Source organism: Callorhinchus milii, unplaced genomic scaffold, assembly GCF_018977255.1.
Source record: "Callorhinchus milii isolate IMCB2004 unplaced genomic scaffold, IMCB_Cmil_1.0 Scaffold1, whole genome shotgun sequence".
Lineage (NCBI taxonomy): Eukaryota > Metazoa > Chordata > Chondrichthyes > Chimaeriformes > Callorhinchidae > Callorhinchus > Callorhinchus milii.
This window is the reverse complement of record NW_024704742.1, coordinates 119,461,159-119,605,337: the sequence shown is the minus strand read 5'-3', so window position 1 is coordinate 119,605,337 and position 144,179 is coordinate 119,461,159. Positions and strand designations below refer to the sequence as shown.

General features: G+C 40.1%; 1 protein-coding gene across 1 annotated transcript; it reads left to right on the top strand.

The window, feature by feature from the left end:
• Window positions 1-26,063: 26,063 nt before the first annotated feature.
• On the top strand, window positions 26,064-136,553 carry LOC103177783 (microtubule-associated serine/threonine-protein kinase 4). Its single transcript, XM_007892107.2, has 27 exons — window positions 26,064-26,158; window positions 32,394-32,474; window positions 68,949-69,037; window positions 84,945-85,017; window positions 87,796-87,874; window positions 88,772-88,929; window positions 89,719-89,794; window positions 91,148-91,357; window positions 94,940-95,041; window positions 95,796-95,928; window positions 97,375-97,436; window positions 99,384-99,469; window positions 100,296-100,504; window positions 101,375-101,513; window positions 108,389-108,521; window positions 111,620-111,785; window positions 114,938-115,039; window positions 117,005-117,127; window positions 118,290-118,402; window positions 120,020-120,174; window positions 124,288-124,508; window positions 126,056-126,256; window positions 127,029-127,255; window positions 127,461-127,583; window positions 129,527-129,663; window positions 130,196-130,374; window positions 133,054-136,553. Exons 1-27 carry the CDS (start codon window positions 26,112-26,114, stop codon window positions 135,102-135,104), a joined length of 5,475 nt encoding a protein of 1,824 aa, XP_007890298.1. The 5' UTR covers window positions 26,064-26,111; the 3' UTR covers window positions 135,105-136,553.
• The last annotated feature ends 7,626 nt before the right edge of the window (window positions 136,554-144,179 follow it).

Below are 144,179 nucleotides of genomic sequence, written 5' to 3'. Positions count from 1 at the left end.
TTTCTGACCATGGCATGGACCCTTCACAAGATTTGGTTGAACGAAATGATTGTCATTCTTTAAACTTGTGGCTGAGGAGGCTGTGATCTTGAATCTTCAAATGCTTGACAAATTGACTGGGATAATATTGACACATGATCTTCTGACTTAGATGGAGATTCCCATTTTTTGTTTTAAAAACAAGCTTCTGTGGGAAAACAGGCTCAGAGTAGGTGGGGAAAAGCCTCAAACTTGAAGATTTGTGAGACTAACTACATTGTCAGAAATGTCATCCTTCAGATCAGATGAAATGTTGAACAGAGGTCCCGTCTGCCTGTTCAGATGGACGTTAATGATCTCATGCCACAATTCAAAAAAGAAACAATATGGGGGATTGTTTTACTGCATACAAATTAGTTGCCGTGTTTGCCTACACATTACAGTAATCTTGTGAAACCATTTGAGACATTTTAATAAGATGAAAAGGCACTATATCAAATGCAAGGATTATTATTGTAAATGAAAAAAACTTGTTCACAGCCTTTTGGTGTTTTATCATATATGCGCGGTCTGGATCTCTCTAATTTCCAAAGGAGTTGTTGTAACTGTTATTTCCTCTTGTTATCTTTGTCAGGAAAACATCCTGGTTTTGGAAGGTGCCATGTAAACTGTATCCTCTCTCAGGCAATTTAATTTGGTCATGTGCAAATCAGTACCATAATCCTCTGATTAAAGATTTGTGCATCTTATTTTTTTTAACCATTACACTAATGACCATATTTGTATTGGGAAGAACTTTACCAGAGGCTAGTAAATGCACCAGGTAGAATGTTGGTTCTGCTTGCCCAAAACCTTCATATGGTGACTAGGATTAAACAAACAGTGTTGAGTAAACCTGGTACGGACATTGGACTTGGACCTTGAGAACATCAAGGTGGCTAGTGTGTCACAAGGTAAACCAGGTCTGAGGCTGAGCTTGTTTCAAGGTGATTTGACAATGGAATATCGGAATCAAAGCAACCCCCTGTGACTGTAGGCAGTAGCCAGGTGGGTCCGCATTGTTCCAGATTACTGTGGATGACATAAAAATCAATCTGGTTCTTTGCATGACTTTGGATGGGGGCAGAACAGTCATTGGGGCCCAGAGGAGTAGTTCAATATATTGAACTTTGGCTGGAGAGGATGGAGTTTGAACAGGTATTGATAACCGAGTATTAGCTGTTTTTGTAATAGAATTGAAAAGGGTTTATAACTGATAGCGTTTGGTAAAATCAACTAGACTGATGGTATAAATTTGATATTATTAAAATAAATAATTACTGCATTTCTTGTGCCAATACCCTATGTGTGATGTTAAATGTAACAAAGTGGATGTGACAAAGCGATTAAAACTCCGTATTTTTCTTTGGAAATGATTTTTTTTCATTTGAAGAAGAGGAAGAATTTGTATAAATCGTCCATCAGCGATGCATAACATAGAGAGGAGATTACTGTCTTCTCCCTAAGCGATCTCTAATCACTTGTAATTTATAAAAATGACAGTGGCTGTATGAGATTATGCAAGAGGTGGATTTGGATTTTGTTGTGCACTGATTTTTTTTCATTTTCAAAATAGTTTTATTAACAAAAATAGTAAAAATGCAATGAACAATAGCAACCAAATCCATAAGTCAAAGAACACCCATAAATGTGAACCAAACTAATAATAAATAACAATTACTGTATTAATATGACAGCAAAAATGCATGATATGAACATCATTATTTAGTTATTATTGCGGTGGTTAATGGTGTGGGACTGAGGGTAATATATTGAGTCGTGGTTGTGGGGGGAAAATAAGTCATCCTTTTCAAATTAGGGAAGCAAGGCACTTGAGTAATGAGAATCACAGCTTGGGGGTAATGGGGGTAAATGTATACGTCGTTCAAAGCACCTTTTCCCCCTACCCCAGGTTTAAGTCGCTGGGAATGTGAGCCATGTCTATTGGAATTAGTCTATTTAAAGCACCAATGGGGGTAAATGTATACGTCGTTCAAAGCACCTTTTCCCCCTACCCCAGGTTTAAATCGCTGGGAATGTGAGCCATGTCTATTGGAATTAGTCTATTTGTATGTGCAGCCTATACATACTACGTTTAGACTGCCAGATTCTCCCTCACCTGAGCATATCACATAACTACCTGGGTTCCTACTTGTTGCTAGGTAAACATAGCTGTATGGAGTAAAAAAACTTGCCCAACATTTTGTCCTGCTGGGAATCGGACCCAAGTCTCTCGCTTGCGAGGCGAGTGCTCTAACCACTAAACTACCGGACTCCATGGTTTGGCAGATTTCTTTCCAATATTCTTGAATTGTTAAGTGTTTATATTTCAATACTATGAGAATTGCTGATTAAATGATGTTCTAAAATGAGCAGGAGCTACACCAACTCTGGAGCTAATATCAACTGCTGCTTTTCTTTCTCACTTTTTCATGTTTGCTTCATCCCCTCACTCTCTCTCTTTCTCTCTCTCTGTCCAGAAAATATTAGTTACCCTGAATTTCCAATTACAGCAATGTTTAGGAAACCTTAAAGTTGGGATTCCCACAAGAACTCGCAATTATATGGCACATTTTCACATACCAGAATGCCTCAAAGCAGTTGACAACACAACAATAACAAATTATGTTTATATAACGCCTTTCACATTGGGAGTACTTCCCAAGGCGCTGGGAACACTAAGCAGAGAAATGAGAAATTTGAAGGCTAAAGTTGCAGCCAAATAAATATATATAATATATATATTAAAACAACTTGCATTTATATAGCGGCCTTCACACGGGGTTGCGTCCCGGAGCACATCACGATGGCGGAGTCTGACTATATATTTTTTTAGGGTTTTGAAGTTACAGAGGGTGTTAGCAAGGTGAAGTGTTTTGGATGAGATACTATAATCCTAGAGGTGATTTCAGTTTCTCCAAACACTATTGATTTTTGAGATCCAGGTCTTCACTGCAAACTGTTGATGTAATATATCTTACCCGGAGAGCCTTGGGATCAATGTTCTAAATCATCCTTTACCAAGCAGAGTATTATTTGTATTAAAGCTCCTGTTCACCAACTATTCTTTAATTATGAGTTTCTGTTATTGATCTGCCAATATATTGCTTTCACCTTTTCTTTTGTTCCCTCCGATGATGCTCCTCATACCAATCCATATCCTTTGCTGTTTTATCCATTGTGGCTCATTTTCCTGATTCCAGTCATCCCATCCTTAGATGATAATAATAAATTGGTCACTCACTCCACGACTGTTTGTGGAACACTGCTGTGCGCAATTGGCTGCCGCATTTCGCCCACAAACTATACAGTCAATTCACTTTACAGTAAATTCTGAGAAACGCTTTGAGTCGTCTTGAAGACATGATAAGGTGCTATATCAAATGCAAGGATTATTATTAACTCTGGTCATGTTCCTCTTACAAGAACCTCAATATCTTCCATTCCCTCACTCTCCCCAGCTTGCCGTTAATTTTCTTGTACCCGTTCTAGCCAAAGTCAAACCATTGACTTGATTTGTTAGCTGTTACTCACACACATTCATGCCCTCATCATTATTTCTCTGTCCCCTATGCCCTCACTCCTTCCAGGGTCTGGGACTCTCCCTGCCCACCACCTATTAGTTCGACAGTGGCTTCTTCCCAGGAGGTATTTACCAGCCTGACTTGACCCACCTCATATCCAAGTATGAAAACAAATCGCATTGAGAAAACTCTGAGCCTTCAAACTAATTTGACAGCATGCCCACTGTTCATGATCCAAACACCACTCACATTTAATCAGGGTTAAGGTTAGAGTATTGTGCGCTGATTTAAACGAGTGACTGGCGGCTGGATTCCCTGAGTGCACACAATAGAGCACTCAGTGCAGCAAGGCCTAACTGTCACTGTAAAGGACTTAGTGATTCTTCCTGTTTTAAGGTCTTGTGTTTTCTTTTGAATGCTTCAAAGTCATTTTTTTAAATATGTATATTTTTTAATAAATTGCATTATAGTAGTGTTATTATGCAGCTAACCTGTGCTCAAATTTAAAACCTGTTTCTCAACTCCTTCCCCGCCCATTGCTATCTGATATTGCACTACCGTTTGAGAGAATCTGAAGTACAGTTTATAACTTCTTAGACAGTAGCCACTTTGAAAAGTTGCTCCTGATCCCACAGTTTTCCTGTCCAGGTGAAGTCACCCTGAAATATAGAGTTGTTTTAGCAGCAAAAGGTAAAAACAAAACTCTGCAGGAGTCCACATGAAACAAGTCCATATCCAGCCTTAATTTCCATTGAACTGTGGCAACTGAATGAGTTTCGAAATCCTCATTAGCAACTTGGCTCATCACTTGTAATCCTTTTCAAAAAAATAAAGTCGATTTCCAAATTTCTTCTGCATTTTAAAGAAAACTACTTCTATTTAATAAGAATCCAATTTATCATTGCTTGAGAGATCTATGGCCTAAAGAAGAAAATCTGAGAAAAGCCAGAGACTGGATTGAAGCTAGTGTTTATTTTTGATGGAAGGCTACAAATCTCAAAAACAATTGCACCTGGAACTGATTTCTGCGCAGAAATGCAGTATAATCAATGGGTTGAGGTGATACTCAAGTGAGAGCAATGTCAGCGTGGCTTTTTGTAGTCACTAAATCTTAAGGTTAGATAACAAATTTAAAAACAGTCCCTACTGACTGCTTATAATGTATTTTTTGTGCAATTTCCATTTTATAGAGATCAAGGGGTTTTATTTTGGAGGTGGGGGGAGGAGTGGGAGGTGACCTTCAATGAATGACCATATTGTTGCGGTCTGTCAGTAATCTCTTGATGTGTGACATTCACAGAAGAGGATTATCTATTTTACTGCAGATTTATTGAAAGATAATTTGCTGTTGATTACTGTGTAATCCTATGGCCAGTACATGTTATGAAGTATTAAAGGGGTACTCGCACGCTGTACTTTCAAATTAGCCGCTTTCCAATGTACATGAGCTAATGTACCAGCAATTCCTATTCATACAACTGATTGGCAGGTAAGCAATAGCACTTGACTGGATATTTTGAGGGAGGTAATTTACTTGGGGTAAATTTTAGCATTGATACTCAACTTGCATACACACCTTATTTAAAAAAAACTTGCACACATGGAAGCTGCCAACTCATAATATGTTTAGGATTACTATTATAACAACACATCAGTGGGGTGAAACTATCCTGTCTCACGATGGTCGAAACCCAGCTCACGTTTCCTATTAGTGGGTGAACAATCCAATAATTAACATACCAATTTGTAGTATTTAAGGATTACTATTATAACAACACATCAGCAGACTGAATCTAAACTGCCTCATGACCATCTATATACCCAACTCTATTAGTGAGTGAACAATCCAATACTTAAAATACTAACCAATAGTATGTTAAGTATGCGCACAAGATATTGTGAGTATCGTTAAAAAAAACATTTGGTCACTCAATCCACGACAGTTTGTGGGACACTACTGTGTGCAATTGGGTGCCACATTTCGCTCATACTGTCAGTTCACTTTACAATATATTCTGTGATGTGCTTTACGACGTCTCAATGACATGATAAGGCGGTATATCAAATACAAGGATTAATGCTATTATTATTGATGTTGAAAATTGGAAGCAAATCTTCCGTATAATGGTAAGAATTGTCTGTATTGAATCACTATGCTTGGATTTTAATGGAAATGTGGCTGTTTCATCTTTTACTAGGTTAATTAATAATAAAATAAACATTATTGACTTGTCAAAATAATTACAGTGCACCCATACAGCCACTAGTGTGTGCTGTACCACAGTGCAAGACTAATGGCTTTTTTTCTAAAGTGTTACAGATACGGATAATTGAGCTGCTATAGATTTCCTATTTTTACTTTTGATTGCCAACGTTTGCAGTTTTTCTGTTTACTACTACTGTATTTTGGTTGTAATTTATTGCTTATTTGTACAGTTCAAAAAAAATTCTAGATACGCTGAACATTTCTTTAGCTGCAATTAACTCAGAATATTATTTTTAAACCAATCTGTTTGCAATGAACACCACATTTTCTCTTGCACCATGACTTAACCATGACTTGTGAAGTAAAGCATCACAAATATTTTAAATATTTTAATAAATATTTGGTCACTGACTCTTGCTTGCTGCAGATGACTGATATATTCAGTATTGTCATCATCCACTGAAGCACACTCCACCTTACTAAGCCAGTCCGGGACCTTGGTGTTTTGTTTGACCCTCAACTATCCTGTCTACCCCACATCCATGCCATGACCCACTCTGCGTTCGTCTACAACATCGTCCAGTTCCACCACTGTCTCACACCGCAGGCTACTGAAACCCTCATAAATGCATTCATAACATCAAGGCTTGACTATGCAAACTCACTGCTTGTCAGCCTCCCCAACTGCTCCCTCCATAGGCTGCAGATCATTCAGAACTATGCTGCCCGTGTCCTCTCTCCACCAGACTTTGTGGTCACCCCCATCCTCGCCTGACTCCACTGGCTTCCCATCACACAAAGGATATAGTTCAAGATCCTGGTCCTCACCTTCAAAGCCCTCCATGGTCTTGCTTTCCCCTACCTCTGCGATCTCCTAACCCCCTACCAACCTGCCCGCTCCTTCCGCTCAGCGAGCTCCGACCTGCTTCAGGTCCCCCCTCTTGTCCCGCTCCACCATTGGTGGACAGGCGGGCCTTCTGACACTCTGCCCCCACCTTCTGGAACTCCATCCCACATTCCCTCCGACTCGCCTCCTCCCTCGCCTCCATCAAGACCCATCTCAAGATCCTCATCTTTGAACGTGCCTTCGATCATCCTCCTTCCCTCCTGCACTACACCCTTCCCGATCCTAACCCAGCTCAGGTCTGAAACACTGACTGTCCAGCACCTTGGGACATCCTTCCGACATGAAAGGTGCTTTACAAATGTTATTTTGTTGTTGTTGTGCACTTACAAATATGAGCAGATCTAATACATTGTAAATAGCTTTATCTACCATGAATGTGGGCTCGAGGATGACGTGGTCAGAAGAGAGTTGTAGGGTTCCTCCACTACTGTAGAGACTTGAGCTGGGTAGATTGCCAATTAAAGTTTGGACACCTTGTCATAGTCAAGCAACATGGAGGGAAAGGAATGAGAAGGGAAGTGAAACTTCCTGGGAGGCCAGTGCTTCCACCGAAGCTGTGGAGAATGAGGAAACCCTGCAGATCTGTGCACTTGTCTGTCAGTTTACAGATTCTCTCTAGAACTAGGTCAGTCAGCTCTTTGCCAATAATGTAGTGCCACAGGGTGTAGTTGTGGTGGTGTATCCCTTGCTAATGATGAATTGCTCAGGGAGGAGGACAGTTATGGATTGCTTCAATCACAGCGCACAAGAGGTGATGTCAGCATTGACCATTTTCACAGGAGGTGACATCAACAGCAGCCCCATTTTATGGAAAGAACAGCTTGCTTGGCCCCATAGTACATGCTTAGCAGCACAGCCTGAAGGCTGAATGAGTTTCATACGTATTTCTATGACGTTTTCTATAGTATTTCTATGAAGTACACAGTCAAAATTTACAAAGCACAGAAACCGGCCACTCAGCCCAATCAGTCCATGTCAATGTTCATACTCCACACATGTCTTCACCCATTCCTTACTCCATATCTTACTATTCCCCTCTCCCTCATGTGAAGATCTAGCTTCCTCTTGAATCCATCTATACTGTCCGATTCATTGCACAATCTCACTACTCTCTGCGTGAAGAGGTACTTCCTAAACTCTATTTTACATCCCCTAGTCACTATCTTATATTTGTGTCCCCTGGTTACAGATTCCCAAAACAGTGGAAACAGCCTATTTATGATAACCTAATTGAACCCTTTTAGAATTGTATAACTTCTGTTAGGTTTCCCCCCTTGAATATCTCTTCATTAGCGAAAAAATTCAGTCTATTCTAATAGTAGTAACCTGTTAGCCCTTGTATCATCCTTGTAAAGCTATGCTGTACTCTTTCCATTACTGCTATATCGTTATAGTACTGAGACCAGATTTGGATACAATACTCCAAATTTGGTCTAGATTAGGTTTTGTATAAATTCAACATCACCTCCTTACGTTTATATTCTGTCCCTTTGAATATAAAGCCAAGCACCTGTTGACCTTTTTATAGCCATATCTACTTTTAGAGATTTGTGGATCTGAATCCCCAGATCTCTTTGCTCCTGTGCTCCCCTTAGGTTCTTACCATCTATGTCGGGTTAGGTTTCACGTCGGGATGTCCTCCCGATGTGAAAGGTGCTGTACAAATGTAATTTTACATCTAGACTGTAGACGGCTTTTTTATTTTCCTGCCAAAATTAATTACTTTACATTTTCCTACATTAAACTTCATCTGTCATCTGTCTGCCCATTCTGCTTGCCTATTTGTCTTCCTGCATTCTTCTGCAATCCCCTTCACTGTTTACCTTACCCCCATGGTGAACAGTCGCAGTCCTAACACGGATCCCTGAATACCACCCTTTGCCAGCCTGAGAAAATACCCTTAATTCCTATCCTTTGCTTTTGATTTCCTAATCATTCTTTAATCCATTCTGCTACCTCTCCCATGATTCCACATGCCCTTATTTTAGTCATGAGCCTCTCATGTGGCCCTTTTCAAACTCCTTCTGGAAATTCAGCTAAGTTACATCTGCTGCATTTGCCTCGTCTACATCATCGGTTACAAAATACATATACAAACGACAGGCACTACACTTTACAGGATACCCTGTGAAGCTCTTTGAACATGCTGCTGAATGCAAGGTGCCATACCAAATGTAAGGATTATTATATTCCTCTCGGTGTTATTTCGAAGGTGTCGTTAAATGTAATCATTAAATAGAATAGCCAATGGCCATTTTCCTCTTGCAATGAATTAGTAGCACACTTTAACAGTCTGAATGAGTTGTTAAATAAAATTAAAGCCCATAATATAATAATTTCAGCTGTGTAGCTGGAAAACAAATGAATCCTACACTATTTGGCAAAATTGTATTCAAAATTTTAACCAGTCTAATTTACAAACCTGCCCTGTCCATTTGTACTACTGCACATCAGGATGATTGTGCCCAGTTGTTAATCATTGAGGCTCTGACAGATTGGCCATGATTAATGGAATGGCACCCAGTTGTAAACCTTTGAAAGGCATGCGTGACGGGTAAAGTAGTTTGATGAATGTCACAGTTACTGTAGTGGAACAGTGCAGAAAAGAAGTAATAGGCACACAGTCATGCTTCTAAATCATGTAATTATCGGCCCAGTGTTTGACAAGTACTCATGACATTCAATGTATCCAGTGTTTATCAAAAACAAGTAATCCAAATATGTCTGTCATGTTCATTAATCCAAATATATCAGTCATGCACATTGATACAAAGCATACTTATAAAAGTTTATTGCTAAATATGTATTATATATAAATATGCATTAAAACTGAAGGGTGAGGTTATGAAACTTTTTTCAGCGTTTTTGTTATGCAAATATTTTGCAACCCTGGGGAATGTATCTGGATCATAAAATGAAGTCTTAAAGGCAGAAGAAAGCTTTGTTCGTCAATGAAATCAAATGTATTTTTCAACACACTCAACGACCACAGGTTAATTAAGCAAGACCTTGAATTTTAATAGTGTCTTACCAGTTTGAAATGACACTTTGCAAGTAATTAGAGAAAGATATAGTGACCTTTCTGGAAGGCAAATGCTCTTTTGCACCGACAAGTTCCTACAGACAGCCATATAGTGAAGGATTATTAGCCATGGCACAGGAAGGAACTCCCCTCTGTTTTTGAATAGTGTCATGGGATCTGTCATCCGCACCTGAACAAATAGATGGGAACTCAGTTTAAAGTCTCATTCAAAAGGTGGCACAACAACAATGCAGCATTCCTGTGGCATTGCATTAAGCATCAGCCTAGACTATGAGAACAGGTTCTGAGTAGGTAGGACTGTTGCCACCTCCATAGCAGTTGGACATACTGTAATTAGTATTAAAATTGTAAATTCCATTCATGCTTCTTGATATTATTTGTAAGATCAAAAGTATATTTTTGTTTTTCTGATGTATTTACTGGCACAAGAATGAGCTAATACCAGAAGTAAGAGCTACAATACCAGTTTTTATTCACATAATTAACCATACAGATTTCATCCCATGTCATTGTACTTTGTTATCTATAGATTTGAAAGGAAATATATGGTAGTTCATCACTCATTGGTTATTCTATTCTTCAGTTGAGACGTTAAACCAAGGTCCAGTCTCCCTGTTCAACTGGAAATTGAAGATTCCATGTCACTATTCAAAAAGAGAAGAGAGTTTCTCCTGGTGTCCTGGCCATCAATCCCCCAAACAAATATTGTCATTGACTAAGTATTCTGCAAAAGAATATAAAGGAAACTACAACATGGATCCGTTATGATTTCCCTGGAATCATGGTTCTGTTCTGAGACTCAGCAAAATATCATCAGACATTGTGCAGTTTGGGAATTGTCTGGTACTCTGGGGAGAGTGAAGAGGAGGATGGGAAGTGTGGAATGGAGGGGTGGGCAGAGAGAAGGACCGAGCTCTTGCTGCAGAAGTTTTGGGGTTGGTATTTCGACGGGTACATTGTTATACCGTGACACTGCACTATTATTCGTATCCACGATGGTGACCTGTCCTAATTACTGTGAATATTGGGCTCACTACTGTAATTACACTGGTGTATTGAGTTTCAGTAATAATGATAAGTCCCATTAAAACCGTGACAAGCTTAGAAAGTCTTGAAATGTACATTTACCCATCCTAATAATGGCTGCCTCTGGCCTTTGCAAGTAACAATTTCCTGTCTTTTCTCAATGCATTTTACACCTTATCGACTGGGCCACAAAGAAATCAACAGCAAACGCCAATGTATTGTGTCCTTCTCACGACTCTGTCTGCTTCATATCTTGTTGAGGACAGATATGAAGCAATTAATATTGCCACTCACCTTCTATATTCAGGAACACGGCCTTCATCCCTGTAAGTCTGCAATATGCCCAAGTACGTGACAATGTGGTACTGCAAAAAACAGATAATGCATCTGCAGACAAACAAAACAGTGCGTAGTGTCTGCTGTTCAGATGACAGTGATAATGGCTGCTACCAACTGTTGACCATTTCTTTTCAGTTTCACAGAATAAATTAATTGAAGCTGTCTATTTATTCTGTGTGCACTCGAAATAATCCTGATTCAGCACGAATCTCAGTTGATGTTCTGCGTGGGTGTAGTTTTAATCTCCATGCTGCAGCTTGTACTGCTAATTACTGTTCCTGATAATTGACACAGACACAGTTGGATTGCAACTAATATCACTTTTTTTTTACATTGGATTTTCTTTTATTTTGCTATATGAGAAGAGCAGAAATATAAAATATTGTCTGGGTAGTACAATGCTAATATATAGTTATGCATAACATTAATGTATACAGTATAAAGACGGCACAGTAACAAAATTGGTTAATTCTGTGCTTGCCTGAATAGGAGTTGAACCTCTCAACGGATGCTAAATACTCGATAAAATGCACAATTGTACTTGACTTATGTGGATGTATTTGCTATGCATTTTGCTTTTGGAAATCCTACATTGCTACACATTAACTGTTTAACTGTTTTTGAACTGTCCCAAACTTTATTGCGGATGGGAACTAGCAAATATGGTCCATGTGAATCCTCTTGTTACAAAATATTGGCTGCAATATTTATATGACAACCTTAATGACACAACAAAAAAGACGTTCACAATCACTTTGGTTTATTGCAGAATTTAATATTGATAATATTATTGATTATATTGAATACTGGCATGTGCCATCATATATGCTTCTCATAACTGATATATGGAGCATTGAGCCTTGGAGAAATTTCCAACTGGTGTGGCATTAAATTGCTTGCACTGGCCCTCAGACGAATGAGTCACAGACACAAGTTATTTCTGCACCATGCATTATGCAAATAAGAGTAGGTGATAAATGCTGCTTATGGCTGAATGTCTCAATTTAAGCCAATTAGTCACCAATTGCCTGGTTTTCAAGACAACTTTACAAACTTCAATTTGATGTGTTGGAACATCTATTTGTTTACACTCCCGGGAAAATCCAATACTTTTTTATAGACTGAGTGTAACAGTATTCTCAGATTCTCTTGATGCTGTCACGTATATTTGTTTAGACTGCAGATGATTTTACCTGAGATCACAAGATTGATCTGGATGAAGAAGGCCCTTTGGCCCATCCGCTCCAGAACACCCATGATCGTCTCCTGTCTCCCCATTACTGCAGCAAGCTGCTTTTTAAATGAATCTCGTGTTCTAGCCTCTGCCACCTTTCCTGGCAACCTGTTCCAGTCATCAATTACCCTCTGTGAAAAGAGCATTGTAAAGGTCATGCTTGAGACCAACGAATAATATCTTTGTGCAATTGTTTCCTTGCATCAATGCATGATGTACAGCTTGTAAAGTTTGCATGAGAGTCTATTTCATGCATTAAGTTTGAGGCTAAATCTTTAAAAACCCTAAATGGAAAGATCTTATTCTTCTCTGTTATATAGTAAAGAAAGTTAAAAAGAAAACTAGTTGGATAGCACAGTACTTGATTTATATGTTTTTCCTGTTTTTATTTAACAGAAGGAGCTGAGCCTTCCCCGCAGAGGAAGTCTGTAAGTACAAATTACTTTGGTGTTGTTGCAAAGATACTGTTGAAGTGTTTATTTTTGTCACCCCCCACTCCCCCCATCTTGCCTTTTATCTATAGTTCTCTGGGATATACAATATAGCCCCATTATAATGCGCTTCTTTAAAGTCCAGATTTGGTTAGAACATGGTTGCCTGTGGGCTACATTTCCCTCTGACCCACTGCCCCCACACGCTGGTTGGCTTTTCCTTCAACATCACAGAAAGTAACAATGGTGCCCATTTTACCTTGTTGCACCAAAAATAATGGCCAATTTCCAGATTATCAGGTCCTGTACTGCATTGCGATGTTGTCAGTGACCTGATGACCCCGATTGCGGCCATTGTGCTTTTAGCATAGTGAAAACTGCTATCCCTCTTCTTCATAGGGTTTAAAGGATCCCAACATCCACATTAAAATGGGGCTTCACTGTATTGTTTTTGTCTGGTTCAGGATTTGCCTATTGAGGCATCTAGTTCAGATGGGAAGTTGTTGGGTTGTAGGTATTTGAGTAGTTGATCTAGTGCTTTGTGTGTGTTTTGGTTTCTCTGTTAATACAGTTGCAGAGAAGGAGGTAATTGTTTTGTAATGCAGTTGCTCCTCAGCTTATGTGTTGCAATTAAATATTTACAATCACTTTGTATTGTAAGAAATTATGTGTTAACTGGTTTCCAGCTTTGGGAAATCTGTGTAAGATTCAAGGTCCTTTTGCTGCTAGTTTGGAAGAAAAGCTAATTAACCTACTTTAATATTCACAATTAACATAATTATGGTGGTGGCATCTCTGGAAAGTGATCTGTGAGACACTTAGTATATTAGACACATATTTGCTGCTGATGGTGGTGCTATGGTTTGCATCACAGAGTTTCCTTTGAAATTATGTTGAGGTTTTTGCTTCCTGCTGGTAAACCTAGCGTGTTTATATCTCAGAACAGCTTCACCAGCACGAGGGGTAAAAGCACTGCTTGCATAAGATTGTTCCCAGTTCAGCCGTTTTTTGTCACCTCAAACCCTCCCGCTCCTGCATTCACCTGATCTGAGTGTTTTTTTTTTCTAAATGCATGCTAACATTCCTCAGTGTAAACATATAGTACTTGGCAAGTAAAATGTTCGCAATGTTTATGTGTATGTGGTGTGTATGTAATTTTTTAAAAAGCGAACTTGAAACTGGATTTGTTTTATACTGTTCGTTAGCAAAAATGTAAAGTTGTCGTTACAGAATTCTCATTTGCAATGATAGAGTTGAGCTGGTGCAGTTGAGCTGGTGCCATCTGTGCTTCTTGACCACTGCTCTTTCTGTATCTTTTCTTTCACCACCAGAGTTTGTAGTGGCAGGAAAGTGAGGCCATGTCTTATGCTGCTGTCTTTTGAGAAACAACCAAAAAGGTGGGTGTCTTTTCACAAAGGGAGCTTTGGAGTCACAATGGGATTTCACCACTGAGAAAACATTGCCCTTTTTATTATCTTAACAACAACAACAACAACAGGATTCCATTTATAGAGCGCCTTTCACGTCGGGAGGACGTCCCAAGGCGCTGGACAGTTGGGTCAGGACCCGAGCAGGGGAGAAATGGTCAGGGTGAGGGGAGGGAAGGGAGGGAGCGAGGAGGGGGTAGAGAGTCGAGAGGGGAGCTGAAAGCACGGTCAAAGAGAAAGGTCTTGAGACCGGCCTTGAAGGAGGAAAGGGAGGGAGCAAGGCAATTGCAGTGTAGCTCCCTTCTGTTAGGTGTACTCAGTGAAGGTTTATACTGCTGGTTTATACTGCAGTGTTCAGTTACAGTACAGTGAAACTTCCTTTGTGTTTAAAAATGTGAGTGATGCCTTTCATTGTTTAGTCACTAAGGGGCTGTATTGTTTACTTCCTAAATTGATAGAAACAAAATCTCTTTTCTCCACCCAGTAATTACTTTCTTTATAAGAATGCAGGTCATTCATGTGCTTGAGCTTATTCCACTATTATTAATTAAACACAACTTGTACTGTGCGCTTACTGCTAGGAGGGAAGCAAATAATTGAACATGGAGGGGGAAGCCCAATTATACTTGCTATTCTACATTGCAGGAAAGATGATTGAGGCCAGAGCACTGAACAATGTTAATAAGTGGCTAAATGTTGTAATGGGGAGATGGAAGGGTTGGTATTATGGAGGATTGAGATCAAATGGGCATTTTATATCAGTGCCTTCTTCATCTGAAAGCTATCTGTGATCTTGTAACACCTTTGTTCCTCTTGCAGTACAATGATGAGTCTTGGCCACTTCCATGTACAATGACTATTGTGTTTCTTTAAATTTTCTGGAGTCAGTTTCTTAATGTGTGGCAGATCCTATCAACCAAGAGTAGCTTGACTAAAACGTGACAATTTCAGTGAAGAGTTTCATTTGTAAGCTTGTCCTAATACTCAGTGTCAGACCATCAACATGCTCTGTTATTGAACCATTAGGAACTTTCATCTTTATTAACTTGGCATTGACTCTTTTAATGATCTGCAGTGAATTCATTGCCATAATGAATGATGACTTTGTCATTCAATTCGCAGCTTGGAGGATTCAGGCAGTTCACGTTACAATCAGCTATTTGTTCTTTTGTAGCATCTTCCATGGGGTCTGATGGTACCTTGACACTTGTAGAGTCAGTACATTGAATTGCATCTGAAAGGAACAAGAAAGTAAAAATAGTAATCCTGCAATCCATCATTTTATGTTGAAAAGTAATTTGGCAACAAATTGATTGTTTATATTGTACTGCCTTTGTATATTCACACATAAATCTACTTTGCCTCCTCCAGCATAGATTCCAGGTCTGCCGATGTTCTATCAGCTTGTCTGGCAGACATCAGTGTAAACTTCCTGCAACTGAATGTGGACAAGACGAAGCCATACTCTTTGGCTCCCATCAAAGTCTTCATTCCTGTGGATCTAAATTCCTCAACCTCCCTGGGCTCTCCCTCAGAATCTCCGAACCAGTACGCAATCTAGGCGTCCAGTTCGCCCCCCAGCTATCCTTCCTCCCCCACATCTGGTCCCTGACCAGGGCCACCTTCTTCCACCTCCGCCACATTGCCCGCATCTGACCGTACCTTACTGCAAATGTAGTCGAAATCCTCGTGCATGCATTTGTCATCTCCCGCCTGGATTACTCCAACACACTCCTTGCTGGTCTCCCCAGCTCCACTGTTCTAAAGATCCAGCTCATTCAGAACTCTGCCGCCGGCAAACTGACCCAGACCAAACTCCATACTCACATCTCACCAGTTCTGGCCAGGCTCCACTGGTTCCCTATCACTGAACGGATCAACTTCAAGATCCTCACTCTCATGTTCAAATCCCTTCACTCTCTGCACCTCCTTACCTTTCTGACCTCCTCGCTCCCCAATCCACCACCCGGTGCCTCCGCTCGACTGGCACTGGCTCCTGGTCATCCCTCGTGCCCTCCGCTCCACCATCGGAGGTCGCACTTTCAGTCACTACGCCCAAAACTGGAACAGTCTCCCTCAATCCCTCCACCTTGCCTTCTCTCTCCTCTTTTTCAAGTCCCGCCTGAAAACTTTCCAACTATGCTTATTGTCACCTCCCCCTCCCCACAGCTCGGAGACAGGCTCTACCACTGTTAAGCGCTCTGAGACGCTACCCTCCGTGGAGGGCGCTATATAAGTGCATGTTGTTGCCTTCAATTTGATCCCAACATAAAATCTATTCCACTGATGTAGTACAATTTCAGAGTTTAGAATTCACTGCAATTATATTGTAAATTTGGATTTGTGTTTTAAGCAGATGTTAAGACTCCTTCGTCCCCATTGCTTTTGTAAGTGGATAATGCATCTGACCTAAGAGACTCCTTTCATTCGATCAATGCAGGTTTCTCTGGCAATAATACCACTAATAAAGGACTATTCCCCCTTTGGATTCAGAGCTTCCACAATCCCTCCCTTGTCTCCTTCAAAGCCGGTCTCAAGACCCTCCTCTTCGATCGTGCCTTCAGTTCACTCTCCCACCTCTCTGCCTTCCCTTTCGGAGGAGTGGCAGGGTAGAGGGGGGCATTTAGGAGGTATGTTTGGAGGTGAAAAGATAACCAAAGGTGCAGTCAAAGAGGAAGGTCTTGAGATGGACCTTGAAGGAGCCGAGAGAAGAGGTGAGACAAAGAGACTCTGGGATGGAGTTCCAGGGACTGGGGACAGATGTTGAAAGCCTGACAAAAGCCCAGTATTGCATGAGGAATGGATTTGGCCTGGTTATGATTCCTCTGAGGTCAAATAGCTTGCTGACAAATAGCCTGCTGCCTCTGTTCAGAAATGTGGTTGGCCACTTGGGTGAGGCACTGGAGGGCTCCCAATACAAATGGAATCAGTCATTCCCTTTGGGAGAGAAAAAATCTTGGACATTTGACACAAAGAGAATCCTCTTGTGTGTGACTATCTTTCTGGGCCAATGACTTGTTTCATCAGGTAGTTTGGACTCTGGATGACTTGAAAACAAGTTAACATGACTTGGTCCTGTCACTGGCACCACTAGGTCAAACTTTGATGTTTATTCTTCTGAGCTTCAGGAAAATCGTCCTGTGAAAACAGGTTTCAGTTACTTGGGGAGTGAATTTTACTTGCATGGTTCCAAACTGCAGAAAGGATAATAGAGCAGTGATAATGGTTGATGCATTAGAATAGATCAGAATATTGTATTGAGTTAAATGTAGAAAGAGAGAATGGCTGAAAAATGAACCAGCAGAAGTAGTTCTGAAACTTATATTCAGAAATTTTGGAAGTCTAAATTGTATTAATATTACAATTAGAGCTAATCCAGTTAGAACACCTTTTTTCACATGGAAGGCCATGAGAATGAGGAATGCAATACCATAGATGCCGACTCAATTAGAATATTTAAAGGAGAGATTGACATATATTCGAAGTTAGGGGTCTTCGACAGTGCCTTCGGTCACCCTCCCTGCCCTCCATCTGCCCTGATTCCAACCTCACCACTCGGTTCCAGATCCCTGACTGTTCAGCGCCTTGGGATGTCCTCCTGACGTGAAAGACAAAAACAGCAATATTGAATTAAAAATTAAATAATTAAAACTATTTAAAATGAATAATTGAATTATTATTTAATAAACAGGTGGAGCAGGCAATATGGGGTGAATGGTTTAACCCTTCTTCACTTCTATCTTCAAGGTACTGCACCCCTTTGTTATCTCATCCCAAATTGCCTTCCTAATCCAGTTCATGTGTAGAGCTAGTCTTCTCTCCCAACATGAAAGCACTATATAAATGTAACTTGTTGTTGTTTCAAACTTGGGAGATTGTTTGACTGAGAAGGGTTTAATCACAGTCAAACCAATGTTATTCTTGCCCAAGGTTTCTTACTCATTTCCATTAGAAATCACTGGTGCTGATGAGGAGCAGTAAGCCTGGCTGATTATATGCCCTTATTCCCTGCTCCTCCCCTCCCAAGTACATCAAGACTAGTTCCAAAGGTCCCACTGCTTCCTTAGCCGAGGTTAGATAACTCAGTACAATATATAATACATTGATCAAACCTTGAGCCTTCCTTTGCTGTGTACTTCAAAACTACAGCATGCAGTGAGCAAATGGGGGAAGTCCATTACAGTGTAGTTTCAAGCCAAGAAGTAAGATATTTATAAACCAGTTTTATTCTGTTTTAAAATGTATGAAGTTTTAAGAATTTATTACTTTTCTTTTTGATGAAACCATGTTTGAAATTCATAGTGTCAACTGTATAATAAAAATAGGCAATTAAAAATTGATGCCTTGTCTTTCATTCTTTCTCATTCTCTCTCCTCCACGTACAAATGAATAAATAGACTGCTATTCAACGTTCAAATAGAAAATTCAAGGGATACTATCCCTTTAAGATTTTACTCCGCCAATAATGATCTTTTTATCCATGCTGTACATAAATCCTCATTCTGGATCATCTCTTCCAGTTAATTTCTCTGGCATTGACAGCATTGTCGTTTTGATGCTCTAAACCAGCAACACATTCTGCAGTCAAAATTTTCACCATCATTTCCTTGTATTATTTAGGTTCATACTGTCTCAGTTCTTCGTGGCTTTGTGACTTAAGATTTTCAGTTAAGATACTATTTTTGATTTGTTTGGTCACTCAGGTGCCTGAAGACTTTCCAGGCCAAAGACTTTCCTTTTCAACCGCGGTCACCTCCTCTCCCTTCCCAACTAAGTGTCAAACCACTCCGCTGTTAAGCACTCCAAGATGCTATATAAATGCAAGTTGTTGTTCCTTTTTGACGTGTAAAAACCCATCAACATGCTTACCATTAACCAAACCAGACTGAGTTCCAAGCATGCCACCTACACATGGAAATTCCCATGTCCTCCGTATTCCTGATGACAGTCAATGCAATATCACCAATTCAGATTTTGCACATATTGTTCTTGGACTTTTGAACAAATGATCATCGAGGCTGCTGCCATAACCTTAATATTTCCAACCCTTTCCCATGCTTTCTCAGGAGACTTGTGAAGGTTTGAAATCTTTGGAAATTTTTCTTGGAAGAAAGGAGAGTGTTGCCTCATTCTCCACACTCTTCAAGTTAGATCTTAAGTGCCTAAATAGCTTTTGACACATAGACAGTTCAGGTATGATGGATAATTGAGTGTAGAATGTTGTGCATCCTACTACAGCAAACACAAAGTATTTGTATCATGCATAGGGAATGCTTTCAAAGCATTTTACAGAGCTAAATTAGGAGCCCAGGCGAAGTGGGAGGTGAGGAGGTTGCCCAATGTACAGTCAAAGTGCTAGATTTTTGAATGAGAGATGAATTTTGAAAGAAGAGGTGTGAGGCGGAGGCTTTTAGGGAGAGAGTTCTAGAGAGCGGGTAAAATTGCCTGAAAGCTTGCCCAGCGATGATAGGATGGAATGTGAAACGAGTCTGAGTTGGTAGAGCAGGAGTGAGTGGGGCGGAGGAGTAAGACCGCTCAAGATCACAAGGATTATGTTTCTTCAAACCCACGGTGTTAGAAAAACAATAATATAATTAATAATAATAAGACAATGCAGTCATCTGCAACATACAGTCTCTTTCAGCTCATCATATACAAAATACTGACTGAAACTTTAGATCTGGTCATCCAATTGTGGACATCTAAGAAGTCACATAAATGTGATTTCCTTTTCTCTGGCCAAGGTTCGTACAGCAGTTTTCACTGTTACTGAGCTTTGAAAGTGCAGATCTCCTGCCTTTTCATGAAAAGGTTAAAAGAGGAATCTTATTTTCTGAAAACTTTTCTGATTAAAGGCTTGAATTGTAACAGCAGATTTTTACCAAGTCGCTCATCCCCAATGTGTTTCATGCTGTATTTTATGTTCTTTGATGTGAACTATTTCTACTATTTAAATAATTGTTACAAACATCATATAAACCTGAGTTGGTTTGAATTTATTGCTATTAATATTCCAATAGCAATAATTCTTCCAAAAAACATGTTCGGCATTGTCTTTAATAATGCAATGTTGCATTATTTCGAAATAGATGAAACCATTCCGAATACTGATCATTTTGAAAATACTGTATTTCAAAACTGACAAATGTTACTGTGATATCTAACACAATGGCTGGCTGCTACTGTCACTATTTCTGGGGTAATCTTAAAGTCGAGATTGATTGAAATTCTGAGTACTGTTAGTATGATCCTCGGAGTTCATTTGCATTTCAATTGCTGAAGTTATCGAGAACAACTCTGAAAGGCAACACAGGGGAAAGTAATTGCAGCAGTTCTCTAGGGTGGGTGATGCTCCATTTGACTTCTGATATGGTAGGATTTGTGATGATGATGATCGATTTTCTTGTTTTGTTGAAGGAGAGATGGGTTGTGACTGGAAATTAGCAAATTAAATAAATGGCTTAATTGCAATCATAATATGTGGAATGTTTATGGGATTTCCATTGAGGTATAAGCACAGAGTCCTGAAGTGTGGTGGTTAGTGGCAAGGGATTCACAGGCGGGGTGAAACCTTAGGCAAGTTTCTCCACATGCCTCTGTTTACTTAGCAGTAAGTAGAAACCTTGTTGTTGGTCAATTGGTGGATTGCTTTCCAGGGGCAATAATCCCTTTTTAAAAAAATGGTCACTCAATCCACCACTGTTTGTGGGACACTGCTGTACACAATTGGTTGCTGTGTTTCACCCACAAAATACAGTCAATCCACTTGACAATATATTCTGTGAAGCGCTTTGAGAGGTTTCAATGGCGTTAGAAGGTGCTATATCAAATACAACAATTTTTATTATTCTGAGGAAATGACCCAAGAAACTCAATAGAAATTATTCAGTTTTTGTTAAAAGATTTACATACTGTTGGGCGGATTGTGATATTCCTGGGAAGTTGTTGATCTCCTCATGTTTGGCATGTGTCTGAAGGTTTTCCTGCATCTGTTTTTGGTCATCTTTCCCATCACAACCTTTCGGTTCCCACCCCCAGCTTGGGTGCCAAGCCAGTGCTGTTAAGCATCTTGGGACATCCTCCCAGTTGGAAAGACGCCATATTGATATAAATTATAAATGTAAATTGTATTGTACTGTATCAATCAGACTGTAATAAAAGTCATAACATAAAATTAGATTCCTTCAATGGAATGGGGAGAGTGTCCATTTTGAATCGTGTTGTTATCTTTGATTTCTATCCTACTTTTGTTTCTTTGAATGTAATTTAAATCAAGAAATAATTTTGCATTGCTGTTTCTCTTCCCGCCCCCCACCAGTCTCCATTCCTGTCCTGAATGTCTAGGGATGACTCCCGCTGGGCACAGTTCCGTGGGTGTGCTTGGGTACCTAAGTAGTTATTATTCATGTATGAGTCGAGAAATTCAATTGCATCGCAGATGAGATCATTTTGCTACTTCTCCAATGTCCATACATGTGCCTAACCATCACAAATCACACCACTGCAATGAGGAAAGAAACTCACTGAGTTAACCCCCGTTCCCCCAAATCCTCAAGGATACTGAAGCCAATTACAATGCCACTACTGGTTCTCAGGCTGAGATCATTTGACATTGCACATGCCAGATATTGAGCCTGGTAACTACCAAGTCTATAGAACACACTGAACGGATCAAAGGTAAACGTGTATGTTTCAATGATGATTTTAATGGTCAGTTATATTTATGCTGTTTACTGTTTTAGAAATCTTCATCCGAACTGAGATGATTCCAGACAAATTTTTTAAGAACATAAATCTTGAGTATTTCCCTGCACTGTACAACATAAGCTATGGAGATGGTGTGTGGTGAGCTCGTGCCTGTAATCCCTCAAATTTCCAATCCTGGCTGCACTATTGGGGTGACGTGTTGCTCACAAGGTTTGTTGATTTGAGGATGAGTCAGATTGTGTACGTATTTTGGACCAATTACAGAGAGCATCGACAGAATGCTTGGCAATAGAAAGGATGCATATAATAGGATTAGGGGGGAAAACCAAGAACATCTTGCAAAGCTTCTAATAATATCCTTGGTACTAGAAGTTTTAGCCAACATTTTGTTCCACTGACTCATAAGATTTCTTAAAATTTTTATATTTTATTATAATCTCAAAATGGAAATGGACCAAACGTTATTCTGTTAAACACCATTTTGTTAAACTTTGTTCTTTCATCGAGTGAGACCATCCTCTCTGGACTACTAGGTTATACTACCCTTAAGGGCAATGAATGTTTGACAAGATAAGGCTGAGGTTGTCATTGATGTGTTAAAGTATGGTCCGAGTAAATATATCCTTTCATGGTCTCAATAGCTGTTGTATTTGTTTTTTCTGTGGAGCACAAGGAAGGAATGACCTTACACAGTCATTTCCCTCATCTCCTAAAGCATTTGGTCTAATAACAGGGTAACAGCAACAAAATTACTTTTGTATTGCGCCTTTCACGTCAGGAGGATGTCCCAAGACGCTTGTCATAACATGGTATTTTGGATCCATAATATTAGACATAGCATTGTAACAGTTTTGTGGAAGCTTTTTGTGGCCACATGTCCCATTTCTGGTTCACTTTTGGCTTCAAGTACAGTCTGGCTAGCTTCCTGCATTGGACTGGGCTAGTCAAAGCCAGAAGTGTTGCGGACTTCTGGTAATTGTGGATCCACAAAACACCCATGTTGTAAGTGGACTTGTGCTCTTCTGAGGTGCATTATAGTGGAGTTGTTACGTGTTCTGTGGCTGTAGATCTAGCACTGTTCAACTGGTCCTAAATTTAAACATTGTTTAGTAAATTTTAGCTGTGATAAAATGCATTTTTCTTTAGTTTAAATTCCTCTGGATGAAATAATTTAGTACACCCGAAATAATAATAATAATAGACCTTTGGTAGGATGTCAGGAGGACATTTCAAAGTGCTTCACCGGATATATTATAAAGTGCAGTGGCTGTATTTTGTAGGTGGAACAAGATGAACATCAATTCTGTTTACCGCATCCCCCCCAACAAAAAAATCTATTTTTTCAGTGTTGCCATTTCTTGACTGTAAATAAGGTTGTTCAGTGGTTGTGGCATTCTTGTTATGTTCAGTATTACCATTTGAAATGCCTGGGAATTTGCCACCTTTCCATTATAGTTTCTTATCAAGCACCTTCAGGAATCAATTGTCTCAGTATTCCTGTTCCGTTAAACTTGGTATGTTGCTGTGCCCCTGGCAATATTATTCTCTACATTTTGATTTGGTTGGATTAAGAATGATTGTTCTTTCCCTGACCTGTTACTGATCTCTTTGTATTTCAAGCCTTATGTTGCTACAACATTGAGTATACACAGTGCACTGCAAATAAGTTTATTTTTGTCCAGGTTTTTAAAAAGTATAATAGGGCTTTGATGAGGGTAAACAAGAGAGACTTTTTCCAGCAATCAGCAATGAACAAGAGGCATGAATTGAGGATTATCACCAGAGGAATGCAGAAGAATTGATTTTACACAGTGTTACGTTTTAAAAGATATGGCAAAAAAAGTGAATGATGGAAACCTGAATTGAAACAAATCCTGTGAATCCACAGAGGTTCTGAGAAAATGATTGATACTTCTTAGCAGATTGAAAACAGTGAAGTGGTTAACTCCCCCTATAGAAATTGTAATGCTCCTTGTTTTACACTTCAGACTGTGAAGTTACTGTTCCGTGGAATGCTACCCAGCTCACACCAATTACATTTTTCATCCAGCGTGTCCTAATGAACCACTGTGTGTGTGTAAAACCAAATTGTATTTTTCTTGCAGCAGTTATTAACCACACTCTGCATAACAGAAATGTATTGATTGATTCAAATGTATGTAGATTATTGTGCTGGCCCAACTTGATAATGTGCTGATAGGCAGAATTGCTTTCAAATATATAATCTATTTGATTGACACACTCCTTACAGTGAATGTTTTCTAATGGGTTTATCTGTCTGTGGGAGTCACAATAGCCTCCATTTGCCGTGATTGAGCAGAGCAAAGATGTGAAAAAGGTGGTGACAATCCTGTAAGACAGACACTGCATAGCAGTAACTGAGGAATGTGGAGGACGTACATTATTCATGACTGCTTGGAGTTTTGGGGATTTTACATTGTGCTAGAATCCATCGGTAAAAAAAAGGGCATGTGAAAAAATGGGCATGTGAAGCAATTATGATTTTTTAACAGAATATTTAACCCTTTCACTTGCATATTTTGTGCTTTGCATTATTAGATTTTCATCATTATCCAGATAGGCAAGAATATATTATGTATTGTTTTTGAGCATCCAATGTATTTAATAACTTCTAACAAACCTTTATCTGTGGGACAGCTTGTGGTCTTTCATTATAACGAGTACAACAATAATAATCAAGGTATTCGAATAAATTGGAGTATTAGATTTATCTTAAAGAACATTTTTAGTGCGACATCTAACAAGATATTGAGGGGCAAATTTTTTGTATTGATTCACTTGATTTGTTATTTTTTCTTTTTATTGGAATTCAACTTTGACATGCAAAGTGCAGCAATTTCAAACAGCATTCCATCAATATGGAAATTAAGAACTAAGGAATCCAGGAATATATCAGGCTGATTGCAGGTTCTCTGGAGTGGAGTTTCCTGCTAGTCAATGTGACGTACGTCTGCTTACCGGGAGTCTCCACTCCGATTCCTTAAAGAAAGAATTTCATTTGAACATCTCTGCTATTTCGACCCATCTGTCTTTTATAATATTTAACGTATTCAACTCCAGCACCAAAACCATCTCTTGCTGTGTAGGTGTATGGGAAGTCCTATTCGCTGTGACAGAATCATATGCTTTATACAGCTGTAGTTTGCATAGTCCACCTTGGCATTAAAACTGAAAGGAAAATGTCCTGGAAAAACTAATACATAAACTTCAGAGTGGGAAGCAATACATCGTTATCAATAGATCCACCAGATTTTCCTTTCACGCCTTTATACGTTTGAATTAATAAAAATACTAGAAATTCTAAAAACATCTTGCGTGTGAACAGTGCAGAATGGGAACTCATTGGCTCCAGGTCTGCAGTCCTAATGTCACCTGGGGTTTGTTTTCTGCAGTCAGCTGCTCCCCACTGTGTATCCTCTGTTTAAGGGAATAATCAAAGGTTCCATGTGCCGAACAGTGAATTCCTGAGACGGTTCGACTAAGCAAGGTTATTTTAGCCACAGCATGACCTGACACTTTAATCCAAGAATAATAAAAGATAAAAGATGAACTGACATAATGGAGATTACGGTCTGTTTAATAAATAATTACAGCTTGTGGTACACTAGTCCCAAAGCAGCTTGCAAACTGTGCTTCTGTCATCGACTGGCATTTGATTTAGTCTAGAAAGTCCTCTTAGATCTCACAGCCTTTTTTTTATTATTACATTTTTAAAAAGCACTCGATGTCGGTGTGGAGCCAAAAGCACCGCTGATTTAATGGTTTGATAAAATAAAAGTTGTTTCTTTTTTTAGTACCAGAAATGGTGCTTTTATATTTTTTGAGACTCGAGTACTGTGTCGAAGAGGATTATTTATGTGACTGCTTTGAGTGCGCACAGTACATGTTTGTGTGGATGTACTTGTATCAGAAATGTCTGGTATTAATATGCAGAAGATAAAGCAGATGACGTCAATGCACAGCAGTGGATTTTTTTATATAACCGTGTTCTGCGGTTAAAAATGCTTACAAAATTCAGCATTAATGATTTGTGTTTAATCTGATGTGGTCAGCTGACGGTGCCTTTCTGATTGCCGATGGTGGAAGAACCCAAAACTAGTCCCCCCTCCCCAAGAGAGATTGTTAGTCCATTCCTTTTATAGAGGTTCATTTTGGCTCTTTGTCAGCACCAGGATGCTGGCAGTGATTCTGTCATGGTTACAATAGAATGTGGTAACGAACGGCAGCTATGAAAACCCAACGGGAACGACTCAGAATACCAGGGTTGACCTTGGAGTAAGTATTTTATTTCTCTTTAATAAATGATTTGGGGGGTGAAGCCAGTTAACTGTTGCTGAGGTTGGTGCTGCTGATTTCCACTATCTCTTCGCTCTGAGGTTTTACGAAAACACATTTTGTATACATCGCAGTTATAAATAAATGCCAGTGCTGGTTCTACTCTGCAGCTCTGCAGACTGACTGTGACGAGCAGTGGCATAATCAGCATATCTATGAGGAAAGAAAAAAAACTGTGCTGGGGGGAAAAAAGTGAATCTCGCCAGCACTAGGTAAATTAATGTATCCCTATGCTACAGTCAGAGGAAACGCTGCTGCAAAGCCTGCAGTCATTTGCTGATATAAGATGCATTGCCGCTCAAAGTACCATCGTAATGCCTTAAAATCTGCGGGGGGGAGAGCACTGATGGTGTGCAACAAAATGAAATATTAAGCACCCAGTGGATGTGAAAAAGTACAGAGATAGCAACACTGTTGTAACAGTGTTTTAAAATCTAAAAGTTCGAAGTTTCTATTTGGTATTTGTTCCCATTGGTACTTTTTTTATATATGAGAAACTAATGGTGATTAATATTAAAAATATTAATATTGAAGATGTCTCAATGACCTGATAAAACGCTATATCAAATGCAAGGATTATTCTTCTTAAAAACCTACATAAATAATGGTGAATTCTGAAGATTTGATTTTGGTGAATATTATGTATTTACATTCAAAATTTCCCATTTTTAAAATTACCATTGCACTTGTAAATCAGTTTTACTTACTCTCTTCTCCCCCCCGCCCCCTCCCCCCCGTAAATTAACGGGGGCTCTCTTCTCTCTACGGCTCTCAATGCACTAGAGCAGGGGGTGGGAATGCTGATTGCAATCAGATTTAGTTTTCCTTTCCCACCTTCCATCCCCTTTTTCCCAAGGAAACCCTGCTTCAATAGTCTTGCAGAAATGGAAACTTTCCTTGGCTGGCGGAGGGTGGAAGCAAAGAAGAGAGACCCTCCACCTAATCTATGATGCAGAACGATGTCTGTATATTAACAAACTGTGCCATTAGTTTGATAAAATCCGTTCTGCAGATTTTCATTCGAATAGGAATTTAGACTCTGTTTCTCTACCAGTGCCTGAAAGGGTGGTGGAGGCCGATTCGATAACAACTTTCAAAAACCCGGTTGATGGATATTTGAGGAGGATGGGTTTGCAGGGTTATGGGGAAAGGGCTGGGGAGTGGGATTGACATTACATTGCTCTTTTCAAAGAGCAGGCACAGACTTGATGGGCCGAATGGCCTCTTTTTGTGCTGTACAATTCTATGATTCTATGAGTCAGTGGGGTCCTGGACTCTGTGTGAGCAGTGTAATTATAATTCAGATCTTTAAAGCTATTGGCATCAACAATTTCTGAATGCAAAGCTGAGCTACATGATGGAAATCAAAACTGATGTGGGAAATACCCTTTACCTGAGGAAGAGAAATCCAGCAAAACAGAAAGGGACAACCCCATTTTCCCATGAACTTTCCTTCCCATCAACCAATATGGAATTGCAGTAATCTGAGTTTTATGGAGAAGTCCTGCTTTTCCTAATTTAATGATACCAATCCTTGTACTTAATATAGTGTCTGTAACGTCTTAGCTTCACAAGTAAATGCTGTAACATGAGTTGACTGTATATTTGTAGACAAACGAAGCGGCCATTTTGCACACACCAGCAAGTGAATGATGATTTATGTATACTGTTGGTCAGGATCTTTAATGTCCATTGTAAGAAAACTGACAGGAGCTAGGTTTAACATCTCATCCAAAGCATAGTACCTCAGACAACTCACTGCTCCCTCAGAACTGTGGTGGTATGTTAGTACCCACCATCTGAGTAATTATAACCTGATGGGAACAAGGGGAAAATTATTGAACTCAGGCATTTTTTGCAGTCCACGAGGACAATGACCACTTGCACTTTTCTTTTGGTCAGCCGGGTTTCTGACAGATAAGAAATCCCATCACCATATTTAGGAGAATTCAAACCAGGCTGAGTTCCATACATGCCACCTACACATGGAAATTCCTATGTCTGGAATGGAATGTCTACTCTCTTTCCAGAGGGATGCATCTGCTCACCTAATTCTAGAAAGTGTTAGACATAGGTTGGGAAGAGCCAAGGCTTGGGGACCTCAGAAAATTGTAGCTTCAAGCCCCATTTCAGGCTTGAGCTCCTAGTTGGATGATTGCAGTATTGGAGGATCACTGCATTGTCAAGGTGTTGCCCTTTAGCTGAGATTCAAACCTATGGTCCCATCTGACCACTTTCAGATGGATGTTGACAACTCCACGCCAATATTCAAAAAGGGAAAGTGAGTTCTCATGGCTAATAATCCAATCAAATGGTTGTCACTTCTTACTGAAAGCTAATTTCACAATGATTTGTGAAGCTCTGAGACATATAGATTTTTTTTCCTGCTGGCTCAGTTGGTAGCACTCTCGCCTCTGAGTTAGAAGGTTGTGGGTTCAAGCCCCACGTTTGGACTTTGAGCTCAACGTTCAGGCTGACACTCCAGGTCGGTATTAGGAGAGTCCTGTATTGTTGGAGTTGTTGGCTTTCGGATGAGATGTTAACCGACATCTTATCTTCCTGTTCACTTGCATGTTAAAGATTCCATGATACTATTCGAAAAGAGAAGGGAGATTCACCCACTTTCCTGGACAACAATCCTGGATAAAATTGGGCATTCACTTCATGGCTGTTTGTGGGACATCACTGTGCAAAATTAGCTGCTCATTCTACAAAATACACCATCACTACACTTTACAGCATACGCTGTGAAGTGCTTTGAGGTGTTTCAACGATGTGAAAAGACCCTATACCAAATGCAAGGATTTTATTATAATATTTTGAATTGGTCTTAACTATTTAATACTTTTATATTACTATCTCTAATCGATTTCTACATTTGGACTGAAAATTGTTAAAACCTAATGTTTCCAGTACTTATTGGATTCATAGTATCAAATGGGAACTAGTTGTAAAATAGACATTTCTTTTGCAGTAAATGGATAATACAATAAAATAAATAAAGTAAGGCTAATGGTCTATTTCACAGTATTAGACCATCAGTAAAAGGAATTCATTATCACTTGAAGGTTGCTTGACATTGAACTGGCTGATTTATGGTGCTTTGTGTTCTCAATGCATTTGCTGATTGCTGTGGTTTAAAGCTGAAATACAGATTTGTGGCTCGTGATTTTCATTCACTTAACTATAAAATGTGGGACCTGAAGTGTATAATTGCTTTTTAGGCTCCCACATGAAATCTGAATCCTTGGCCTTGGAACAATTTGTACATTCTGCCAGCATGGCAAGCAACTCTGTGCTGATTTGATAGAAAACAAAGTGACTGATCTGGTATTGATCTTACCTTTTTTCCAGCGCCGATTGAACATATCATCAGCAGATAGCGATTTTTTTACTTGGATTTAATATTGCTGCACAATTTAATATTTTTTTTTACAAAAAAATCAGAATTTCCTCCTGTTTTTATTTCTTGAAACTGTACATATTCCGCTTCTCTGTGTGTAGCATAATAATTCTTGCATTTGATATAGCGGCTTATCATGTCATCGAGTGCTTTGCAGGATGTACTCTAAAGTGATGTGCTTTGTGGGCAAATATAGCAGTCAGTTTGCTCACAGCAATGATTCACAAATCCACAAATGGCCCATAGATTGAACAACTAACTCTACTTGGGGGATTGTTGGCTAGGACACTGGGAGAAACTTCCTTTTCTTTCCAGTCTTTAACGTCCACCTGGTCAGGCAGACCTTGGTTTAACGTCTCTTCTGACGAACTGCACCTCTGACAACGTAGTACAACATTGGGGTGTCAGCATATACTATATGGGTTCCAAGTCCCAACGTGGTGCTTGAATCCACAACCTTCTGATTCAAAAGTAAGAATGCTACAAGCTGAGCTGGGCTGACACCAGTCGGTTCAAAATATTGTTTTTAAATGTATAACTAACTGTCATAAATCTTAAAATTTTAACCCAGATCTAAGCAATTGGATGCCTATACCAGTAAATAGTGTTTTCTACGTATGTCGCATAAAAATGTACAAGAGAAAAATATAAAATATTATAAAATATTACACTTGGGTGATTTCCTGGGTGATGAACCATGTCCATTCTGACGGCATGGGTTGCAGCCTGCTTCCAGCCGTTTACCATTAGCTCTCTACGATTGATTGCTAGGAAATATATAGGAAGAGCACAGAAACCAAAATATGCGCTTCATAGAAGAGAGCTATTCAGCCCATTGTGGCTGAGCCATTACCACCCCTTTTCCCAAACCACCTTTTTATGGTTAATTTCACTTTCCAGCTCTTTTCTCCATCTCCTTCAATATTTTTACTGTTCAGTCCTTACTACAGTTCTCTTTTCAACAGCGCTATCGATTCAGTCAAGGTGTAAACACTTGAACATCTGAAATTGTATTCCAAACCCATTCAACATACCTACAATAAATTCCCTTTTGAAGGTGATTGATTAAATTGTGAGCAAATGTTAGATCTGATAATATTGGATCCAGAATGGGAATCTCTCCAATTTTTCTTTCTTCCATCAAAGTAGTTTCTAGCCTCAACCTACTGTTTGCACTGCTTTTCAGTGACGCGGCCAAGATTGGGAACTCACACTGTGTAGAAAACCATGGGAAACATCAACGTGTAGAGACATCAATGTGTAGAGACATCAATGTTCTCCCATTGCATGGCACAATATGGTGTACCTCAACATGCCAGATATATATTTTATTTTTAATATCTATAGCTAAGTTTATTTGGAGCTTCCATTTAATATGAGTGTCAGCCTGGCTCAGTTGGTTGCATTCTTACCTCTGAGTCAGGCGGTTGTGAGTTTAAGCCCCATTTCCCCCAATTTCAGGATTTTTAACTCAACAACAACAACTTGCACTTATATAGTGTCTTCCACACCGGGCGGCGTCTCAGAGAGCTTAACATTGGTGGAGCCCAAGGCCGAGCCAGGGTTAGGGGAAGGTGACCATAGGTGTGGTCGAAAAGGAAAGTCTTCAGGCACGACCTGAAGATGGGGAAGGAGGGGCCGAGGTTGAGGGGTTGAATTCAAACTCTAATTTGACACTCCAATACAGTGCTGCACTATTGGAGGTGGCATCCTTCATGAGACATTAAACCAAGATCCTGTCTGCCTGTTCAGGTAGATGTTTTTCATCCCATGGCATTATTCAAAAAGAAAAGAGACTTCCTCCCATTGTCCTAGGCCAACAATCCCCTGGATGAAATTGGTCATTATGTCATGACTGTTTGTGGGACACTGCTGTGTTCTGCTACAAAATACAAAGACACTAAACTTTACAGTAAATCCTGCAAAGTGCTTTAAGATGACCTTCTGATGTGCCAAGGCACTACATCAAATGTAAGGATTGTTATTAATCTATAATTCTGCATCCCTATACTACTTGGAGAAGTCTCGTGAATACAGTACAATAATTCACTCAGTAGATTGTTCTTTTCCTCACTGAAATCACTGCAATTCTTTCTCCTTTCAGTGAAAGATTTTTAAATGCAATGGCTTATAATATAACTTCCTGTAAATTCTATTATTTATTTATATCCTGATGTGATATGTCGCTGCCTTTAAAATTCACACCTTTCACTGAAAGGGGAAAGAATTGCAACAGGGTAGTAGTAGCCATTTTAGTATATCAATTTTAAGATTGTGAATTGTTAAACTTTTATTAAGTTATATTGATATTTTAAGCACTGTAGATTTTCAACTCCAGAAACTCAACAGAAATGTTTTAAAATATTTGCTAATGTTTTTATATTTGCAAATATACTACAGAATGCAGCTTTTAGCATGAAATATGCAGCAAGTGGAACATTTAAAGAGAGCACAGCCTATTAAAAGTAAACCATCCCCACATTTTGCAAAATTCAACTTGCTTTGAATGATTCATATAATTGTTAAATGATGATATGTTGCAGACATTGAGTTATGAGATAACTATTCTAATCGTGTCTTATGGCAGTGCATTCTGACTTAAATTGCTGATGAACACTAAATGTCTGTGTCCAGCTGGTAACATCATTTAACTGAGAAACATCAAATCCTACTACTCTTTTGTGTTTGCTACATCCATATACAGTACTACAGTTATGATATATGGGGAAAGGCAATCTTCTGATTTAGACTTGACATTATTTTAACTTTCAGCCTCACGCCAAGAAGCTTGAGTCCTACTCCTACAAGCCCATGCAGTCCATGCAGTCCACTCCATGCTTTCCACTTTTGGAGGTAAGGACACGATGCTCTTTTCAGGCTGCCAGAGTGAAACCCAAGCCAAGAAGAAAGGTCATAAGTTCACCAAATCCAACACAGGATGCCTGTTGTGTTGGCATCCCTTGTTTTTGAGTCTGTTTATGTTTTCCGTATCTGCACTTGATAAGTATATCCTTTACCTTTTAGCGCTTTATTCTGCTTAACTGCTTTTTTTCTCTTAAGCTTTTCTTTGGTGTTGCTGCCATTCTAGTCTGGCAGTGTTGTGTAGAATTATAGGTTTCTTGTTGTCTTGCCGTCCTCCCGGTTCCAAATGTGGAATGTGTTTTCTGAGATGTACCATTGCGTCTTAATAGATATCAGAGTAGGGACCATGAGGTCTCGAGACCATGAGCTCTCTCGAAAACTGAGAGGAGCATAAAAGTTTGAGACACTGAGATCCTCACTGTTAACCGGTTTATAATTTTGTATCAAGACCTAAGAAGGTTTACATCTGAAAAAACAATTATGTCGTTGATGTGCTAAAGGATAATGTAAGTGTGTTGCGGAATCTGAGGAGTCCTTGCACCGAAAATTCTAGCAATGAAGGAGAATCTAGTTTTTGTTTACATTAATTATAGGTTAACACACTGTGTTTAACTTCCTACTATGCTATGACTAAACACTATTATCTAATTAGTGCAGTGTGTTCTCAGTGGTGCGGTAGTTAGTTGCTAGAGCAGTATTAGGATCAAAATACTCAATGTTCTGGAGCAGTCTTGCAAACGTTAGTTATTTGAGTTGAAAGTGACTGTTACCATTTCAAACTTTTACTGTGATTGGAATAGATTAAAGCCAAATGTTGAGATAACAATAATAATCATCATTGCATTTGATATAGCGCCTTATAACATCTTTGATACGTCTCAAAGCGCTTCACAGAATATGCTGTAAAGGGAATTGACTGTATATTTTGTGGGCGAAATGTGGCAGCCAATTGTGCACAGCAGTGTGCCACCGACAGTTGTGGATTGAGTGACCAATTTATTTATTTATTATTTTTGTTGAAGGAATTATTAGCCCAGGAAAAGCAATCCACCAATCGACTAACAACTGGGTTCCTACTTCCTGCTAGGTGAACAGAGGCGTGTGGAGTAAGGAAACTTGCCCAACGTTTCACCCTGCCCGGGAAGCGCTGGGAACCCAGGTCTCTCACTTGCGAGGCAAGTGCTCTAACCACTGAGCTACATTCATCCTGTCTTGCGAATGTCACTGAAAACAGTGATTCTTCTGATACATTAATGATCTCAGGTATACAAACAATGGGAAGCTTACCAATACTTTGTAGTGAGAAGTTGCACACCAACAACAACTTGCATTTATATAGGCCAGACAGTGTCTCGCCTATATACATAGCTGACACATTGCTTTAGCTTCTGCCGTACTGTGCTTGTGAGCTCTGGTTATATACATGTAGAATGACTTTTAACCTTCTCAAGTTAGGCAGACTAAGAGAAACATAATTCTGTTATAGTAGGTTTCTTAGTGGCTGAAAGACAAGACAGATGTAAGGTTTCTGTGCATTTCAGCCACTCGCTGACTGAAACCATAAACAGCACTTGTGCTGTGTTTGTGTTGCTTGTTAGTAGGCTGATTATCAGTTGTCAAAGGAATGTGTGGAGTGGGGGGGGAAACAGTGTGGAGCAATTATTTTTAAAAACATTTCCAGTAATGGAGTGTATCAGATTGAAATATGAAGAGCTCAACATCTTTTGCGCATTACCTGAACAATTTTGTATTGTGAAATCCGTGCAGCACTGAAATCGTCTATTTTTTATCTGCAGTTTGTGATATTTCATTGGATGTCTCAATATTCCTGGACCGTAATGTGTTGCCATGTATGACTGATAAATATCAGGAGAAAAAAAGACTTAAAGCTGCTTCCTTCCCTTGATATCAGATTTTTGATAAAGCCAGACGTCATTGAAGAAAAAGAAAAGAGGCTGAAATTGATGCCAAACAATGTGGTTGGGTTCTTGGGCCAAATGGAACTCATCTTAAATTGCGTGACAAGTCTGATTAAACTTAACTAACGGTCGACATTGTAGATTATTGTTTCCCATGTAATGTATCACGATTTCTAAGAATACATGGTCAGTGCTACCCATCTATCTATTAGTGCTATTATTACGTTGACTCACTTTCCTTTCTCCATAGATGCTGCCTGACCTGCTGAGTATTCCCAGCAACTTCTGTTTTTGTTTCAGATTTCCGGCATCTTCAGTATTTTGTGTTTTATCTGTTAGTGCGCTTTTAAGAAGAAAAAGCATGGAATGAGCAAAGCTAATCAGCCCATCAAGCCAATTCATTCCACACAATGCGGTTTAACATCCTTATCGTGCTCCTTATTTTATCTTGTGAGAAGTAGGTAATAGAAAATGTCTCTGCATCCTCAAAAGTAATTGAGCTAAACATCAGAGCATTTAGCAAACTTTGTAAACTCCTTTTTCAACCTACCTCTGAGTTGTTTTCCTTATACATGGCATCCTAAAGTTGTCCAATGGTGTGAACACAGGGTGGCTGCCCACAGAGTTGCCTGTTGTGCAGAAGATTCTCTGGGGAATGGTACCTCACCACTTATGGTGGATTAGAATTATAAAGTTACAGCACAGAACAACAAATTTCTTTTACACAGCGCTTTCATGTCAGGAGGACATCCCAAAAGACTGGACAATCGAGGATTTGCACCTGAGCTGGGGGTTGGATTTGGGAGGGGTGGGGGTGGCGTGAGAGAATGATTGAAGATGTGGTTAACGAGAGAGAGCTTGAGGCGGACCTTAAACCAGCCATTTGGCCCGTCAAGTCTGCACTGTGTTTTTCTCTAAATGAGCCTTTTTTTGACTGAATTAATCTTAATGTTTTCATTCTTTTGTTCTTCAAGATCACAAGAGAAGTTTGGATTAAAACAACCTTTAACCCTTTGCTCCCATCCTTCCAAAATACCTACCATATGGTCATCCCATCACAGTATTAAACTGTTCTTGAAATAAATTTAGTGTCCTGGCCTCAAACACCCTTTCTGGTAAGCCTGTTCTATTCATTGCACTCTGGGCAAAGAAATACTTTCCGACAACTCTCCTGAAATTGTCATGATGGAGTTTGATGACACAGAATTACAGAGAACTTTGCAGCATGGAAACAGGTCCTTTGGCCCAATTAGTCCATGTTAGTGTTTATACTCCACATTAACCTCAACCCTCCTAATCCGTCTCCCACATCACTCTACCTTATTCTCCCTCATGTAGACATCAAGTTTCCTTTTAAATATGTTGACTTTTTGCTTGAATTACAGTTTCAGCAGCCAATTCCACATTCTCACCAGCCTCTGCATAGAGAAGTTATTCCTAAACTTCCTTTTAGTTCTGTTATTAGCTACTTTATATTTATACCCTTTCATTTTGGAATTCCCAACAATTGGAAACAGCCAATTCATGTTTACCTTATTGAATCCTTTCATAATTTTAAACACCTCTATCTGTCAGATCCCCTCTCAATTGACTCATCTCCAGAGAGGAAAGATCTGACCTGTCCATTCTTTCTTGATCGCTGTGTCCACTCATGCTGGGAACGATCTACTCTGTATTCTCTTCAATGGTACAATATCCTTCCTGTAGTAGGGCGGCCAGAACCTCACACAGTACTCCAAATGTGGTCCAACCAAGGTTTTATATAAATGCAACATTACTTCCCTACTTTTGTACTCCATTCCTCTGCACACAAAGCCAAGGATTCTATTTTCATTCTTTATTGCCTTGTCTGTGCTGACACTTTGAGTCTAGTGAATCCAAAGTGTACTTTTATTATTTAATTAATGATGAAATAATGTGCATACAATTTGGATGTTAAACAATTGTTTACTTTATTATAGGTCCACATTCAATGATTATACTACTGCAAGATGCAATAATGGGAGCAACTAGTGATATCAGGGAATTAAGTATTGATCAATCACCTATGCCTGGGAGAGTAGCAGGCAGTTACAACAACAACTTGCATTTATATAGCACCCTTCACGCTTGGTAGAGTGAGGAGTCAGATGATCTTCATCTCATTGTACTTGACTGAGCTCTCCATTGTTATACCTGATTGGTATTCTAACACCCAATCCAATAGAATAGCACATATACTGCTGGAGGACACTTTTACCGGCAGAGTTCAAACTGCCAAGTGTCCAGGTGATCGATGCCAACTAAAACATTTTCTTCCAGTGTTCTCTCCACTTCTGCATATCAGAAGGTACGTTCCTGGTAAACAAAGCCAAGTCTGCGGTGTTTTTCTGCATCAATCCCCGTAGCTACCATTCTAAGTTAATGCTTTCCTTACAGAATACTTATACATCTTTTCTCTACCCCTCTTAGGTCGTATATACATGATATGGTCGGCTTCTTTATTCTTCCTGCCAAAGTGAATCACGTTGTATTTCTCTATATTAAACTTCAACTGCTACCTATCTCCCCATCTATTTAGGAAGCTTGAATTTTCCCTCTCTGTAAGGTGCTTACAAATTTTATTTCGCCTCATTCAATGATTATTGTGATTGTGAATTAATGTGCTCTGTGATTCAAATGTTTCTTTAATTCAAAAATCAGAATTATGTTATCGGTAGCATAAGGCAACTGATAAATTGTATTACAGGTGATTTGTTCTCTGTTCTCAGACTTTTATCAATGTGGCTTTCAGTGCTATCAATTGACTTGCCCTCTTGACTTTTCTGTATCTTTAGGGAGATGAACTGCACATTTCAATCTGTTTTGTGTGTGAGGCACACACTGGTATTCCCAATGCTGTCTTGGCTAGGAATGAAGGTGAAGGAGATCAAAATAAAATACCTTTTTTTAACCTTCAAAAGAAAAAGTATTAAATCCTCTCAAGATGCATACTTCATTTGCTTTTATACTCCAAAAGAAATCTTGGGTTTGAACTGGCTATGAATTAAACATAAAAAGTGTGTATTGTTTAGATAGATCAAAGAGCAGGTGCATTTTGGTTCTTTTAATAATAATAATAATCCTTGTATTTGTCTTCTAGATGTCTCAGAGCGCTTCACAGAATATACTGTAAAGTGAATTGACTATATTTGTGGGTGAAACGCGGCAGCCAATTGTGCACAGCAGTGTCCCACAAACAGTTGTGGATTGAGTGATCAAATTATTGTTTTATTTATTTTTAAAAATATTTTCTGTTGACATTTTTTTATAGTCACTTGTAAAATAATAAAGTTAATGCTTAGTAATAGCACTTAGTAATAAAGCTCCAAGATGTAACTCTGCGTGAAGGACACTATATGAATACAAGGTGTTTTGTAGCATCACAAAAGGGGGTCTATAAAGTAAATAACAAATGATTTAACATTTCAAGTGTGCTACTTCAGTCATACATTTGAATTATACATCTCCTTCAATCATGGATTTTACACGGTAAAGCTTTACTTTCATTGTAGCAAACACAGTATCTTTACATTTGTTTTTAAATCTCTGTTGTGTAAGCTTATACCTAAAATAACCAAGCTCGTCGTTGGTTATCGCTTTTTAAAGATAAAATCAAATTATTCTAGAACTGTGTTGTGAATACATTGAGCATTTATCTGGATGTGGTTTGAACTCCTAACTAGATGAGACTTGCTTATTCAATTTGTGATGCTACGACAACACTTTGTATTTATATAGTGTCCTTAACGCAGGGTTACATCTCGGAGCACTATCACTAAGTGCTATTACCAAGCATTAACTTTATTATTTTCTAACAGCTCACCTTTCTGACTTCTTCTGCACCTTATTCTGTTGTACTAGTGAATACAATACTGCTCTAGTACTCTACACATATTCATTTTCAATTGTGGTTTCTGGCTGTCTTGACTTTCTGAAGCCCAGCTAATCTCGAGGGAAGTGAGGTGTTATATGCAGCATGTTGTGATTTTCTGGAATAATTTCCATTTTAATTTAACTGTGTTTTGCAATATGCATTACCGAGCATGTTCTTGCATGCATTATGCAGTCATTAACATTTTTTTTTAGCTGCGGTTTCACCAAAAGAAATTATCCCCTCAGTTATTGTTGATAATTCATGTTCCCCTGTACGTTGGATCAAATTACAAATAGCAATTGAATATCTATAATGTAAATACTATTTTAACTATAGTCAAAATAGCCCATGCGAAAAATAAAATCCGCACATCATGGAGTATAACTTTCAACAACAACAACTTGCAATTCTAAGCGCTTTGAGATTTTTTAATCCTGTGTGAGGGGTGCAATGTGTATGCAAGTAGTTAAATAGTTCCCTTCATGTGGGGTAGAATCTTCATGTGTGATTTCAAGCTGCGGAGAAATGGGAGGTGACTGTAAGCACATCAAAGAGGAAAGTCTTCAGGAGCAATCTGAAAACGGGCAAAGAGGGGGCAAGGTGGAGGGCTTGAGGCAAAGAGTTCTGTTGTATTCAGCAATCGTGTTTGAATAAATGTTTATGATTTTATGGCAATCTGTCTGGGAAGCTTGAATATTGAAGTACTAGAGTGAGTGGTAGTGTGGAAAATATCTTTCACTTTATGGAAATATTGCATGTATTGATATCCACACATGCTAATTTTTTTTTGAAAAAGCTGACCATTTTTCATAAATGCTGTTATAAGTCTGATCCTGATAAACACGCCATAATGTTTAGTTTGATAGCATTTCTGGGCTTGCAATAATTGCTTCAATGCTAATCGCCTGCCCCCCAAACTGTTATGTCTATGTCTAAATATGTCTATGATTTACCTGCAGAATAGTGCTGGGAAAATGTGGTGCATACATGTTGACTGCAGACGTGACTAGGCCAGTCAGTATTGGTATAGAAAAAATCTCTCTACTACATTCACACTGTACTTTCATGTGATAAAACAGAGTGGGCTGACTGAGATTTGGGTTTGCATAAAAACGGATTCTGCAGTTTGCTAATAATCTAAACTGAATAGAGCTGAGGCCAACATTTTCCCATTAATGCAGAAAAATTAATCAATTCAATGCAGTGTTAACGAAAACCGTAGAAAGATAAAGATGAAAAGGTAGGCACTGAGTTCATTTGTAGTGACAATTCAAAACACCTGCTTTAAGAATGGGATCATTATTCTTTCATTGTCTGTTTATGAATTGCTATTTTTATTTTTTTTGATTTGAGCACAGTTTTGATCAGTGACATGAATTGTTTAATCCACTTCTACTTTGTATTAAATTGAGATTCAATCATTAAGTTCCAATCCTTGAATAAGGCAATTTTTTTTAAATTTTGCATTTTAAAAAAATATTGAGTGTATGATCTTGAGATAACAATGCAATAGAGAGCTGATTATCTGCACTAATTGATACTGGCTCCTTTGCAGATAAGGAGACGGGACAGATAATTGGACACCATGCTAAACAAAACACATAGAAAAATTTACAGACTGTACAGCACAAAAACAGATCGCTCAGCCCAACCAGTCCATGCCGGTGTTTATACTCTCCATCCATTCCTTTACTTCCTCCCATATCCTTCAGTTCCTCTCTTCATCATGTGAAAGTCAAGCTTCCTCTTGAAAGCATCTACTTTAACTGCTGCTTGAGGCATACAATCTCACTACTCTGAATGAAGTAGTTCCTCCTAAATTCTCTTTTAGATCCCCCAGTTGCTATCTGATTTTTGTATCTGGACTCCCCAACCAGTGGAAATGACCTATTTATGTTAACCTTGTCAAACTGTTTTATAATTTAAAACACAACAACAACAACAAGATTCCATTTATAGAGCGCGTTTCACGTCGGGAGGACGTCCCAAGGCGCTGTACAGTTGGGTCAGGACCCGAGCAGGGGGGAAATGGTCAGGGTGAGGGGAGGGAAGGGAGGGAGCGAGGAGGGGGTAGAGAGTCGAGAGGGGAGCTGAAGACACGGTCAAAGAGAAAGGTCTTGAGACCGGCCTTGAAGGAGGAAAGGGAGGAGGCGGCGAAGGCACTGGGGGATGGAGTTCCAGAGCCTCGGGGCTGAGAGGCTGAAGGCCCGGCCACCGATGGTAGGGCGGTTGGGGCGGGGATGTGGAGCAGACCGGAGCCAGAGGAACGGAGGGTACGGGCAGGTAGGTAGGGGGATAGTAGGTGGAGAGGTAGGAGGGAGCAAGGCCGTGAATGGCCTTGTAGGTGAGGATGAGGATCTTGAATTCGATCCTCTGGGGGATGGGGAGCCAGTGGAGGCGAGCGAGGGTGGGAGTGATGTGGTCCGAAGCCTGGTGCGGGACAGTACACGAGCTGCAGAGTTCTGAATGACCTGCAGCTTGTGGAGGGAGGTGCCGGGAAGGCCGTCGAGGAGAGAGTTCCCATAGTCCAGCCTTGAGGTGATAAAGGCGTGGACCAGAGTTTCAGCAGCGTGAGGGGTGAGGTAGTGCCGTAGTCTGGCCACATTCCGGAGGTGATGGAAGGCGGTGCCAGTTGTGGCGCGGATATGAGGGAGAAAGGACAGCTCAGGGTCGAACAGAACCCCGAGGTTCCTGACTGGCTTTAACACTTCTGTTAGGTTCCCCCACTTAATTGTCTCTTAAGGGAAAAAAGCCCAACTTATGCAATCTGTCCTGATAACAGTAACCTGCCAGCCCTGGGATCATCCTCATAAACCTACTCTGTACTCTTTCCATCGCTGATGTATCCTTCCTAACGGTGCTAATCAAAACATAATAAACCGTAAGATGTAGGAGCAGGAGTAGGCCATTCAGCCCCTCAAGCCTGTCCCGCCATTTGATAAGATCATGGCTGATCGTCTAACCTAATTCCATTTACCCGCCCTATCCCCATATCCCTTAATCCCTCCATCCTTTAGAAATCTATCAACCTCAGTCTTGAATATGTTGAAGGACTGAGTATCCACAGCCTTCTGCGGTAGAGAATTCCACAAAATTCCACATTGTTCCATCTGTAGTTATACTGACTGTTGTATGATTATGCTCATCCTTTCCCTTGGTATAGCTGGGGCAGTATGTTTCCAGAAACCTTGAGTGTCGTGTAGAACTTCACATGCGCACAGTGGTGTTTTGTGTTGGTATCTTGCTGCCGCATGTGGATCAATGGATAATTGTTGTGCAGATATATATTCTACTGTACAAAGTCTTGTAATTGTACCAATAAATTTGCACATACCAGAAGTTTTTCTTCATTAGGTTACTATGTGTGTCATTAAAGCTAATCTTATGCAATAAATGCTCTGTTCATTTTTCATGATATAATTTTGGCTATTGTTTTGAGTGTCTCCATATTGGAAGGTCAAAGATGAAAAATGATTTTTTGCCCCACAGCTTCTCCTCCTTCCACATACTATAAACAATCTATGGACGTCTATTTTATCATAGACTAGTCCAGCCATTCAGTTGCCTTAGGTAAGCTTGTGGGCTAATGTTTCCTGATCCCCCAAAGGTAATCGAGCAGAATATTCAGTTATCTTCCAACCCTTTACAGATGATGTGCTTTCCTCTCTCTCCCCTCTTCCAGCAGCAGAAAGACCAATCCTCGGAGAATTAATGTCCCGCTATGCAAGAATTGTGACAGTCATATGAACAGAAATGTTGGACGGGCTTAAAAATAATCCTGTTATAACTCTGTACACTGCAGTAACAGACAAGTGAGGGGTCTGGATTCTGTCATGGAATTGGAAATAGTGCTGTCATTAGGGCAGTTAATTATAAACATACTGTACATGACACTTGAATGCTTTGCACGTTGCTTATGGCTAGTCTTTGGTATTTCATGCTGAAGCCAGAGACAGAATAATGTGTGAAAGTCATAGCCACGTATATTCATACAGTAACTAATTGGCAATGTAATTTAAGTGACAAAAAATATTATAGGTACAAACATTCAATTGACACCTCCGGGTCCTAAGAAAACATTATTTATTCTTCATTATTTTTTAATTATTATTTTAGAAAATGGGACTTGTTGTATTGTTCAAGTCTAGCATAATGCCCCCATTAACTGCTGTTGCTTGGATATCCTAACCCGAAGCAAGAAATCTCTAAATATCAAGATTTAACAACAGTTGCACTAATGTATGTGCAAACTATTCTCTCCTAAATTACACTGGGGGCTGGGGGGAGTTTTAGAAAACTAGTTTTGTATAAATTAGATTTATTTCTATTTCATATTGAATTGCTAAACGAAAATTGTGTAAACAAAATTCTAATTCAAACCCATCATTTGGCAAATTTGTTGAGGAATTTATTCCTGACCCAGTTAAAATCTGGTTTTAAAAATTCCAGTTTTAATTTTTTTTATATATGTATATATATACCCCTCCTCTTCCCAAAATATTTTGTACACTTTGTTTTGGGACTTCAATTCTCTACTTCATTACCGTGACACACAATTAACAATGTAAATAGGTCAGGAGAGAGAGAAAAGGGGACTGAGACTGGAGTTAGTTACAATGGTAGAGCTAGCAACAACACAAGCTCAGTGGGTCAAATGGTTTATATGCCATTATTTCTCTAAATCTCATTTCTAGGCCTTTGTTTTACAGCTGCCATTTAGGAGTTTAAGAAAGCACAAATTATCTTCTCTCGCTCTCCTTTCTCTCATTTTGTTTCTCTTATCTCTTCTACCCCACTCTCTCCCACTCCCTCTCGCTATTCTCTAGAAAGGGATATAGCAGCAAGTGCTTAAATTTTTTTTATTATAATAGTAAAAAGTTAAAAGATGTTTAAACCCTAAAGGATGTTGAGAAAGAGAATGAACAGAAGATAGTGAACATAATAAATGACTACTTCTAGGAGGTTTTATACCTGGACAATGGTCCTCATGGCCTTCTCCACTGTAATTTTCTATGGTTCTATGAGGGAGTCCTATAGAATGTTTTACCTTTGTCAAATTATGTGAGACAACAAGACAACAACAACAAGATTTCATTTATAGAGCGCCTTTCACGTCGGGAGGATGTCCCAAGGAGCTGGACAGTTGCGTCGGGATCTGAGCAGGGGGTAAATGGTCAGGGTGAAGGGAGGGAGCGAGGAGGGGGTAGAGAGTCGGGAGGGGAGCTGAAGGCACGGTCGAAGAGAAAGGTCTTGAGACCGGCCTTGAAGGAGGAAAGGGAGGAGGCGGCGAAGGCACTGGGGGATAGAGTTCCAGAGCCTCGGGGCTGAGAGGCTGAAGGCCCGGCCACCGATGTTGGGGCGGGGGATGTGCAGCAGACCGGAGCCAGAGGAATCGAGGGTACGGGCAGGTAAGTAGGGGGATAGTAGGTCGGAGAGGTAGGAGGGAGCAAGACCGTGAATGGCCTTGTAGGTGAGGATGAGGATCTTGAATTCGATCCTCTGGGGGATGGGGAGCCAGTGGAGGCGAGCGAGGGTGGGAGTGATGTGGTCCCGAAGCCTGGTGCGGGACAGTACACGAGCTGCAGAGTTCTGAATGACCTGCAGCTTGTGGAGGGAGGTGGCGGGAAGGCCGACGAGGAGAGAGTTCCCATAGTCCAGCCTTGAGGTGATAAAGGAGTGGACCAGAGTTTCAGCAGCGTGAGGGGTGAGGTAGTGCCGTAGTCTGGCGATGTTTCGGAGGTGATGGAAGGCGGTGCCAGTTGTGGCGCGGATATGAGGGAGAAAGGACAGCTCAGGGTCGAACAGAACCCCGAGGTTCCTGACTGGCTTTGAGAGGTGGAGAGTGCAGCCTTGGATGCTAATGCTGTCAGCGCCTGAGGTGCGGAGGCGCTGACGTGAGCCAATCAGGAGGGCCTCAGTTTTGCGCACGTTGAGCTGAAGAAAGTTTTCTCTCGACCAGGACTCGATGTCGGACAGGCAGCTGTCAGGACATCGGTGGTCGTGGAGTTGAGGGTAGAGGAGGAAAGATAGAGTTGGGTGTCATCCGCATACATGTGGAAGTTAACCCCATGTCTGCGGATGATGTCACCAAGGGGGAGCATATAGAGGGTGAAGAGGAGGGGACCTGAGGGACACCGCACGAGACAGTGCGGGGGCCGGAGGAAAAGCGGTTTGTGGAAACAAAATGAAGACGGTGGGAGAGGTACAACCTAAACCACTCAAGGACAGGGCCTTAAAGGTTGAGGTGGGAGGACAAGCAGTGGAGGCGGATAGCGTGGTCGACCGTATCGAATGCGGCCGATAGGTCGAGGAGGACGAGGAGGCAGAGGGAGCCCTGGTCGCAGATGGTCAAGATGTCATTGGTGACCTTGACCAGGGCAGGTTTCTGTGCTATGGGCAGCACGGAAACCCGACTGATTGTGTAGAACACAGAGACATAAGTTCTAAAGGACAATTTCAGGACAGTTTTTTTGTTACACAGAGGTTAATTAATGATAGGAACAGTTTGCCAGGAAGGATGGCTGGGTTCAGGCAGCTGGACTTGTTCAAAAAACAGACTGATAGGGAAAGGGTAGGATGGATATTCTAAGGGATGTGATCAGAAACATCCAGAGGGCCTTCTTCATTCAAATTACTCCTGTTTCCACTAAACCACTGAATTTCCGATTGGGTGCATTTGAGAAGGAGTGAAGGGGATTGATTGCTGCCCAGTTGATTTTATTTTTAATTTGGACTTAAAACACCTGATCTGTGCAAAAATAGTTAAAAGGGAACAAAACAGGAGGAGGACTTCTGGTTCAATGTATTCACTCTAGAAATAGAAGAAAACGATTCCTTCTAAAACCTTTATTTACCTGAGCAAGACATTTTTTGAAAGATCACAAGCAAACTATTTCCATTACTGGAAAACCAATTCCCTTTAGTAGGGGGAAATGTTGATAAGGGTTATAGTGTCAGGATTCTTGGCAATATGCAACAATATGAAGTGGAGTGGAATTGTGATGTCAACAAAACCTTTTCAGATGTGTGCGTGCATGCATGTGACATTATCCAGGTATGTGATTTTATCCATCCGGCAGTGTGTTACATCTGAGATTCCTTCGGATTGTACTATTATATTAAGGTTGTAGGAATTCCACTGCCTGTGAAGGGAAGGTTATCAATCTATTTTCCACAGATCTCTTATTCTGCCTTCTTATCTTTTCCATTAAGATGTGTAATGTTTTGGCCCAACTTGGAAGAGATGCTTCAAGAAGTTTCGTTTCATTTTTTTATACTCAAGGATTTGTAAGACTTTAATGCAATCATTGTCCACTCTCTTTGAGATACAGACCTTAAATGCTAGCCATATTTAGAAAGGGTTTTACGTCCAACAACAACAACAACTTGCGCTTATATAGCGCCTTCCAAGCAGGGTAGCGTGTCAGAGAGATTAAAGACATGTGACAATTCCCCTTTAGGTGATAAATAAATAAACAGATACTAGTGGGTGGCAAACATCATCATGCCAATTACAACTCAGAAATGGTCATTGCAACAGAATATATCAGCATGAGAGCGCCATTCTCACAAGCCGTTTCTGAACAGACTAGTCTTTTTGAAGCTTTATTTAATCAAGGATTTCTTCACTTCACCTGTAAAACTCTGACATCTAAAGTTCTGCATCAGAACTGGGATTTCGCTTGTTGAATCTCAAGTCCCTGTTGTGATGCCCAGGCCTTTGGATTTTTATTTCTTCCATTGATTTCATAGATTTGATGCAAAGTAAATGGGAACTGGTGATTCAATCTCATTGATGCTTACTGGCCAAGGCAGATATAACTTTTGAACCTTAAAATTCAAGGCTTCTCAGGCAAGTATATACTTGTTTCCGTTGAGATGGAGGGCCAAGCTTGTTCCAGACATAGGCTATTTGATTACTGACTCTGTAAGTATTGATAGCTGGCATTGTTAATTCTTTTGAACTTCCATGACCTCGGGAAACACATTGCTTTGTCCTTCCACTCAGCTTCTTGCGACATGAAGTGGTACATTCAGTCTCTGGTACTCCACTAACCAGCAATGCCTCTTTCTCCCTGATCTGCAACACTCAGGATCTTTAAACTTGGGTAATGGTTGAATTCATGGCAACTTGTAATAAAATGCACCTTCCCTGTGTGAAGCTGACAGCTGTGTCCTTTCTAACAGGTAAACCTGCAAGTGAACTAGACAGCATTCAACTGAATACAAACCACCTGCCTGTATTATTTTTATATTATGCATTCCATAAAAATATTCCCTTTCAGTGTACTCTCTGCTGGGTATCCATTTCATTTTGTTTTCTTTTTAGTATATTTTTCCTTTGATGTTCTACATCATCTTGAGGATGTTGTCATGACAATATTTTGCTTCAGCCTTCACAAAGGAGATGGACTGTTTGCTACCAGCGATACAGCAAAGAACAGAGAATAATGAAGTGGAAAATGTACAGGAATTAATTTTTTAAAAGAATGCAGTAGATACATTTAGTGATACGAAAGTCAGACAAATCTCCACGTTGTGATGGTTTCCAGCCCTGGAGTATTAGAAAAAATGAATGAAGAAATGTTACATGCATTTGTTATAATCTTCCAAAACTCTCTGTTTTCTAGAATAATTCCGATCCATTCTAGAACATAAGAACATCAGAATTAGGAGCAGGAGTAGGCCATTCGGCCCCTCGTGCCTGCTCCGCCATTCAATAAGATCATGGCTGATCTTCTGACCTAACTCTAATTACCTGCCCTATCCCCATATCCCCTAATCCCTCTATTTTTTAAAAATCTATCAGTCTCAGCCTTGAAGATGTTCAAGGACTGAGCATCTATAGCCTTCTGGGGTAGTGAATTCCATAAATTCACTACCCTCTGAGTGAAGAAATGTTTCCTCAACTCTGTTCTAAAAGGCTGACCCTTAATTTTAAGACTGTGACCCCTGGTTATAGATTCTCCTACCAGGGGAAACAGACCCTCAGTGTCTACTTTATCAGCCCTTTAAGAATCTTATATGTTTCAATAAGATCTCCCCTAATTCTTCTATACTCTAGAGAATACAGCCTTAGTTTATTCAGCCTATCCTCATAGGTCAGTCCCCTCATCCCAGGAACTAACCGAGTGAATCTACGCTGCACCCCCTCTAAGGCAAGTATGTCCTTTTTTAAATAAGGAGACCAAAACTGCACACAATATTCTAGGTGAGGTCTCACTTAGGCCCAATACAGTTGCAGCAAAACTTCCCTACTCTTGCACTCTAAACCTTTTGCAATGAATGCTAACATGCCGTTCGCCTTCTTAGTTGCTTGCTGCACCTGCAAACTAACTTTTTGAGACTGGTGTACAAGGACACCCAAATCCCTCTGAACACTAACACTATCTAATCTCTCCCCCTCTAGAAAATAATCGTTTTTTCTATTTTTGCTACCTAGGTGAATAACTTCATACTTCCCCACATTAAATTCCATCTGCCACCTACTTGCCGACTCCCCAAGCCTATCTATATCCTGTTACAATCTTTTTGGGTTGGAAGGTAGCAAATGTGTATTCAGTTTTTGGAGCCCAATCTTAGGAAGGCTATATTAGCCTTGGAGGACATTCAGTAATGGTTTACCAGACTAATACCTAGGATGACGGAGTTTAACTATGATTAGAGGCTGGACTTGAGTTACATTTCCTAGAGATGGGGTTATTTGAATCGTTTAAAATGAAAAGATGATTCAAATCTTTAAAATAATTAAAAGATTCCAAGGTGGGGGTAACTTCTCTCTCTGGTAAAGGAATCCAAAAGCTTTTACTGTGTGTGTGTGTGGTGTGTGAGTTGTCCGTGCACACAGAAGTGTGCCTATATATTCTATCCAGAAATGGTGAGAGGAAGTCTCCCATTTACTGTGATTATATATATATATACTGCTATCTTGTCTGCTGCTTTGAAGATTGAAGGTTCATAAATATTCATTTTATATTCTATGGAAAGATTTATCTGGAATCTTTTTAAAATGAACTAAGTTTATTTCTGTTAATGGAATCTGTTCAGGTTCAGTAAGAAACCAATTTTCTACCATCCGAATCATTCATCAGAACAAACAAAATGTCGTAATAATCTGTGAGCTGGTGAGAAGCAAGCTCCCTCAGTCATCATAGCTTCTGGTGGGAATTAGCAGTGTTACAGCAATTCAAAACACTGAATCTAAAGTCAGATAAACGTTTGTGGCTTCCATTCTGTTAAATAGATGGTCACGACAGCCAGATTTGCTCTGTAGTGAAGAATGAAGGATTGGTTTGGATCCAACATTAATGAAGAGTGAAGTATTGTGTTGGAACCAACATTAGTTGTGAGCCTACAAACAGGAGTACGGCATTCAGCACATCAAGCCTTCTGGTGAAACTGTTTTACGTTAGGTTTTACCAACTCTGTTTAATTTGATATTTTGCAGAGTTAACGCTCAGTGGAATAATATGCTAATTATTAATATATAATTAAAAAGCCTTTTCAAACCGATAGATCTAGCCGCTCCCACCACTCAGTGGGCATCATCCTGCTTCATGTCCCCCACCTCATCATTGTGGTCAGACTTTTCAGCATATCTATCCCCACCCTCTGAAACTCCATCACAGAGTCCCTTTGACTTGGCTCTTCCCTCGGCTTCTTCACAGTCTGTCTCAAGACCTTTCTCTTTGACTGCGTTTTCAGTCATTTTTTTCTCCACAGTACCTCGGAACACTGGCAGACCCTGTGGTTGAGTAAATTAGTTATTTTCAGATCATGTTTGACAAACGCAGCTTTTCAATAAGCGTCATGTGGAGAATGATTGTTGATCCTCATGTGAGATTGGTTCGAATATGGATTGTGACCCAGCCTGCTCGCTCTACAGCATTCTTGGATTACATTTCCAGTTGCTATGTGACTTAATGTCCGCAAACTCAGACGATGCAGACAAGCTCTTGAGTTCCTGATGAACACTGAAGGTAATGTTACTTGTCTATGTCAAAGATGTATTGTGTTTGTGGGACTATTGACTAACTTGACCTTAGGGCAAATTTTGCAAACTAAAATCTATAGAGTGCCAGAAATGCCCAAACATGTTCTGATAGCACAAAGAGAATATTCAATCAACTCCATAGAATCATAGAATTATGCAGCACAGAAGGAGGCCATTTGGCCCATCGTGTCTGTGCCGGCTCTTTGAAAAGAGCTGTCCAATTCAATCCCAATCCCCCGCTCTCTCCCCATAGCCCTGCAAACTTGTCCTCCCCAAACTTGCCACAGTCTTTTGCACTGCTCTATGTATGCAAAATCTGAGGTATAATTCTGCTCAGCCAGCTTTGCTGCAGTATGACGTTGGCATCTAAAAGCATTCTAGAGGCATGAGTACTGGTTATCACATCCGTGGCATAAACAAAAGCACCCCCAGCAGATCGCCTGTATGGCATTCAGAGCCCCAAGACTTCAGCTCAGACCTGAGACCTCATCAAAACCAGTCTGAGGACTATTGTGTATACACTAGAGAATTCCCTGGAGAATTTGTTTTTGTCAGCAGTGATGCAGTGGAGAGCTTTTGAGACCCCCATTACCTGGGAAAGGCAGTCATTTCTATTCTGATAGCAATGTTACACTTGTTGTAAAGTGCTGTACCTGCAGCTAATGCACCTTGACACTTGCAAATTTCAGGAGCTTGGAGAGCAGACAGCACTGGTAAAAGCATGGCAGAACATGAGCCATTGCCTTTGGGAGAGAGAAATGGAGGAGAATAACTGTACCTTGTGCTCATGCCTCTAGAGCGCTTTTTAGATGCCAACGTCACAGTGCAGCAAAGAATAAGTGTTTCTCAACACGCTAAGAAAAATCTCTCACCTTAGACACAAAACAGTACTTTTTAAATAAAAAAAGTCAAAGGTGTTTGAGCAAGTTTCCCTCTGTCCAAACATCCCTTATGCCTGAATTGGAATGCTTCATGTACACATATATTATATATGTGACCTACTTACATATGTGAAGATTTTGTTGCAGTATAAATGGATATCACCAAGCTACTTTAATTTCAACTGAGTTTTCAAAGCTTCGGAGATCTGAGGCAAGTGTATATATTTTTATTGAGCAATATCAGAATTGAAGGTGTATTTGTATTTCAACCATGGCATCTAATTGTCAAGTTCAGTAATATAGGCACAGCCTATTCAATGCAGATTAGAAAATTGGCATAATTATTGAATCTTCCAACTTAACTATACTTTATCAAGACGATGAATGGCCAGCATCCCATTCCCGTTTCTTCCACCAAAGAGAAAACAAAGGGATTATTCACAGGCAAAGGAGTTATTCTCACTTGATGCTAAATTTACTGATCGTTAGGGTTTACATTTGTAATGGGAACACCTTTAAAGGTCAGTCAATTTACAAAGGAGAAAAGGAGTAGAGTGTCAGCCTAGACTGTGAGCTCAAGTCCTGAGGTCAAATGTTTTGGGTTCAAGCTCCACTTTGAGAATTCTTAAGTTCATGGTCCAGGCTGACACATCAGTACAATACTGGGGGATGCTCTACAATGTCAGTGGTCATAAAATCACTAAACAAATTTGGATGAAGAGGGCCCTTCAGCCCGTTTGATTTAATCATTCCTTACCTTATCATCTTTCCATCACATAATTAAAGCTTTTTTTTAAAAAAAAATGAGTCCAGTATCCAACGCTCAACAACCAATTCTGGTAACCTGTTCCATTTGTTAATTATCCTCTGTTTAAATAAATACTTCCTGGAGTCTGTCCAAGAATTGCCCATTGCAGTCCTTAACCTACTCCTTCTGCTATCTTAGTGCATCTGAAAGTAGTGTTTTAGATTACTTTTTTGATCTTATTTGAAATCTTACATGCCTCTATATGCATGAGCTAGTTATCGCCTTTCAAGACTGAAGAACCCGAGCTTCACAAATTATTGCTCATAGCTCATTTATTCTACCACTGAGGATCATTCTCTTTGTTCTCTTCTGGACCTGGGCTGCTTATGTTGCAATGACAAGAACTCTATGCACCACTTTAGCTGTGGCCTGACCACGGCACCGAACAGGTTGAGTATGACATTTGGTGATCTAAGCTCAACTCATTTGGCAATATAGCCCAGGATCTTGTTTAACGACAAAGGGTTGTGGACCCGAAACGTTGACTCATTTTCCTTTTTCCATAGATGCTGCCTGACCTGCTGAGTGTTCCCAGCGATTTCTGTTTTTGTTCCTGTTTATCTTGTTTGTTGCTGCCTCTCACTGCTTTGACATGGTGAACAATGAATCAGCTAATACCCCTAGATCTCTTCAGCTTCCCTGAGCAGTTCTGTTCCATCCATGGAGTACATATGCTCCCCATTCTTACTACTACTATGCAGTGCCTTACATTAACCTGTATGGAACTTTCACTTGCCAGTCATCAGCCCATGTGCATAATACATACAACCTTTGCTGCCTCCTCTGATTTCCCCCAATTTGGTGCATTTTTTGCAAACTTAATTGCCTTGTGCTGGGTGGGCACCATTACCTCGCATCAGATTTGTTACAATCCTTTGGATGAGATGTTAAATCAAGGTTCTGTCTGCCTATTCAGGTGGGTGTAAAAAGAGAAAGGTGTTCTGGCCTACAATTCTCCAGATAAATTATTTGTTCGCTTCATTGATTTTTGGGGGACTTTCGGAAAATGGTTGCTATTTTCCTACAAATACACAGTAGCAGCACTTGACACCAATACCACTAAAATGTTTTGAGATGTTTCAGCATTATAGGCAAATTGTCAAATATGATGATTAATGTCAATGTTTGCTTTAACCTAATGGTTAAGGAAGAAATAACGAGAGCACTGGCTGAAACATCTCTTATCCTTGAGATAGGAGATAACCCTAATGTCGTATTGTAGTGCACTTTGAAGGAGAGCTGGAGGAGGTTTGACTTTAGTGTTAAGGAAAGGTATTGGAGATAATCAAAGTCATGCTAAGCGAGCCTAGTGAATTTTTTAGGAGCTAAGAACAGATGTGGACAAGAGAGAAACAGTAAATAATATATTTTGGGACGTCCAGGGGGCATTTGATATGGCTGGACTATGGGAACTCTCTCTTCACCGGCCTTCCGGCACCTCCCTCCACAAGCTGCAGGTCATTCAGAACTCTGCAGCTCGTGTACTGTCCCGCACCAGGCTTCGCGACCACATCACTCCCACCCTCACTCGCCTCCACTGGCTTCCCATCCCCCAGAGGATCGAATTCAAGATCCTCATCCTCACCTACAAGGCCATTCACGGCCTTGCTCCCTCCTACCTCTCCGACCTACTAACCCCTATTTACCTGCCCGTACCCTCCGTTCCTCTGGCTCCGGTCTGCTCCACATCCCCCGCCCCAACCGCCCTACCATCGGTGGCCGGGCCTTCAGCCTCTCAGCCCCTAGGCTCTGGAACTCCATCCCCCAGTGCCTTCGCCGCCTCCTCCCTTTCCTCCTTCAAGGCCGGTCTCAAGACCTTTCTCTTCAACCGTGCCTTCAGCTCCCCACTCGACTCTCTACCCCCTCCTCCCTCCCTCCCTTCCCTCCCCTCACCATGACCATTTCCCCCCTCCTCGCTCCCTCCCTCCCCTCTCCCTGACCATTTCCCCCCTCCTCGCTCCCTCCCTCCCCTCTCCCTGACCATTTCCCCCCTGCTCGGGTCCTGACCCAACTGTCCAGCGCCTTGGGACGTCCTTTCGACGTGAAAGGCGCTCTATAAATGCAATCTTGTTGTTGTTGTTGTTCTAGTGTATCAGAGCATCATAATATGTTGTTTTGTTGTTGTTGTTGATACGGACTCTCATAGTGTTACAACGGATACTTGAGAGATGTGGCAAATTTGATTGATGGTCCGATTAAATAATTCTAGCATGGTATGACTGGAAAAATATCATGTTCGAACAGGGAACTAGTGGAGTATCCAATAAATTAGATTTGTTTTGGTGCTTTTTATATTTTTGTTAAATATAGATATCAAATCTCCCTAGTTTTCTTCCTAGGTTGTGTGTGCTGGTGTGTCTCTGTGTGTGGTGGGGGGCAGGGGGAAGTTGTGTGTGTGTGACCAATCTACTACTGGATCCACTCTTTGAGTCAGCAGTTGAGCGATTTAGAAATGCCTGGGGATCTTTTTTCCTCCGCTTCTCCTTGTACACTGACTCCTCCCCACAACAGTGTGCCTAAGCTTGCAGACATAAAGGGTAGAGCAACAGCCATTGAGGTAGAGAGCTTGCAGCCCTGTGACTGTGCGCAGTGTGCCACACAGCAAGCACCGAGATCCTGCCTCATGTATTTCTTAATCATTGTGATTCATAAGCCCAAATGAAGACAACAGCAACAACTTGCATTCATACAGCGCCACTCACGCAGGGTAGCATCCCAGAGCGCTTGATGGTAATGGAGCAGATGGTCGAACTGGGAGGACAAGAGAGATGACCATAGGCACTGTTGAAGAGGAAGGTCTTCAGTTGCGACTTGAAGATGGAAAAGGAGTGGACAAGGCGGAGGGATAGAGGAAGAGTGTTCCAGAGTTTGGGGGTGTAGTGGCTGAGGGCATGAGGGACAAGCAGGCAAATGAAAGTATGGAAAATGTACAGAACCAGAAAAGATGATTGTCGCTCATCTTACGTGGTCCAAAGCTTGTACACACACTCGCAGCAAGAGTCGCTGGATCCTGATGAGCTCTTATTTTCTCCCTCATGAGTGTGGGTACACAGTGACTGGTTGTACAGTGCTTCACTTTACAGCTCCCCTGGCTAAGATTGGTTTGTTTCAAGTCAGCACAGAACAGGGGTTCATTCCTGGGACCTGGTCTGTCCCACTTGAAGTGGATTTTCTGCTCTGCTTTTTGCATCAACCTAATGATCTCCTTTAAAAGATTAGAAATTGGCGGAAAAAACTGAGGTACTAAAACTGAGATGATTCCAGATGCAAATACACCACCTACACTTCACACCTTGTGTTGGAATCACATAGTTTTTTGCATTGCCATGCAAGTTAAATTATACAACAACTTTCACTTATTTAGCGCCCTTCACGCAAGATAGCATCTCGGAGTGTGTAACAATGGTGGAGCCTGACTCCCTGCTGGGGGGGGGGGGGTGGGAGGTGGGTAGGTGGGGAGGTAACCGTACGTACGGTCAAAAGACATGCATATCTATCATCTGACTGTGCTTTCAGTCATCTTTCCCATTCTCACCCCGCTCGGTTTCCGTTTCCAGCTTGGGTGCCAGGCCAGAATTGTTGCGCGCTTTGAGACATCCTCCCAAGGAGAAAGGCATCTTATGAATATAAATTGTATTGTATAGCAAGACATGGGTCACGAATCCTGTGCTAATAACAATGGGCATGGATTTCAGTGTGACTAGCTAACGTGTAAGAGGAGGTTTTAATTCTTAGACCTCAAGTGCCTACCTAACCTTTCTGATTCCAATGATTCAAAAGAGCTATCTCTCCCATCAGCTCTTTTGCGTTGGTACAAATTTAACCAGTAGTACTAAACTAACGAGCAGGACTTTCAGCCTGCGTTTGAGAATAGATTTGCTGCTTAAACAGTTGCTTGTTTGCATCTCAACATTGTTGTTAGTGCAGTGTAATTAGAAAGGTAAGGTTGAAGAGAAGATGCAAGCATGTAAAATGGAGACTAATATTCTTTCATTGAATACAGATTAGCAATGTGAAGGAAACTGCGAATGAGGAATTGAGGCATCACACATGAGAATGTTCTGTATTGCTTGTGGAATAAACTGACACAGAATGTGAATAATGCAACAACAGTAGATTCACTTGAACAAAAGACAGCATTACAAGATCCTCTGGAGAGAGAGACGAGAGTTGGATGTGAAAGAGTTCACATTTTTTTNCTAAAATAATTGAATTTGTAGGAATGAGATAGCAGTGTAGGAAACACAATCAATTCACTTTATAGTATATTCTGTGAAGAGCTTTGAGACGTCTAGAAGACGTAAACATAATAATCCTCGCATTTGATATAGCGCCTTATCACGTCTTCAAGACGTCACAAAGTTCTTTGCAGAATATACTATAAAGTGAATTGACTGTATATTTTATGGGTGAAATTTGATAGGCACTATAACAAATGCAAGGATTATATTACCATCATCCAGCAGCTTGGATAAGGAGAATGGATTGAATCTTTCTGTACTTATTACTTTCTTTGAACTTTTCTGGCTATTGACAAGTTAACTTTGGCCCCATTTTAACTCTGGAGAGAAGTTGTAGAACATCCTGTTTTTAATCAAAATGCTTTAAAAGATTCTCAAGGAAAAAAAAGGACCATCCCCTTTAGTTCCCAGAATATTGTCATATATAATTAATATTAGAGGGAAATTAGCCTATCAATTGTGAAGACTGTCTTAAAGAGGGAGGAATCTATGGAAGTATTTCCAGTGTAAACTGATTATCCCCACAGCCTTAATTTTTCAGTGTCTGTCAAATTTATCATAGCAGCTTGACCTTTTGTGGAAATGGATATGTTCTCCTACTGGCATCAGTAACTGTTCAGTGAACTTGCGCTGTGAGGCCCCCTGCTTTCCATCACTAGACTATCCTCTGAAATGTCAGACTGCGGTCTTCCATGAAATAAACCTTCGGAAGATGGCAATTCTTAATGGGTACACCCCTTTAAAGACCCAATACACTGGAACAGATAAAAGGGTAAATAAAAGTTTGGTCACTTAATCCACGACTGTTTGTGGGACGCTGCTCTGCGCAAATGGCTGCTGCGTTTCGCCCACAAAATATAGTCAATTCACTTTACAGTATATTCTGTGAAGCACTTTGAAACGTCTCGGAGACATGATAAGGCACTATATCAAATGCAAGGATTATTAAAACATTAAGCCAAGTGTATTTTTCTTTCCCAATGCAGAAGTATTTTATTCATGCTGGGCTTATAAGCTATTATTTTCTGCTGCTGCTCTGCTTCTGTTGTACGGCTATGAACTAATATTGACAATGTTTCCCATTGATGTAAGAGACGTACTGTGTCTGAAATTACTTCACTGTTGTGATTTACTGTTCAACGGTGCCCCCTAGATATTGTAAAAGGAGAATGCATGTTTTACTTTCTTAAAGGGCAGTGTCTACATGTTGTACAATTGCACAAGCAGTTTGTATGCATAGCCCTATATTTGTTGAGCAGAAAGTTCTTTCCTGTAGGTCTGTTCTTGTGCTGGTTCCATTCTTACCTGGTCATAGGTAAGGATTGGGATCAGACGTAACAGCTTTAAGTAGTACTGTAGGGATTGTTTCACATCCATGATTTGGAGTGTGGGAGCAGGAAATATATTTTCAACATATCAAACTGCATACTCAATTTTATGCATTTAACATGGAAACCAGTGATGAATCAAAACTGCAAATGCTATAGCTGCCTGGTATGCGTACACAGGTTTCCCAGTGTATGGCTTATTTGAATATACAGCCACATGTTTTTCCCTCCCTGTTCCTCAGAATGGTAGATGCCACATAACATAGATGATTTACCTTCGGCTAAAGTGTTACAACTGAAAACTGAGTGTTGTACCAGAACACAGCGTAAGTGTAACGCGAAGGCTGCTCTCTTTTTTTAGCAGCGAAAGAGGTAATTGTAGGCTTGCGTTATAGTAACTGGAGAAGTTTTCAGGCCCCTTGGAGTACAGAATAATAGTGATGACTAGACCGGAAGGGAAGAAGTGCCTTTTAGCCAAATATCCAATACCAATGCTTGCTGCTTGAGATTGGGACTTCAGTTGGTGACAAGTCTTCAAAAAGAGCATTTCTTTAACTGACGTTGAAGGCTGCGCTTTCCAAGCTGCTTTCAACTGATGTTAAAGGCTGACGTTTCCTCCTCATGTTTTAAACTGTAGTCGTCCACACCTTTGTTTTGAATGCGATAAGACCCTGTTTACGTGTGCAAGGAATGTGAAGCGTTCAAGTTTGGATCATGTCTGATTCAAGCTTGTGGTCCATTCTCTCGGGCCTCTCCGCACCCCGTTTTCTAAATGGAACCAGGCTACGACGATCCAAAAGGTAATTTTACCGATTTACAATTTAATATATAATTTTAACCTACTGTTGGTTTAATATTAAGGAATTATGATTCCTCTCTCTTTGCAATTTTACAAAGCTGCAAAGTTTGCAGATGTGTGTATGTGTGTATTTGCAACTTGAAAGCCACAATTGCTTCCAGTGGATTTAAGCTACTGTTACACACTAGTCATAGATGGTAACCTAGCAAACCAAGCACTGGACACAGTTAGACAAGGGAGATTGTATTTGCTAACCCTGCAACCTGTTCATATTGCTTTGCAAAGCATGTGATTGTTTGCAGTATCCTGATGTGCCAAATTCTTGAACAATGTGTTGTTTTCATTATCTTAAAGGGTCATGGACCCGAAATGTTGACCCACTTTCCTTTCTCCATAGAGGCTGCCTGACCTGCGACTTCTGTTTTTGTTTCAGCTTTCCAGTATCTGCAGTATTTTGCGTTTTACGAATCACTTTAGTGTTCTGTTGAACTTGTCACAGAGGGAGTAACAGTAAGAGTTAAGGGAAAGAGAGGGAAGTCGTCAGCTGTGTCGGAGGCTGTAGGAAGTTGAAGTCAAATTTTGATTATCTGCTATATTGGAGGGAATGTCCCATCCATCCCCCACTCGATGGCTAATTGAAATTGGCTAATAATGGGTTCCACTGGCTCAAAAGCTATTGAAATTAACCCCAACATTACACTTAACATCTGATATTTGTTGCTATGACAATACGGTCTATTGTTTAGCATATGTAAAGTATGTGTAAATGTAGGTATATTATCAATATGTATGTAAACCATTTGTGAAGGTGTAAACATAATCATGAGCCAATAGAAAGGATTTGTGCAATGTAATCAATCCTTTTCATTGGTTAAGTAAAAATACATGTACTCCCTTTATAACCATGGATTTACACATGGTTTGCACTTAAATAATCTAATCTAATCAGCGCATAATCTAATCATCTGAAAAAGCACTCGTCACGAAAAAGAGCATCATAATGTCCAACAATTCTAACAGGACCTTATTACATAAATTGAACCTCCTCAAGTGAACCTCATGTACATCACACTGACCTAAAAGAGCATAGCACCAATTTGAGATAGTTGTAGTCAAATTTTCACAAGTTAGGGTCCCTGCTGAGATGTATATTATATTGTTGGGCACATTTTCTGGCTTTGAGACACCGTTTATGTTGCTGTTTTCTTGAAGAGCCCCTTCGAATCCTGTTTATAACAGGGTACCTACTGGACTCCAATATGGATAAGTTGTTTAACTAAAATGTTTTTTAAATTGGGAATGCTATTCCTCTCTTCCCGTTTCCTCCACCTACTTCAAACATTGCTAGTGGAAAATACATGTTTTCATGTTTCTAATCTACAGATTTTAGCTGTCGTTCAAGGCACAACTGGGGGTAATTTTTTAGTCATCAGTAAACATGCAGACCAACTAGTAGGCAGGAAGATTGTGTTCTCTGAATACTATGTCATTGTAGTTTGTTGGTTCTGCAAACTGAGAATAGAATTGCAGGTGGTGTTGATGTAGGGATGGAATCCAGTAACACCCAGAGAAATTGATCTTTATAGGGCCTTAAAGAAAAAGAACTTTGTAAGTCTATTGAAACATTTTCTGGGGATGCAGCTTTGTGTGCAGTTGGACTGAGGACATAAAGGAAGTTAATTTTAATTCATTGTGAGCATTGCAGTTTTTAATCCCCATAATTTTGCAAACCAAAAAAAAAGATTTATGATTTATAGGCTCATGAAAGGCCTAGAGTCTGTTTCATGCCTTAGGCAACAACATTTCTGCATTCTTCAGCAATGTGTCTGTTCCTTTCAGCCGATGTTCTCTTTTCTCAATTTTCTAATTTCTGAGACATTCACACTCTTATTTGGTGCTACTGATTTATTTCTCAAAAATCAAACCAATATCTCACCATATCAATGTGGTATATCAGCACATCTAGTTACAAATTTATAGATTGATAACCAATTACAAGGACAAGTATTAGCACCACGACAACCACTGTCAAGAGTTCCTGCCATTTGTAAGGCATTCACACAGAATAATCTTCATGTTTTTGCTTAAAATGTAGGTTCCAAAGGATATAGTTATTTCAGCTTTAAGGTAATTTCCAATCTTAAAATATCATTTGAGACTGAAGCCTATTTTAAGGCTAAAATTATTTTTTTTCTCACTCCCAAGTTTTTGGACATTATGATTGTAAAACATGTGAAAAATAATCCCAGGAAAGAGAGCTGGAATCATCTGCCTTTGTTATGGGTGTCTTAATTCTGTGAATAGAATTCACATTTCAGAGACCTCATTTGTACCCTGCTCCTTGTTCTAATTCTGATTTAGCATGCTTTAATATTCAATTTGATATGCACAGCGTATTCTCCCATTGCATGTAAAATTGACAAGCCTTTGGAAGTGAGTGTATAATTTCTTGTTTGATGATAAAGTTACCAATAAGCTGAGTATATTGAGAGTTTCCACACTAAGCTGCTTAAATCAAGAAGGAATAGGTGCTGGTCTGGTGGCTTTTCTCCCCTGTGGAATTGTGAGTTTGTATGAGTCTCGCATGAATTTGGAGAGTATAAAACTCCTATCTCAATGGGATTATCCTATGATGTGTGCAGGATAATCTATATTCAAAGAAAAACACTGAGAGAAATGCTGCCATTTCTGCCGTGTTATACATTATAAACTAATGCTAAAAAGAGTCAATAAACTGGCCTATTTTGCCCTTATTAGTAAATACTTTCGTGAATAAATATGGGATTTTGGTAACTATTAGTTTCAAATAGAAAAAGTGCCTGATTGCTCTCATTTAAAGCTGAGTTACCCACAAATTCTACTGTGCTTCTACTATTGTTTGCCAATCATTGCCAAACAGCTTGTTTTATCTTTAGAAATTTTGAATGTGATTAAGAATGGGATCAGATGGGCCAAAGAGTTCTTTTTATGTGACCCTCTCTTATAATCGAGATTTTTAGGATTGTATTTATTTCAATATTTATTCAAGAAACCAGGGTGGATTTGAATTATTTAATTGTAGTTAGAGGGACAAATTCTACACAGTGCTAAACTATAAAAGCTTTATGATGAAGTGCTCCAAGATACTACCATACATGAAGGGTGCTATATAAATGCAAGTTGTTATCATTGAATAATCTTTTCAGTAATTATAAAGAATTGAACTAAATGATTGCACGTCCTTTGCAGTGGGTTACTCAGAGAGAGTCTTCAAACTGTAGTTATTGGTTACAAAACAGCACTGAAATATTGCACGGTTTGTAATTATGAGTATAATGTCACAAGCTATTCACTTCCTGAGCATCAGCCACTGTTCTGCTGAGGTGAGGTGGTTAGTTCAATTGGGTGCGGCACTTTGTGATCGTTAAGAAATTTTCCATTCAGAAGAACATATGAGTGGCACAATGACATCACTGCTATTCATCCAGAAATGTTCCCCAACGGTTTTAATTTGTCAGCCAAGTGTCTTGAATTACAGGGTTGCACCCTGCTCGCCTAATCTCAGAAAGCACTACGTGCAAGTTTCCCAAGCTTTAGCAAGAGCCAAAGCTTGAGAAACACCGGAAAGTAGATGAATTTTGATTTCAACATTGAGAATGCGGGAGAGAAGGAATATTATGTGGGACAACCTATTTGAAGGAATTCAAGAAGAGTTGGGAGGATTACTAGTTTAACAAAATGGAGAAAGGTTGCACTGGACGAAGAATAAGATTTCTGGGTTGCTTATGTTATAATTTGATTGGCATTTCTTTTGTCCCAGCAACTACACACTAATTGCCCCATCTATTAGGTAGGTTTGAAGAGGTCAAAAAGGCAGGCTAGGACGAGTCTGTGGAAAGATTTAAAGGTGAGAAAAAGGATCTTGAACTTGTTCTGCTACAGGGTTGGGGAGCCAAAGGAACTGGGCGAGGATGGGAGCGAAAGGCTCATGGAGACTAGTGTGGGAAAAGACACAAGCTGCTGAATTCTGCAGAGATGCAATAGAAGGAATCACATAAAATGATCATACAGTAAATCCCCAGTTCAGTCATTACAGACTGCTTAGTGGTAGAAATAATTCCTAATAATTCACCTAGCTGTTTAAAAGGACAAAGTGTAAGAGCCTACTCTTGTATGTATTACATATTTTCTCCTACACTACCTTGGGTCCACTCCAGCCCATGTGATTCACAAGCTGTAGTTTCTGGCTACTAACTTTCCCAATGGCTTATGGTACAGTGCAGATGCTGTAGAATTATTATTTGTCCCGTTAACTAACCCCCTGCTGATCATAGCATGCGACAGAGTGTGATACTTTCTAATCTGCATTGCAGATGTCTTGCATTAAGATTTTCTCTGTTAGCCAACTGCTCTTTGGCAACTCGGCAAAGACCCATTTACATAATTTTAGTTCAAACCCTGCAAATATTCCTGCCTAAATTATTTCCCAATTTTTTCTCAATATCTTTTACTTTTTTAATGTTTTGATTTTTTTTCAGTTTCATCCAATAGACAATATTATCCAACATAATCAATATTAGATGTTTAGGTTTCATTAATTTTCATCTGAAGAACTCTTTAAAGCTTTATTAGTAAATCCAATTATCTGTTGGCTCACACCAAGTTAAAAGTGTTAACCCCACTATTCAAATAGAGAAGAAAGTTTCTCTTTATTTATTGCTAATTACAGAATAGTAAAATTATTTATCAATACCAATTTGCACTTAAAAACTTACATGCCTTTCATGGGAAAATAAGCTTCTCAAAATGCATGTTATATGGATATCGCAGTTCATCAGCACCTCTGAGACTGCAGGTCTGCATCGTCCTGTCGTCCTAGATTGAGTTCAAAGCTGTGACATGGGGTTGAACCCACAACCTTCTGACTCGGAGGCAAAAGTGCTACCAGCTAAACCAAGCTGACAATTATCTACGAATAAACTACCAGATCTTTTCACCAATTGGAAGCCATTTAGAAATTAAAACTTTCATATTGTCTGAATAATAATAATGTTAATCCTTACATTTGTTATACCACCTTACGACGCTGTCAAAATGTCTCAAAGCATTCACAGGATTTATTGTGAAGCAATTACTGTTGTAATGGGAATATGTCTTCTATGGAAATTGAGATTAAACGGATCGAAGTCCATTCTTCATCCGAATCTCTCTTGTTACCACATGGAAATTAGACTTTGGCCCTGATCTAATTCTGTGTACAGTGTTTCCCACACTGTTTGCACCATCAACAACAACAAAATTACATTTGTATAGCACCTTTCAAGTTGGAAGGACGTCCCAAGGTGATGGACAATCAGTGTTTTGGACCCGAGCTCAGGATCAGGGAGGGTGGAGGACATGGGGGCAAGTAGAGTGACCGAAGGCACAGTCAAAGAGGAGGGTCTTGTGGGATATGTTTACTTTCACTCATATCCTTTTGGAGAATGTCAAGAGTATCACACAAGCATAACCCTAACCCTAACCCTTAATTGAATTAAACTAATTAATAAATTAAATTAATTAAATGAGACTTTAATTGAAATTTGAGATCAATTCAATGGCAGTCCTCCCCATAAAGAAGAACCCTATTGTAACATACTGTATATATGTAACAATCTGTGATGACCTGGCCATTATTAGCACGTAGAACGCTGGCAGGTTTGTGACTAAAGCAAACTTAGGATCATGTGTTTGAAACTCCCGAGTCATCGTAATTAAGACTGAGATAATTAATTTTCCAAAATTCTGCACAATCTTTTAATATACTTTTAAAATTTAAGACTGAGGTGTGTACCTGATGTCAGTTGTAATCATTTTGTGTGGAGGACACAAGCCGGTCTTTCTGATATGATTTGTAATAAGTAATAAAGAAGGTGATCCAATGATCTGCAAGAATTGTTTTTAATTGCACTGTATGTTTGTTGTGTACAGTGCTATTTTTCTTCCGGTCAATTGTTGCAAACAGGATGCAATTTTCTTGGTGTCTTGTATCATATTGCCTCAGCATTGTAATTGTTGAGTGCCTGGCACACATTGGTAAGAAAATAGACTTTCAAACAATATTTGTTTTAGAAAACATCTATGTAACCACATAAATATGGGAGCTATAAAAATGAGTTGCCGTCTCATATCAAGATTCAATTCCAATTCACACCAAGCTTCTCATATTGTGTTGCATGCTTTAATTGTATAGAATTCTAATGTAAGCACGTACAAATTGCAGTTATTCTGTTTTCTAACTGTATGAGCAAGCTTTAGCTTTTAATATTCTGTAATATTAAAATAGTTATTTATAATTTAATACATGGAGAAAACTAACAGGAAAGGATGCAAATGAGTATTTTTTCTAGCAGTAATGAAAATGTTATCCCAGAGAAATCCCACATACTGATTTAAAAACAAATATCTTCTCTGTAGTTTGGTAGACGGGGTGGGTATGCTCGAAGTAAATGCTGGAAGAGGAAAGAGTAGAATATGTGATTTACTGAAGTAATTTGTTCTTGCAAAATCAATCTCTGTAGATGGCATGAACACAAAACAACAGTGAAGATCTATCACATTTCTGAGGGAGAAATTTTAGTTTTACATATATCGGTGAATGTATCATAAATATAAATTGGTCTCCATACAAATATTAATGTTTACATTCCTGTTATAAGTCATTGTATTCTGACTTAGCTTTGATAATGCACAGCATAGCATTTCCTTCAGGCGGTATTCAAATAAATTACAGTTCCTATACATGCTAATTTATTACACGGCAGATTTTGGATTCACTTGGTTTTACCCAAAATCTAGGGCGAGCATATAGCCTCCCTGCTCTACAAGTTAGCACTTGAAGGAAGGGAAATAAACAAGAGGAACGTTTGGCACATCTCAGTTACGACATCTCACTATAAATCAGCGCTTTGGGACGTCCTCCCGACGTGAAAGGCGCTCTATAAATGTAATTTTGTTGTTGTTGGTTGTTGTTGCATCATCTTCGAGATTTCAAAGGTGGTCCCAAAAATGATGCATTTCAACTGCTTTATCAGTTCTTGAGATTTCTTTGGGACAAATTCCCTTAAGTCCTCGACACCCCCCCCCCCCCCCCACCACCTATAGTACGCTTCTGCGCTGAATGTATAAGGCATCTGCATCCATCTCTCCTAGCCTGGAGCCTGACATAGTTTCAGCAGTGGATATGATCTCACTTGAGATCAAGTCACTTTATGATCCCCATTATGAGATGAAAAGGAGTGCAACTTTAGAGAATCAAAGTGGAGCTCACTATTGACAATGGTGTTCCAGGATGATTCTGGCTGCCTCAGTCTAGCTTATTTTACACATTTGTTGTCAAATCCTAGCCAAAATTGCTACAATTTACCTCCAAAACATGCAGAACAAATGCATAAATTGATTTAATCTGACTATCACAAAAGACAACCGTGTTAACACTGGAGGTAAGTGCGTGATTCCAGAGCTGGTTTTGTTGTAACAATGGTTTTTATAACCTGTTTTACCAAGTAAATGTATTAGGAAACATTGTTTGCGTTCCTACCAGAAAACTTCAAATGTAACTGACGCTGGCAGCCAGCTGCATTTATAAATCTGATTTATTCACAACTACCTACAGGCCATTGAAACATATTAGGTGGCTTGTGGATTAACCTGGTTCATAAACACTGCACCAACTGGTAAGAGCCTGTTTTTTTATTATCTAATATGTAGCCAATCTGAGAGCAAAGTCTTTGTTGACATATGAGCTCTGTTTCAAAACACCTATTTGATCAAACATCCTCCCTCCCCAATTGTCAAGTTTACCCCAAGCGCCTCTTCTCCATCACCAACCAGCTCCTCCTCCCACTCTCTCACGCCTCACCCATCATCGCCTCACCCATCATCACTTCAAATGCCAACTGCGAGGTGATGCTGGACTTCCTTGAATCCAAAGTTGAGGGGATCCACTCAGCTGCCTCTGTCATTCCATCTGCTACACTCTCCTCATCTCCCCCTCCCAACCCGGCCCCTACCCATCCCTCCCTCCACACCTCCGAACCTGTCTCCCACTCCTCTCTCACCACCACTATAACCTGCATGAAACTGACCACCTGCTCTCTCGACCCTCTCACTACCCCTCTCCTTACATCCCAGCTCCATCTCCTTCTTCCTCTACTCACAGACATGATAAACCTCTCCCTGTTTACTGGCACTGTTCTCACCCCATTAAAAATGGCCATCATCACTCCATAAAAAATCCTCCCTGGACCAATCTCTCAAGCTACCGGCCCACCTCCAACCTCCCCTTCCTCTCCAAGGTCCTGGAACGAGTTGTGCTTCCCAGCTTTACTCCTTCCTCTCTCGCCACTCTCTTCTCAAACCCCTCCAATCGAGTTTCTGTGCCGCCCACAGCACAGAAACTGCTCTGGTCAAAGTTACAGACATTCTGTCCGTCTGCGACCAGGGCTCCCTCTACCTCATCCTCCTTGACCTCCTCGCTGCCTTCGATACCATCAATCACTCTATCCTCATCCGCCGCCTCTCCTCTCACCTCAACCTTCACGGCTCTGTCCTTGACTGGTTCAGATTGTATCTCTCACACCGCTTCCAGTTCATCTCCACAAATAGTTTCTCCTCCAGCCCCTGGACCGTCTCGTGTTGCGTTCCTCAGGGCTCTGTCCTTGGTCCCCTCCTCTTCAATAAATATATGCTCCCACTTGGTGACATTATCCGCAGACATGGGATCAAATTCCACATATATGCGGATGACATCCAACTCTACCTCTCTGCCTCCACCCTTGACTCCAGGACCACTGCTATCCTGGCAGAATCTCTGTCAGACATCAAGTCCGAGGTGAGAGCTAACTGTCTTCAGTTGAACATCAACAAGACCAAGGGCCTCCTGATTGGCTCCTGTCAGCACCTCCTCACCTCAGGCACTGACAGCATCACCATCCATGGTTGCACACTCCACCTTACTAAACCAGTCCGGAGTCTTGGCATCTTGTTTGACCCTCAACTATCCTTTCTACCCCTCATCAGTGCTATGATCCGCAATGCCTTCCCCCACCTTCCGCAACATTGCCTGGCTCCGACGAAACCCTCATACACACATTCATTACATCGAGGCTTGACTATGCAAATACCTTGCTCGTTGGCCTCCCCAACTCCTCCCTCCATAGGCTGCATATCATCCAAAACTCTGCAGCCCGTGTCCTCTTCTGCACCAGGCTCCGTGACCCTATCACCATCGTCTTCCCCAACTCCACTGGCTTCCCATCACACAGAGGATACAGTTCAAGGTCCTCACCTTCAAAGCCCTCCATGGCCTTGCTCCCCCCTACCTCTGCGACCTCCTAAAGCCCTACCATCCTGTTCGCTCCCTCCTCTCAACGGGCTCCGGCCTGCTCATGTCCCCTGCCTCGCTCGCTCCAATATTGGCGGGCAGGTCTTCTGTCACTCTGCCCTCACCCTCTGGAATTCTATCCTGCAATCCCTCCAACTCGCCCCATTCCTTGCCTCCTTCAAGACTCATCTCAAGACCTTCTTCTTCGACTGCTTTCAATCACCCTGCTTCCCTCCCTGCCCTCCACCCTCCCCGATCCTGACCCCCGAATCAGGTCCGAAGCTCTGTCTGTCCAGCGCATTGGGACGTCCTCCCACCATGAAAGGTGCTATACAAATGTAATTTTGCTGCTGCTATTGTTTATCCACCTGACAAGCTAATTTGTCTATCAGCTGTGAGTGTATTTTTTCTATGAAGAGCTTGACGGGTATAGAGATGGTGAGAGAGAGACCTGTGAGCTGGCTGCTTTAAAGTTGAATTTATCTTAAAAGATCAATTCAGATTATGAGAGAAACTGATCTGCATTGTGAATGATTCAATTTCTATGCAATCTCTTGTACTAAATCACTATTGTTTACACTACTGCAGATCCTAGACCTTTGGAATTGAATGCCACAAGTACAGAGCAGAGAGGCTGTAGCAGTGACATCAAATCCCCACACTGTTCTCTTGTTGCCTAGAGAAACCTGAGAGATCAAAGGGTTCCTCTGGCATTAGCCTCAGTCTGTGTTTACATTGGTAAATTGCCAGCATTTTAAAAGAATGAAACCCACATTTGCCTGGCAGTGTAAACACAGCCTTAGTTTCAATAGAAATGTATTCTATTGAATTCTATTTTGTTGGGAGATTAAGAAAAAACTCTCATCTCTTATCTTAGTCATTTGCTCTATAACATAAATCCAGCTAGTTGTTTGGATAACAATGTTCATCTTAAGTAAAGAGTATATACTGTACAATAAGTAATCAAGCTCCTGGTTGTCATCAATTTTGTTTTATTCGACCAAGTAGCTGACGTGCAGAAACCATAGTTTTCCCACGCGCTGCATTGCTTCTACAACCAAGTATCTGTCACTTTTAAACATCCATATTGATTCCACCCATACAGCTTTGTGGTGTAGAGCATTCCACATCTTCATGAACAACTTTGTGAAGAAATGCTCCCTGACCTGCTACTTCTGGTTTTATGGAATTTCCACCTTGTAATGGCTGCTTTGTTATCAGATTTTTACTTTCAAATACTGATTTTCAATATTTAAAGAGGAAATGGACTCCACTAATAAGTTATTCCATGTTCTAACAAAAAAAACGTGCTTAAAAGTATCCAAACCATACAGAGTCCCACATATCTTTGTCACAAACACATGGAAATTCCCCTTTGTCTGGAATGCAATGCGCACTCACTCCATGGAGGGATTCACCCTGCTTATCTAATTCTGGATAGTATTAGGTACACGTTGCCAAGAGCCAAGGCTTAGAGATTGCACAGTGCGTTGTGTACATCTGGAGTTTAACCAGCTAATCCCACATAACTTGCAATGTGCACTTTTCCTTGTGCGCCAGTCATCCTTCTGGATGATTCAGAGTGTTCCTTGTGTAGGAATATTGGGAGATTTTTGTGCTGTGGGTCAGCGTTCAATAATTGGGGTGAGATTGATCAAGCTTGTTTCAAAGAGGAACCTGACAGCTGGCAGGTAGAAGACTTTCAGTCCGACAGAATTGAGAGCTGGGTATTTGTCTCAAATGGAGCACATTCACTCTTGTGCCACTCAGTCTCGCAGTAATCTATGTTTCAGAGTGCAAGTTCTCAACTGCACTTGTGTTACAAAGGACACACCAGAAAATCATTACAAGGCAATTCTCGAGGATGGCTTAAACTTCTCCAATAAAACAATATCACTTTTATGGTAGCACTGAGTTTTAAAGGGAAGTGAAAGCATCTTCTTGTCATTATGGGATAGGTCTAATCAAATGTATAAATATGATTTCATTTTTATTATACGATTACGCACATGTTTTCATTGCAAGCAAAAATTTCCATTACCTGTTTGAATGTGTTACTGGAAGATTTGAAGCTTCTGTAAATGAAATTGTGGATGCAGTTGGTTTTTAATCATAACTTTAATATCCAGTTCTCTGATCTGAAATTTTTAGCTCATTCTGACCTGTATATGAGTATAGAATGGTTTTGGTTATGGTAAATTTCACTGTAAGCCTGCAGAGCTGAATTTAACTCTTTTTTCCTCTCCTTTTAACCTCAGCTGTCGCACCAATAACCGGAAAAGCTTGATAGGAAACACTCAGTCTTCAGCTCTTCCTCGACCTCACTCGCCTCTCCCGACTCATTCAGGTAAGATATTACTAATTCAAGATGGTCCCCTTATAACTACTACATTGTGCTCCAAATATCTCAACTCGATTACTGAGTTGTCAGTGTGATTTCCATAGATTTTGACTAAACTGACCAGTAAAGATCAGAATATTTATATCCTGAGAGTGTGAAGGCATCGACCCTACTAATTCAGGCTTGCTTCTCACCCCCCCCCACCCATCATCTCTGCCCTCTGTCGATGAATGAGGTTTCAATCAGTTTTGCCCCTGCTCCTGCAATTCTTCCCCCTAAATGCCTCCAACTCACACCCACCCTCTCTCTTTCACTGTGCCTTTCTCCACCCATCTCCCTTTTGCTGAGGCCCCCACTCCGTCTCTGTGAAGAGTTTTGAGATGCATTCCTATGTGAAAGGTACTATACGAGTACAACATTATTGTTGTGCCATTATCCTATTTGCTTTTAATGACTGGTTTTATTCTACAGTTCATTTGGAATATTTATAAAATACTCATGGTCACATGTTGTAAATGCAATTAAGTGTTGACAAGCATCCTGACTGTTTTTGTAGGGATTAACTGCACTTGACTGTATGCTTCTGAAAATAACCATGAAAAAATCTGGAATATTTCATCTGGTAGAATGGCAGCATTTGGGGCTATAAATTTGCCATCTGGAATCTGTTCTGTTGTATTTTTGGATCATTTTGCATCATTGATCATTCTTTCGGTCACTGTTCCAGTGCATGCCGTTATCTAAAAGAAGTTTACGATTTTCTGTGATATTTTATGGCTTTGCAGGTTATGTTCAATTACATATAATGTCTTGCTCTATTTCACAAGGTGCTATGTGGCCCGGGATCATGGGTGGATGACCTTTTGGACATTCTGTTCCTGCTTGCTGGAACTCCAACCTCGACTCCCTTTGCCTTGCCTGCTCACTAACTAGCTTTGAGGCTCGTTTCAAGACCTTTCTTTTTGACTGCATGTTTGGTCACCATTGCTCTACCCCCCCCCCCCCCGCCACCCCTTCCATATTTCTCCATCAGCTGCCCCCACCCTCAGCTTGGATTCCCTACATGAAAGGTACTATATAAATGTAATATTGTTGTTGTTCTTTATTGTTGTTAATGTGCTCCTAAGCAAATCAAACTTTCTTAAAATTTAAGAAACAACAACAAAATTACATTTGTAAACCGCATTTCACGTCGGGAGGATGTCCCAAGGCGCTGAAGAAACATGAGAACCATTGTGTTATAGTAATCCTTTGGGTCATATTTTAACCAGTTCTGAAGCTGGCACTTCTAGGAAAAAGAGACAAGTGTAATGCCTCATTTAGGTCTAGAGTTGCAAAGTATGTTGCAAAGTTTCGCTGGACTGAAATCTAGGGGTCTGAAATTGTTGAAACTGATGGGAAAGTAGATCCAGTTAAGTCATAGAACGTTTGCTCTGGTAATTTTTCTCTATTTTATGTAACCCCACTCGCCTGTTCACTCCCCATATCCTTTTAAGATGCCTCTATTTCAAGCATCTATCTAATTTGTTTTAATAGAATATATGAAATCTTCACCTGAGTTGCAACCTGACCTATCTTGAGTTCAGGGATTCAGAGCAGAACACAGTAAGCCACTATCGAGAATAAATTGAACTGTGTAAGCAAGAAGCAGATAAAATAGAGCACCATTGTAACACGCTTTCTTGTAACGTGGGATGACTTATAGCACAATTAGAGTGTGGGTCTCGACATTCACTTGCAATAAAATCCAAAATGTGGGCAGAAGGCCAGCTGGTTTGATTTTTTAAAGAGAAGCCCACGCCTTGTGCACCAAAAAAGTGTCCCAACTTCTGGTCGCTGCTGGTGATGCCTGGAAGTCAGACATTTTAGCTCCCCATGTTAGCGGCTCATGTACTTACAAAAATAGACGAATTGCAGATCACAGGGTCGCTGCCAACATCCCTTTCCTCGTGCTGCGTTTACACCATCACTGAGCACGGAGAGCTGGCTGCAATGCAGGAAGCTCAGTGTGCAGCACATTGAATGCAGAAGCTCTGACTGGTGATTGTGTCTGTTACATAATGTTGGTTGGGAATTTATGGACCCCAAACTATTGCATTATAACAGACTGTACTGTTAGATGCTTGGGTGTTAGATAAGGGTTTTAAAGGATACGAGAGAAAAATCTAAAGTTAAGCAAAGTTCTAATAAAATGGATGAATAGGCTCAACATGCCAAATAACTCATTCCTGTTCCTCAATTCCAAACAGTATTCTTTTGCTCTCTCCCAAAAGTACTCTATAACATGAAGACATTGATCCAATGTGTGTGAAAATTAAGCATTTATCACTCCTAGAATATTCTTAAGGACATTGTGATTGGCCTCTAGGATGCCTTCATTGTATATAGGATTGTGCTGGATTTTTCTAACTTCCAGTATTGGTTTGTAGCAAATTGTGAGATATTTATATGGAATGTGCTGTATCAGATGTATACTTGCTAAATTCAACATTGTTGCAGAACTACTGTGAATTATGACATTGTTTAAAGTAACTGACTTGGGTACAGGATCATAAGGTTTTGTCACTAATAAACACTAGGAAGTCAGCAAGAAATATGCTTAGTACATACATATAATTTGTCTCAAATTAAGTAAATACAGATAATTTGCCTCTGAATTATCACTGAAACTGTTTCAGTACTAAAATACTTTAAAACTTCGCTTTCTCTCTGCTATTTTCTTTTATCTCTAATTTTTTAATGTTTTTTCTTGTGTGTTTATCAAAGTAAAGAATGTCATGACCTGAGGGATGAAACATTTATTTCTAGTTGTGTCTTGCAGTGTGTTTGCCTCAAGCACTACTGCCTGTGGTCAGAATACCATCATTAGTTTTAGAACAAAAGTTCTTCTACTTTGTTCCACGATTGTACGTTAGCCTCTAACCTTAACAAAGTACTTCCTGCCACTTGCATGGGAATAGTTCCATTTCCCACACATGTCATCCTTACAACCAATATTTCTAAATTATTCTCCAAGTAGACGCACATTTGTGTTTTCTCGCACCTTTATTGGTCGTGTAATTCCATGTTCTTGAGTTTTCACACTTGTCAGTGTATTCCTTTGTTTATCACGTGACATTCGAACCAACTATACACTGAAGAACTTTTCGTCTAAACAAAAGCTTTGCTTAACCTCTCACTGGATTTCTTACTGTTCAGCATTTACCTGAGAACTCAGGTTACGTAGACTCCAAAGCTTGCTCAATACCTCCTTATCACTATTAATCACTGTTAATAAGGAATGTGGAATATCAACATTCTGGGTTTTTCTCCTCATTTCCCTTTTAAAGGATCAATGTTGTGCTATTAAACTGAGGCTAAGCAATCCATGCACTCAAGCACAACCTCCAGGTTGTCTCCAAAAGTACTCCCCCAATCTACCCCTTTTCCCCAAAATCACTAGTGTTGGGTCGGTATAGTTGGTATCTTCCGTCAGAGTTGTATATTACTTACACCCAAACCAACTTGCTGAGGCAGCAATATTTACAATAGTCTTTACAGCTAATAGAAGAAGACTTGACATTCCCACCCAGGACTCAATTTCAACAAAAGGCGGGTGAAAGGAAAGGAAAGATAGCAAACTCACTGTACTACATGACTCACCTAATTGTGCAATTTTTTTAAAAGATAAATCCTTTTTCTAAACTCTCTCTCAAAATGAGTCCTAAAAGTATAAACCTTGTCATTTTAAAACAATTTATTTGGAAAATCCATCATTCCAGTTTTTAAAGCTGCTGCATTATGATAAGCTGATTGTGCATTGCAACAAGATGGAACTGCTTTAACCAGAGTTCAGGTCTTCTGGTCCAAATCTTTAGAATGTGCAAAACAGCATAATTGTCTGACCTTCAGCCACTGTGGAGGCAAAATGGTCTTGTCCCTGTTCATCAGCTGCTGTGTGATTTGTTATCTGGGTCGGTCTGATGCAGCTCTTGAGAATGAGCATCGTTCCATTTCTGTGGGACCATATTCACCCCATAGATTAGGGAGTGCAATCTTGAGATTTCGGGAGCACCATTACCCTATGAGATCCTTGATCTCATATGGTAATGCTTCTCCCGAAATCCCAGGATTGCAACCCCTACTGTGGATGCATGGATGATAACAATATTATTATTATCCAGTCACATAAAGACTCGGAAAGAAACACAACCGCTTCAGCTTGTATATCATACCAAGCCTGTAATCCATAGCAGTATGAATCAGACAGCAGCGGAAATGATGCAATATTGTCAGAGAAAAGCACCCAATTAAAGTAGCTTAAAAAACATACTATTTTGTGGAAAAGTGGTCACAAAGTCTTTATTGATGTCAGTGTTTACTGACTTTATTCTTACCCTACTCTCGCACGTCTGAACTTTGGAATTGTGTGGTTCATGCAGAAAATAACGTAACAAATACTGTGATTCTCAAGAAGTCCAGTCCAGTAAAAATTATACCTCATTTGGGACTTGATCAAATGCTTACCAGAAATTCTTCATTTATTTTCCTTCACTGCCCAATCAGAGAGTTATTTTGCTTTTTTTTAGGTAAAGATATATCCACAGTCCTTATATCCTTATTTTTGATCTTTACTCAAATCTAACTTGTCCTTTGGTGTCTGAAGCGCAGGTTTTATCCATCCATTTCATTATAAGTGGAGGCATTGCACACTACTGCCTCCGTATGGTCACTGCATGTCATCGTAGCTCTCTTAATTCCACACAAAACAGCAGAGACTAACACAGTTGACTGAAAAGAACCAGAATGCTTAGAGATAACAATTATTGTTTAAGTCGTTCCCCAAAAATTCTCTCAAGGGATTATAACAAAGAGAAAGGCAGGTGCTGTAAATATGAAATAAAACCAGAAATGCAAAGGAGATGGGTTTGCAATGCAGAAAAAGCAGAAATCTAGGTCTCGTTGAACATTTCAGTTGGGATGCTTCATCAGCACTTCTAAATGATCTGCTGTACGTTTCAGGCACATTCAGGCACATTGCTTTTCCTTCGAGGTTTCATATTCTTCAATCTGTCAAAGGTTGCGACTTTTGTTGTCGAGCTTCAGTTTTGCCGTATAAATCTTGGCACTGATTACCGTACAGTTGCTCAAAGTTCATATATACATAGTTATTCTGCCAGTCCTTCTTACTTTCCACACTTCTCCAGTATTTGATTGTACTGCACATGTGTCCCTATGTAGGTAAACCTGTAATGGTGCAAATAGTATGAATCATGCACAAAAGTCCCGTGTGGAGGAAAAAAAAATGGCCACTTAATCCACGTCTGTTTGTGGGACACTGTTGTGCGCAATTGGCTGTTGCATTTCGCCCACAAAATATACAGTCAATTCACAATAGATTCAGCTGAAGCACTTTGAGATAAGGCATATCAGCTTTGCTTAATGGTACTACACATGTCTCTGAGACAGAAGGTTGTGGGTATATCCCACATCAGGACTTGAGCTCACATAGTATGATGATTTATTTTTAGATAATAGGGTAGCTTCACCACTTTTTTGGTCACCCTTTCCTTTTATAAGATGACAACAACAACAACTTGCATTTATGTAGCGCCCTTCATGCTGGACAGCATCTCAGATTGCTTAGACACTCCAATGCAATGCTGGAGTCCTGTAGCTCAGTGGTTAGAGCACTCGCTTTGCAAGCGAGAGACCTGAGTTCAATTCCAGGCAGGGCCAAACCTTGGGCAAGTTTCCTTACTCCACACGCCTAATAATAATCCCTCCAAAACCAAAAACAATAATAAATTGGTCATTTTCAATCTAGGACTGTTTGTGGGACATTGCTGTGCGCAATTGGCTGCCGCGTTCGCCCACAAATATACAGTCAATTCAGTTTACAGTGTGTTCTGTGAAGCGCTTTGTGACGTCCTCCTGACGTGAAAAGCGCTATATCAAATGCAAGGATTATTATTAGTATTATTGTCAGAGGATGAAACATTAACCAAGGCGTTAAAGATCCCACGCTACTGTTCAAAAAGAGAAGGGAGATTCTCCCGGTGTCCTAGCCAACAATCCCCCAAATAAAAATGGCACATTTGTCACTCCATTGGACAGTAATTCCTGTGAAGCTTTTGAGGCGTCCTTCCAATGTGATAAGTCCAATGCAAGGATTACTTTTTTTTATTATTATATCAAATGCAGAGATCATCAAAGAAATTTTGGCTAAGAAACACATTCTTAGAATTTAAAAGCATTCAAACGTTTTGCCCTCTGGGTATAGGAACATCCACTTTAAAATAATACTATTTGCTGAAAGTGCTAATGCATCTAGTTCATATTTTGAGGTCTCATTATTTATAGACTGTTACAAATTGTTCAGATTGTACCTTAGGCTAATATCATGACGCATGTATCAATAATTTGGAAGTAGACATATGAGCTGACAGATTCCCAGAATAACTATAAGAAATTGCCTTACTGTATTTCCCCTTTCTTTAATGTTATATTTCAGATTGTGCATCATGACAGTTCTCCTCATTATTTGCTAGTGGAAGTTTAAACTACAGCATTACCCTAAGACACAATTTGGGGTCTGCATGCCTTGGATCTTGGCAACCTGCTCCTCGTATTCTCCGGAATTCTAGAGTGTGCATTCCATATCAGGCATGGAGATTGGTATATAGAAGTGGCATACCTCATGTTTCGGGTACTCTTAAGCATATTGATCGGTTTCCACATGGGTCAGACACACAGCTGATAAAAAACAAATCATAATAATAAATAATAATAATAATCCTTGCATTTGATATAGCGCTTTTCACGTCGGGAGGACGTCCCAAAGCGCTTCACAGAACACACTGTAAAGTGAATTGACTGTATATTTGTGGGTGAACGCGGCAGCCAATTGCACACAGCAATGTCCCACAAACAGTCGTAGATTGAAAATGACCAATTTTATTATTGTTTTTGGTTTTGGAGGGATTATTATCAGGCGTGTGGAGTAAGGAAACTTGCCCAAGGTTTGGCCCTGCCTGGAATTGAACTCAGGTCTCTCGCTTGCAAAGCGAGTGCTCTAACCACTGAGCTACAGGACTCCACATGAGCCATAAGCTCAAATCATGAGCCATAAGCGCCTTGAATCATAGAATCATAGAATTATACAGGACAGAAAGAGGCCATTCAGCCCATTGTGCCTGTGATGGCCCTTTGAAAGAGCTATCCAAATTAATCCCACTCCCCTGCGCTCTCCCGAGAGCCTTGCAAATATGTCCTCCTGATTTGAAAGGCGCTATACAAATGTAATTTTGTATTGTATTCTACAAGCTTCATTTTTTGTACAAATGCAAATGGCTGTTTAAGATGGATGTCGACATTATTGAATTGGATCCCACATTTGTCTAAATCACAGTCTTTGCATTCAAAAGATGTCTCTTTGTGTGAAGCGTTTCGAGACATTTCAGTTTAACCTAAAATAAGATTTCACCCCCAAAAATAAATAGCTTTGCACTGAGTTCTGAGCAGAAGTTGCTGTCATGGCATCAGTAAATATCAGACAGAATAATTAAATATGAATGTCTTTCCTGGATTTTGTAATTTAAGAGAATCAAATCGTACTGTAACAAAATATTGGTACCCTCTTCTGTTGTAATGAATTTTCACTAGCAAATATTCTGACATAGTGAGCAAATTATAAAACAACAACAACAAGATTCCATTTATAGAGCGCCTTTCACGTCGGGAGGACGTCCCAAGATACTGGACAGTTGGGTCAGGACCCGAGCAGGGGGGAAATGGTCAGGGTGAGGGGGGGAAGGGAGGGAGCGAGGAGGGGGTAGAAAGTCGAGAGGGGAGCTGAAGGCACAGTCAAAGAGAAAGGTCTTGAGACCGGCCTTGAAGGAGGAAAGGAAGGAAGCGGCGAAGGCACTGGGGGATGGAGTTCCAGAGCCTCGGGCTGAGAGGCTGAAGGCCCGGCCACCGATGGTAGGGCGGTTGGGGCGGGGGATGTGGAGCAGACCGGAGCCAGAGGAACGGAGGGTACGGGCAGGTAGGTAGGGGGATAGTAGGTCGGAGAGGTAGGAGGGAGCAAGGCCGTGGATGGCCTTGTAGGTGAGGATGAGGATCTTGAATTCGATCCTCTGGGGGATTGGAAGCCAGTGGAGGCGAGCGAGGGTGGGAGTGATGTGGTCGCATGATTCACTAAAAGACAGTGTTCTGCCAACATGCGCCCTGATCCCCAAAGTTTATCCCATTTTCCTCCTCTTCCCCACCCCCAGCATAGAAACTGCTGGGTCCCATTGTACACGTTAAACTCAGTCAAGTGTGTCAGTCTGGCTCAGTTGGTAACACTTTCGCCTCTTCGTCAGAAGTTGTGGGCTCAAGCCCCACGTCTGGACTTGGATACAGTCCTGGATGAGGGCAAATTTCCTACAGTTGAATGTAAACAAGACTGAGGCCCTCCTGCTTGGCTCGCTCCAGCGCCTCTGCACCTCAGGCTCTGGCAGCATCAACCTCCATGGTTGCACACTACAACTCACCAGCCAGTCAGGAACCCAGATGTCTTGTTCGATCCTCAACTGTCTTTTTTCCCCCACATCCAATCCATGACCCTCTCTGCCTCCCCTCACCTCCGTAACATCGCCCGACTCCGCCACTACCTCACCCCTCAGTCCGCTGAAACTCTTGTTCATGCCTTCATCACCTCCAGGCTCGACTATGCAAATGCCCTGCTTGTCGGCATTCCCAACTCCTCCCTCCACAGACTGCAGATAATTCAGAACTCCGTGACCCCATCTCCCCCATTCTCGCCCGACTCCATTGGCTCCCTGTCCTTCAGAGGATCCAGTTCAAGATCCTGGTCCTCACCTACAAAGCCCTCCATGGCTTCGCCCCACCCTACCTCTGCGACCTCCTAACCCCCTATCAACCTACCCGCTCCCTCCGCTCAGCCTGCTCCATATCCCCCGACCCACCCGCCCCACCATTGGCGGGAGAGCCTTCAGCCACTCTGCCCCCAACCTCTGGAACTCCATCCCCCAATCACTCCGCCTCGCCCCCTCTTTAGCCTCCTTCAAGTCCCGCCTCAAAACCCTCCTTTTCGACCATGCCATCGGTCACCCCCCTTCCCCTCCCCTCCCTTCTCTCTCCCTGACCCTAGCTCGGGTCTGAAATGCTGTACACTGTCCAGCGCCTTGGGACATCCTCCCGAGGTGAAAGGCGCTATACAAGTGTAATCTTGTTGTTGTTGTAAGTGGCAGCCAATTTGTGCACAGCAGTGTCACACAAACAGCCATGAAGGGAATAACCAGTTTCATCTGGGGATTATTGGTCAGTACACGAGGAGAAACTCTCTTTTGTTTTCAAATAGTGCTATTGAATCTTTGGCATCCACCTGAACAGACAGACAAAACCTTTGATTTTCTTAGTATCTAATTTGAAGGACAAGATCTCCAACAATGCAATGCTTCCCCAGCACTGGAGCATCAATCTAGGCTGTGACGTTAAAGTCCTGGTGTAGGGCTTGAACCCACAAGCTTCTAATTTAGAGGTAAAAGTGCTAACAACTGAGCCAGCTGACACCTAACACCTAATGTTTTTTTCAATGAAGACCAACTGGATGTCTCTTCCTCAACTGGATGTCTCTTATAACTTAGAGCACTAAGTTGCAGAATTGTTCTTGTTCTTCTCTGAATTCTCTCCAGAGGTCCAATATTTTTTTGAAGGTGGGTTGTCCAAAATTTGCCACACAATATTTTTACGATGGTTTCACCAGTGATCTGTGCAAACTAATTGACTCATTATTAAATATTATTAAAATGCTGCATAGTATTTGATTGCCTTTGTTCAGTAGCATTATTACAATGAGCCATGTCTACTAATGAGCACCCCTTCATTTTGTGCAGACATTTTCCAATGTGAATTTCATTGCCTTTCATGATGTTAATATTCATCAGTCACTCTTAATTGGTCTAGATCTTCAATGCTGTTTATCTTCCTCACATTATTAACCTGCTCACATGCCTTTACAGCACTGCAAATGTAATATCACAAAAGACTTGCTCTTTTCCAATTCTGTCATGGACGGAGTGAAAAGCCGGGGATGTAGAAGAGAAGCAATATTCTCATTGTGTTCAACCCCCACACTCCAGAGCCTCTTCTCATTACTTTTCTTCCTGTTCATCTGATTTAACTAATGCATGATTGATTCAATAAACTTTAACCTTCTTTAAAAATCTCACATATGGAGCTATAGCAAATGCCTTCAGAAAACGTCTGAAGGAAATTCTACATCTTCATATCTCGCAATCACTGATTTAGTTGCTTTCTAAAAGGTTCCATTTTAATTTGTGAGACACAGCCCATTGCTTTTAAATCCATGCTAACTAATTACAGTTTGATGGTTACAGTTACGTGGTTTAGACTTTGGAATTTGCAAATAATTTTTAAGGAAATTTATACTGTATTTTCATTTTTTTTAAAGTTGGATTTTTCACTGATAGCTAAACACATGAACTTTTTAGATCTCTGGAAAAATATATTCTCTCAATGGTTAATTTATTCACACCCAACTGAGAAAATGAATATGGAGAAAATAGTTGAAAATAAAGCTCTGGTGCATTTTAGCAAATAGATGTTTGCCTAGTACATTCATATTGTGTGGTTCCTGTCATGAACTTGACAATTTATATCAGATATAAATGTCAAAGGTTTTTTAAGACTCGTGAGTAGTAATTAGACATGCATTTCATTATGGATTGGAGATTATTTAAAGTTATTCTGTCATCTGATACTGAATAAGATGTCTTGTATAATCTCATTGACAAGCAGAGCACTGCTGTTAGTGGCATTCTGTGGTATTTGTTCCAATAAAATGATTACCTGTTTGCAATTTATCAAATGTTGTAATGTTATGTTGGCTGGTGGCATTTCATCATCTTCATATTTCAAACTCAGTTTTTAATCACAGAAAAACAGTTTTTATTTTTATATAAAAATATGCAAATTAAGTGTCTGATGTATTGTTTCTCCCTTGAAGTAGCATAGTTCATTACCTCGTCAATACATGACTGGCACTTGGGTTTAGTCAATCCCAGCAGAAACATCCAAAGCTAATTACTGCAATACCAAGACAATTCAAGACTTAAACTGCATAACAGTCAGTTTTAATCTAGAAACAGCAGGGCTCTGGTGAGAAACGTAGGCTGCCCATATGGACTGAAAATGATCTGGAACAATTTTCAAATTGAATTCTCTTTGGGATTTATTTCCTGCTTTGTTGACGGGTGCATTAAACCTTGAACCATGAGAAGAGAGAGGTAAAGGTCAAGCAGACCGTTGTCTCATAACAGTATTACAGTGTGTTACCACATTGTGGGAATGATGTGTTCTATTGTCCTTTTTCAATCCTTTTTGGACATGCTTTTGTAAATCAGGCAATCTTATTTTTGCAAACTTTCTGTAATTATTTTTTATAGTTATACATTTTTATAATTATTTAGAAATGTTGGCAAAGAAATGATTATTTGGACTATAAAGTTACCTTTTGTTTTATAGTTACAATTACAAAATTACATTTGTATAGCTCCTTTCATGTCGGGAGGACATCCCATTGCGCTGGACAATCAGTGTTTTGGACCCGAGCTGGGAGTCAGGATCGAGGAAGGCAGGAGCGGAGAGAAGGTGACCGAAGGCACGGTCAAAGAGAAGGGTCTTGAGACCGGTCTCGAAAGAGGCAAGGGAGGGGGCAAGGTGGAGGGACTGCCGGATGGCGTTCCAGAGTGTGGGGGCAGAGTGGCTGAAGGCCTGCCTGCCAATGGTACACAGATATACAGTACTACAGCAAGCTGTGTAGTACTTTATAAATACACTTATTAACACAGTAAAATGCAAGGAAACTGAAAGCTTTACAATCGGTATCAGTTGATACTCATTCATCTGAAGCTAACACTGTTTCTTAATTCCCTCTGATCATAACTTTTAACCAAAAAGATCAAAAGCAACAGACAAAGCTGTAATGGATAAAATACGTTCTTACGTTTAAAGAACATAATGTTCAGGGTAAATGCTGGAATACAATCAATTTCAATGCTGTCTGGCCGATTGAGACTCTTTTTGTATGAAGCCATCCATCCAAAGAAGCTGATTACATCATTGCAGCATAGCAATATAGGTATTGAAGGTGGATAGCTGTGCTATTATTCTGCAACTAGAAAGGAACAATATCTTGCGCTGAGGGAATTCAATCAGGACAAATTCAAATAATTAATAGTACATTTACACAGAGCACAAATTAAACTATTGAAGCATTCCATTCTCACTTAAAAGTAAAATACAAGGATAGAACTGAAACTAGAATTTGCAATAGGATTGATCGATCTTTAACATTGTGCAGTATTGAAACATTTTAATGGGACTGCCGCATGCTGCCTCTGCTTAGTGAGGTGTAAAAATCATGTCCACAATTGCACACTAGTCTGGCTTTCTGGAGCGTCCTGTGTTTTACTGCAATAATGAAATAGGCTAGACACTATATGCAACACAATTTACATTCATATAACACCTTCGACACTGCTGGCTGGGCACCCATACTGGTGGTGGGAGGAGGAGAAAGATGACCAAAAACACAGTCAAAGAGGTTGGTTTTGAAATTGATCCATTCTGTGAATAGGGAGCCATTGGAACCTGGCGAGGACTGGTGTGAGGGAGTATGGAGTTTAGTGTGGAAGACAATACGGGCGGTGGAGTTCTGAATCATTTGTAGTTTGTGGGTTAGTGGAAGTACCTATTAAATTAAAGCATTATGTACTATATACTCCCTATATGTGAATACCCTTATAATAAATTCTACTTTGATGAGACTTTACCCTGTTTAGTGTAATATTTGCCTTGCTTTGTGATATCAGTGAACATGAATCTCCTATTGTCTTCTGTTGTCCGGATGTCAGTCAGTGAAGAGAGTTGTGTGTTGCTGTCAGTTGGAATTTATCATATGAGATCTTCAGGGTTGATCATGTGTAATATTCTGGCCTCAGTGTATACTTGATTAAAATATTATCAATGCTCACCTATTACCTCAGTTTAATGTTCCTTTGCAAAAAGGGTTTGCTTGTTGCTTATTTCAGTTTGGTATCTTTGGCATCTTGGGTTATTGTTCCTGTGTAGATGTAATGAACCATTTGCTTGGGCCTGTATTTGCTAGATGAACAAATAAATGGTAGGTAATAATAATAATAATAATAATCCTTGCATTCGATATAGCATTCGATATAGTGGAGTCCTGTAGCTCAGTGGTTAGAGCACTCACTTTGCAAGTGAGAGACCTGAGTTCAATTCCAGGCAGGGCGAAACCTTGGGCAAGTTTCCTTACTCCACACGCCTAATAATAATCCCTCCAAAACTAAAAACAATAATTAAATTGGTCATTTTCAATCTACGACTGTTTGTGGGACATTGCTGTGCGCAATTGGCTGCCGCGTTCGCCCACAAATATACAGTCAATTCACTTTACAGTGTGTTCTGTGAAGCGCTTTGGGACGTCCTCCCGACGTGAAAAGCGCTATATCAAATGCAAGGATTATTATTATTATTATTATAACGCTTTTCACGTCTTCTGGACGTCTCAAAGCGCTTCACAGAATACATTGTAAAGTGAATAGACTGTATATCTGTGGGCAAAATGCGACAGCCAATTGCGCACAACAATGTCCCACAAACAGTCGTGGTTTGAAGTCACCAATTTATTATTGTTTTATTTTCTTGAGGGATTATTATCAGGAGTGTGGAGTAAGGAAACTTGCCCAAGGTTTCACCCTGCCAGGAATCGAACCCAGGTCTCTCGCTTGCAAAGCGAGTGCTCTAACCACTGAGCTAGAGGATGTGATCTTTTTCTTGTGATCTTTAGGATTAAATGGTTTTACATGTTAAGATTAGGGTTCGGGTAGAATTCGGGGTTTTAGTACTTTAGGAATTTGGGGCTTTACTCAAAAGTGTCATTCCCCCTGTGTCCATTGACAAATGTACCTTCAGTGTAAACAACATTTTCTCAGACCGTAATAATAATGACCCATGCATTTTATACAGCGCCTTATGTCTTTGAAATGTCTCAAAGCGCTTCAAAGCATTTTTACTGTGAAGTGTGGTGACTGTGTATTTTGTAGGTGAATGTATTTTATAGGCAATAAGTCATTTGATTGAAGAGACCTTGGCTCAAGACAAATTCTCATCAGGGCCCAAGTCTCAGTCGCTCCATTTCACAGTAATTCCTGGGAAGCTCTAATGAGTGATAAGGCGCTATACCAAGTGCAAGGATTATTATTATTATTTGTTCAGAGGAATGCCTGAAAATATACTGTATTTTATGGGTGCTTTTGCAAGCAGTTACACTGTGATATTGTTGCTGGAGAACATTTTAGATCCCAATGTCACTCCGCATTTCCTTTGAAAATAGGCTAGTTGGTCCACTGGAGTGCGTGTATAAACCATAAAGGGGAGTATAACCATCTAGAGAAACTACTTTTTGTTCAAAATCTTCTCTTTAGAAATTGAAGAAAATAATACTCATTCCTGAGACAAGGAACTCTCAAATTAAGGTACTCCCTGGACCACAGAAACAAAAAAAGAAATGCATTCCACTTCCCTGTCTTGTTCCATTTTCTTAGGTAAGAAACTGCAGTAGCATCAGTCTGACTGTATTTTAGTTGCCAGTATAACTGGCCAGTTTATGTTTGTTTCGCTCTGAAGTAATTGCTGGTTTCAAATTGTCATGTTTACCAGCAATGATTAACTTTGAGCTAAAATATATCAAAATGAAATGTAGACTAGGATGACAGTTTGGTCAGACTATAATTAATTCTAATTGTTACTTTTAATGTGCCGATCACATCTAGAGCGTAGAAAAATTGTTTTGTTGCAAAGCCAATGGTTTGTTTTTGTCTGATTCACTGTTAAATGTGTTTATTTAGGCAGCCCAGTGGTCAGCTGCTAAGCTTCTGCATTCATGTGTGACTTGGACTTTGAATAGTAAACACTAGTGTTTATTCATCTTCCTCTAGTTTGAGATTGCATTATAATTTACAGTACATCATATAGTGTCTTTCACATCGGGGCTGAACTGTTGAAGTTGCTGTCCTTCAAAGGAGACATTAAACCAAGGTCCCATCTGCCAGACTTTAAAGATCCCATGGCACTGTTTGAAAAGAGATGGGAGTGTTTCTTGGTGTCCTTGACAAAACTTCCCAGATTGTTGACTTCATGGTGCTTGTGAAACATTATGTGCAAAATTAGCTGACGGAGTGATCCATTGCTGGTAGTGGCACAGCCTTCAAATCAGAACTAAAACAAGTAGAACTGAGGTCAGGAAGTATTTCTTCCCACGGAGAGCTGTGAAGATAGGGAATGCTTCCTTCTCATAGAGAAGTTAAAAGAGAGATGGTTTTAATAATAACAATCCTTGTATTTGGTATAGTGCCTTATCACATCAGAAGAACGTCTCAAAACGCCTCACAGAATTTATTGTGAAATGGAGTGTATTTGTAGGTGAACACGTCAGCACAATTTGCCATGAAACGAATGACCAATTTTATTTGGGGGATTGTAGGCCAGGACACTGGGAGAAACTCCCCATCTCTTTTCAAATAGGTATTCGTCTGTGTATTTTGTGGGCAAAAAGAGGACAACAAGATTATTGGGTAAGAATGAGTAAATTGGAGTATGGTATTACACCGCAGCAGAGGATCAAAGTTGTTGAATCTGCACTGGGAATGATCCTTAAATGTCAGCTTCACTGCTTGAGCAGCACAATAGCAACAGGTAGAGTATGTTTAAACAAATGTGCCGTTTAAGTTTACAGTAAGAAGCATACAGTTCTCGGGCAGTTCCTACTCTAAAAATATTGTCAAGGCTAAATACGCTGATCAAAGGGTATTCATCTCTTTAGCAGGAAGCAGCCCTCAAGACAGCCCAAGAAATTTCTCTCCCAGTGCCTCAGCTCATTTTTCATTCGCTCGAAGGTAAGTGAAAGAAAAAACTCGGGAGGGAAATCTACAGCTTTTATTTGCAAAGGATGGGAACATATGAACAATATGTACCCGTACAATGCATCGATTCTGGTTTTAGCTGTGTGTTGCAGGAATTAACCGCAATGCTTGTTTTATTAAAAGGCGGGGTTATCTCAAACAGTTTTGAATGAATCTTTTATTGCCACCCCAGGACAATATTGAAAGTGTTTTTAATTGATATAATTAAAACAATATAGTCTAATTGGCAATGTTGGCCAAGTGCAGCAAAGAATTTATCTGGGAAGAAACTAACCTTGCTGACCAGTTGATTAGAACTGATGATCACTCTGAACGACTCATTCTGACATGTCAGTGTTGTAGAGACTCTAAGGACTAGAAAAGGTTCACTATCCCAGTGTTGTAATGACTTTTTCACAATCCTACTAAGACATATTTAAATGACTCAAAGCTGTAAATTTTGCCTTTTCTGTTCTCTTTGTGTTTTTCTTGTCGTTCTTTCATACCCTACAACTACCTGATGATTTACTTCAGTCATGGCCACAGACCTGACAGGTAATCTGATGTGGGTTAGGGTTTTTAAATTGTTCCTATTTTGAAAGTAATTTTGACAGGCTTTCTTTTGACTTGCATTTTACAACCCGGAAACTCACATTCCTTCTTTGTTTATATTGGTAAACTATTTTCTTTTTTTTTGGAGGGGGAAGATTAGGAGTTTGTCCTGAATTCTATAAGTATTTTGTATGTTTAACACACACTTATGTTATCGGGATTTGTAAGTTTAATACACGCTTAGAACATGGAGTGAACAACTTTGCAAAGGTTTCTTGCTTTTTCTTAATTTTCATTACTCTGGGGCTTTTGCTGTTGTTTTTCTTTTACATGCATTTGTGAATTTTCTTTTGAAAAAACATAAAACATGCTGCTTGGGCTCATATTAGGGAGGGGGGTGAGAGAAAATGAGGAGGATCTGCAGTTAAATTAGTTGCAGATTGGAAATGTTGTTTGCATATTAATGTGTAAATGAGAATAGCCAATATTTGGGGTGCAGGAAGAATTTTATTTAGTTTGAACAATTTATATTCTTAAAAGTACATTTTCAGAAAAGACACACCTTATTTTTGGAAGAAAATTAAGCTTGCCTACAAAAATAATAATAATCCTTGCATTTAATATAGCATCTTATCAAATCATTGAAACATCTCAATGTGCTGCAGTTTCGAAGTATGTATTTGTAGGCGAATACTTCAGCCAATTTGTACAGAGCAATGCCCCTCAAAAGCCATGAAGTAAAATTGACAAATTTTTATTTGGAAGATTGTTGGCCAAGACACTGGGAGAAATTCCAACAAGTGGCATTTATATTGTACCTTTCACATCAGGAGGACGTCTCAAGGTGCTTGACAGTTGAGGGTTTGCACCCGAATTGAGGATAGGATTCAGGTGGAGTAGGGGAAAGATGACCGAAGATGAGGTCAAAGAGAAAAGTCTCGAAATGGATCTTGAAAGGCAAAGCTCTTCTGGGATTGAGTTCCAGAGAATGTGGGCAGAAAAGCTGAAAACCTGACCTCCGATGGTGGAGTGGGCAGGGTAGAGAATGTGAATCAGGCCATTGCTTACCGAGTGGAGGTAGCGGGCGGGTTGGTAGGATTTTAGAAGGTAGCAGAGGTAGGGTGGGCAAGATCATGGAGGGGTTTGAAAGTGAGGATGAGGATCTTGATCTCAATCCTCTGGGAGATGGGGAGCCAGTGGAGGCGGGCGAGGATGGGCGTGATAGGTTGTGGAGCCTAGTGTGGGCTGACCTTCTCTTTTCGATAGTGCCATGGAATGTTTACGATCTTTAACATCCACCTGCAGAGACAGATAGATCCACGGTTTAACATCTCATCCAAAAGACAGCATCTCCAATAATGCAGCATGTTCCAGCACTGCATTACTGTCAGCCTTGACTAGTCTCAACATGGGACTCGAACCACAACCTTTTGACTTGGAGGCGAGAGTGCTACTAACCGAGACAGCCTGACAAATATGCAGAAGGGCATTAAGATATTTTGACGTGATAAAGTGCAATATGAAATGCAAGGATTATTATTATTAACTCACTTTCTCTTCCATTCCCTCATTTTTACGTTTCTCCTGCCAATTACATTACTCCTGTCAGTCCTTCTACTTCCTGCCTCCACTCCCTGGGTTTGTATTCTCTAGTGTCACAGGCATCAAGTAGCCTGACTATAAACTGTTCTGACAGTAGCTGGTGGGTCTCAGTGATGAGCAGCTTTGGGAGTTGAATCCTTTGCCATCTGGTTGTGAAACTGGTGTTCAGCCTGTGCTTTCAGGCTCTCCCAGCTTTAACGTTTATCCCCAATGACACCGTACAGTCCAACAATCAACCCTTCACAGCCTTGTTCTCAAGTTATTTATTATTTTTTTTTAAAAAGTCCTGAGATTTGTCAGGATTTTTCAGTGGCCAAATGGACAATGTGCTTGGTTTTGTTTCAGTTGAGCAGGCAGCAAATCATTTCATTCCAAACTTGGGAGACTTTAGGATTTGCCGCACTGTTAACTTCATTTTATTGTCCTTGGTATAAGATCTCTCCCACTATTGGTTGGAGGAACAGTAAAAGAAACCATAAAATATTGTGGATAACAATATAATTCTAATAGTAAGTAATGGTAGAAGCGCGTGAAGAGCACTATGTGAATGTATAATAATATATTATTGTATAAATGCATGTTGTGGCATTCAAGCTCATTTTGAAAACTAAATTGTAGGACTGATGGACGCCGCTGGTCTTTAGCTTCCCTCCCATCATCTGGCTATGGCACCAACACCCCAAGCTCCACAGTATCCGTAAGTACTTTTTGATCTCTTCTAAATGGACTGTTACCTCTTTCCAGCATCAATAGAACAACAAATTTCCTCTGAGAATAGAGACCAACAGAGTGAAAAAGGATTTGGTTTCCTTACAAAAACGAGCCCTTTGCTTGCCATCTAAAACAACGTCAGCTTGTTTTATCAGATGCTTTTTATTCATGTCGATATTCACTTGGAATGTTATTTCTTGCATAAGTTCCAGAGGGAGAGGAGGTTATGTGACAGATCAGACCTGCACCTTTAAACACATCATGTACAATGCTCATGGATCTTGGGTGCTTAGCTAGAGGTCTAACTCTGAAATGTCGCTCACTACTGAAGGTAATCGAGCAAAGTCTGTAAATGTTTCCATTTAGCTTTAGAAACCGAATTGTTCAGGCTTGACCGATTCACTGCCCAATGGCATTTCTGCAGTCCCAACAAGCCTGAACCTGAACTGCTCTGCAGTGCACACATTGCACACATGGTTTGTTTGGGATTTGTTGTAAACCTTTCTACATTCCACCCCCTCTATTTCTATCCACTACTCATCTGAGTTTATTGATCTGAGGATGAGCAGAGGATCTTGACCTGAGGTAAACTTCCACAGGCATCTTCCATACCTTGCTCAAGTGGCTAATGTTCATGTGTGGCTCTAGCCAGTGATTCTCAGCAGGCCGTTCTACCTACTAGGGAGTATCACTGTTAACTCTGGTCTTACCATCACTTTACATTCACATGTATATTTTCTGGCATGCGTCACTGGACAGCAATCTAGAGTGGGACTCCATAGCTACTTCATTTCCTGGCTGGGAGGCACCGAGGTAGTAGGGGAGCGGGGGAGAGAGAATTCTTACTTGCAAATTAAACTTTTCCCTGTCTTTATATTTTCAGTCATCTTGTTCATCTCAGGAGAAACTGCATCAGCTGCCATATCAGCCAACTCCTGATGAGCTACACTTTCTTTCCAAGCATTTCTGTAGTACAGATGCCATTTCCAATGATGACAGACGCAGACCCCCTACAATGCGGCCACGCTCCAGGAGCCTTAGGTATGTAGTCTGCACCCAAGTCTCAAATTTTGAGTTAATTTCAATACTATGGAGTGGATTGCATTGTACCCCCTTTCTCACCAAGACTGTGGAATGTATCTCCATCAGTCTTCTTCCTGTTACAGTCTATACATATTTTCCCCACTCCATTCCTGCCGCTTTCGCTCAGCTGGCTCCTGCCTCCTGCACACCACTCGTCCCCTCCCTTGCACCATGGCCAGCTGTGCCACTACGCGCCCAAACTATGGAACTCACTGCCTCAATCCTTCCCCCTTGCCTCCTCCTTCCCTGTCTTCATGTCTTTTTTACCGTGGTTATGGTCACTTCTCCCCAGTTCGGCATCAAGCTTCACCACTATCAAGCGCTCTGAGACGCTACCCGAATAAAGGATGCTATATAAATGCAAGTTATTATAATAAGAACTAGGCATGGTGTAACTATTGATTGATGTCTCATTTTGAACCTTGATATTGTTCTTTTCAGTCATTCACCTTGTTTTCTCAAAACCACCAAAGCGTGTTTGGTGTGATAAATAGCAAATGTATAATTAGTTTAATGAGTTTCATTGCAACCACAACCATGCAGCACTTGTTCAAAATGTACTACTTGTAAGGACTCTGGCTATCAGAGTTGAACACACAAATATTTGTTCTGTAATGGTCTTAAAGGAGAGAATTTGGAAAATAAGACCAACACCTTTACCAATGTTAGCTTTGGGGCGTTTTGAGTAATAATTGTTAATCATGCAGCCAAAAAAGGGGGTAATTAAGTTGTGTGTTTTGTTTGTAGCCCTGGACGTTCACCAGCCTGCTGGGATAATGAGATTATCATGATGAATCATGTCTACAAAGAGCGATTCCCAAAGGTGAGATACTTTATCCATAATATAACTGTCAGTATTTCAACTGTAGACATTTGCATACTGTTAATTTTAATTTTTAAAAAAAATATCAACATTAACAATACTTAGTGTACGCATAGTGAATATAAATCATGATCAGTACGCTGAGTGGCACATAACTTTCATGCCGTATGTTTGAATAATGTATTCTGTATAGACGATACATTTGTTTTTGTCTGACACATGCAAAACTCATTGTTATGCTTAAGAGTGACCTCACCAGGCTGATAGTTCCACACATGCATGGAAATTTCTCTTTGTGTGGAATGGGAATGTGTATTTCCTCCCTGGAGACACCCACACTGTTCACCTAATTGGTTGGCATTTGCCAAGGCTTGGGGAGCCCGGCGTGTGAGTTAGGGTATTGCTGGAGTTTAAGCCGCTAAAACCATCTCATGCATTAAACGTTAATATGTTTAGAAAGAGTTTCATGCTGCACAATACTCCTTTCTATAATCAGTTCTTATGAATCTAGAGACAGCACATTTGCATATTGCGCTGTTGTGGTATGCAGATTTAGACTTTTTTTATAATTCAAATCTAATTTGACAAAAGCAACAATTTTACATGTATATAGCGCTTTTCACATTGTGTATCTTAAGATGGGTTATAAAAGCAAAGAGTCGGGGAGTGAGGCAGAGGGATTCTGCGATCGAATTCCACAGAGTGGGCAATTGAATGGCTGAAAGCTCACCCAGAGATGGTGGACAGGTTGGCCGAGGGACTTGGAGGAGGCAGGTATTTGCTGAGCATAGGGAATGGGTGGGGCGGAGGAATTGCAGGAGGTCACAGAGGTGGGGTGATGCAAGGCATTTAAAAAAACAAGGCCAAGGATCTTGAATTTAAGAATTGACATCATTTAGCAATAATAAAGGAAGAAATATTCTTAAAAGTGCCATAGCTGGCCAATATAAACTGTGTAATATTGTCTGCCAACATTAACATAACTCACACTGTTTATCTTACAAAGAATCAGTACTACCTGTTACAAATGCTCTTCGTATTGATGACAAAGGACTGATGTAAGGAGCACTTACTGTATAGAAGTTAATATGATGGGATTTGATGCACGACTAATGGAAATTAGTCTTTCAAACATTTCCTTACATGCACTTATCAAAAAAAATTCAACCATGACTCCTTTTTTTTTTAAAAAGTCCCGAAAACACTGGTCAATATGCATCTAAGTGGTATAAAATTGAGAAGTCATCTTTGTGCTGGAATCATTTGCAATATCTATCCAAAGAGCAATGTCTCTCGTTTGTTTTTTATACTTAATGCAATAAAACACATTACACATGTTGTTTTAATCCTTAGGCCACAGCCCAGATGGAGGAGAGGCTGCAGGACATTATCACCAGCTACTCTCCTGACAACATTCTTCCATTGGCAGATGGAGTCCTCAGTTTTGCACACCATCAGATCATTGAGCTGGCACGAGATTGCCTGGATAAATCCCGACTGGGCCACATCACATCAAGATACTTCTTTGAATTACAGGAAAAACTAGAAAAATTGTTGCAAGAAGTAGGTATCTCTAAGTATCCTTATTGCTAATTGTATGGCATTAAGTCATTGGAAATCTCCACGAGAAATTACTTTGTGTAGCTTTAAACTCATCTCAGTGTATCAGGCTGAGTGTAATACCTGAGGCTACTGATAGCAGTTTACTTAAAACTAGTGTAAATGAACATTGAAAAGCACCATTAGACCAAACGATATTGACTGTTTATTCACTAGGTTGTTCGCAAGTGTCAGGCACATGCCTGACCAAAAAAAAGTTTCCTAATCTCCACCTTTTTGTTCCCTTGCTGACTGCCTGAAATTGATGTTCTCTTCTCATTTTGTTTTAATGATACAGTTTCTAAATTAAGAGGGTTGCATTCTACATATGAATAAATTGATCTTGTCAATTGACTCTGGATGAATGCAGAGAATCCTGGCATCTCTCCAGTTATTTGGGCATGAAAGCTCAATAACAAAATAAAGACTTTATTTATGAGGATGAAGTGTGACACATGGACAATAAATATTTCATCTGTTGAATCAGCTCTTATGGCTAAAACAAATGTGGGCTTTGTTTGTATTCACCTTGGTCAATGACCCTTAGAATCTGATTTTTTTTTGAAAATTTATGCATTCGTTTTTTTTCATTGTCTTGATTTTATTTTCAGAAGCTCATTATTTTACTGAGTACTTGGAAAATAAAAAATATTTACGGTTTTGTTCAAAATTAATCTGTGAGTAATTGCCACAAACACGACAGAGTTTCATTAAAGGTACCTAATGAATGAAAACAAAAGGTGCTGACATTCACATACAAAGCACCATGCTGCACAAATTCAGCTTGATAGTCTGTGCTCTCAATGTGATTTTAGCTGGTTAAACCCCAACGCACATTCTGGGGTCCCCAAACCTTGGCTCTCACCAGCCTACATCTAATGCGCTTTAATTATGCAAGCAAAGTGCATCACTCTGACCTGGAGAAATGTCCATGTGTAGGTGGCATAAATATGCAGAACCTGCCTGGTTTGGATATTTCTTAAGCATGGTGATGGATTTCCACATAATTACAGCAAGCTAAGCAGATATCATTCATGTTGCAGAGCAAAAATGTGATACACATCTGATTGCAAGCAGAACTTGTTGTTTGTGACTTCTGTTACAAGTCAGTGCTTGCTGCATACTACACACTAAAGTCACGTCGGTACATTTTAAAGCTTTGTTAATCTGAGGGTGTGTATTGCATGGGTAGTTGTGAGTTGCTGATATATTTCAATAAACGTATTTAAAATGTTAATGGCGTATAAGAAGACAATCACAGCCTGTGCATTGTGTAAATTTATATGCAAATGGAAATGTTTTAGTGACAGCTTGGCTCGCTTGACCAGAGTGTTGTGGCTTTGAGCCCCACACTACAGTTTGATCTCAGAATCTATGCTAACAACTCTGTTGTGCTGAGGGAGGGTCTGATAATATTATAAGGTGCAGTCCTTTCTTTTTTTACAGGACAAGATGTAATTGAGGATAAATAATGCAGTTGATGTCATGTTCAGATATGGAGTTCTCACATACTTGGCTAAATCTCTAGCCCATTGCATACAGTTTATGAACTTTATTCCTTGTCAGACCATGAATAATATCCCATACGTCAATAGCCAAGCAATCTGTGAAAGTGTAACGTAGAACTATAGATATTTACAGCACAGAAGGCCATTCAGCCCATTGTGTCTGTGCTGGCTCTTTTAAACAGCAATTCAGTTCCATTTATCCAGCTTTTCCCCATATCTCTGGAGTTTATTCCACATTTCCCACATAATTGGTTTCCAGCACCAATTGCATTTCTTAACTGAGGTTAAGACTGGCTGGTCTGACATTAGCAGTGGCCTGGAGAACTGCAGACATGCCTGTCTCGGGGACTAAACTTCTGAGACAGCCACAGAAGATTGACTTAATTTTGACATTCCATTGCCAAGCATGTCACAGCTCCAAGGAGATTCCCCTTACCTCTTTCCCCAAGAGAATATTTACTCTTTGGTCATTTGACATGTGACAAGTGCAGATTGAGCCGTCACTAGGCAGGTGTCAGGTACCAGGAACTCCCTGTGAGCTTCCTGATGTGCAGCACAGGAAATGTGTGAGAGAATTGCCACCATCCTCCTCCCACAGCTTGGACACACATCCCAACATATTCAGTGATTGTTTCACCAGTTGGAGATGTTGAGCAGCAAGTGCTTATCTCTCTGCAAACCAATCAAGGTGGATTCCAGCCCTGGATATATAAACATGTGTTCACAACCCAGACTATGGGTTACGCCTTGCAACAGCTTGTTATATTGAAAGGGGTTACAGTAAAGGCAAGGATTACTATTATTGTAAATATTCAGACATTTGTTCCTCCACTTTGTAATCATTTAAATTAATTATGAAAGAGATCTTTAGACGAGGCATCTGTTTGATGAGGGTTATGGCGAAAGGGAAGCACATTCGGAATAAAAAAACCTGCCAAGATCTAATAAACTGTTGGAGCAGGCTCAGTGGTCTGAATGACCTCCTCCTGTACCTGTTTTCTTATGTTTCATGTGATAAGCAGCTTTGCCATTTGGGGATATTAAGATTTTTAAATAACTCCTGTAACTCTTGGAAAAGTGTTTCTCAGATATATATATAATATATATATATATAACCCAGAATGTTAATGAACAGAAATTGATCGTCTGCAAAAAGAACAATTGGAAGGAACACTATTACACCATAATCTTGGTTTCTGTTGACATTTTCTTAGTATTACACAGCAAGTTTTAAAATCACAGACTGGCTATTAATGGAACACTGTCTTTTTGGGGAGGGTTAACAAAAAGAGTGCAAATATAAAATTAGATTTTAATATTCATTATTGGAGTTTTTTGCATTTATTTCACAGGTCTCCATTTCATTGTCCTAGATTCACTTTCAGCCCATATTCTGCCCTAAAAAAGATGCAGCATTTTTTATTGACCATAAATTACTGCTGAGTGAGAGCTATCTGACTCAAAAATTCCGATGTTGCACTATTACTCCTACTTAGCAGTAAAAGTGTTCGCAACAGCAGGCCCCCCTCCCCCCCAACACATACATTCTTAAACCAGCTACTCGTTACTTCTGTTAATAACCATCCCTGTGTGGTTTATGGTAGGATAGGGAATTCTCCTTGTGCATTAATTGGCTTGCAAGCCACATTTGCCTTTAGAGAGCCAAGGTGGTGTCTTCTATGACTGACTTATAACACAATGCCATCTGCTCCATATCCCAGATATTCAATGGTGCTCAAGTGTAATGCTAATCAGGTTTATGAGCCTAAAGTCAATTTAATGATCTGTGAAGTCGAATGATTGACAACGCAAGTAGTTGTAATTCGAGCCCGATTCAGCTTTAATCTAGGTAAAATTGCTTTTGAGAATTAAATGTTTAAATGTGTACCAGGAAGGGTGTGAAATACTCTGACTGGCTCATATGTTTGTTTGGTACAGATTCTGAATTTTTTTTGAATTACATTCATTAAAAATTTTGTCGGATCATTAACATCATTTACTCAGGTGATGTGAAATACTATTTCTTTTGTATATTTAGGCTCACGAGCGTTCTGAAAGTAGTGAAGTCGCAGTTATTGATCAATTGGTCAAGAAATTATTGATCATCATTGCTCGCCCAGCTCGACTGCTGGAATGTCTGGTAAGTTACTTCAACTTCAGTAACCACCAAACTTAACAGCTGTTACCTGTGAAGTGTTTTGGGACGTCCTCCCGATTTGAAAGGCACTATAGAAATGCAATCTGTTGTTGGCTATGTTCTAACTTTGTAGGGGCTGTCCTCAAATAGGCGCTCTATCAAATGCAAAGATTATTCTTAACAAAATAAATATTTTGGGTATAACTAAAATTAGAATAAGTAAGAGTGTGAATGTGGTTATGTTGGCAAACCACAAAGGCTCATCAGCTCCAGTAATATCCCCATGAACAACAATGAGATGAGCAGACAATTATTTGAATTTGGGAGTCAATTTGGATCAGGGAGGGAATGTAAGCAGGGATAACTGGAGAAAGACTCCATGGAAATAGCAGGGTTGTGTGTTTACTTCCATCTGAATCACACAATGCGTCCTAATTTTAAGAACAATCAAAGAATAGGATGATGGAAATAATAAAATGATATAGAGTATTGGTTGGCAAACATAACAGCCAATCTGCGCCAATAACGTCTACAAACACTGAACAAAATTAAAATTGAGGATGACAAAAAATCCTTTTTACGTGGAAGGAACCCTGTAAATGCAATTTCTTGTTATTGCTTCAACTTAGCATTACCTTGACTTGATCAAAGAATATTTGCTGACCAAGCAGAACCCCCAGGTGACAATGAAAGTTTTAGGATTTTGTCACCACTGGATTTATGTAAAGTTTTGACTAAAAGTGTATTAATATTTTAGGAATTTGACCCTGAAGAATTCTATCACTTGTTGGAAGCAGCAGAAGGCCATGCTAAGGAAGGACAAGGCATTAAGACAGACATTCCCCGGTATATCATCAGTCAATTGGGCCTAACTAAGGATCCCTTGGAAGGTGAGTTCCATTGCTAACAAAGCTGCCTGTACATTATTGGTCTTTTTCTGTGAGATAATTATTGAAGGACGGAGGTTCTGGTGGTATTTTCCTAATAGTTGCAGGAACACATTTCTCCCAAAATATGAAAATAGCTGCTAAGATTAATTTAAACAGTGAATCTTAATTGTATGTCTACCAGTCTCGGCACCAACTGTTAAAAGTAATTTTGAGGATGCATAATTTTGCAAATTCATTAATTTGTAGTTATTACGTTGTGGAAAGTGCAGATGCAGGATTCTGTTAAAAGATAGCCTGGGGTTCTGTATTAAGGCACCTACCTACTTAGATATGCCAGAATTAGCATATAATTAATATCTGAGGCACCAGGCATCAACTGGTCTGCCATGGATTATGCATTAGGAGACTGCATATTATTTAAACCTTGGCTGGGTTGACTAGGATGCCTGCAACTCTTCTACTTGACTTCCTCCCATCCCTGCTCACTTGGCACAGTTCAGCTAACTGTGACATTCATTTTTAGCTGCCTCAGTGCTCTGTTAAACCCCAAACACAGCAGTATTTGTACATTAGAAACAGTCATTAAAAATGCATTTGAGCATCTAATTGGAACCCATGTAATTAAACAAATTGTTTCTGTTTCTCTGTCGCCCTTCGACTTACTCTCGGATCTGAGATGAACACATTTCTTAAGGTGCTGCAATTGCTTCAGTTACTAATCCAGTTTGCAACTGTACGGTTTAGTCCTACAGATTATATATGTTCACACTGCGATCTGAGGACCTTAGGTGTTATGAGGAGATGATATCAAATAAATTCAATTTATCCAAAGAACAATCACAAAAGACATTTGCAGTGTATTAGACATTCGTGACTGCATCACAAATGGGTTTCCCTCAGGAGGAATTGTTTTGTCCATTGCTCTTGTATCAGCAGTCTTATCTCTACTTAGAAAGACCACTCAGAAATTGTTTGCTTGTGTACAAAGGACAGATGTTGCGCTGCTTTAGATATTTTTTCAGAAGTCTCATCAGGCATTGCTGAACGCTCCGTTTACCCACTATTTAATTTAGCAATTGCTCGCTCGTTTTGGTTATCAAACAACTGCTGCAAGTTGTGACAAATTTAATTCCTAGGTAAGCGGTATAATGGTTAGGATAAAATGGACTGAAACAGCATTGAGAAATGCTACATCGAGCACACAACGGGAATTGCGGAGACGAGTGGAATTAACTCTGCATGTGCTTAAGTAAAGAATATTAATTCAGTGAATTCAATAAATGATATATCCAATCTCTATAAGATTATGTAGCACTGCAGTACAACTGTGAAGCATCAAACTGTTGCGGAAGAAACTGAACATTACTATAATTGTTCTATAGTGTCAAATTACATTCTTGTGTGCAACTTTTTTGCTCCTAAATCAATACCTTATTTTATTAAAAGAAATGGCCCAGCTGGCTAGCTATGATAGTGGGACAGCAGGAACTCCTGAAACTGATGACTCGGTAAGTGTAAGTTTGCTCTTTATGCACCAATGTTTTTGCAGAAACAATATAAAGCTATACAATTCTGCTGCTGGAGATAGATCGCACATATGTATCTTGTTTTACAAAGAATATCTTCCATCCATAATCTATCATTGAAGTGATTCAGGTTTTTGTATCAGTCCATTACAGAAACCTGCTGACCTCTGTGACCTCTGAGATTTACATCACACAAACAACCTCAGAGAAGAGCAGCAGGATTATAATTACCCAGTCTCCGATCGAAAACCTGAGCGTCTTTGTAATAGGAAGCCCTTGCTGGAATGTTTTAACTGGTTCAATATGTTCAATTCATGTTGCAATCAATGTAATTGTGAAGTACCGTAACTTTAACTTTCTGCACATATAATAACGCTCTCACAGTCAAGATACGCTGGTCTAGCTAGTTAAACTCCAGCATTTCTCCCCTCATTGTACACCGTGGGTGCTCTAAGCCTTGACTTTCACCAATCTGCACCTAGTACTCTTCTGAATTAGGTGAGCAAAACGGAGTGTACATTCCATTCCAGGCACAGAGAGATTTCCCTGTGGAGTTGTGTATATGTGGAATTCTCAGTCTGGTTTGTATACTCTTAACCATGGTAATGGGCTTCGATATGTGTCTGACACCCATCTGACCAAAATCAAAAATCTATATGTTAGGTTAGACCTTTGCAATGAAATGCAACTTCCAAAAGTGTAAGTAAACTGTTTGCGCAATCCTTCAGTTTGAAATGATTTAATTTCAGCTGTCCTTCCCTGCCAGAATTGATTTCCCCACAAGTATTCACAGCTACAACATCATTGATTTACCTGTGTGCGATGAGAAGCCAGTAGCAGTTTTCAGGAAATGTATTGATTTATTGACTGCATTATAAACCACATTTGTATATTCATAACAAATTTAACCTTTGCAGAAATTAATAACACAATATTATTAATATCAATATCACATGAAAGCCAGTATAGTTAACCGGTCCCTTATGATTTACACAAACTGTAAAATAAAAAATAAAATGTAACATTGGATAGAATTTAATTTGCTTGGTGAATTGTAAATATATAGGTATAGGAAATATGGTTAATTTCACCACTTACATTATGTTTATTTTTATTCTTTTATCTCTTGTTCGTGCGTGTGTGTGTCAGCGTGTGTCAGCCTGGCACAGCGGATGCACTCTCACTTCTGAGTCAGAAGGCTGTGGGTTCAAGCCCCACGTTGGGACTTGGAATCACATTGTCTAAGCTGTTATTGCAATGCAATGCTGGTGGCGTGTTGCATTGTCAGAGGTGCCATCCTTCAGATGAGACATTAAAATGTGCCTGTTCAGATGGGCATTAAAGATCCCATGGCACTATCTGAAAAGAGGAGAGAGATTCTTCTGGAGTCCTGGCCAACAATCCCTCAAATAAAATTGGTTACTTACTCCATAGCTGTTTGTCAGACATTGGTATGCGCAATCTCACCCACAAAATAAATCATCAGTCAATCCACTTTACAGTATTTCCTGTGAAGCACTTTGAGACGTCTCAACAACATGATAAGGCGCTTTATCAAAAGTGCCTATGGTACATATTATTATTATTATTATTATTATGTACCATGGTCAGCCAATACGCTGAGATAATCTGCCCAACCTTCTACCAATGTTATTAATTTAGATGCTTGTGTGCAAACAACCCAGCCATATTCTCCTTAGAGAATACCCCCTCCCATCTCCACTCCAACTGTGCGGAAGTATCACAACTTGTGGCTACCTATGTATTGCCCAAGCAGAGTTGGAAAAACCACAATGGTGTGAAAACTTCATGTGTGATGTGGTAATTAACATGTGTGGGACATTCCACTCCACTTCATGGCCCAGCCAACCAGCTGCACATCTCAGTTCTGCCTCAGTTTTAATATCTTTTTCCCCTTTTTCTACCCAGAGCTTCGGTCCCTCGGTACAAAGTCGACGTAAACCCCGTGAAAGTGATTTTGAAACCATGAAACTGATCAGTAATGGAGCATATGGGTGAGTGTTGATTGAGACCAGAACTTTTCCATGACTTCATTGGGTCTGTAAGAATGTGATGCCACCAACACTGCATCACGGTAACACTGTTGCCCAGAGGGGTACGTCACTCAGAGGAAATTGTCTGAAGTTTCAGTGGGGCTTCTGGCTTGAGACTCTGTGTTGCAATGCAATTCATCAACATCACTGTCGACAGTTTAAAAACAAAATGTTCACTGAGTTTTCAACAATGGTTTAATACATAGTTGAAGTTTAAGATTACTTTGATGTAGCATATTATCGGTGATGTGTACAATATTTAAACATTTAGTGTGTTGGTGAACCATCATCAGTTGTTTTTTTACCGATCATCCAGTCTGAATCATCACATTCTCACAACATTAAAGCTTTGCATCTTAAATTGCTGTGAGGCACAGATGATGTAGATAGATGTAAGTAAGGCTACTCGATCATTAGAGCAGAACTGGAGAATAGTGGTTTAAAATTAACCAGCCTGAAGCGAGACTAGAGATTAAAAGATATTTCTTCCTACTGAGCAATGGAGATGTGAAACAATCCCTCCACAAAATGAGGCTGAGTGGATTAGTTCATCAAAAATGAACTGGATAAATATCTGTTTGGAGATAGTATTGGGTGCTACATGAATAGCTTCAAACTGCAATGTATCACATAGTGCAAGGAACTCAGTGGTACCAGTGTCCCTGTTGGGAAAGGTGTGGGTGTGGAGGAATGTATAGGGAGAGAAAAGCTCAACATTTTTTCACATTATTATCAATAGTTCTTATCAGGAGAAAACTTCAACATTGACTATTTTCTGTTTTCCCAGAGCTGTGTATTTGGTGCGCCACAAACAGACAAAGCAGAGATTTGCAATGAAGAAAATAAACAAACAGAACCTGATTCTTAGAAACCAAATCCAACAAGCGTTTGTAGAAAGAGATATCCTGACATTTGCAGAAAATCCATTTGTTGTCAGCATGTATTGTTCCTTTGAAACCAAGCGCCATTTATGTATGGTGATGGAATATGTAGAAGGTAATGTATTGTTCATTTTTACATAAAACTTAACTTCAGCAAATCCAAATTCACATTTCAGTCAAATATAATTTTGTTACTGTTGCCAAACTTATTGTTATAAAAATTGGAATTCTCCACTTGTGTGGAGAAACTCATTTGGAGAAATTCCACTTAGGTCTAGATTTATTTATGTATCATTTCAGAACATCCAGAACTTGGCAAATTGTTGAATTCAGTCTTTTTAAAGTCACTCAATTCACAGCTGTTTGTGGGACACTGCTGTACGCAATTGGCTGCCGAGTTTCGCCCATAAAATATACAGTCACTCCACTTTACGGTATATCCTGTGAAGAGCTTTGAGACATCTCGAAGAAGTGGTAAGGCGCTGTATCAAATGCAAGGATTATTATTATTAACTTTGAGGAAATCATTCTTAAAAGAACCTACAGAAAACAGATCTCAAGATTAAGGCTGAACTTAAAAATTTGCCAAATTATGGCCATTCTAAAATGCTACACAAATAGAGCAAATATAGACCCTGGTGGAATTTCTACCTGTTAATGGGTTAATGGCCAGAAGGCCAGTGAAATGTGAATTTTCTAATATAATAGCTTTCTTCAACTATGGATGATGATTTAACATATATGGCTTTATGAGCTCAATCCCTCCGCCTTGCTCCTCTTCAGATCGCACCTGAAGTCCTTCCTTTTCAACCGTGCCTACGATCACCTCCCCTTTCTTCTGGATCGGCATTAAGCTGAGCCGTTGTTCAGCACTCCTGGACGCTACCCTGCATGAAGGGCTGCAAGTTATTGTATGTGCCTATTAATCCGAGGAGTAGGATTGAGTGTCCTGAATCATTCATGTTTATGTTCTGATTGTTTCTAGGAGGTGATTGTGCCACGCTGCTGAAAAACATGGGACCTCTGCCAGTAGACATGGCCAGGATGTACTTTGCAGAGACTGTTCTTGCTTTGGAATATCTCCATAACTATGGAATTGTGCACAGGGATCTGAAACCAGATAAGTACGTGCATGTAGTCTGAATATGAATCATTCTGGAATGAAATCTATGATCATTTGCAACAAGAAACGTACAATTCAAAGGTCAAATTAGATTTTATATATTTCAAGAACATAATTAAATTGAATTGGACCTATTCAGTATGGCCCCATTATAATGCTCTTCTTTACAGCCCAAATTTGGTTATAATGTGGTTGCTGTCTAAATCTCATTCACTTATGTGTACACTCAGCCAGCCTGCTCACTGCCTGCTGGATGACTAACCTCATCTCCTGTTTACTGCATATGCACAAAGCAGGAAGTGATGAAGTGGCAACCTAACGACTCAGAAGTCAGCCTTATTTTTAGCATAGGAACAAGCCAGCGCACAGGGCTGAGCACCCAGTAGAAACTGAAGTGGGGATGGGAAAGATGCACTGAAACAGCTGCTATTCCCTTCTTCTGTATGAATGTACCCAGCCTCTACCCTGAATTCTCTGATTTGATTTAATTTTTTTGGAGATATTAGAGAAATGTTCAGTTCAATTAGCCTTTTACCTCCTGGCTGTTTGTGGGCTATTGCTATGTGCAAATTGGCTGTTGCGATCACCTACGTATGTAGTCACTACAATTTACAGAAAACTCTGAAACGTTTGAGATGTTTCAACTTTGAATCAAATCTAGATATTGGCTTATAAGGCGTGTTTGGGTGAATAATGTCCTTTGGACCATTTCATTTTATCCTTCCAGAACACGCAGTGACATGCTTTGAATCAAGATCAATCTGAATAAATAAGTGCCTGGCATCACTTTATACAATGTCCTCATTATAATTTAATGTCAAAGCAACCTTCATTAGATAACACAGATGATGATAATCTTTAAATTTGATGTTGCGCCTTTCACATCAGGAGGATGTCTCAAAGTGCTTCATAGGATATACCGAAAAGTGTAGTGACTGTGTGTTTTGTAAACGAACAAAATAAAGATGAAAGAAGTCAAAGTAATAGACCTTGAGGTGTGACTGACATTCTAGCTGATACGTGGAGAAAATGTGCTAACAGAGAGATATTGAACCTGATGTAGATGTTACCTATGATAAAGTCTAAATGTGAACTCACATTGGAGACAGCAACCAGCTGTTCCTCAAATAAACCCAAGGTCAACTGCCAAACCTGGTTATCCATTCCAGCTGTTGATTATGCTCTGTCTGAAGAGCTCAAAATGTTATGTAAATTAAGTTGTAATTTTTTTAATTATTACATTTAAAGAAGCTAATTGAAGGTAGCTTCTAATTTAGATGTGCACTTTTATATTTGATTAAACATCTGTCATTTATTTTAGCATTATGCAGCTTACAATTATTTGCTGCATTGTTTGCAATGGCATCATTTGCTTCATCCAGTGTATAATCAATATCTAACAGACACTAAAGTTAATTTGTTTGAAACTAAAGCAACTTGTGGGAAAAATGGGTGAAGCAACATGAAACAACTAACTAACTAACTAACTAACTAACTAACTGTCTTACTTTGTTTGGATTCACTGCATCAAAAAGATAATAATAATTCTTGCATTTGATGTAGCGCCTTATCACATCTCCGAGACGTCTCACAGCACTTCACAGAAAATACTGTAAAGTGCATTGGCTGTATATTTTATCGACAAATCGAATGGTAGACATAAAATATGCTGTATAGACTTTTGTAAGCATGGTATTTCCTGTTGTCAGTAACATAGGACCATTCCGCACTGTTAAAATAGGTTGAATGTAACAATGAGACTGTCTCCGTTCTGGATGGTCCAGCTATACAAAAGTTTTGCTTGCAAGCACACGTGGTCTCAGGGTGATTCACAAGCTACCACGTGACTGTCTAGTGTATAAATATACGCTGCATTGTCAATATAGGTAGGTTCCCTAAAATTGCATTTAGTCCTTATTTTCAGTGCCCGTTTTTACCAAAATAGGCATATAATATTCACGTAAGTGCATTCGTCCATGTTTACAACAAAAGCGCATCAATTAAGGTAAACCTTAAATTAGTCGAACCTGGCTCAGTTGGTAGCAGCCTCCCTTTGTGGGTTCATGCTGTACTTTGAGACATTAGCTCACAGTCTCGGCCAATATTCCAATACAGGAACTAGTGCACTCAGCTCCAAGAATTTCTTGGCATTAAAGCTTTGGTTGTCCTGCCCATTAAGCTCTGAACTGAAGGGCATATGAAGTCACTTTGAAGTATAATGATGGTCCAAAAAAGCCATTGCAGATGCTTTTCCGAAAAAAAAACTTTTTAAAAAAGGTTGTTTGCTATTTTGTCGTTTTCTCAGTTAGCTCATTTGGCTGTAGATGCTATGTTTAGACTGTGATGCTCTGTGAGTTATTAAAGCTGCTGACTTGTAAACTTTGGCCCTGCAGTTCAGTAGTTAGAGCACTCGCCTTGCAAGCAAGAGACCTGGATTTGATTCTCAGCAGGGCAAAATGTTGGGCAAGTTTCCTTACTCCACATGCCTCTGTTACCTAGCAGTAAGTAGGAACCCGGTTGTTAGTCGATCAGTGGATCATTTTTCTGGGGTAATAATTCCTTCAAAAAAAAAAATTGATCACTCAATCCACGACTGTTTGTGGGACACTGCTACTTGCAATTGTCTGCCACGTTTCGCCCACAAAATATATAGTCAATTCACTATACAGTATATTGTGTGAAGCGCTTTGAAACACCTCGAAAACGTGATAAGACGTGATATCAAATGCAAGAATTATTGTTATTTTAGCAGACCATGATATGCAAATTGAGCTTTGCTGTGAACTCGCTGTTTCCTTGTGTTCTCAGGTTTTGCAATTTCACAGAAGTTGACGCATTAATTCACTGATAGTTGGGGAATTGATTGTGTCCGTGCACAGTTGACTGACCTGCTCCCCGCTCATTGGCTGGTTTTGGCCAGGATTACCTGGATGCTACTTTGTTTGTTGTGCACACTCAAAGCAGGACCTGATGATCTGGAAGTTGGCCATTTTGTTTAGCACAGGAAACTAAAATGGCTGACTATTGGGTCATTATATGGTCGCTGCCAATGTAATTCCCACTTTCCGCATACACCTGTGTGGACAAAAGTGCAATAAGTTTTTCAATAATGCAGGGCAGCCTTATCATATGTTTGTGTGTGCAATGAATGGAGTCCACAGTGCAATCTTGATGAGTGAATTTTTATGATAGTGAAGTACATTATGGTGGAGCTACACTGTAGTTGGTATTACCTTTGTCTGCTTACTACAAAATCTCACCCAGTACTGTTTCACCTTTTTCACTTCAATATAGTTTAATGCCTTTTTGAATTACTCGATCTTAATTTCTACATGATGTAAAGGTGAATATATAAGTGGTTAGTTTCAGCTGTTTTAATTTCGGACCTGTCATCAGTAATATCTACACCATGCTTTGTTTCTATCAGGTTTCAAGGTTCTGTTGGTTTCATTTGTTTCATTTCCTTTGGGACATCCTCCCGACGTGAAAGGCACTCTATAAATGTAATGTTGTTGTTGTTGTTCCTGTGTTTCCTGATCAAGTTTTTACTTCAGGCATTATGGTATAATAAGGAGATTACACCGCTTGATGCCTAACACTTCTTTGTTTAGATGGGTTTCGATCGAAAGCACATGTTATAATAATAATAATCTTTACATTTGATATTGTGCCTGTCAGTCAGGAAGATGTCTCAAAGCAGTCTCACTGGAATTATTGGAAAGTGTAACGACTGTTTATTTTGTAGGCAAATTTTGTTGTCTTAGAATTGATTAATAAAATGCTGCTTTACTCCTAAATAATCTAAAACGCTTAGCTAAACTGGTTACATTTTTTTAAAAAAAGGCTTCACTAAGAGATGGCTGTAGCCGCTGAATCGAGTGAGGTGTTTAAGAGGGAGAAGTTACGTACTGTATTTGGAAAATCAGGGCATTGAGGGAAGCAATGAAAATGTGGGTAGTTAAATTAGAAAGCTAAAGAGCTGCAATGACCTCATAAAATGGAAAAATTCTCTTGCTCAGTCCCTAAAAGGTTGCATACAATTCAATCCTAAATGCCACTTGTTAATTCACGTGCGTCAGTACATGGCTACAAATTATTTTTTGCTGCTTTTTGATTAAGAGTTTGCCTCCCGAGGCAAGCCTGCCTGGTGTATCGAGACATTTGTCTGTACGTGAAATGCCATTAGAAATGTATTTGCGCAATCTTCATTACTCAAATATCAACAGCAGAGATGGGAAAAGATCGAAAGTAAAGTTACCTTATATTTCAGGCATATGTCCTGGACTAGAGGAGATCGCACAAACTTAACTTTTGGTATGCCCATTATATGTCACTTGTGTGTAGTGGTCTTTGGAAATTTGTGGAAATAAAAAAAAAAATGGAGCAACCTCCAGTTTGGTGCTGTATTTCAAGTCTCCACAACCACAATGTAAAAGTGACATTAAAATGACATTACAGATTTATTATTCGTGTTGCTTCCCTAACAGAGCCTTGGCTGATACTCCAGCATAGGTCTGGGGATGTCACGCTATTCTTGCATTTGATATACATAGCATCGTATCACGTTGTTGAGATGTCTCAAAGTGCTTCACAGGATTTACTGTAAAGTGTAGTGACTATGTATTTTGTAGATGTACGCAGCAATCAATGTGTGCACAAATAGCCATGAAATGAATTACACTTTTTTTTAATTTGGGGGGATTGTTGACCAGGACACCAGGAGAAACTCCCTCCTCTTTTTGAAAAGTATCAAGGGATCTTTAATGTCTACCTGGACAGACAAACAAAACTTCTGTTTAATGTCTCATTTAAAGGATAGCAATATCAACTTCATTGCTCGCCTGGCAATCTATTGGAGAGTCAGTCCAGACAGTACATTCCAAGACCCTGACATGGGATCTAATTTGCCCATTGATATTCAATGAAAGTCTGTTTAACTAATCAACCCCAACTACAATAAACTCATGTCACTCCAAGTGAAAAGGACTCGGTGGTGACGAGTTATCTGGAGTAGTGTGTTAGGCATGTGTATATATACATAAATAAATGTACCTGGGATAGTGACAGCACAATGACTTAAGTGGTAGTGACAAGTTAAGCCAGGGTTGACTTATCAGGAGTTTACTGTGGTTGCTTGTGACAGATGAGAATTCATTGATTCCAACAGCACAAGACACATTGTGGTCCATGGAGTATTGTGTTGCTTGTACTTATAACCTTCAATTCTATTCTCAACCAGTTTTTTATCTAGCTCTTTTATAAAGAAATTAATCAATACACTGTTGTCTCTACTGGAAGCTGGACACAGATTCTAATTGTAGTTGTAACTTGTTCATTTTGTATGTCTAGTTCTGTACTCCCATGTTAAATGACCTGTTCACATCTATAAAATCTCTGCCTCACAATATTTTAGACTCCCTTACAATGTTCTCTCTCTCTGTACCTCATAATCTGATAAAACTCCCCTACAAATACTACACTTTACATAAAACCTCTGTGAAGTCCTTTGAGACATATCAGTCACAATTGATCATTCACTTAATGGCTGATTACTGTGTGGAAAAAAAACAGTCACTACATTTTACAGTCAAATCCTGTGAAGTGCTTTGAGACGTTTTGGAAGATGTGATATGGTGCAATATTAAATGAAAGTATTATTGTACTATCAAATGCAAGGTTTACTTTAGAGGAGGTAACTCCAATGGAGGACGTAACATCATAATTCAGTGCTGTTGATAGTCCATATGTCCACACTTTCACTGTATTTATAGGAGAGCATAAACTCTCCAATATCTGAAGGCTGATGATGATTTCATTAGATAACTCTCGCTAGAAAACGAAGTTCCTGCAAAGCCCAGACATCAACACACAGTCCCCAGAGAATAGAGATGAGCAGAAAGATGAAAGACTATGACCTCTAACCAAATTTTTCATTTGTCAAAACTACACAAAGTAATTGAGTGCAATAAACCTTTGGGTATTTGAAAGCCAATTTTTAAAGGTCATTGTTCCATCTGTTGGCAAGTAAAGGTGAAGAATCTGAAAATGATCTTGGGCAAAGGCCCATGTTGTTATTCCAAGTCACTGGGAAATAAAAACCATCTCTATCCCCGAAACCGATCAATTGTAACTTACTGCAAACAAAGTTGTAAATCAGCAAAGGGCATAATCAATATGTTTGACAGGGATCGTTTTGACAGGTTGAGACAAATCTGCAGATCTCTTAGAGGCATATTGTGTTTCGACATCCACAGTGTGGAGGAATTTTACAGGCAGCATCTGATTGGGAGTGATTCCAAGTAATGTGTGTGTCAGAACAGAGACTGACAAGTTAGCCTGGAGATTCCAGTACCTTTTCTTGCTGACATACAAATGTTTACTTCGTTTGTTTTGTCAGGTGTATCGTGATGGGGTGACATTTAAAACCTGCTTCATTACACTGTGGGTTCACTCCTAACATGATTGGGGTGGGGACATTTACTTACCCCAAACAATCTAGCAGAAAGCTGGCCAGCTCATTTCAAAACACCAAGCAGCTTTTCAAGTGCTAAAATATGGCCAATTTCTGTGCCATCCGATTATTGTCGATATTGGTAACAATCTTAAAGTTTTTTCATTCTGATTTCAGGTGTAAGCAGTTTATCAAATGCCACCATAATCTTGGTTTATTTATTTTATAGAACTATTATAATATGGTTATTTTATGATTAGGCCCAATTTTGAACTTGAAAACTGCCAGCATTCAGAATATATTAGCAGTAATCTTTTATTGTTAATATAAAATTGTACCTATAATTTTTAATATAAAATTGTGCCTACAGTTTTCATATAAAATTGCTGGTTTTGGAGAGCTGAACTGTGTTTTCTTCTCTGTAGTTTGCTTGTAACATCTTTAGGTCATATAAAGCTGACTGACTTTGGACTGTCAAAAGTTGGGCTGATGAACATGACCACTAACCTTTACGAGGGACACATTGAGAAGGATGCCAGAGAATTCCTAGACAAGCAGGTATGAACCACACATGATTATTATAGGAAATGTCCATCTAATGTATGGTGATTATAATAAAAATCCACCCCCACCAAAAGAAATGTGGTCACTTAAGGCAGTTCTTTTTAAGAACTGTGGAAACTAGCCTCTAAGTTAAGCCTCCATTTAAGAATTTACTACAACTTAAAGTGTTAAAGACTATTCATCTTGGAGGCTACTACTAGCTGGAATTTTTAACCTCAAGTTTTTCAAGTCTCAAGCAAGACTACGTGATCAGAGTAGTGTTTGATTTGTGTCCGCAAACTCTGCACCAAAATTTTAAGCGGAGAAAGTAATTGGTAATTTAGAAAACATTTGTTTGATTTTGTTCAGCTGGGTCTCTTGATATTCGCGGAAACCCATCATCGTGCTTAAAGGGTATTCAAACCAGACAGTATTCCACATATGTATGCCAAGTACCCATGGGAATTTTACTGCGTGTAGAATGAAATGTGCACTCTCTCTCAGGAGGGATGTACCTTGTTTACCCATTTCTGGAGAGTTAGCGAGAGCCAAGGCTTGGGGACCCCCAAAATGTGCATTGGGAAACTGCTGAAGTTTATGCAGCTAAAACTACATACATAGATTTTGAATTTAGAACAATGAACATAGAACAAGGTCCAAATAATTAGGTGTTACTCAATAAAGTATTTTATTGTAATTGCTCGTAATTTCAAATCTACCCAAAGGCAATGTTTCCTGTTGGAAACTAATAATGCAGATCTTTGTTTGGTAAATGTCTGTCTTATGTATTGCCTTTTAATTCTTTGGGTAATACATTTTAAAGAGATTATTTTTCATTACTTTCTAGCATGGTATGAAAACACTGGAAAAATTCAGAGCCAAGTTAGATTCCCCACAGTATTCTCGAAATGGATTAATTCCAATCCCTTTATATTCAAATCCTCTATTAGTATTTAGAGGGTTAAATGAAATTGCTGAGCACGTTTAACTAAATGAATATCAATAGGAGTTCAGTGTTTAATGTGTGGATTCCGGTTCTTGTCAGGTCACAAGGAATTTCAGTGCAAGGGAACACCAGCGCTCACAGCTATCAACCTAATTTAATATGAACTGTGATTCCCGCGAGCAGCATTCCTGCATGCACATTTGTAGGGACGTAGCACAATGCACCAAAATGTGAGTGTTTCGGAACATGATCAGTTGGTATAGAAAGAGCAAAAGGCAGAATGTGTGGAACAAGCAGGAGTAATAGAGAAAGAGATGCGAAGAATTTTTAAAAAATCTATCTCAATGTTTAAAATAAGGGATTAAAATAAGGGAAGAAGAAAGAAAAGAGGAAATTGTTGGATTTGCTGGAAATGTTGAGTTCAAAACAATTTGAATATATGCATCATTTGTTAGGGAAGAAATATTGGAATCTTTTTAAGAGGTTTTGGTGTCTATAAAATCATCAGTCGTATTATAAATAATGTGCTTGTATAAACAGGGCATTTGGTAGTGCAAAAAATGTCTAAAGCACCCTCGCCTTTGATATCTGGCCATTTTCAGATTTTGAGACCAGTTACCCTCTCTCATCCATAAATAATAGATGTTATCGAAAATAAATAGCAGGAATCAATGGAGGAGTAAATGGAGCAATGTCATGATATAAATTGTAATCTTGGCAGTGTACCTCTGAAGCCCATGATATACTGCACCAATAAAGGGTATTAAATCCACGATATGGCCCATTTCCTTTCAGCACGCGTCATTACCAAACACTTGCAATCTGGTCTCTTAAATAATAAAGTTGCTTTTACCATTCTTGCTGTTTCCACACACAATACAGAAGAAGGTAGATACAAACTATATTCTGCTACTAACTATTTTAACATGCACTAATACAATTTAAACAACAATAATTTGACTTACATAGTTACTGTTGCTGGGTGTTTGCTCGTGAAACTTGGTGTGGGAGAGAATCTTGGCTGTAGACGTGTGGATGATCTGGAGTTTGTGGAAGGGAGGCCAGTGAGCAAGACATTGGAAAAGTCAGAGACTGGAGGAGATAAAAGCATGGATGAGATTTTTCTGCTGCATTAGGCGTGAGGTAGCAGCAGAGGTGGACGATATTGCAGAAATGGAGGAAAGTGGATTTGGCTGGAGGAAAGGTTTGAAGGAGAGTTGTGGCTCAAGCAAAGCACCTAGGTTCTGTGAGTTGGAGAGACCAGTGGGGGGTGGGGTCAATATGGTCAGCGCCTGAGGCGAGGAGGCGCTGAAGGGAGCCGAGCAAAATAGTCTCCGTTTTATTGATGTTGGCTGGAGAAAGTTAAAGCTTATCTAGGACTTGCTGTCTGACATGGAATCTGTTAAAGCAGCAGGGTCCTAGAATCGAGTGTGGAGGCAGAAAGGTAGAGATAAAGGTACAAGATGAACTTGATCAAAGGGAGACGGGAGCAGTTCAGAAAGGCAACATTTAGAAAGACAACAAATAGCTGTAATTTCTTCCTGTACAGTTAGTCTAGTTCCTGAGACAGGTGGGTCTCCAGTATTCCAAGGCACTGTTGATGAAAGGCCAGCCAGACTGGCTCATCAACAGGACTTGGAGGCTAGTCACTGGAGCCGGTATTCTTCCCATTTGGTTCCTGTTAAACCTGAAAGCCAAAGCCTAAACGGTTAGGAAGGTTGTAGTTGGTCAAGGCCAAAGCTGCTCTCAATGACAAACTACGTAGTTTCAGTTAAATTGCAGCATTATCCAAACACCACTCTGGTGTCCCTAAGTCTCTTAGCGCTGATGCATTCCAGAATTAGATAAGAGAAGGTACACACTCCATTCTAGACACAAGGAAATCTCCATATATGGGTGGAATGCATATGTAAAACTCTGTCTGGTTTGGATACTCTTAAGTATGGTGATGGATTTCCGCATGTGTCAGATACCCAACTGATGAAAAACATAGTACTCATCGTGAGCTATATAAGCCACAACTACTTATACATGCTTGTCTTGTTGCTAACACCTATCTGTATAGTACATGCTAAGTGCTATGGAATGCTGCCCTGGTGAGGGGCACTCTATAAATGCAAGTTGTTGTTGTTGCTAGTCCTGTTAAACCCTTCCTCTTGTATCACAGGTTTGTGGAACTCCAGAATACATAGCCCCGGAAGTAATCCTACGGCAAGGGTATGGCAAACCGGTAGACTGGTGGGCAATGGGAATAATCCTTTATGAATTTGTGGTTGGATGTGTGCCTTTCTTTGGAGATACCCCCGAAGAGCTCTTTGGGCAAGTGATCAGTGGTAAGCGACAAGACATAGCCTTACGCTTAATGCAAATTGACTGCTGTGTTTGCCCACAAAATGCAGTAACTGCACTTTACAGTATATCCTGTGAAGCTCTTTGAGAGGCCTCCTGATGTAGAAGGCACTAAACCAAATGTAAGGATTATGATTATACCCAAACCATCATTGTAACGGAAAATACATCAAGTGGTCTGGGTTCAAAGTGGAAAAGTTCCTAAGATTAGAATGTAAATTGCAACGATTTCGGAACAGGATTCTCACCGTCCTCAGGTCCAACCCTCAGCACCGGTGCCCAGCCAGAATTGTCGAGTGCTTTTGGTGATCTTCCCAACGTGAAAGGCGCTATATAAGTGTAAATTGCATCGTAAGAGGGACTCAGGCAAATAGGATTTTTTTTTGCAGTAATTAGAAGTATGTCATGCAGACCGGTGGGAACTCTACTCTGAAAGTAGATTGTGTTCCCGTGGATTGGCGTGCTGTTCTGTCATTAAAAGAATTGTTTGTGTTTGTTCTCTCTGCAGTGTGTGTGCTGCATTCTGCTGACCTGCCAGTCACGTAATGCCAGTTAACTGTGTGCACACCCACCTGGTTAAACTGGGAACTGACGTGGGTTTAATGAATTTGCACCAAAAAGATTTCAAAATCACCCCCCCAAAAATTCCTTAAGCGGATTGTATTTGCATATTTTATCAAAAGGATTTTTAATATCTGCCCCACTTCATCTCCCAATTTCAGTTAATTATTCCAAAGTATAATCGTTCATTAATATTTAGAAAGTGGAATGGGGATGCTTTTATATAACTTGTGGCTACGGCCTTCTGCAGAACAGAAAAATCACGGTGTAGGAAAGACATCTCTCACAATATGTCTCGCAAGCAAGAGGACCTGGGTTCGATTCCCGGTAGGGCAAAACGTTGGGAAGGTTTTCTTACTCCCTACGCCTCTGTTTACCTGGCAGTAAGTAGGAACCTGGTTGTTAGTCAATTGGCAGATCGCTTTTCCAGGGTAATACTTCCTTCAAAGTAAATGACCAAGACTGTTTGCGGGACACTGATGTGGTCAATTGGCTGCTATGTTTCGCCCACAAAATATAGTCAATTCACTTCACAGTATATTCTATGAAGTGCTTTGAGACGTTTCGAAGACGTGATAAAGCAAGGTTATTATTATTATGATAATATCTATTTTGTTTGGGAATTCTAAACGCACAGACATCTAGTTACTGTCCAGACACCAGCAGCTAATAGTACAGCTGTCCAGAGCCATACAAGTGAATTTCATTCCATCTTGTTTTGTCTGCTGCAGAGTGAGAGAGGCAGAGGGAATTGAGTGATTAATTAAGAGACTGAATGGCTGTGGGTGGCTAAGGGCTCATCTGCATATTCATTTCCACATGATGTAATTACATATCTACTGCAACCTGCTGGCTAAACAAACAGAATAACTTTCTTCTCTAATTACATGGAATCCCATAGCCCGAGGCAGTTGATAGAGTTGCAAACGAGGCTGGGAAACTAAAAATTTAGTGATTATTAATTTTGCTTTGTTTTGCTAGCACATACCAGTAAAAAAAATTAGAGTCTACCTGTTGAGATTTATTTGAGTTTGCAAGCAGTACCTGCCTACAAATAATATCGGCCTTTGTCTCAGAGACATTTATCTTGGTAATTGGGTGTAGCTGCTATTTATTTGAGGATTGATGCTGTGAGTTGTTTTTTTCCCCCCAAACCTTGCAACATGAGATGTTTCGTGCTTACTTTTGTCCAGCATGATGTCACCATCTCATGTTGCAAGGTTTGGGGGGAAAAAAACAGATCACAAATATGAAATGGAATAAATCGTTGTCTTCGCAATTGGATTAAATCATCAGAAAATACACAAGTCAACATCACAGCTAGTGAAGACACAGAAATATTCTGCTGTCTGGTTTTCTTTTTGCATTGTTTTCCATTGACACCTTGTGTGACAATACTCCCATCAGATATGTGTTACACTGTGCCATTCCTAGGCTGCCCAGTTTGAATTGGAGAGGTTTGTTTTTGGTCAGCTGAGTGTATGACGCACAGAAGCCCTTCGCCAGACTCCACTATCGAAACCAAGCTACAGAGAGTTGCACATATGCATTGAAATTTCTTAGTGACGTTTTAGTCAATCTGTGTTTGAACAAAACTTGTCCTGATGTGGCATCACTCCCAACAGTTAGGAGGTCAGGCAGCTGAACTGCTCCAAAGTCATTGCCAGTTATACAGAGTAATTGGCTGCTAAGTGATGCGTACAAACACCCAATGTGACCTGTCTTTCAGGTCTCTTCAACCTCTGCGGACATTGCCTGGCCTCCACTCAACACTGCCTCCTGTTCATAATAATCCTTGCAATTAATATAGTGCCTTATCACGTCATTGAAACGTGTCAAAGTTCTTAACAGGATATACCGTAAAGTGTTTTCGACTTATCCCTAACCTTAGATGAACATTCTTTTCTGCAGCATTATAAACTTGGATGTCAGCCTGGCTTCTAGGTGCAAGACTCGTACAAACAGAAGAGAGATGACTTTCACCCACCTGGATTAGATTCAACCCTCGTTCCTCGAAATTAATTAAAAGAAACAGTGAAAGCTCCCACTACACCAGCTACTGTCAACAGTTAATTTATTTTTTTAAAAAACACAAACTACCCGTTCTGCAATGGACAATATGCCCGGATTGCTTTTTGCACAGTTCTGAACCTTTGACACTTCAGTCCTATTGACAAAGTGCACTGTAAGCAACTTGCACTTGCTTGTGGTGCACATGTAAGGAAAGTGCAATAGGCATGCTTCTGAACTAACGCACATACAATACGCACATCCATTTACAAAGTATCAGAATTACATCTGGAATAAGGCCTTTCGACCTCGTCCCCATGAGTCCTATTCAAACACAAATTCTTTAAGAGGAACGAACAGTTCAACCATTTCTAATTCATTCCCTTTTGAAAATCATGGAACGGAAACGGCTTCCAATTTCTCTTATCTTGGTCAGTGAATAACAAAATTACCTGACATTTTACATTGACATCCTGTCAATGCACTGAGGCTTGCTGAGTCTAAAGGAGTGGTGAAATTTAAGTGAAGACCTTTCGCTCTAACTTATTCCTTTGTGGTTTCTTAGATGAGATAAACTGGCCCGAAGGGGATGACACGCCACCACTGGATACTCAGGACCTCATTACTATGCTGCTCAGGCAGAACCCACTGGAGAGACTGGGGACAGGTACAGTAAAGAGTTTCGAATTATTAATGGCTCTGCAATTAGCACAGTGTGTGAAAATTAAATTGAACGCAATCTGAAAGCTGCTATAATGTAATCATCATTCTTTTGGCTTTTGCTAGTTATTCATCCTTTGTTCGCCACAGATGTTTATTCTTGGGTGTTAGCAATACAATTAAAATGTTCATAAGATGGTAGGTTTTGTTTTAAAATGATTGTTTTTATTTAAAAAAAACAGTTCTACATCTCCACGTCTTAAGTGAACTTTGAAATAGATCGATAATTCTAAACCTGCTTGATTATTAAAAATGGATTTCTTTTGAGAATAAGCCATTTGGTGCTGCTGTTACAGTGGCGAAATGAAAATAATCTGATGCTACAAAAATTGAATCCATATTCCAGCTGCGAATTCAGATCCTGGGTGAAAGCTGTTCAACTATATTTTTAAGTTTCAACTGCTTATTTTTCCAAGCTAGCTTTTCTGTTTCTCTTATCAAATGTTTTTCTCATTTGTGAACCCGTTGATAAAATGATTTGAATGAAAAGAGTGAATTTGTTAAAGGAAATCAGTTCCGTTTGCAGAAAAACAGCAATTTGATTTTTTTAAGAATAAGCTTTGATCTGCACTACACTAACCTTCCTATCTTTCACAATGTTAAACTAATGTGTTCATACCGAAGGGAGTAGAGATTCGTTACTTCCAATGATGATGATAATAATAATAATAATCCTTGCATTTGATATAGCACTTTTCACGTCTTCGAGACGTTTCAAAGCGCTTCACAGAATATACTGTAAAGTGAATTGACTGTATATTTATGGATAACTTCTGTGTACGGATATAATTTCTGGTGTCCACCAAGAATTGTGCTTAACACTGAATGTGTACCAACTTGTCCTGCTGCCTTATTGTATCTGAAAATATTGTTCCACAAAGCATCTTTTATGTGTCATTAAGTTCCCATCTGAAATGGCTGTGTTTAAAAGCTTCAAAAGCTTTTAGATTATCAAGGGTTCCTCATAGCTCATTCATCTACACTGCCTCTAAGGCTTAGCACCTTTTATCACAATGATCAGAATTGTAAGTGGTATTCTAGGTGCAACCTAACCAAAGTACTGTACAGATTGAGCATGAATTCCTAGGATTTCAACTCAATTTATTTGGCAGTGCAGCTCAGCATCCAGTTTTCTTTGTTTATTGCTACCTATTCTATTTGGTAATTGATAAGTTAGTTAATGCAGTTTGTAAGTCTGTTTCAATTCTCTCTATAACAAATTCTATCCCGTACACAGAATAATGGTCCTTTTTACTTCCAATATGTAGAGCCTTATATTTATCTGTATTGAACTTTATTTGACAATGTTACTCCAGATGAATTCACCGTCAAGCTTGCTTAGTAAAATCTTTTGTAAAATGGTAATTTATGCACTTGGCAGTATAGTAGTAACTGTATCCCTTGGAACTATAACTACGTTCATCCACAAATAGACAGTCACTTCATTTACCAGTAAATCCTGTGAAGCACTTTGGGACATCCTCCCAATGTGAAAGGTGTATACCAAATGCAAGATTTATTTTATTATTTTTAGTGCAGTTGGGATGCATTTTCACAGATCAGTCTCGATCGCTTTAAAGGAGGTGGAGGTTACAGGGAACCTAATAAAAATAAGTTTTATTATACATACAATAGGAACTTTATTCAGCCTGGCTTCACAGAAAGTTTTGCTTATTACAAGTAAAATAATAAAAACACCAAACCTGTTAAGTCTCATCTGATAAGTTGACAGTAGTAACCATGAGATGAGGTTATATAATCTCTTTAGCTAATCTTAGGTACAGACTCAATAAGTCAGCATGATTGATGTACACTTTAGTAGTTTTAATATTTATAGTGTTTGAATCTGAATAGTTTATTCTCTGTATATGTTTCATGTTTCCTTGAATCCTTCACTCTCTTGTTCCACCAGGTGGTGCCTATGAGGTAAAGCAGCATGATTTCTTCCATGGGCTGGACTGGAATGGGTTGCTCAGGCAGAAAGCAGAATTCATTCCTCAGTTGGAGTCTGAGGATGATACCAGTTATTTTGACAGTAAGTGAAATAAGATGGTAGAAGTTTAAGCGCTGAAATAATTTCTCTTTCAAAAGCTGCACTGCTGAATTGCATTCCCCAAATGAAATTGATCATTCATTCACTTCATGGCTGTTGGTGTTATTGTTTACAAATTGGCTGCCAGTTTGGCAACAAAACACACAGTCACTACACTTTGCAGTATATTTTGTGAAGAGCTTTGGGACATCCTCCCGAGGTGAAAGGCGCTAAACCAAGTGCATCAGTAAAGTGTTAATTTTCCACTGGTCAGTGAGTCATTGACTCGAGGACATTGATTTAAAATGATTACTAAAGGGATAGATTGGGAGGAATGACTTTACACAGAGGATGTGCAATGCTCTGCTGAGTGAGGTGGTCAGAGCAAGATCCATATTAACTTTCAAGAGGAAATCAGATATATATGTAAAAGTGAGTAATTCGTAGGGATATGGGGGAGAAGGCAAGTAAATGAGACTGAATAGATTGCTCTCTCAAAGAACCAGCACAGATGCAATAGGCCAAATGACCTCTTACTGTGTTGTAAGGTTGTATGATTCTCTGATATTGATCTGCTTTATCGTGTTTATTTTTATTCTACATGTGCGTTTTGGATATCTGTGCCTAGTTATTGTGTGCCAGTCTGGATTAGTTGGTAGCACTTGCCTCTGAGTCAGAAGATTGTGGGTTCAAGCCCCACAATGGGACTTGGAACTCATATCATCTAAGATGACACTCCAGTGCAGTGCTGGAGGTGAACTGCATTGTCGGAAGTCTTATACTTTCAGATGAGATGTTAACCCGAGGTCTGTCTACCTGTTCAGGTGAATGTTAAAGATCCCATGGCACCTTTGCAAAAGAAAATGAAGTTTCTTCTGGTGTCCTGACCAACAATCCCCCAAATAAAATTAGTCATTCACTTCATGGCTGATGGTGGGACATTGCTGTTCGCAAGTTGCCTGCCGCTTTCGACCACAAAACACAGTTACTACACCTGCAGTACATTCTATGAAGGGCTTTGGGAACTTCTCCTGATGAGAAAGGCGCTGTACTAAATGCAAGGATTATTATTTATTGATCATTTATGAAACCTTCATTTTGTGTGTAAAATCAAGTGGCACTTGCATGTAATGTTAATTTTCGCTTCCTTTTACAATGTATGTAGCTCGATCTGAAAGATACCATCACATGGAAACTGAGGAAGAGGATGAGGCAAATGAGGAGGATTTTAACCTGGAAATCAGACAGTTCTCTTCCTGCTCCCATCGATTTAACAAAGTGAGTGACATCAAAGAACATATTTTTATCTTATTTTATTTGGAGCTATTACAGTTGATAGATTTTGCTCTTTTAATGTATTTGAATGCATTGCAGACACATATTGAAGTATGGATTCTAATTAATTTTCTAATTTAAGATACCATTCAATGTACAGTAATTTGCTAAAATTCCCTCCTTAGTAGTTTTTAGTTGCATGCACAATTCGTGCTTGAGTAAATTATACTTCAGTCGATTTATATCTTGATGAGTCAAAGAAATGTGCTAGAGTTCCTGCTGCCTCAGCAGGTAATTGGATTCTGTGTTGTGGAATTGAGCCCTGCTTGTCAGGAGGAGCTCAAGATTCGATCCCTGATCCGCACTGGTTTAGTTAACCAGAACTGGAGCAGCCGTAGTGCTAAGAGTCATCTTAATTGTACACCCAGGGAGGCTGTGGAGGAAGATTTCATCAGCAAATTCAAGAGGCAGTTAGATAACTATTTGGCAAAGAATGTAAATGAGGGGTATGGGAGATGGTAATGTACAAATATTAACAGCATTTCTTTGGGATTAACCAGATGGACTGCAATGGTCTTTTCCCGTCTTGTACGCTCCTATGTTTCCATCCAATATCAGTGCTTAGTCCATACTATCCTTCATTAGTTCTGTAAAGAAGTTACGGGTGAACATTTTGTGAGGCTTTGTGTTTGCATCAAATCACTAAAACCACCTTGGATATCGGCCTACCTCATTCAGTTCAGTTTGACTGTATCTCAGTTTCCAATGCCTTTTTATTCATTTCAAAACCTGCATTGAATATCACAGATCAGTGACAGTGGCTGATTCGCGGAGCACCTGCCTGCACTGACCTCCATTGTCCCAATTGTCTCACAACTTTGAGTTGCTGCATGCTTCAGGGCTTGATGAGAACGGCATATTCTCTGGAAAGCCATTCAGGCTCCAAGCTATTAAGATTTTATTTTCAAATTCAGAGAGACCTGTGGATACTGGTTCAGCACAGAAACACTTTCCCAGTCCCAGATCAGACATAGAATTGAGGATTAGTACAGACCATGCCAGGAGTACCTTGTAAAGAGGGCACCTGATGGCACATAGTGATTGTTCACTTTGAAGAACTGGGACACCCAAGTCTGTTGTTCAGAGAGAACCAGATCACATTCCTCTTGTCAGTTTTATTGATACAGATTTTCAATTTAAACACTGAACATTTCTATAATAAAGGGGTTGTTTGCTCCTGACCTTTGGAGCTCCCTCTCCCTCTACTCCTGAATCTTGCCTACCCCTCTCTATTTATCTTTAAATCCTACCTAAAAATCTAGCTCCTTGACCATACCAACCGCGATCTCCCCTTGCCCCTTGCTCAGTGTCTAACCCCTTTATTTCTAAAGTGCTCCGAGACTATGTGAAGGGTGGTATATAAATGGAAATCGTTGCTGTGTTGGAAATTGAAAGGTTTACTTGAAATTGCGTTTGTCTCTGCAAAATGGTCTGCTGAGAATTAGTTTTGATTCCCTAGAGGATCTCTGCTGTGCAATCATTCTGTATGAATATGTTTTCTAACCATTAAAATAGCTGAAAACATTGCCCACTACATGGCTTCTCTTGTTACATCTTAAGGTTTACAAAAGCATGGACCGAATATCGCATGTTGATGAGAAAAAGTATACTGAGAGGATACAAGGGGATGAGAAGGATACTGCTGGAGACAGAGTAAAAAATGTCAATACACTGCATGTTGAATCACTCACCTGGACTCCTGAATACTCTGAAATGTAAGTATCAGTAAATGTAAGTGAATGTAAATACGCACTCCAAGATACTGCCTGATTGAAGGGCACTATATAATTGCAAGTTGTTGTTATTGCAGTATTATTAATCTGCACATTCAGTTCTTGTAGCTGTTCATTTGGTTTGACATTTTAATGAACTGAGCATTTACAGTGAACTGTGTAATCCCTCAGGAGAGGTTGTCTCAAGATCCAGGCAATTTCTAACCACTTACACAATTCAGGATGTAGGAAACGGGGGGAGAAATGTGGGTATTGATGGGGAGGTTCACATTGTTCAGACTTAGAGCTGGATTATATTCGCACAATATGTTTGAAGGTGATCCTGACATCTTTGGCAGGTGAGAATGTTTTTTCCATGCTATTAAACTTAGTTGAAAGCACAAAGGCTGACCATCAGAACACGATTTTTTAAAAAAATGCTTAAAAGGATCATGATTTACAATAGGCATTTTTTTGCTCTGCAATTACAGCGCAGTTAGAAGGTGTGCTGCCACCCAGTGGTACGATGTGGTATCATGACCACGTCCCCAAAGTTGCTTCTGTCCCACTGTAAACTGGTGATGATGATGAGTAAAGGCCTTTCCAGGCAGGAGAGCGGGAAACTGCATCAGGGGGGACATCAGTCGTAGGGAGCAGAGATCCCGCAGATCTCTCATACCTGTGGCTGGAGCAGTGCTGGACTTGGATGAAGAGAGCTGCTGTCTGGCCCAGCAAAAGAACACAAGGAGAATTTGATCCCCAAATTAATCTTCCCTTTTTTAAAAAAATTACCCCAATTTGTTTTATTCCATTTTTATTTTATGTGCAGAAGAAGGAATTGTTTTCCTTTAAACAGTTCGTGTTGGTCACTTTAAAGCAGGAGTCAGTGAGGCTGACGTTTTAACATCAATAAAGGTAATCATTAACTTGAGAACACTTTACCATTAACTGTACGTTAGCTCAGGGCCCTCCAGGTTATCAACCTCAGAGACCTTTCCAGAGCAGTGCCCATGATCATGTACACTGAAATAACTGCTCAAACAGAGAATGTTTTCAGGTGTGAATCAATTGGTGGGGGAGGGGCAGGAACACTGGGATTAATGGTAATCTATTTGAAACGACAATAGTTTGTAAAAGAACGCTTCATAATATTGTATTGCTTTGAGTTGTAGCAAAAATGGCAGCAAATAAATGTTATATTGGCACCATTTGCGTTTCGCCCACAAAATATACAGCCAATTCATTTTGCAGTATATTCTGTGAAGCGCTTTGAGACATGATAAGGCACCATATCAAATGCAAGAATTATTATTATTATATTTTGAGTGACAGGAGACATAACTAAAGCTCTTTTTCATTCAACTACAAAGTACACTGTTACTGCACTCTCCAGTAAATTCAGCGAGACATTTTTACATGTTTCAACAACGTGATAAGGTGGTAAAATAATAATAATAAATCCTTGCATTTAATATAGCACCTTTCACGTTGAGGGGACATTTCTAAACTCTACATGATTTACCATTAAGTGTAGTGACTGTGTATTTTGTAGGCAAACGAGGCACACTGTAATGTCCCGAAAAACAGCCTTGAAGTGAATTACCAAATTTATCTGGGATACTGTTGGGGAGAAACTCCCTTCTTGTTTTGAATACTGCCATGGGATCTTTAATGCCAATCTGAACAGGCAGACCTCGATTTAATGTCTGACCTAAGGTACAGCAGTATATCAAATGCAAGGATTATCATTATTTGTTATGTTTATTTGCTAGAGAATCACTATTTTCAGCGTTTTTTTGCGCCACAGAGCACCATTTTTATTCCTTTATTTTCATGCAAACCCGCATCTGCTACCTGCTTTACAGGTAAATTGTGAGTAAAAACATTTTCAGGGGCCATTTAATTTCGCATAAAAATAGCAAAATTAAATGGGCCATGAAAAATGCTGATCGTACAGTAATGAGCCAGGTAGTGCTATTGGTACAGCTCTGGGCCATATCCACCAACGATAATTTTCATTATTGAAGAGAGTTGATAAGTTGGCACTGAGAAGATTAAAGGCAGACCTGATGCCAATTTGCCCAATTATGTCAATAAGAACAACAACTTGCATTTATATAGCGGCCTTCACATAGGGTAACGTCTCGGAGCACTTTACAGAGATGGGGTTGAACACCAAGCAAGGGAGGGGAGGGTGGCCTTAGGCGTGTTCAAAGAGGCAAGGTTTGAGGTGCGACTAAAAACAGAAAGAGATGGGCCGAGACAGAGAGAGGAGTTCCACTGGTTAAGAGGTGTAGAAACTGAAGGATTGGCCACCGCTTGTGCTCAGAGAGGGCAGGCGACGTGTAGTAAGTTCGATGAGCAGAGGTGTTGGGTAGGAGAAGATCGAAGGATTCTGATTGAGAATATAGATTAGTTCCATTGGTGAGCGTGTTGGTAAGGAGTGGCACAAATTTAAGGTAAGCAAAACAAGAATTAAAAGGGACTTCAGAAAACAAAAGTTATATTGTGAGAAATTCCCATCTCTTTTTTTGAATAGCATTTTATAGTTCACCTGAACAGCCGAATGGGACCTCATCTGAAAGACAATACCCCTGTAACCAGCAGCCCACCCCCAACACTGCACTGGAGTGTTATTTGAATTAAAGCCCATTAATTATTTTGAAAGGGAATTAAATAAATGCTCAAAAAAGAGAAATATTAAAGATTAAGGGGCAGAACGTAGGAGAGTGGCATAAGATTAATTTGCTCATTTGTGGAAAAAAGATTAGTACAGACTTAATGGGCCGAATGGCCTCTTTCTATAATGTAATATACTGATTGCTGATGATCTGGTTGGTGTGGTATTGTCTGTTTCTACACTGTTGCCACTTCTGCAGTATTTATCCAGTAAAGATCTATGATACGTCTCCTTGACGTGATAAGGGTCTGTATCAAATACAAGGATTATTACTATTGTATCTTTGAAGTCTTGTATTAGCGCTGATTGGGACAGACAGAAACAAATTGTGGGGCTAATTTACTGTGCTGAACAACATCATCATCACAGCAAGATGCTGCTGCTCTCACTGTTTAATAACACTGAGCCCTTAGCGTGTCTGCCCAGTGATAGCCCAGTTTAATTGCAGGCAAAGTGTCCAGCTGGCGCATACTGTAAATCATTGGTAATTGTAGCAGTGCTATCTCTGGCATGGATCACACTCTGCTGATTTTGCATGTGTGCACTTGAGTACGTGTGCATTTGCATCCATGTTCCTAGTGCTTGATAAGCTTTTAAAAAGTTAGGTTTGTTTTCATCGTTACAATACAACCAGATATTGCCAAATCAGTTGAGGTCCCCAGAAGATAAAGCCAAACTACATAGGTCAGACCACACCTAGAGTACTACATACAGTTCTAGTCACCCCAACATAAGGGGGCTATCCAGACCCTAGAGGATGTGTATGAAAGAGAGAGAGAGAGCAATGAGAATAATTCCCAGTGTTAGAGGATTGAACTGTAAACAGTGAATAGATATCTAAGTTAGGGTTCTTCAGTCTTGAAAGTAGATGTCCCATTGGTGACCTTGTAGAGCTATATAACATTTTAAATTGGATTGAAAAAGTAAACAATACTTTCAGATGCACCAAAACAATAGAACAAGAGGACACAGCCTTAGAGTTGTGAAGGGCAATTTTAGAACAGGCATCAGAAATTATTCATAATAATAAAAATAATGCTTGCATTTGATATAGCACCTTATCACATCTTCAAGACGTCTCAAAAAAGCGCTTCACAGACCATATTGTAAAGTGAATTGACTTTTTTTGTGGGCAAAATGCGGCAGCCAATTGTGCACAGCAGTGTCCCACAAATAGTCATGGATTGAGTGACCAATTTTTTATTATTTTTTAATTTATTTTTCTTCAAAGGGATAACCCCATTGAGCACATTTATTTCCCATAATTTGTGAAGCTGCATATAATTGTGGTATAAAGTAATGAAGTTCAGTCCAGCCTGTGTAAGTCAGAGCACGAAAAATAGCCTTAATGTGAGGTTTATCACAACAATTAATTTAGTTGCAAAGTTTGCTATAATGTTCTGAAATGTATCTCACGTCTTTATTGCTGTCTTCAGGCAGCACCTGTCTCTGTCCCACTCCTCAAGTCCTGAGAGTAACAACTGTTATCGGCGCTCTGGACTGCTGCCGAGCTTCGCTATTTCTGCTGAAGAGGATGACTCTCTGTCACAGGGAGATTCTCACAGAGGGCACGACAAGGTCATGTTTTCTATCGGGACATCTCAGGATGAGACTGACGTTACCACTCCCAGCACAATCAGCGGCTCCACCCTTTCAGGTACCAGATTGCTTTCCGCTGATTGCTGTCCACGTCCATAAAATATAAACAATAATACAATGTGTAAAGGACTCAAGATGCTGAATGGCATGCTCCATCTCCCGGTTCCTACTATCAACCTCAATTGGAACTGGATAAACAATTTAACACAATATACTGTCCATCTCCAGTATTTCAATAGTCGTTGATCATTAAAATTGACGAAACCTAGTCAATTAAAAATTTAGAAGTTGTACCATGTTTTAGAACCATTTTCACTGGAAATGTTTTTATTGAACTTGGCTTAAACGTTCAGATTTACTTTAAATTTATAAGGAGCGGGTCTGAAATGAGCCTTGAAAGCAAAATATAACTCAGTTGGTTACATTTCTTATTCTTATACTATACATTCCCAGCTGATTTGCTGCGAAAAATAGAGTGAAAATCGGAAAGATGTAGTTGTGAGAGGATTGTGCTGGAGCCCACCTGCCTTGCCCACCCTATGGACATTCACTCACCAGTAAAAATATAACTGCAAGCAATGTGACTCCATTTGCTGTCTCCTAAAATCCAGCTGCATTGAGCTCCCCAGAACGTTTAAGTGCGATTTGTAATTGTTAAAGAACCAATTGAATCCTAAAGTCTTTTTTATTTTAACACAGCTTATTCATTCTCGAATTCTCTCTCCCCCTCCCCAACCCAACCCCCCTCTGCTGACCATTCTTCCCCTAATTCTTTTCTTTTCAAAAACAGATTTTTTTTGAAAAAATGAGTTATTAGGTTGGTGGATCTATTTATTATCTTAAGCTTCTATTGAAGCAGAGTTGGAACATGTTTAGATTAAACATATATAAGCGCATGGGGAACAGCAGGGATGAGAGTGGATAACTCGAGTGGCAAGGTACCATGGATAAAACATGGCAGATTGAATGGCTTCCTTCCTATGCTGAAATGACTGTTTTCCTCACTTCCTCAGTATTGCCTGAGGCTCTGCGAGGCTTGTTAATTTTTGTAAGATATGAATTCATTGATCTAGAAAATTGGGTGGGGGGGAGGGGGAGAGAGAGGGAAATGTGTCCATCTTGATTCAGCGAAGCTTTCAGAAGCAGAGGATTTCAAGGAAAGAGGCCGCATAAATTAAACAATAGCCACACTTGATTTGACACAGTTTCTTGGCTTGGAACGTCTCACAGAGCTTCACTCATTGAGTCTGTTTTAAAGTGGAGCGACTGTGTGTAGATAAGTGAACAGATGTGCATTCTTCAGATGTTGTCTTGTCGAATTTACACTGCAAATGTTATACAAGTGGATTCTGAGAATGTTCTATTAATATTATCTGGGAAGAGGGAATATTAAGGAGTGAATTTATAGAAATGTGCCATTTAATTAACTGATTCTCAAACTCATTTGGGGATATTATAATTCGAGATCTTGTCAGAATGGAGAGGCATCCTGCCTTTATTGTCTAATTCAGTGTCAATCATTTGCAGTTTTTATTTTCCCATTTCTAAACCACGCATAATAATGATTGGAGGCGCATTGATTAAAATGTGTTTCTTGTTGTACAGTTGGTAGTTTTTCAGAGCATCTGGATCAGATTAATACCAGGAGTGACTGTGTGGAAAGTGCAGATAATTCTTCAAAGGCTGCAAGTGACAACATTTCCCAGTTGGCCCGTCAGCGATTAGAAAGCACAGAGAAAGAGCGAACAACAGGCAAAGTGATCAAATCAGCCTCCGCCACCGCACTCTCCCTCATGATCCCAGCAGGTATGGTAATTAGTAACGCAGTCCCAGCATGTACAATACAGGCTAGTGGCTTTCTGTAATACTCGCATATAAATGCAGTCGTTTTTTTGTTTTACGTGAGTTTACACACAGATGGACAAGCACATTAAATAAAATTCCAACTTAATGTCCAGTCAAGTAAACATTTCATAGAAACCGAGATGCACTTTATTAAGTAGTGTTTTTGCAGACAGACAGCTCTGAGATAATTTACTCCCAAAGAAACTCGTGCTTTCCAGCAGGGATCGACATTGGACTTGCATGCAATCCTTCTCACAGCCAATTAATTTGCCAATGCTCACCCCATGGCCTCACCAAGCACTCTGTGCCTGGGCCCAGAGGGTGGCCACTGTCTTGTGGAAATGATCTTCAGTATGAGGCACCAGAGGGGAAAGAGTGAGATTTGCTGAGGATAATCTTGAGAACGTTCTGTACCATCAATCTGCACTCAAACCTCAGGATTGAGAAAACATTGGGATGAAGATCTAGTGCAGAGAAAAACAGAAACCAGAATCTGCAATTTCATATTTTTCCAACCAAAATAAAATAGTTGCCTACTTTACATAATAGAAGCCCCCCCCCACCACCCGATCTTCAATTTCCACTACTAGGTAAGAGCTGGTGTCCAAATTTGTTGCTGTGAAATTGATTCACTCTCCTATTTATTAAGTTAGCATTTTGCCATTAATTAAGTTAATTTATTAAGTTAGTGTATGCGTGTGCTGTTTTCACTATCTAGACACTTTCATTTCAGATGTTTTTGGGGCATCTCCACTGGCCAGTCCAATCTCCCCACATTCCCTCTCTTCCGATCCTTCATCGAGGGATTCATCCCCCAGTCGGGACTCCTCCACAAGCTCTGGAAGCCCAAAACCTCCAATAATTATCTACAGCTCAGGAAAGAAGTACGGTTTTACACTACGAGCAATTCGGGTCTATGTGGGTGACAGTGACATTTACACAGTTCACCATATTGTTTGGGTAAGTGAGCGACAGGACGTTCTTTAGAATTTTGCACTTTGGTTGTAATAAAACGTTGTGCCTATGGACACCTCCCATCTCTACTTGGCTCGGCGTCGAACCTCGTCACTGTTAAACACTGCAAGACGCTATCCCTTGTGAGGCGCACTGTATCAATACACGTTGTCGTTGTGAGTTATTGATCTTTGTGTTTCTTGTGGGCTAGAATGTTGAAGAAGGGAGTGCGGCTCATGTGGCAGGATTGAAGGCCGGAGACCTCATTACCCATGTAAATGGCGAGCCAGTCCACGGCCTTGTTCACACTGAGGTGGTGGAGCTTCTTGTCAAGGTAATACTTACAGAAATTCTAGATGCACATGTTCCACGCTGAAGAGCATTCCCTGCGGTTACTGGGTTCACAACAAGGGCAATGTATTTGTGAGTTAACTGCATGTTAGGTCACTTTTTTTTAATAAACAAAGAGCTAATTGACAGGACATGTGCTGCTTTGTGGAATGGTTTAAGGTAGTGTCTGAAACTTAATTAATTTCACGCTGTTTGATAATTTAAACTGTTGTTCCATCTGTTACGAAACTGACTGAATCCAAAATAGTGCGTACCCTGTCTGGGTTCATGTGATGTGACTGACATGCACAATGTGGAGGACGTGCATTGGAAAGCAAACGTCAAAGAAGTTTTCTTTCTAAAAACCTTCTCGATTTCAACGGGCAGTTCAAAAAAGATTAATATTTTACTGTCGGTTTTAGAATTCATTAAAAAGAATATAATCTGGAAGTATTTAAACCTTAAAAATACACCCTATCCCATTCCTTTATTACTCAAAGTTTAAGAGAGCTATCTCCCATCCATCTTTATGCTTTGTACTCTTGACAGCTTAATAGCCCTATTAAAGTACAGTAATGCACACCACCCACACTAGGTGCCAAGTACCTTCATAAATTCTTCACCTGCCATCGCAAACTTGTCTGCTACCATTTCAGTACAATCTCAAATTAGGCTGCAGCGCTAGGTTATTGGCCCATTTATGTCACAGGCTCTGAAATACTGTACGATGCCGGGTGCTAGAATCCTACCCCGTTTACTGTGTGTGGTGGAATTCAAACCATTGGCAGCAACATCAAAACGATCTATATTTGATGATTCCACAGGGACGTGCTGAACATCAGACATATCCAATCACTCCATTTCTCAAATAGCTTCAGTGTTTCACACCGACACAAACCGATGAACCTGGAGCTCTTATCAAATGTTCAGCATGTAACTGGTAGAACTGTTCAGTAATTGTATCTCTGATTCAGCTCTGTTGACAGTGCACCCTATCCGTATGGATGCATATATATATATATATCATAGGCACACTGTGAACCCGCAGTATAACACTCTGGTGTCCAGTGTAGGAAACCTGCAGGTGTCCCAGCAAACACTCACAAACACTGGAAATTCTTACCGAGTGGTTATCACTCTTGTACACAGCGTGGTTTGGTGATGTCAACAGCGATATCATTGGTGATCTGTTGACCTGGAAGTGCTCATCGATGCCCGATCTACAACATGACCTGTTATAATGCAGGGTCCAGTTTTAAGGACCCGAATGCTTCCGTGTTAAATCCCATCTTGTGCGCAATTGGCTGCCACGTTTTGCCCACAAAATATACAGTCAATTTACTTTACAGTATATTCTGTGAAGCACTTTGAGATGTCTAGAAGGCGTGAAAAGCACTATATCAAATGTATATTATATTATTATTATCTTAAGACTTTTCCCCCTTCTCCCTTGCTCGGCATCCAACGGCATCATTGTGCAGGGCTCGAGACCCAATTGTGTGTGAAGAGTACTATATAAAAGCTAGTTGTTGTTGCCCGACTGTATAAAGTCGTGTGTGTGTATACACAATGGGGATTCAATGGTATAAATTGCAAATTTACTTGTAAATAGTGAATCCTGCAGGTATTTATGTATAGTCATATGGCACAAAAACAGGCATTCGCCCAATTAGTCTTGTCTCACATCACAGAACTAAACCTGTGACCAGCATCCAAGCAGAGTCCCAGTGGCTCAGTGTAAGGCACCAGGTATCTGCAGCATTTACTTTCTGTGAAGTCCCCAAATTAGGCCCTCCCCATTATGTATATGTGAATACCGTTTAACCATTTTAACACCACGGTTTGAACATTTATAGCACAAAATATTAGCTTTGATTGTGGCATAGAATTGTGTCCCCTAACGCCTTTGCCTGACATTTGGTGTTTTCATCTTGCTTTGCTCAACAGAGTGGGAATAAAGTTGCTATCATAACCACTCCGTTTGAGAATACATCTATTAGAACTGGGCCTGCACGGAGACACAGCTACAAGAGCAGAATGATGAGGCGAAGTAAGAAAACCAAAAAAAAAGAAGGTCAAGAAAGGTATTTGTTGTTTCGGCTTCCAGCTTTTCTTTATTTAATGGGTTATCCTGGCTTGGTTGGTAGTACTCTCACCTCTGAGTCAGAAGGTTATGGGTTCAGGCCTCACATCAGGACTTCAGACTCATATAGTCTAATCTGGCACTCCATTGAAGGGGTTTTACTTCATTGCCAGAGGTGACATCCTTTAGATGAGTCGTTAAACTGAGATCCCGTCTGCCTCTTCACGTGGACATTAAATATCCTATCCCTTCTCAAAGAGGAGGGAGTTTCTTCCAGTGTCCTGGCCAATAATCCCCCAAATAAATTTGCATCCTCAGTTCATCTCCATTTATGTTGTGTACAAATTGGTTGCCATGTTCACCAGTACACAGTCTGAAAATACACAGTCACTTTGCAGTATATCCTATGGGGCACTTTGAACTCTTCTAATGTGAAAGGCACTCTATGCAAATGGACAGTTTATTTTGAATATTATTAAACCACTTGTTTTAAAGCAGATGAGATTAAGTCGATTTCTATTCCTTCCGAGCAGGAGGCGATCAATCTTCAAAAAGTTTGCTAAGCAGCCTTCCATCCTCCACACCAGCCGCAGTTTCTCGTCATTGAACCGTTCCCTTTCCTCCAGCGACAGCCTGCCTGGCTCTCCCACACACAGCTTATCTCCTAGGTCACCGACGCAAAGCTTCCGCTCAGCCCCCGATTTTCAATCTGGTGAGTGTTCAGTTTGCTCCTAACAGATACTACAAGACTTTTGAAGATCGATTAATCGCGTAAGTGGAGCCCTGATAAAACACATGTTCATGTTTGGGATCCACAAAATCTTACTGGCCCAGAAGCTGGCTGTTTTTAGCTTCCCGTGCTAAAGAAATGAACGACTTCTGGTTCATCAGGTCACTTTCGATATCACTTCCTGCTTTGCACCTGTGCAGTTAGCAGGAAGTGAGATTGACGGTGAACCAATGAACCAATGATTTTTCCTTTCGCGGAGGAAACCAGACACTTTACAGAAAGTGAGATCGCAGGCTCTGTATACACAAGCAGTGAAAAAGGTCTAAAGTGCCTCACTTCTACCTTGCATTAATCAGCTATGGCTCTCCTTGAAACCCAAAGGTAATAATTTTCTAAATATTTCTGCATCTCCACCATTTTAGCTCATCCTGTACTGTGAAGTACTTGTTCATCTCGGTGTCTCCCAACACAGATGCAAAACTGATGCCTATCCAGTTAATTGTTTAAAAGAACTGAATCTACATCATAACGACTGTTTTTATTGGCCATCAGTGCCATATTTTATGCAGTGTCAGAGAAACAAGTCTCTTCAAGCCTCTCGTCTTGCTTGAGTGTTATTACATTTTAAGCCCATGCTCTCTGGTTCTGCTCTCATGGTCAGGACAGATGGCTGTTTAACAAGATAAAGAAGCAAGTCCAGACGGCATGTGAATGAGAGCTGGCTGGTGCCTTCCTCTCCAGACTGTGGATTTTTAATCATGCGATTTGACTGTGCATCCAAATTTGACACTTGAGGCAAATAAAATGGATTCAATAAAAAAAACAGGAAGCAGTTGGGTATTCGAGAGGAGTAATAGTCTAGAGAAAATATTTTTCAATAACACAAAATAACTGTAATGGTTTATTTAGGCAAAACCGGCAGTTAATTTGTGCCAGGGATGTCCTACACAGAACAAGACAAGTCACCCATTTATTTGAATTTAGATCAAGAGGGAATATAATTACCTCTACCATTTTTCATATTTAAATCCCTCCACAGTCTTGCCCCCCACCCACACCGGCACACACCTCTACAAACTACTTCAACCACACAGACTCTGCCACTCCCTTTGCTCAGTGAACAACGGCCTGCCTTCTTGTCCTCCGGTCTACTGTCCAACCATCGGCAGGTGGACTTTCAGCCATTCTACCCTTGTCTCTGAAACTCCATCAGAGTCCCTCCGACTCGCTCCCTTCTTTCAAGCCATGTGTCAAAATGTGCTTCTTTGAATGGACTTTCAATCATTTTTCCCTCCACCCCTACCCCCCTGGCTCCCACTCCCTGCTCAGATGCTTAGTCGGTATTGTGAAGTGCATTGAAGTGTGAAAGATGCGCTGTATGTGCGCTGTATTTTGTGTATATGAATACTGAAAGGTATATACTGTACTGATTTGTAGAAAGTCCTGTTCAAACCTCTGCACGTTAGATAGAGAAGGAAATAACCTAACTATATAATCTGAAATTTCCTATCGAGAGATTATTCAGTGAGACACACAACCTCTATCACTAGGCCCTATTGGTGACCTCGCCAATGAGCAGAAACCATGTGCCTCTTGGAGTCATCATCCATTACCAGGGATAAGGGATGTTAGGTATGTTAACTGATTCAGAAAAAGCCAGCAATGACTAGATATTTCAGTGTCATCAACAACACTGCTTGCCACAATTGGTGTAGACACTTGGGTGTAATATGTAGTTTAAATTCGGAAATTGCTAAAGTATTGAGCTGATTGAGCTTCAGGTATTGGTTACTGTTGATCATACAAGGCAAGCATCGCAGAGACCGACAGAAAGGGAGGCGCAGACGGGAGGTAAAGGCATCAACAATATCAGGCCTCAGGATCCTAAATCATGGTTTACTTACCTGGTTTATTGGTTAATCCGACCCTGCTGACCACAAGCTACTCTGCTAAGGCTTGTCTCTTCCTCTAACTGGGTATTTGAGTCTTGTGTACTGAGGTTATAAAAGATTTCCCAAACAGTGAGTCTCTAAATTCTGCATTTAAAATCGATTTTGGAAATGTATTCATTTAAGGAGGTATCAAATAATGTAAAGAATCTTGCCATTACCAGTATGTGCAAATTGGCTTTACTAAACAAAAACAGTAAAAAGCCTGTGAAATGCTTTCAGACATTTCGATGACATGATAATGCAAGTTGTATAATTATAATTATAAAAATCTGCACCCCTGCACCCCTATATCAATATAAAATGCAATACTATATCAATACTATTTCCAAACAGCTACTTAAATGTTTTTTTNGAAACAATGATGAGCCTTGTTAATTGGTATTTTTTTCTACATTTAAGTAACGTAAAAACATGTGAACTGAGTTTGCCATGTTTAAATCCAAGAAAATACACAGTGAGGATGAAATTCTCTCCCACAAGCTACTGTTAGAAAGTGGGGTTCATTAGTTATTTTAAAGTGGAGTTGGGTAAAAGAGTCAAAAGAATATTGGGGTGGGAGGGGGTTTAAAGATGTAACCAAAAGAATGGGATTGAGTTAGGCTGTTCATGTGAAAAGAAAAACTAGCGCAGAGCATATGGGCTGAATATCCTGTTGCTGTGCTGTAACATTGCGTGACAACGACAATCACTTTTTTTAATGTTTGAACAGGCACAAATTCCTCACAAAGCAGTTCTCCCAGCTCAAGTGCTCCGAATTCCCCTGCTGGCTCTGGGCATGTTAGACCAAGCACTCTCCATGGATTGGGCCCAAAGCTTGGCGGACCGAGGTACAGATCTGGGAGGCGGAAATCAGCTGGCAGTATCCCCCTGTCCCCTCTGGCACGAACCCCCTCTCCTACACCCCAGCCAACATCTCCCCAGAGGTCTCCGTCCCCCTTGCTGGGGTACTCCATTGGGAGCTCAAAAATGGCCCAGACTTTTCCTGCAAAAATGCACTCGCCACCAACCATTTTGAGACACATGGTTCGTCCTAAAAGCGCAGAGCCTCCGCGATCGCCTCTATTAAAGAGAGTGCAGTCAGCCGAGAAACTTTCCCCATCTTACGGTTCGGATAAGAAACAGCTGTGTGCTCGCAAACATAGCCTGGATACAGCTCCAACAGAAGGAAGGAAGGAGGCTTTGCAGAGAGATCTGTGTTTGCACAGCTTGGAAGAAAATGCATACGAGCCACCCTCTGTGACCAGGGTGAGGCTGGTGGAACAGGGTTGTCTCAAACGCCCCGCGTCGCGGAAACTAGGGAGACAGGAGTCACTCGATGAACTCGACAAGGAGAAGCTCAAGATAAAAGTCGTCATGAAGAAAGGCAACTGGAACGAAAGACGGGAATCCTTTCAAAAACAGGATGCTGTGCAGGAACCAAACTCTGGGCATGAATGTGTAGCTCACTTGACTGTAGAGGAGGGTCCGTGCGCTTCGGAAACGACTGATGATGCAAAGTTTACTGAAACGCTAAGTTCAAATGTGCCGTGTATGACAAGCAGCTTGTTGCCGTTAAATTCTTCAAAAACAGTAGATACAAGTTCTATTGCTCGTCCTGACGTGGCCTCAGTGTTAGAAAGTGATCCACAGACTGGAGACTCTGGGTGCACTCCAGGTATGCTTGAATCTGAGAGATTTGGACAACCTTCCAAAACGCATAATATTCCCTCTGTAGAGTCAGCCAAATCTTGTGGACAGGGAGACGGTGTGGAATGGACTGGAAAACATACCAAGGAGTCCAATATTCACAAAAGGTTGGAAGCCAAGACGTCAAATGTGGAATTTTTGGGAAGTAAAAAATTCTATAGAGAAACTGAGTTTGGTAAGGATTTGTCACAATTGCTTAAGAGTGAAGTGACTCCTCCTGCCTTTAACAACAATCAACCAAAGGCCCTAAGGTCTTTGAACAAACAAAAAGAATCTGAATCCATCAAGAAAAGTGTTGCATCGTCAAACAGCAGTCTCCCATGTGGTGGACGAAGTAATCTGAGCGTATCGCTAGCGGAATGTCCCAAACTAGTGAGTGGGATGACTGAAGACGCCTTAGAGAAAGCACAATTAAGTTTTATGACCGAGAACATCACGAGACAAATGACTGAATGTAAGATGGATGGCAGGTCAGTTCCATGCTTAAAGCCGCTGGAAGGTACTCTTGATATCGCTTTCTTGTCAGGTCCAAGCACTTCAAAGGCAAGACATGAACACAGCAAATCTATAAAGGGCACGACTTGCCAGAAAGCTATCCTCAGTGATAGAGCACGGCCTCCCTCTCTTTCAAAGAGCATCACAATTGATGGTCTCTGTGCCAAGGTGGATGTTACGAGGAATGTTTCTCTCACCACACCACCTGAGGCAGCTCTAGCAAGCAGGAAGCTTGAGGTAAAGGAGGGCAGTCCGACACGTTCAATAAAGCTCAGAAGTGGCAAGAACGAAAGCAATCGTGTGTCCGCTGGCTCGAGTATTAAAGGTGGCAGTCCAGAAAGGTGTGCATCTTCTCAGAGAAAAGACACTGTGGACTTGAAGGACGATGAGCATGGCAGCCCTAAACAATCAGGCGCTGTGAGAAAAGAAAAGCTTGGCAAAGATGCTTCAAATTTCTCCACTGAGCAGCACCATTCTGCTTGTGGTACGATTCCTGGAATGGACACAGTCAACAAGAAGCAACGGTCCAAGGAATTATTGCAGGAATTATTGCAGGACAGTCGACCTAAGAAGACATAGCGGAGAAACCTGGAGCTTAACACGGGTGGGGGGAGGGGGTGCGGGGAGTGAGCTAAACTGAAGGCATCAATAAACTGACAATAGTATGTTCACTATTTTATAAGCATGATATTCTGTTTCTCATTAAATGAAGCAAGCTTTGGATTTGTACTTTCAAGGGTGAATGTGATTTGCCCTTCCTGCACCCACCCCTCCTCCCTACTGCCTTGTTTATAGTGACTGATGGAATTGTCATAGTATTTGTACGAGATTTCTTGAATGTCTGAAGTATTCCAATGAAAAAGATCTTCTTTGTAGATACAATGCAACAAATGACTTCGAGATTTTGAAAGAGAGGGTATAATTTGTCCATAAAGGAATGTAAAACACTGCTTGTTCTCTGTGGTGACATGAATAATTGTATGGTTAAGAAGTGGTGATGTTTTATCTGTAACAAATTTTTCACAAGGACCAATAGTGGCATTTAATAATCGTTGCTGTTTAAATAAGGTGTTGTGTAGTAGTTGAAAAGCTTGCTGTTTTTAGCAGGTAATGCTAAAATGTACATTCCTTTTGAATGCATCAAGTAGCTGTGTGCAATTCACCTAATATCATTTTGATTGTAAGCAAAATAAAAATGTAAATATTGTCAACAAGGAGACGTTTCTGGGGTTTAAAAAAAATGCATTTCTGGAGTGTTTTTTGTTTGGTTAAAAGAACGGGGAACTGGCAGAACCACTCTACTGAACGGAAATTACCTTTTTAAAAAAAAAATTGCAAAACCTTTATTTATAATTTTGGTTACGGTTAACAAAAATAGTAGGGATCAGCAACCAATTCATTTCTTGGGCAGTTTTTTTTNCGGGGTCTGGATAAGTTGGATTGCACAAGTAGACAGAGCACATCATTGTGCTGAGGCAATGTGGATAGTGCATTACCAGGTACGTAAGACACTCTGTGAGGGAGGTACCGCCTCTTCTGCAACCTTTTAAATCTGTGCTCTTAGCTAGTTTTAAAGCATTGAACACTCGTTTACAAATGCATCAGAGGTGTAAATAAATATATGTGGCAATGTTATGTTTACCAAATCTATGTGCAGGGTTTTTTAAACCTCACAGGCTTGTATTTGTAAGTATTTATGTTTTGGTCATAACGTACCAACAATCTATTGAATGTATGCAGAATGTGGGACTGTGTGGGATCCAGTTTTGTTTTGTTGGTTGTCTTTGTGTTGTTGGGTCAAGTTAAGTGTGTTGTACCTGTTGGCTAGGATTACTTGCTATCGTTGAACCGATGCTTAAAACGACAATATGAACTAAGCTGTCAGAACTGTGCAATAAAAAGTGTTTGCAGCTGCTATGTCTTGTTTTTTTCCACCACAGGATTTTGTGAATGTCATTTAATTGTTGTATAGTAATAAAAAAATTTATACTTATGCATTTGCATATCACAAAAAATAAATGGTTTTCAGCATGAAAAGATGCTTGTGTTGTAAATTACTTGAGTTTGAAAGGTCTTACGGGTGTAAACCTACAAGTTGACATAACAGCAAAAACATCAATATCTAGGGCCCCACTTTTCAAACCCAAATTACGATCATAAATATACTTGCACGTGATATATCGAGACATTTGCCTCTGAGTTTAGTAGGTTTACTCTTGTTGCTTTAGCATTTGATAAGACTGCCCTCAATTATGGCAAAAATGTATTGTACTTTTGTCAGTCCGCACAGATTTTGTGACTTTCTAACACTTTTCGAAGATAGGTCTGATGATCCAGTGAAGAGTTAGAGCAAGCTGTAAGTCCTTCTTTTGTGCATAGTAACCTTATTCTGTGTAATAATCCATAACTGTCTGGGGGTAATACCCCACCAAAAAAAAAGTGTGGTCATTCAATCCATGACTGATTGTGAGTCACTGCAATGTGCAATTGACTACTCCATTTCACCCACAAATACACAGATAATCCACTTTACAATATATTCTGAGAAGCGTGTTGAGACGTCTCAATGACTTGGTAAGGTGCTATATCAAATGCAAGGATTGTTATTATTGTATAACCTTCGTCCTTTGCAATCTTGCAACCTTTTTAAAACCCATTGCAAACGGGCATGATGGATAGCAGTAATATCTCAAATTTCTTGTCTGCAGTTGAGAAACCAAGACTAAATCTGAAATACTTTCCCACTAGCATCACAATAAGTATCATGCACTGTTTCAGTGCACGTGTAACATTTAGGCTCGACTAATGCCAACTCCCTGCTTGTCGGCCTTCCCCACTCTTCCCTCCACAAGCTGCAGATCATCCAGAACTCTGCAGCTTGTGTTCTCTCCCACACCAGGCTCCATGACCCTATCACTCCCACCCTTGCCCGGCTCCACTGCTCCCCATTCCCAAGAGGACAGCGTTCAAAATCCTCGTCCTCACCTTCAAAGCCCTTTACCACCTTCTGCTTCCTACCCCTGTGACCTGTTAACCCCATATCAACCTGTTTACTCCCTCCGCTCAGCAGGCTCTGGCCTGCTCCACATCCCACACCCCGTCCGCTCCACCACCGGCGGTCGGGCCTTCAGCCTCTCTGCCCCACCCTTTGGAACTCCATCCCACAGTTTTGTTTTGCTCCCTCCCTTGCCTCCTTCAAAGCACATCTCAAGACCCTTCTTTTTGACCGCGCCTTCGGCCAACCTGCTAACCTACCCTCCCTGCCCTCCACCCACCCTGATCCCAACACCCTGCTCAGGTCCAAATCCCTGACAGTCCAGCACCATGGGACATCCTCCTGACTTGAAAGGTGCTATACAAATGTAGTTTGTTGTTGTAAGCACCTGTGTATTATGTCATGTACAGAGGGAACTACAGTGTCCTTAATTGTATAATTAACCAATGAAAATTATTGTTAATTACAGCAGCTATAATTCCCTCCATAAACGTGGTTTGAACAAGGTGCATAATAGACCCCTGGGAAGAAATTCCACCTGGTTCTATATTTGTGTAGCATTTTAGAGCATTCAGATTTTGGCATTTCCTTAAATTCAATCTTAATTTTGAGGTTGGTTTTCAGTAAATTTGTCTTAAGAACTGGAGAATGTTGAGTTCAAAGTTGAGACTGAATTCAACAAATCTGCTAAATTTTCATGCTCTCATGCTTTTTGGTCAGCTTTTTGAGTGTCTGGCACATGTGAAAACCCATCAGCATGCTTAAGAGTATCCAAACTAAGCTGAGATTTCCACACATCCCACCTACACGTGGAAATCCCAGAGATAGATTGTTGGAATGGAATGTGCACTCTCTCCCTGGAGGGACACATCCTGGTTACCTAATTTCAGAATTGCCAACCTGGACCTAATTAGGTCCAGGTTGGCAAGAGCCAAGACTTGGGGATACCAAGGATGCTTTGGGGTACTGCTGGAATCTAATCAGCTAAAACTACATAGCTTGCCATTGATATCGCTGCTTGGCAAGCTTTCCCATTGCCGTCCAGTTAGGGCTTTGGCTTGCAGGGTTAACAGGAGCTGAATGGGATGACTCCAAATGCTTATGGTTCGCCTCTGAGTCAGTAAGTTGTAGGCACAAGTCGCATGTCAGGACTTTGAACTCAGAGTCTAGGCTGATACTCCAGGGTAATGCTGGAGGAATGCTGCAGTGTCGAAGGTGCAGCCCTTCAAATCAGAAGTTAAACCGAAGTTTCGACTGCCTGTTCAGGTAGATGTTAAAGTTCGCACAGCACTATTCAAAAAAAAGTTTCTCCGTTTAAAGGAAAATTACTTTATAATAATCTTTGTTTTTCATATAGTCAAATGTTGAAACGTCTCAAGTGCTTCACAGGTAATTGCAGTCTAGTGTAGCGACTATTTGTAGACAGATGCGCTCCCAATTTGCTCAGAGCAAGGTTGCAGAAACAGCCATGAAGTGAATGACTAGTTTAGCGGGAGTGTTGTTTTTCTGGATAATGAGAGACACCCCCTTCTCCTTGAGGTGATTCATAGTCTCTGCAATTGCATGCTGTGATAGGAGAGTTCCCGGTGCATTTAGCCTGAAGGATACAATATGATAATAGAATTTACATTAATATAGCACCTTTCACATCTGGAGAATGTCTCAAACCGTTTGCTGGGTGGGACCTATGGTGGTGGTGGGTGTCGAGGTGGGTAGGCAGCGGGAAAGATGACTGAGAGCACGGTCAAAGAAAGCACTGCTCATGAAAGGAAATAGGCTTTCTGTATTATGCATCATAAACACTAGATGTTGCTGTGGTTCCAGAATGTTGCTGCATAAAAGAGTCTCCTTGGAAAATTCAATCCCATTCATGGAGCACTTGTGTTTTCTTTTATTGGATTCCATATGTAGTACCTTACAGTTATCTGCTGTTAAACTTTATTTGTCAGCTATCAGCCTATGGGTATATCCTATCGAGCTCTCATTGTAGGACCTTTGCTGCCTCCTCTCATTTCACAGTTCCCCCCAACTTGCTGTCAACAGCAAATGTAATTGTCTTACACTGGATCTACAAATCCAGGTCACTAATATAAATGAGGTATAGGAGGAGTCCAGTACAGACCCGTGAAGCACCCCACTTAGTATACCTTGACCTCGCTCTCCTAACAAGCAGCCTTTGCTTCTCCTCTTCAGCCAATTCTGAATCCATGTCCATATCTTGCCCTTGTTTGTTTTGAAGGATAATAATGTAATTCTGTAGTTCAGTGGTTAGAGCTCTCACTTCGCAAGCGATTGACCTGGGTTCGATTCTGGGCAGGGCGAAATGTTGGGTAAGTTTCCTTACTCCGACCTCCTCACTCCCCAATCCACCACCTGGCGCCTCCACTCAATTGGCACTGACCTCCTGCTTGTCCCTCACATCCTCCACCCCACCATCGGAGGTAGCCATTTCAGCCACTATGCGCCGAAACTCTAATATTGCGTGGAGGGCGCTATATAAGTGCAAGTTGTTGTTTTTACTCCACACCCGTTTACCTAGCAGTAAGTAGGAACCTGGTTGTTAGTCAATTGGCGGATCGCTTTTCCATGGGTAATAATTCGTTAAAAAAAAATTGGTCAGTTCAATCCACAACTGTTTGTGGGACACTGCTGTGCTCGAATAGCTGCCCCGTTTCGCCCACAAAATATACAGTCAATTCACTTTACAGTATATTGTGTGAAACGTTTTGAGACATCTCAAAGACGTGTTAAGGCGCTATATCAAATGCAAGGATTATTATTATTATAATTATTATTGACAGCCATAGTTTGTGGAAGAGCCTTTCATGTGGTACTCAAAAGCCTTTTGGAGGTCTAGATATACTACATCATTTGGCTTCCCACAGTCATCACCTCCTTAAAAAAGTCTTTAAGATTGGTCAGTTAAGACCTACCCTTTCTGAACCCATGTTGGCTTACAATATTAGATTATTTTTATATGTAGGTATTCTTCCATTTCCTTTCTGTTGAATGTCTCAATTTTTTCTATTGTCAGGTTAATTGCCAGATTAAGTTTGTTGCCCTTCTTGAATATGGGAACAACATTTGCTTGCTGCCAATCCGTTGGAACCTCCCCAGTCCTGACTAACTCCCTCATGATGTCTGTCAGTACTGCACAAATCTCCTGCCTTGTGTCCCTGAGTACCCCGGGGAACAGTTCATTCGGCCCAGGGGATTTGTTAGTTTTAAGATCTTTGAGCCTATCCAGAATCTCAGCCTCCTTTATATTAAGTCCGGGAGCTCAAGCAATGTATCCTATATAAAAATAATCACTAATTGACAGCCAACACAGGTTCAGAAAGGACAGATCTTGTTAGGGGGCACGTTCTTAGTGTCCTTCCTAATAAAAAATAACCTCCCCAGGAGCTAGTCATTCAATATATTTGCTATATCTGTTCATAAATGGGTATGATCTAGTGGCTATTACTGAGACATGGTTACAGGGAGATCAAGGGTGGGAGCTAAACATTCCGAGGTATTTGACGTAGAGGAAAGATAGGCAATGTAGAAATGAGGTGGATGAGGGGCGGGCATAAGCCCTGCTAATAAAGGATGAGATAAAAACAATAGAGAGGAAGGATTTTAAATCAGAAAATCGGGATGTAGAGTCAGTATTGGTGGAGATAAGAAACAACACGGGGCAGAAAACACTAGTGGGAGTAGTTTATAGACCCCCAAACAGCAGTTACAGCATTGGGCAGGGTATTACTCAGGAAATTAGAGGAGCATGTCTCAAGGGTAATACACTAATAGTGGGTCAATTCAATCTTCATATAGACTGGGAAAACCAAATTGGCAAAAGTAAATTAGAGGATGAGTTTATGGAATGCATTAGAGATAGTTTTCTAGAACAATATGCTGAGGAACCAACCAGGGAACAGGCGATCCTAGATCTTGTTTAGTGTAATGAAATAGGGCTAATCAGCAATCTGGAAGTTAAGGCTCCTCTAGGGCAGAGTGACCATAACATGATGGAATTTAACATTCAAGTTTGAGAGTGATATAGTTGAATCCGAAGCAAGGGTCTTAAATTTGAATAAAACCAACTTTGCAGGTATGAGAGAAGATTTAGCTAAAATAGACTGGGAAATTAGATTTAAAAATATGACGGTAGACCAGCAATGGCAAACGTTTAAAGATATAATACATAATTTTCAGCGATCACATATTCCCTTAAAAAATAAAAATACCACAGGAAAAGTGGTTCAACCTTGGCTAACTAGAGAAGTTAGAGAAAGTATAAAATTAAAAGAAGAGGCCTATAATACTACCAAAAAGAGCAGTAAACCTGAGGATTGGGAGGACTTTAGAGAACAGCAAAGGAAAACCAAGAAACTGATTAAGAGGGACAAAATGGAATATGAGGGTAAACTAGCTAGGAACATAAAGACAGATTGTAAGAGTTTTTACAAGGACATAAAGAGGACGAGACTATCAAAAGTGAATGTGGGTCCATTGCAGGCAGAGCCAGGAGAAATTATAATGGGGAATAAAGAAATGGCAGAGTCATTAAACAAATATTTTGCTTCTGTCTTCACATTAGAGGGCACTGAAAACTTACCGACAATAGATGGGAACCTGGAGACTAATGTTACTGAGGAACTTAAAGAAATGAACATCAGTAAAGCAATAGTACTAGAGAAATTGATAGGATTAAAAAACGATAAATCCCCTGGACCTGTTGGCCTGCATCCTAGGGTTTTAAAAGAGGTGGTTGCAGAGATAGTGGATGCTTTGTTTTTGATCTTCCAAAATTCCCTGGATTCTGGAATGGTTCCCAGTGATTGGAAGATTGTAAACGTAACGCCGATATTTAAGAAGGGTGGGAGACAAAAAATGGGGAACTATAGGCCAGTTAGTCTGACATCGGTGGGAGGGAAAATTCGAGAATCCTTAATTAGGGACGTTGTCGTGGGGTACTTATAAAATCATAACATGATTAGACAGAGTCAACATGGCTTTACGAAAGGGAAATCATGTTTAACAAATCTTGTAGTGTTTTTTGAGAATGTAACTAGTAGGTTAGATAGGGGGGATCCAGTTGATGTGGTGTATTTGGATTTTCAGAAGGAGTTCGACAAGGTGCCACATAAAAGGCTGTTGCATAAGATTAGAGCCCATGGAATTAAACATAATATATTAGCATGGATTGGAGAGTGGCTAACAGGAAAACAGATAGTAGGGATAAGCAGGTCCTTCTCAGATTGGCAGGATGTGACTAGTGGAGTGCCACAAGGATCAGTGTTTGGGCCTCAAATATTTACAGTCTATATCAATGATTTAGATGAGGAAATAGAACTTAACATATCTAAATTTGCAGACGATATGAAGCTAGGTGGGAGAGTAAGCTGTGAGGATGACACACAAAGAATGCAAAGGGAAATAGACAGGCTAGGTGAGTCGGCACGAAGGTGGCAGATGGAGTATAACGTGGGGAAGTGTGAAGTTATTCACCTAGGTAGTAAAAATAGAAAAGCGGATTATTTTCTAGAAGGGGAGAGACTAAATAGTGTTAGTTTTCAGAGGGATTTGGGTACACCAGTCGCAAAAAGTTAGTATGCAGGTACAGCAAGCAACTAGGAAGGCTAATGCCATTTTGGTGTTCGTTGCAGAAGGGTTAGAGTACAAGAATAGAGAAGTCTTGCTGCAGTTGTATAAGGCCTTGGTGAGACCGCACCTAGAATATTGTGCGCAGTTTTGGTCTCCTTATTTAAGAAAGGACATACTTGCCTTAGAGGGGGTGCAGCATTGATTTACTAGGTTGGTTCCTGGAATGAGGGACTGACCTCTGAGGTTAGGTTGAGTAAACTAGGCCTATAGTCTCTAGAATATAGAAGAATTAGAGGTGATCTTATAGAAACCTGTAAGATTCTTAAGCGTATTGACAGGGTAGATGCAGTAAGACTGTTTCCCCTGGTTGGAGAATCTCAAACTAGGGGGTCATAATCTCAAGATTATGGGTCAGCCTTTTCAAACTGAGTTGAGGAAACATTTCTTCACTCAAAGGATAGTGAATTTGTGGAATTCTCTACCCCAGAAGGCTGTGGATGCTCAGTCCTTGAACATATTCAAGACTGAGGTTGATAAATTTCTAAAGGAGAGTGTGATTAAGGGATAGGGCAAGTAAATGCAATGAGGTCAGAAAATCAGCCATGATCTTATTAAATGGCAGTGCAGGCTTGAGGGGCCAAATGGCCTACTCCTGCTCCTACATCTTATGGTCTTATTTTCTTTTTCAACCCCATTTTGAATTCCTTGAGCTTCTAACACCTTCCCTGATTAACCTCTTGCTGTATTCTGCAGTATTTATACCATAGACACCAGGGTAATCAGACTAACTAGGTCCAGGACTGAGTTAAATAATAGATTATTTCTTCATTGTGAAGTATTCGGCAAGAAACGATAGGATGATGGTCAGAGAAAAGAGCATTAGAAAAATCAGGTCTAGAGGTGATAAAGGCATTGGATGAGGCTTTTAGCTGTGCTGGAGTTGAGGTACAATACAATAAATTTACATTTATACACCACCTTTCACGTCTGGAGGACGCCTCAAACCTCTTAAGAATGCTGGATGGGCACCTGAGCTAAAAGTGGGAGGGGAGAGAAAATATGACCAAGAG

Bases quoted from the DNA above. Each gene is read 5' to 3' on its own strand.
- LOC103177783 (XM_007892107.2), top strand. From the start codon at position 26,112: ATGAAAACCCAACGGGAACGACTCAGAATACCAGGGTTGACCTTGGA. The intron at 89,795-91,147 runs GTGAGATACTTT...TTTAATCCTTAG, and splicing joins ACAAAGAGCGATTCCCAAAG to GCCACAGCCCAGATGGAGGA. The intron at 108,522-111,619 runs GTATGAACCACA...CTTGTATCACAG, and splicing joins GAGAATTCCTAGACAAGCAG to GTTTGTGGAACTCCAGAATA.